The following is a 144,179-nucleotide window of genomic DNA, read 5'->3' on the forward strand; positions in this document are numbered from 1 at the left end:
AAGCCACAAAATGTCATTGCTAAAGAAGCTGGCTGTTCACCGAGTGCTGTATCCAAGCATATTAATGGAAAGTTGAGGGGAAAGAAAAAGTGTGGTAGAAAAAGGTGGACAAGCAACCGGGATAACCACAGCCTTGAAAGGATTAAGAAAAGGCCATTCAAAAATTTTGGGGAGACTCACAAGGAGTGGACTCCTGCTGGAGTCAACACACAGACGAATCCAGGACATGGGCTACAAGTGTCACATTCCTTGTGTCAAGCCACTCATGACCAATAGCCAATGCCAGAAGCATCTTGGGCTGCTTTCACATATCAGTTTTTTGCCATCAGTCACAATCCGTTGGCTCGATGGATCTGTCGCAGATTGTGAAAAACTGATGTGACGGATCCGTAAAAAAAAGGATCCGTCTAATCCGTTTTTTGACGGATCCGTTTTTAAAAAACGCTCACAGATAGATATGGGATAGATAGAATACATATATTTATAGATCCATCTTTGATATATCTATGGATAGACACATCTTTTGATTTATCTATGGATAGATATAGATAGATAAATAATAGCGAGGCCGTTGTTTATTAATAAACAATATTTTTTATTTTAAAAAAATGGCTTGGGCTCCCACACAATTTGGGCCAATATTTGTACAGGCTATGTATATCAGCCCGCAGCTGTCTGCATAGATGAGGGGGTCCCCTATATTTTATAGCCAGAAAGGCTACGCAGACAGCTGCGGGCTAAAATTCATAGCCTAGGAATACCAGATACCAGCCCGAAGCTGCCCCAGATGCACCAATTCTGGCGCTTAGCCCCTCTCTTCCCACTGCCGAGTAGCAGTGGCATATGGGGTAAAAAAGGGTTAATGTCACCTTGCTACGACGTAATCCCATTAATAACGATTGTCCCACGACGATCTCCCCTACGACGATGTGACCGATCTATACGTAACCCTCCAGCAGTGTGTCATCGGAGATAAGCCTCTCGCTTTACGGCACTACAGCATGAGAAAATTCTCACACTGTAGTGCCGCAAAGTGACAGGTGAACTCAGGTGACCTGTCGGTGGTGGAGTGATACAATGACGGAGATAATCCTCCGCATTGTATCACCGGAGCCCCTGGAGAGCGGTCACATCAGCTGATGTGACAGCTCTCCACGGGAGATTGTCGTGGGACAATCGTACTAATTGGATTACGTCGGACACAAGGAGTATTTTGTTTTTTTTGTTTTTTTTACAGGTGATCGATGGCCTTGGGGATTAGGTGTAGATGGTGAGTATGAACTTATATGTTTGTGGCTTCTCTTTTTTTTTTTTTTTTTTTTTTTTTTAACATTCAACACATTAGCCAGATGATGGGACTACTACTGTCTAGGGATGGGCGAATCCTGAAATACTCGGAATCGCTAGACTCTAACGAGTCCGACTCGGAAACTCGCTACTCGTTGCGAGTCCAATGTTAATGAATGGGGAAGCGAGTATTGCAGCGATTCCTGTGCTGCCATTTTTTTTTGTTCCGCTTACTTCCGGCATGTGGCTGTGCACACCATGCGGAAAGTAAGCAGAACAATTGCGGATGGTACCCACGGTCCGGAGGAGAGGAGACTGTCCTCCGGGCTTTGGGTACCATATCCCTGTAAAAAATAGAATTTAAAAATAAAAAATATTGTTATTCTCACCCTCCGACGTCCCGCGCAGCCTTCCCGCCTCTCCACGCATCCATTCCCAGTAGTCCTTTGCGAAAATGCCCGCGATGGCGTCCGTTCTCGCGGGATCGCGAAGTCTCGCGGTCATTCGCGGCGTCATCGCGAATTACCGCGAGACATCGCGATCCCGCGAGAACGGACGTCATCGCGGGCATTTTCGCAAAGGATTACTGGGAACGGATGCGTGGAGAGGCGGGAAGGCTGCGCGGGACGTCGGAGGGTAAGAATAACACCATTTTTTACATTTTATCTTTTACTACTGATGCCGCATAGGCGGCCTCAGTAGTAAAAAGTTGGTCACACTTGTCAAACACTGTTTGACGAGTGTGACCAACCTGTCAATCAGTTCTCCAAGCGATGCTACAGATCGCTTGGAAAACGCTAGCATTTTGCAAGATAAATACGCTTGCAAATCGCTAGTTTTCCGCGGGAAAATCGCGGGAATTTAAAATGCGATTTTCCCGCGGAATGGAATTCCGGAATTCTTGCGGTAATTTCTGCGAGGGTTCCGGTACGTGTGCACTTAGCCTTATTTGCATTGGACTCGTTACTGTGCGAGTAATCGCTTGGAAACTCGCAGAGTACCGACTCCTGCGAGTCCCCTACTACTCGCAGAGTAACGAGTCCTAACGAGTAGATTCGCCCATCCCTACGCACTGTCCGAACATTGGCTAATGTGTCAATCGCTGTCACTGTAGCAGGCATAGCCCGATGGGACTTGTAGTCTGCACACACAGCCTGCACACAGTGTTGACGCATACGCAGTTAAAAAACGGAATCCGGCAATAGATTCCATCATTTGTAGGACAGCGACGTATCCGGCGCCCATAGGCTTCCATTCTAGCAAACGACGGACAGCCCCGGATCCGTCGCTGTCCGACTTTTCGACGGAGACAAAAATACGTTCCTGTGTCCGTTGTCTCCAGCCAAGGGACAAAGAATTTCCGATGGATCTGGCGAACGAAGGATGAAACGTGCGGCCATCAGTCGGAATCCGTCGCTAATATAAGTCTATGAGAAAAAAACATCCGGCGGCAGTAGTCGCCTGATCTGTTTTTGTCAAGATTTCACGGATTGCGACTGATGGCAAAAAATGGGTACGTGAAAGGGGCCTTACCTGGGCCAAGGTGAAAAGAACTGGACAGTTTCTCAGTGGTCCCAGGTGGTGTTTTCAGATGAACTTAAATTTTGCATTTCATTTGGAAATCAAGGTCTCAGAGTCTGGAGGAAGAGTGGAGAGGTACACAATCCAGGCTGCTTGATGTCTAGTGTGAAGTTTCCACAATCAGTTTGGGGAGCCATGTCATCTGCTGGTGTAGGTCCACAGGGCTGCCACTAGGAATTTCGGGGCCCCATACTGGCAAAATTTTCAGGGCCCCTTTGAGACTCCGCCCAGGCTCCACCCCTTGAACTGTCCACAGCCCCGCCCTCCACCCCTTGAACTGTCCACAGCCCCGCCCTCCACCCCTTGAACTGTCCACAGCCCCGCCCTCCACCCCTTGAACTGTCCACAGCCCCGCCACTCTCTCTTGGAAAAACACCACTTCTCACCAATCACACATTAACAGTTCCCATCTCCAGATCACACACAGCCAGCAGCTATTGTTTTGGCCAAAAGATTTTTTAAATCTGTCACCACGACAAGGTAGACTCTTTTGGCTGGGCCCTACTCTAACCTATTAAACATTTGCTAAAATATCCAATACAATTTAGGTATATTTTTATTTATTTTTCAATTTTAAAAATAACCAATAATATCAGATCCAAAGGGACAAATACCACCGCACCATGTCCAGTCCACATATTACCACCACATAGTGACCTATAATACGTACAAGGAACAAATACAGCCACACCATGACCAGACCACATATTACCACCAGTGACAGAATAATAGCACATACAAGGGACAAATACCACCGCACCATGCCCAGACCACATATTACCAGCACATGGTGACTGGATACTACAATACTGATCATTAATAAAAAAAACAATACTATCACCATAAGTGCCATTATACACAGGAGATCTGTACTTAGTATGTAGTGTCTGTGTACAGGTAACACAGTGATCACCGGTGACATGCACAGGACCTCTGTATATAATGTCAGTGTACAGGTAATACAGTGATCACTGGTGATATTGTACAAAGGCACTCTGTGTATAGTGTCATTGTACAGGTAACACACTGACTCACTAGTGACATCTCTAGGTAAAGTCCTTCATTTTTGCTTTTCATCTTTCATCCAGCACAGACCACCATCACGTCTTCCAGCCAAGACTCGTCTGCAGGAAATAAGTTATCTAGAGCTCCACTTGCAGAACACATTACTTAATTTTTTCCCAACTTCTACACTACACCAGATGAAGAAAAAAAGGCGACATAGTATCCCTCTGCACAGTAAAAGAACCTCCCCCCATTTAACAGTATCCTCAAAAAATAAAATAAATACATCACTGCAGTAATAATATCCTTTAATTAGCCCCTATGGTAATAATATCCCTTATCCTGACCCATGTGTGTCTCTTTCCTGGCTCCAGCCATATTTTCTCTCATCCTGCCCTCATGCATATCCATTCTGCCCCCATATGATCTCCCGATCCTGCCCCATCTGTCTACATCGTATCCATCCTGCCCCATAATCCTGATCTATGTCTCCCTTCCTGCCTCCTGTGTCTGTCACATTCTGCCCCCTCCTGTGTCTCAGTCACATTTTGCCCCCTCCTGTGTCTCACTGTCACATTCAGCCCCCTCCTGTGAGTCACATTCTGCCCCGTGTCTTGCATTCTGCCCCCTCCTGTGTCTCACTGTCACATTCTGCCCCCTCCTGTATCTCACGGTCACATTCTGCCCCCTCCTGTGTCTCACGGTCACATTCTGCCCCCTCCTGTGTCTCACGGTCACATTCTGCCCCCTCCTGTGTCTCACGGTCACATTCTGCCCCCTCCTGTGTCTCACGGTCACATTCTGCCCCCATGTCTTGCATTCTGCCCCCTCCTGTGTCTTACTGTCACATTCTGCCCCCATGTCTCGCATTCTGCCCCCATATTTACATTCTGCCCGCATGTCTGCATTCTTCCCCCATGTCTCGCATTCTGCCTCCATGTCTCGCATTCTGCCCCCATATCTGCATTCTGCCCCATGTCTCGCATTCTGCCCCCATGTCTCGCATTCTGCCCCCATGTCTCGCATTCTGCCTCCATGTCTGCATTCTGCTCCCATATCTGCATTCTGCCCCCATGTCTTGTATTCTGCCCCCGTGTCTACATATTTGCCCCGTGTGTCTCCAATCCTGGCCCCAAGTCTCCATTCTGCCTCTGTGTCTCCATTCTGCCCCTTTCAATCATAAAATAAAAACTTTCTTCTTACCTGACCGCGCTCCTGCGATGAAGATAGAGCTGCTGCTGTGTGAGCTGAAAGGACCTGTGGTGACGTCATTGTCATGTGATCAGGGGGCAGAGCTGATCAATGTTGAAGGCTTGTGATAATGATGACGTCACCACAGGTCCTTCATCACTTCTGCAGCTTTCTGATGTCAAGCGCCACGGCTCTGCTGATGTGTGCGCTGCAGGCCCGGTCGCAGCGCACACTTGGGGCCCGCCCAGCGCCCGAAGACACACAACACTTGGGGCCCGATGACTGGAAGCACAGGAGCGGGGCCCCTGATCTGCGGGGCCCCCTTCTGTACTGCTGTTCACCGAGCCCTATACAGCAGTAAGGGCTGTCATGCCCTGATGGCGGCCCTGTAGGTCCAATGTGTTTTATTAAGACCAAAGTCAGCACAGCCATCTACCAGGACATTTTAGAGCACTTCATGCTTCCCTCTGCCGACAAGCATTTGGAGATGGAAATTTAATTCACCAGCAGGATTGGAGAACAACAATATCCCTGTGCTTGTTTGGCCAGCAAAGAGAATCTATGGGGTCTTGTCAAGAGGAAGATGAGACACCAGACCCAACAATGCAGATGAGCTGAAGGCTGCTATTAAAGCAACCTGGGCTTCCATAACACCTCAGCAGTGCCACAGGCTTATCTCGTCTATGCCAAGCCGAATTGATGCAGTAATTGATGCAAAAGGAACCCCAACCAAGTATTGAGTGGATTTACTGAACATACATTTCAGTAAGCTAACATTTTGGATTTTAAAATCATTTTTCAAGCTGATGTTATAAAGTATTCTAATTTACTGAGTTAATGACTTTTGGGTTTTCATTGACTTTAAGCCATAATCATCAACATTAACAGAAATAAACACTTGAAATAGATCACTCTGTTTGTAATGACTCCTATGAGTTTTACTTTATTTATTGAAGAACCTAAATTCTTTTTGATGATATTATAATTTTGCGAGACGTACGTGTGTGTGTGTATATATATGTATATTTGTCTGTATACACATATATATATATGTGTGTGTGTATGTGTGTATATATACAGTATGTGTATATACAGTGGGGAAAAAAAGTATTTAGTCAGTCAGCAATAGTGCAAGTTCCACCACTTAAAAAGATGAGAGGCATCTGTAATTTACATCATAGGTAGACCTCAACTATGGGAGATAAACTGAGAAAAAAAAATCCAGAAAATCACATTGTCTGTTTTTTTTTCATTTTATTTGCATATTATGGTGGAAAATAAGTATTTGGTCAGAAACAAAATTTAATCTCAATACTTTGTGATATATCCTTTGTTGGCAATGACAGAGGTCAAACGTTTTCTGTAAGTCTTCACAAGGTTGCCACACACTGTTGTTGGTATGTTGGCCCATTCCTCCATGCAGATCTCCTCTAGAGCAGTGATGTTTTTGGCTTTTCGCTTGGCAACACGGACTTTCAACTCCCTCCAAATGTTTTCTATAGGGTTGAGATCTGGAGACTGGCTAGGCCACTCCAGGACCTTGAAATGCTTCTTACGAAGCCACTCCTTCGTTGCCCTGGCGGTGTGCTTTGGATCATTGTCATGTTGAAAGACCCAGCCACGTTTCATCTTCAATGCACTTGCTGATGGAAGGAGGTTTGCACTCAAAATCTCACGATACATGGCCCCATTCATTCTTTCATGTACCCGGATCAGTCGTCCTGGCCCCTTTGCAGAGAAACAGCCCCAAAGCATGATGTTTCCACCACCATGCTTTACAATAGGTATGGTGTTTGATGGATGCAACTCAGTATTCTTTTTCCTCCAAACACGACAAGTTGTGTTTCTACCAAACAGTTCCAGTTTGGTTTCATCAGACCATAGGACATTCTCCCAAAACTCCTCTGGATCATCCAAATGCTCTCTAGCAAGCTTCAGACGGGCCCGGACATGTACAGGCTTAAGCAGTGGGACACGTCTGGCACTGCAGGATCTGAGTCCATGGTGGCGTAGTGTGTTACTTATGGTAGGCCTTGTTACATTGGTCCCAGCTCTCTGCAGTTCATTCACTAGGTCCCCCCGCGTGGTTCTGGGATTTTTGCTCACCGTTCTTGTGATCATTCTGACCCCACGGGGTGGGATTTTGCGTGGAGCACCAGATCGAGGAAGATTATCAGTGGTCTTGTATGTCTTCCATTTTCTAATTATTGCTCCCACAGTTGATTTCTTCACTCCAAGCTGGTTGGCTATTGCAGATTCAGTCTTCCCAGCCTGGTGCAGGGCTACAATTTTGTTTCTGGTGTCCTTTGACAGCTCTTTGGTCTTCACCATAGTGGAGTTTGGAGTCAGACTGTTTGAGGGTGTGCACAGGTGTCTTTTTATACTGATAACAAGTTTAAACAGGTGCCATTACTACAGGTAATGAGTGGAGGAAAGAGGAGACTCTTAAAGAAGAAGTTACAGGTCTGTGAGAGCCAGAAATCTTGATTGCTTGTTTCTGACCAAATACTTATTTTCCACCATAATATGCAAATAAAATGAAAAAAAAAACAGACAATGTGATTTTCTGGATTTTTTTTTCTCAGTTTGTCTCCCATAGTTGAGGTCTACCTATGATGTAAATTACAGACGCCTCTCATCTTTTTAAGTGGTGGAACTTGCACTATTGCTGACTGACTAAATACTTTTTTTCCCCACTGTATATACTGTATATATATTTTGTGTGTATATATATATCATATTATATGTGTGTGTGTATATGCACACTACCATTCAAAAGTGTAGGGTCACTTAAGGAAATTTCTATTTTTGAAACAAAAGCAGTTTTTTCCAATGGAGCTAACATTAAAGGGAATCTGTCACCCTTTTTTTCGACTATTCGCTGTCGGCACCGACATCAGGGGCTTATCTACAGCATTCCGTAATGCTGTAGATAAGCCCCCGATGTAACCTGAAAGATAAGATAAACATGTTGGATTATACTCACCCGGGGGGGGCGGTCCGGCGCCTCCCATCTTCATATGATGCCGTCCTTTTCTTTCCTTCCTGTCGTGGCTCCGGTGCAGATTCACTGCTCTGCCCTATTGAGGGCAGAGCAGAATACTGCAGTGCGCAGGCGCCGGACCTTTCTGACCTCGCCTGACGTCTGCGCACTGCAGGACTCTGCTCTGCCCTCAACAGGGCAGAGCAGTGCGCATGCGCAGGAGCCATGACAGGAAGAAAAGAAGTGGACGGCATCCTTTGAAGATGGGAGGCACCGGACCGCCCCATGGGTGAGTCAAGCATGGGGGAGGTAATGTGATGGTCTGGGGTTGCTTTGGTGCTGGTACAGTGGGAGATTTGTACAAGGTAAAAGGGATTTTGAATAAGGAAGGCTATCACTCCAATTTGCAACGCCATGCCATATCCTATGGACCGCACTTGATTGGAGCCAATTTCATCCTACAACAGGACAATGACCCAAAGCACACCTCCAAATTATGCAAGAGCTATTTAGGGAAGAAGCAGGCAGCTGGTATTCTATCTGTAATGGAGTGGCCAGCGCAGTGACCAGATCTCAACCCCATTGAGCTGTTATGGGAGGAGCTTGACCGTATGGTACGCAAAAAGTGCCCATCAAATCAATCCAACTTGTGGGAGGGGCTTCTGGAAGCATGGGGTGAAATTTCTCCAGATTACCTCAGCAAATTAACTGCTAGAATGCTAAAGGTCTGCAATGCTGTAATTGCTGCAAATGGAGCATTCTTTGACGAAAGCAAAGTTTGAAGTAGAAAATTGTTAGTTCAAATAAAAATCTTTTTTTTGGAACCTTGTCAATGTCGACTAGATTTTAAATTCATTTGTCAATGCATTTGATTAATAAAAGTATGAGTTTTCATGGAAAATACAAAATTGTCTGGGTGACCCCAAACTTTTGAATGGTAGTATATGTATATGATTAGGGTCATTGTCCAGCTAGAAGGTGAACCTATGCCCCAGTCTCTAGTCTTTTGCAGCATCTAACAGGTCTTCCTTCAGGATTGCCATGTATTTAGCTCCATCAACTCTGACCAGCTTCCCTTTCTCTGCTGAAGAAAAGCATCCCCACAGCATGGTGCTGCCACCATCTTTGACTGTGGAGATGGTGTGTTCAGCATTATGTGCAATGTTAGGCGAACATCTTCAGCATCCAACCGCAACTTCCAGATGTTACAGCATAGTGGATGGGATTTCAAGAATTCCAACCTCCACTATGCGTGCACCGGTACCCGCGGCTTCTATGCGGAGACTGATATGCGGCAAGTCTTTCCAGACCGCAGCATGTCTATTTATTTTGCTGAGATGCTCAGTCTCCGCAAAATAACTGTCACCCGTACAATGTATTAATGCTGTGATTCCGCACGGTTCAATGAACACATTCGGAATCACCGGCGTTCAAAAGCCAGCAGCGCTTTGGCCGCAGCGGACATGTTTTGCGTCCAAAGCGCTGCCTAATACTGAACATGCGCACATACCCTTAGTTTTCTGCCACACATTTTGAATTTGGCCCGAAAAGTTCTACTTTGGTCTTATCTGACCAGAGCACCTTGTTCAACGCGCTAGCTGTGTCCCCTACCTTCTTTTTTATAAACTGCAAACGGGGGACTTCTAATGGCTTACTTTAAAAAATGGTTTTCTTGCAACTCTTTCATAAAGGCTAGCCAGATTTGTCAAGTATGCAACTAATAGATGTCCTAGGACAGATTCTGCGGCTCCCCCGGAGTGACCATGGACCTTTTGGCTGCTTGACTATAATTACTGCTCTTCTTGCTTGGGATGACAGTCTAGGTGGACAGCAATGTCGTGGTAGGTGTTTTTTTTTTGTTTTTTTTAATAACCTAACATTGCTTTACTATTCTCTACAAGTTTATCCCTGACCTGTCTGGTGTGTTCCTTTGGTTTTCATGATGCTGTTCAATCCCCAATGTTCTCAAACAAACCTATGAGGTCTTCACAGAACAGCTGTAGTTATACTGAATATATTACACAAGTGGACTCTATTTACTAATTATGTGACTTCTGGAGACAATTGGTCACTCAGGATTTCATTTAGGGGTGTCAGACTATGGGGGAGGTGAATACAAGTGCACATCACATATTTTAAAATAATTAGTAAACCATATTTTACTTCCTTTTACACTTCACGAATACTTGCTACTTTGTGTTGGTATATCAAATAAAAATCCCATTATAATAAAGTTTGTGGGTGTAACATAGAAAAGTTCACGGTGTATGAATACTTTTTCAAAGCACTGTATACAGCTTCACATGTAAACTCACTGCCCACTAAATAATTTAGAAGTACACTACTTGCAAATCTCTCAGTAAGCAATTGTTTAATATATTTTATGATGGGATCCTTTAACTTGAAGTTACAAAGTCAAAACCTTAGGTTGTCCTACTAAGATATGATGATAACCTGTCTTCTCTCACGAGCACTGCTGTCATGAAGTCTGACACAAAATTCCTATATATATATCAAAAGCCACATCTAAACATATTTGCTAAAGTGACGCAAGTGTTTGGTGATTTAGGCTGCCTTCACATATAGCTGTTCGTATAAAGCCGCATCGGTTTCCCACTATTTTGCAGCAATGAGAAAACAGCCTTAAACACATTGTTGAAGGCGAAACTGCAACCGCTAGAGATTTAATTAGTAAAATAAAGTCTTGGTGGTGCAGATCTTGGGCCTGAAATTCTGTGATCTTACAGTAGAAGTATTTTAAAGGGCTACTACAATGATGATCAAGACCACATCCTGTGGCAGTGAGAGATGTGGCCCAGAAAGTAGGCATCTAGCGTTCTAAACAAGGCAGCAGTTGTGTTTCTTGTCATCACATTTAAACTTTTGACGTAAATAGTAGTGATGAGCGTACGTGCTATCCAAGTATCTTGGGCATGCGCAAACAATATGTTCAAGTACCTGCAGCTGCATATTTTGAGGCTGTTAGAGAGCCGCAACACATGCGGGGATTGCATAACGCAATCCTGGCATGAATTACGTCTGTCTTAACAGCCGCGAGTCATGCAGCCGCAGGATCTCTTAACATATTCAAGCATGCCCAAGATACTCATCACGCTCATCACTAAGTAGGTCTCCTTAAACATTTGAGACAAGACTGTTGTAACATACTGTATTCTTACCATCAAAGTCAACTCTTCCATCCCCATTCAAATCTACATCATGAATAATTTCTTGGACTTCACTTGGATTCAGCGGTTGTCCTAAGAAACTCTGCGCAGCATCTTGAAGCTCCAGACCACTGATATGGCCATCTCCATTCATATCAAACTGGCAGACAACAAAAAAAGAGGATAACGGTTCATCTGGTGGTGAATTAAATGGTGGATCTCCCCTTGAAGAAGTACTCCCTTGAAGATATTTTTTTTTTAATATAAACCTGTGTAAATGTGCATGTAATGTAGTATGTGTGTTAATGTACTCACCTACTTCCTCCTCTGGGATCCAGCACTGTTCCGTTCATCTTCTCTGAGACATTACCGCTCTTCAGACTCTGGATCAATCTATGCGTGAGCCAGAAATCGATTAGGCCACGTTCAGTATTTGGTCAGTATTTTACCTCTGTATTTGTAAGTCAAAACTAGGAGTGGGTGATGACGTGTTTCTATTATACTTTTCCTCTGGTTGTTCCACTCCTGGTTTTAGCTTACAAATACTGGAGGTAAAATACTGACCAAATGCTCAACGTGTGCACATGGCCCTACAATGTCAGCCTATTGAGCCTCAATCTGATGTTACATAGACTTACATTGTAAAAGCCACTTCCAGGATACGCAGAGCAGAAAAACGTGGCTTCTTCCAGAAACTGCCCACTCTTGTCTCTAAGCTGTATCTGGTATTTGAGACTAAGGCTATGTGCACACGATGCTTTTTTTATGTGTTTGCGCAGCGTTTTTCCAGAGCAGAAATGGTCCAAAAACGCAATGGCATCCTTATGCAAGGTAATTCATTGACAATCCTGAAGTCTTGTGCACATGATCAGTAAATTTCTGTCTGTATTTGCAGTGTGTTTTTTTTTTCTGCAACATGTCGATTATCTTTGCGTTTCTGCAGCAGTCCCCACACATTGACTTCAATTGAGTCAGTCAAATATGTTACAAAAATGCAGGTATAAAAATGTTTACGGATTTGCTGAGTTTTTGTTTTGCGTTTTACCGGCTTCCAATGCTGTTTCCCACTCTGTCATCTGTGTGACAGCGTGGGAAACACCGGCATGGTAGTTCTTATCGGCGGTAATGCTACCGCAGGTAAGACCGTCAGTCAGAGCGCCGCGGGGTCATGCTGTCAGATGTCAGCGTGACTCCAACTGCGGCGTGCAGGTGTGGGCTGATGAGACTACTGCTCCCATCGGGCTATGTCAGCTGTCACTGATAAGTTACAGCAGGTGCCGCTGATGGGAGACGTAGTCTCATCCGCCGATGTCTGTGCTCACAGTTTAAAAAAAAAAAAAAAGTTAAATTACATACATATTCACATAAAAATAAAAAATCCATTATCCTCCCCTAGCACCAAATCCCCGACGCCCTCATCTCCTAGAAATAATGTAAAATAATAAACCAACATAATCCCAAATGTCCCAGGGCGATCTCGTGTAGAACTGTCACATTGGGAAATGTGACTGCTCTACCCGGCTGCCGGCGATACACTGACAGGAGGTAATTGCTCCTGCAGTGTATCGCTGAGCTGCCAAGAGAGTTCACCGGAGTTCATCAGCTAATCAGCTCCGGTGCTCTCACGGCACCACTACGTGCAAACTTTCCCGCGCCGGTTGTCTTTGAGAGCAGTCACATCACTGATGTGACTGCTCTCAAAGTGATCAGGATCGTCATGGGACATTATGGATTATCTTCTCAGTGGACAGGTGAGCGATATTGTGATTTATTATTTTTATTGCAGGAGACGTTGGCTTTGGTGGATTAGGCGTTCGGTGAGTATGGTTTAATTAAGTTTATTAAAGCAGTCTGTCATGTCAAATAAAGGACTTTATTTTGGGTTTCTGTGTTTTTATACAATATGACTATAGGATTAGTAATGGATAGGTGTCTTATAGATGCCTCTCCATTGCTAACCTGTGTGCTTGATGTCACTTGACAATACAAAGGTGACATCAACCCCACAAATATGAACCCCACTTGCTACCGCTACAAGGCAAGTGGGAAGAGTGAGGCTAAGCACCAGATTTGGGGCATCTTATAGATGTGCCTTTTCTGGGGCAGCTGAGAGCTGATGTTTTTAGTCTGGGAGAGGGGCAATATCCATGTCTCCTTCCTAGGCTAATAATATCAGCCTGCAGCGGTCTGCCTAGCCTTTGCTGGTTAGAGTTTATAGGGGACCCTATGACAATTTTTTTCTGGGGTCCCCCTGTAAACTAGCCAGTAAAGTCTAAGCAAACTGCTGTGAGCTGATATTAACAGCCTGAGAACCTTTATGGCTATTGGCTCCTTCCCAGAGTATTAACAATAGCCCTCAGCCATCTTCTTTCCCTCTAATGATTATTAAAATTACGCAATTTTTTTTTCTTTAAATTAACAGTTGTCTTGTTACAGCATATGTACGTTCGTTCTGTTAAAGTTCCTCTCCCTTGAGTACCTGGCATCAGTGCGGCCTAACCATGGCGTTCGCCTTCCCACTCTCTTATCACGCAGGTTTGTTCCCCTGCCCGCCCTGAACACGCCCCTCTTCTGTCGCGCGGAAAGCTGCGCACCCTTTTCTCTCAGGTAACCTGTGTCTTCCTCCCCGCTATCACCATGTTCCAGCTCTGCCTCTCCAGCAAGCTATTCTGACCCCTCATCTCTGCAGAACCCTGGGGATCAGCTTGTGGAGCCTCAGCTTTCCTGTGGGGTAAGCTCTGCTTTGCAGACTGACACACTCTCCTCAACAGTCCTTGTTCTTCTGTCCCCTAACCTCTGGCATTTGTTATTGAGTCTGCCTCTCTTCTATCATGCCTAACCCAAAAGGAGAGCGTTTTCATCCTGCAGCCTCAACTACTCTTGTCAACACTTTGTTTTTCCTGTAAATTCAGACTTCCTTCTGGTCAGTCTTCTCCCCACTGTCAAGATTACAGCAATAGCAATTCCTCTGCCCAGGAGTCATCCACTGATCCCAAGGAGTGCCAGATTGGGTGTCTTCTCTTTCTCAATCTGTTTTAGATCTAACTAAGGTGTCCCAGACCCTTGTATCAGTACTTGACAGATTGACTAACCCTCCCTCTTCCCATGCCAGCGGATCCCATAACCCTTCTCAAGGATACCAGCAATGGCCAAAAGAGGGCTAGGCAGTAGAGTCGCTCCAGTTCCTCTTCTCGTTCCTCTTCCCCCCCAACCTGGTCTCTCTGGACCAGGTAGCTTCTTCCCAGTCATCGTATCCAGAGACACCAGTGGTCCCAGAATCAGACTCTGGTTCTGAAGCTGAGCTGGACTTGGATCCTGACCAAGGATGCCCCTTCAGAGCCCTCCAAACAGGAAGTGTCCATCAGAAGTTCTAGGTGAACTCCAAGAGATTTTGCCCCCCCATAAGGAATTTGAGGGGATCCTTTCAAGAGAAAGGGAAAATCCGACCAGACGCTTCCAGAGAGGGAAGTGACTCGGTATTTTGTATCGGTTTGCCTCAGAGCTTACGGAAAATCAGTTTGTCTCTCTGACAGTAGATTCCCCAGTCTCCAGACTGTCCACCAACACGGTCCTTCCCCTTACAGACAGGGCATCACTTAAGGACCCAAGTCAGCCTTTAAAGCTGCATGTTCTTCCTTATGCCCTGCATTTGCCACCACACGGGTATCAAAGTCTATTTCTGCATGGGCTAAGCAAATCTGTCAGGGCATCCTTGCAGGAGCCTCACCTGAAGAATTAGCCGACTTGGCAGACCAGATCTCACAAGAGGGAAAATATGCAGTGGCCGTCTCCCTGGACGCTGCCTCCTGTGCAGCTCAAGCGTCCAGTAACATAGTGGCCCTCCGCAGAACCATATGGCTAAAGGCATGGCAGGCGGACTTGTCCTCCTAGAAGTCCCTGACCAGTCTGCCCTTTCAGGGCTCACGACTGTTTGGATCCAAGCTGGACCAGATCATAAAGGAGGCCACCGGTGGAAAGAGTTCTCGTCTCCCTCAGGCTAAATCTCGACACCCTCCCCCCAAATGCACGAAGAATTCCTCTCTTCATGAGGGTGCAGGCATGGCAGGAAATGAAAAGGCCTTCCTTCAAGCCGACTCTCTTTCTTGCGCCTCCACAATGCACAAGGCAAATTCTCAAGGAGCAGACCTAGCAGATTCACCTCCACATGACGTTTTTCTTCTGCCCATGGAGTCTGTCTGGGTGGGTGGTCATCCCGTTTTTCAGGGATGCTTAACTCACTTCCGTCAAGGATGCTTGTGTCTAAGAGGTGGTTTCATCAGAATACAAGATAGAGTTCACTTCACAGCCCAGAGACCATTTTATTTAATCCTGACCCCCAAGGTACTCATCCCTGGTTCCAGGTTTCTTCGCAGCCATTTCCTCGCTCTTCTGATCAGGAGTCATCGTTCCTATACCACTTCAGGAACTTTTTGCAGGTTGCTATTCAAACCTCTTTGTAGTTCCAAAGAAGGACGGGACTGTTCCACCCATATTGGATCTCAAGTTCCTGAACAAAAGGGTTTGTCTTCGTTGTTTCAGAATTTAATTCCCTCGTTCAGTCATAGCCTCCATGGAATCTCAGGACTTCCTGTATTTAGTGGATCTGCAGACTGATTGGTTTTGACTGGACAACCCCTTTAAGGTAACATGGAATGGTTGGAATCTGAGTAGTTTGTTTTGTTTTTGCATTGTGGCACACTTAAATTTGGGGGTATTACAGTGGGACATTGATAATAATTGCATTCTACAAACCATTGGCACTATTGAAACCATTATAGGGGAGCACTTAATTCTTCCTCCAAGTCCTCCCATTTAATACTATTGATGGCACTTTGAATCATCAATTTTCAGGGCAGTCAGTGGACATTTTTTCACTGTTGGGGCTCTCTCACTCTAGCGTATACACCAGACAAGTGCTTTCAGATGTCATTCCGACCAATGTTATTTTATGGCCATGTTCAGAATTTGCTCAGCATTTTACATCATAGAATCATATAATGGTAGAGTTGGAAGGGACCTCCTGGGTCATCTGGTCCAACCACCTGCTCAAAGCAGGATTCACTAAATCATCCCAGTCAGATGTCTGTCCAGCCTCTGTTTGAAGACTTCCATTGTAGGAGAACTCACCACCTCTGGCAGCCTTTTCCACTCATTGATCAACCTCACTGTCAAAAAGTTTTATCTAATGTCTAATATGTGTCTCCTCCCATTCAGTTTCATCCCATTGCTTCTAGTCTTTCCTTGTGCAAATGAGAATAAAGATGATCCTACTACAATGGGACAGCCCTTGAGATATTTGTAGACAGTTATTAAGTCTCCTCTCAGTCTTCTCTTTTGCAAGCTAAATATTCCCAAATCCTTTTACCGTTCCTCATAGGACATGGTTTGCAGACCGGTCACCAAATCAGAATTTGTAAGCCAAAACCAGGAGTGAAACATTCAGAGGAAACGCATAAACACGTCACCACTTCTGCATTTATCACCCACTCCTGGTTTCGGCTTACACATACTGATGTAAAATACTGTTAAATACTGAACGTGTGAATGCGGCCTATGGGGCAGTGCAGATCAGCGCACCAAAAGCTCATCGGGGGAACGTAGCCTTACTGTGAGGGGTAGTATTTGCTGGACAAAATGATTTCTCAGGTTACTGAGTACTGTATGTGGGACTATCTACATAGCAGTAAACATGATAATGTCAGGACATCTGTGTGGGAATTTGTGTTAGGGTGCCTTCACATTGCATTCCAGCACCCCTCCCACCTCCCCGCAAAACGGAATTCGAACATATGCGCTGACAGGGCCATAGAATATAATGGTGCTGGCGGAGCGATCGTACACTCTGCTGGGCATCATTTTCGAGCGTGTACACCTACTGGATTTGGACACTCAGACACAGTCTACTACATCTGAGTGTCCACCTCCCAGTATGCGTACATGCTCAAAAATGATGCACGATACTGTAAAGCACACTTTCACCCTGCCGGCACAAATATAGTCTATGGCCCCGTGGGCGCCTACGTCCAAATCCTGTTTTCTTGGAGGTTCAGAAGTAAGCCCTGATAGGGCCACCGAACTGGTGTCAGAACACAATGTGAAAGCACTGTTTGTACAGTGAAGAGAAGTTAATTACCTACCCGCAAGATAGGTGAGAGCTTGTAGTAAGTGGTGGTCCGACTTTGTGGGTCCCGCACTGATTGTCAGAACTAGGCATTTTTATACCTGTTAAACCCATTTTGAATGGAGCGAGTTTGCACATGCCCGACAGCCGCTCTATTCATTTGCTGTGGGGCTACGTTTTTCAAGTAACCCCCATAGAGAATGTTGTGGCGGTCAGACATGCATACTGTTCCATTCACAATGGCGTTATCAGAGAACAAATTGTCCAATTCTGCAGATCCCAACACTGGTCCTCACCAATCTACAAGTTATCACCTATGTTGGGGATAGGTGATATCTTATCTGTAATGGATAACCCCTTTAAGAATTTGGGGAGAAAGAAGGAAAGGTGAGGAGCATAAAACGTCTGACCAACAAGCTACAGCAATGAGATATGACTGAAAGAAGCTTTCATAGGAGTCAGGGCTGAATGAAGAAGATGAGGACAGAAAATATCAACATTCAGATAAAACATCACGTACAAGTTACTTGATGCAATTATTGCGTTGCCTGGAAAAGCGTCTGATCAGTGGTGTTCTGTACTCATGAATGTTCTGTAAACCTGAAAATATCCATCCAGGGTCAGAGTACAGCTGAGCGACTGCCTCTGAAAGGCATGTCAAATGTGTCAACACAACGGTGTGAGAGGGTGAGATTCAATACATACAGTTGCATCTAAAAGTTTGGGCACCACTGGTCAAAAATTACTGTCATTGTAAACAGTTAAGCAAGTTGAAGATGAAATGATATCTAAAAAGGCTAAATAATCATTTTTTACATTTTAAAAATTGCAAAAAGGAATATGGGCCCATGCAAAAGTTTGGGCACCCTTGAAGATTTGTGTGCTCAGATAACGTTGACTAAGGTTTCAGACCTTAATTAGCCTATGAGGGTTATAGCTTGTTCTCAATCATTGTTAGAAAAGGCCAGGTGATCAAATTTTCCAGCTTTATAAAAACCCAGCCTTCTCTATCCTTGTGCCAAAAAAACAACAGCCATGAGCTCTTATAAGCAGCTACCTAGCACTCTGAAAATGGTGGAGGCCCACAAAGTAGAACAATATAAGAAGACGGCAAAGTGTTTTCAAGTTGCCCTTTCCTCAGTTCGAAAATGTAATTAAGAAATGGCCGTTATCAGGAACAGTGAAGGTCAAAATGAGGTATGGAAGTCCAGGCAAACTTTCTGTGAGAGCTGCTGGTAGGATTGCTAGAGAGGCAAAGCAGAACCTCCGCTTGATTGCAAAAGACCTTCAGAAAGATTTATCAGACTCTGTGTAACAGAAATGGTGGAACCACTGTGCTATGGACCGAGGAGAGCCTGGAGGGACGTGACTAGGCAAACACCTGACTTTTCGCTAGAGCCCCAGATGGTGGGGTTAGACTTGGTGCTGGACAGACACTGGGTGCTACTCCAGGACAGACCATGGACACACGGCAGCTGAACCCCAAAGGGGCAAGTAGTTGGAACGGACAAGAATGGGTAGACTTGACTGGTACAAAGAGGTACAGCTGGTATGCAGACTGGCACGGAAGGTGCAGGCAGGTACGGCTGGTGTACAGGCAGGCAGGCATGGCAAGTGCAGGCAGGTACGTCTGTTATACAGACTGGCACAGCAGGTGCAATCAGATATTACTGCTATACAGACTGTATGGCAGGTGCAGGCAGGTAGAGCTGGCATACAGGCAGGTACAGCAGATCCAGGCAGGTACGGAGGGTATACAGGCAGGAAAAGCTGGTATACAGGCAGGAACAGCTGGTGCAGGCATGGCAAATGCAAACAGGTGCTGGTGGACATGGCTGATATGCAGGTACTGACAGACACTCCTGAAATACAGGAACACACAGCAGGTATGGGAAGACAGGTACAGGCAGGGACTGGAAGGTACGGGGGACCTGAGAAGTATCAAGCGTACAAACAAGGCAGAGTGAACATATTGCTCAGGCACTTCCCATCAGGTGGAGGTGCTTAAATAAGTGTGTCTCAGCCATTCGCTGGGAACACTTTAGGACAACATGAGCTATCCCTTAAAGAAGGAGGAAGCGCGCGCACTAAGCACAGTGTCCGTGGATCTGCAAGCTGTGCGCAGAACCCGGGCAGCAGCAGGGGGAGGAGGAAGTGCGGGACGGGGCCGCTGTGGTGAGTAAGTCGACGTCCCTGTCGGGGGAGGACGGATGATTGCAGAGTCGTCGGCGCTACAGTACCCCCCCTTTACACCCTCTCTTCTTCAAGCCCTTAAGAAATTTTTCCAGGATAAGAGGGGCATGGATGTTCTCCCTGGGCTCTCACAACCTTTCCTCAGGACCAAACCCTTTCCAATACACAAAAAAAGGTTTTTCCTGTTACCCTTTTTGTGGCTAGAATATTCTCGACCTTGTAATCGTCCTCAGAGCTGACTGTAGCAGGAGTGATACCTGGGTCTTTGAAGAAGGGACTAAGAATGACAGGCTTGAGGAGAGATATATGAAAGAAATTGGAGATTTGTAAAGAGGCCAGAAGTACAAGCTTGTAAGCTACGGAATTAATCTATTTGAGAACCTCGACCGGACCGATGAAGTGAGGACCCAACTTATACAAGGGTAGCTTGAGATGGACATTCTTCGAAGAAAGCCAAACCTTATCCCCAGGAAAAAACAGAGGCGAGTCCAGATGTATCTTGTCCACGTGTCTCTATCTGTTCTGAAGATTTCTTTAATGTGGTCTTGGTGTCCTCCCAGATTTTAGTGAAGCCCCTGGCGAGACTTTTTAGCAGCATGAATGCCGGTGGAAGTGAATGGAATATTGGGATGTTGACGGTTCACCACAAAAAATAGAATTAGACTTACCTGTAATTCGGTTTCTAATAACCCACCACGAAAGCACACAGGAGGATGTCATCTCATCCTGATAGGGACAGGAAACACGAAAGAGGTCAAATAGCCCCTTCCACCTCTTTTCCCCAGTGTTAATATAAAGGACCACAATAGTATGAATGCTTTAACATATTTATTACTACTAGATCCAATAATTGAGTAAAAGGGGGGGAATTACCCGTGCTGTCATGGTGGGTTGTTAGAAACCGAATTACTGGTAAGTCTAATTCTATTTTCACTAATAACCCCCCCCCCACTACAGCACACAGGAGGAATACCAAAGACTAATGTCTAAGGAGGGACAACCACCTGGAGAATCTTTCTCCCAAATGATAAATCCTTAACGGACGTGATGTCAAGTCTGTAATGTTTGACAAAGGTGTGGAGAGATGACCAGGTAGCAGCTCTGCATATCTGTTCGATGGAGGCGTTGGCTTTTCCCGCCCATGAGACTGCTAGTGCTCTGGTGTAATGAGCCATGAACTTCTGTGGAGGTGTGAGAATCTGAATTTGGTAAGCTTCAATGATTGCCCTCTTTATCTAATTGGCCACCCTAGTTTTGGATGCTTTCTTTCCCTTATTCTGACCATAGGGTTGAACGAACAGGTTCTTATCTCTCCTCCACTCTTTGATTACATAGAGATAATGTAGTACCATTCTCCTTACATACAGAGTATGGAACTCTTCTTCTCTCCAGTTCTTTGGGCTTTAGCAGAAGGAAGGTAGTATTATGTCCTGGGTTTTATTAAAGTCTTAAACTACCTTTAGCAGAACTGAAGGATCAAGCCGGAACATCAGTCGGTCTTCTAATATCCGCAGGTAGGGCTTACTTATTGAAAGATGCTGTTACTCCCCCTCTCACCTTGCCATTGTGATTGCCACCAGGAACGTTATTTTCCAGGACAACTTGTCCAACATTATTGACGGTAGGAGCTCAAATGGTGGAAGCATTAATCCTTTAAGAATAATATTAAGGTCCTAGGCTGGGACCAGACTGATCAGGCTAGGACAAAGCTGGGTGGTTGCTGTCATGAACAGTCTCACCCAATGATGTTGAGCAAGGGCATGGTTGAAGTATGAGCTCAACACCGCCACCTGTGCTTTAAGAGTAGTAGGTCTGAGTCCTTTTTCCAAGCCTTCCTATAGAAAATCTAGGATCTGGGCGATATTGGCCTGTCGGGGATCTGGCAAGTTTGGTGCACAACATGGCACAAGCGTCTTCCAGGTTTTGTGGTATATGGTGTTTGTCACTGGCTTCCTTCTGTGTTGATGACTCTCTCAGAGAGACCCTTGGCCCTCAGAATCAAAAACTCAGAAGCCAGGCTGCTAGATGCAAGTTCTCTATGTCTGGATGATAGACTGGCCCTTGGTGCAGGAGATCTTTGACTGGTGGAAGGATTAGAGGACCGTCCGCACACAGTCTGGTTATGGTGCCGTACCAGTTTCTCTTTGGCCAGAGAGGTTCGACCAGAATGGTCCGCTCGAATCTTACTTTCTGTAGAGTTTTTGTTAAGACCAGATTGGAGGAAAGGTGTAAGCCAGATTGAACAGCCACTGGTGAGCAAAGGCGTCAATTCCTAGACACGTGTTGTCTGGTTTTAGTGAGAAATAGCGGGTCACCTTTGCATTCTGGCATTCCGAAAATAGATTGACTTCTGGACAACCCCATTTTCTGGTCAACATCTGCAATACCTCCGGATTCAGACTACAGTTTCCAGGGTTGATATCTCTTCTGCTTAGGAAGTCGGCTCACTTGTTGGCTGTTCCCTTTATATGAAGTGCTGACACGGAGAGAAGTTTCTTATTAGCCCAAGAAAATATTCTCGCTGAGATGCCTTTTAGGTCTTCGTACTTCGAACTTCCCTGGTGGTGGAGGTGTGCGACTGTGGTCACATTGTCCGAAAAGACCTTTATGTGGGTACCTCGGACCACTGACGTTGCTGCCTTGAGATCTCTTCCACTGCCTTCAATTCTCTGAAATTCGAGGACTGTCTGCTGACTTTGGCTGACCAGTGACCCTGGAAGGATGTCTGGTAAACTACGGTACCCCATCCTCTCTTGCTTGGCGTCCACTTTTATGGTGACCAGTGGGATCTGGATCCAAGGCACTCAAATGTTCAGTTTTCTTGGGTTGTGGGTTGTTCCACCAAGACAATGATGTCCTTATTTCGGCAGGTATCGACACCTTCTTGTCCAGCGATCTGGGGGATCCATCCCACTCTGCCAGCACACAAGTCTGAAGGTCCCTGGTGTGTGCTTGGGCCCAGGCTACTGACTGGATACAAGATGTCATAAAGCCGAGGACCTACATGGCGAATCTCATGGACACTGACCTTTTGCTTCGCAGGATGTTTATCTTTGCCATCAGTTGGATCTGTTTTTGTTAGGACAAAAAGGATGTTTGTTCCTGAGAATAGGGGAACTCCAAAGAAAGTCTTTTTTTGTAGAAGGGATCATATCCGACTTCTGTTGATTTATCAGCCACCCCAGTAACGTCAGAATCTGAGTTGTCTGTATGTGTTCTTGCAATGACAGTACTGTGCCACAAGCAGGAAGTCGTCGAGATATGGAACAATGCATATCTGTGATGTGATGTGAACCATGACCTCCGCCATAATTTTTTATTAATATTCGGGGTGCCGAAGATATTCCGAATGGGAGCACGTTGAACTGATAATGAGTTATCCCCTCCCCCTGGGCAACCGCGAATCTCAGGAATTTTCTGTGGTTGGGATGAATCGGGACATGATGATATGCGTCCTGCAGATCGATTGTTGCCATGGCAAAGTCTTTCCTTATCAAGGGAAATGCCGATTTGACGGACTCCATCTTGAACCTCCTGTAACTCATATATTGGTTCAGTTGCTTCAAATTTATTATGATCCTGTGGGATCCGTTTGGCTTTTTTATTAAGAACAGCCGGGAGTAGTGACCCCTGTTCTTCTCCATCTCCGGGACTAGTGAAATTGCACCTGAGGCCAATAAGTTTCTGAGACCTGACTTCAGGGTGTCTTGGAGCATCTGTGCAGAGAATTGTGTTATCCTTACTCTCTGTGAAGGGTAGGAGGTAAACTCTATCTTCACCCCTTCCTGGATGGATATTAGGACCCAAGGGTTGGTGCATATGTCTCGCCATTGTGGAAGGTAATGTGAAATGCGACCTCCTACTCTCCCTTGAGCGTCATGGTTCACTCTGATGCTGGCCCTGAAAGAGAAATTTCTGACCCGACCGCCTTTGGGGTGGCTCCACCTTCCTGTCTTCCCTGTACCCCTGTACTGGGAAGATTGCTCCTGAGGGCACCGAAAGGTCTTCTTCTTGTCACTTTTTGGTTCAGGAAGACACTTTATCTAGTCCAGAACCTTCTCCAACAAGTCATCCAGAGCTGGCCCAAACATATATTTCCCCTTAAAGGGAATGGAACATAGCTTGATCTTGGATGCTACGTCACCACTCCATGACCTCAGCCACAGAGCTCCTCTCACCGAGTTGGATAGGGGCAATGATCTCACCGATACTCTGAGGGATTTCGCCAAGGCCTCTGCCAAGAAGGCTGTAGCATTCTGGAGAAGGGGGAAGGGGTAGTGAGGCGAGGATCTCATCTCTAGGGGTCCCTGCCGCCAGGTGTTCTAGCTGACCCAACCAGTGAGACATTGACCTGGCTACAGATGTAAAGACCGCATTTGTGTTCTGTAATACCACTGATGTCTCCCAGGATTTCCTCAGGAGGCCCTCCATTTTGCGCTCTAGTGGATCCTTTAACTGAGAAGAGTCCTCAAAAGGCAAGGTAATTTTCTTGACCATCTCGGCCACTTGAACGTCTACTATGGGCACCTCGGACCAGCATTCCGCAGTCTCGTCATCTGCCAGGGATCTATCCTTCAACTCTGAGTGCTCAGCCTCTTTTCTGGAGCCTCCCATTCTTCCAGAACCAGCTATTTTTATGTATTGGGAATACCAGCTTCCTTTTTTGAATGGAGACCTCCGAACATTTTCTGCTGCACTGTTCGTTCTGGTCTTTCCTTTTCCACTTCCATGATATTTCTCACAGCTGTGAGTAGTTTCTCCATGTTTTCTGAGGAAAAGTTGTATTTCCTCTCATGTATGTCAGGGCCGGGACTCAGATCACCCTCCTCCAGGAACTCTTCCCGCATGGACTCCTGGGAATCTGAATCCTCTTCCTGATAAATTCTCCTCTTTTTGGCTTCTGGAGGGACGCTGGGAGCAGGTATTGCTTGGGAGAAGGACGCCAGTGAAGATGGTATCTCCTGGCGGACTATCCTTTTAAGTTCCTCTCTTACAGGGACCGGAACAGCGCTAGGCTCCACAGATGCAGAGAGGGCAGAACCAAACTCCATGGTACCCACAGTTTTGTCTACCTAACTTGACCTTCTGTCTGGGGCTATTTACCCCCTTCATGACCCAGCCTATTTTGACCTTAATGACCTGGCCATTTTTTGCAATTCTGACCAGTGTCCCTTTATGAGGTAATAACTCCGGAACGCTTCAACGGATCCTAGCGATTCTGAGAATGTTTTTTTGGGACATATTGGGCTTCATATTAGTGGTAAACTTAGGTCGATAATTTTTGCTTTTATTTGTGAAAAAATCGGAAATTTGGCAAAAAATTGTAAAATTTCCTCAAAAAATGATTTTTTAGCCCACAATTTTTTATTTTTACAAGGCTAACAGGAGAAATTGGACCCCAAAGGTTGATGTCCAGTTTGTCCTGAGTACGTTGATGCCCCATATGTGGGGGGAACCACTGTTTGGGAACACGTTGGGGGTCGGAAGAGAAGTAGTGATGTTTTGAAATGCAGACTTTGATGGAATGGTCTGCGGGCGTCATGTTACGTTTGCAGAGCCCCTAATGTACCCAAACAGTAGAAACTCCCCACAAGTGACCCCATTTTGGAAACTAGATCCCCAAGGAACTTATATAGATTTGTGGTGAGCACTTTGAACCCCCAAGTGCAGTTGTTGTGCAGTTTTTCCTGAGTATGCTGATGCCCCATATGTGGGGGGAACCACTGTTTGGGCACATGTCACAGCTCGGAAGGGAGGGATCACCGTTTGACATTTTGAACGCAAAATTGGCTGGAATCAATGGTGGCGCGTTTGGCGACCCCCTGATGTGCCTAAACAGTGGAAACCCCTCAATTCTAACTCCAACCCTAACCCTCAACACACCCCTAACCTTAACCCCAACCCTAATCCCAACCTTAACCATAACGCTAACCAAAAGCCTAACCCTAATCCCAACCCTAACCCCAACACACCCCTAACCCTAATCTTAACCCTAATCCCAACCCTAACCCTAATTCCAACCCCAACCCTAATTCCAACCTTAACCTTAATTCCAACGCTAACCCTAATTTCAACCCTAACGGAAAAATAAAAATAAATATATTTTCTTTATTTCATTATTTTCCCTACCTATGGGGGTGATAAAGGGGGAGTTTATTTACTATTTTTTTATTTTGATCACTGTGATAGACCCTATCACAGTTATCAAAATGAATGAATCTGCTGGGTGCTGGCCGGCAGATCTCTGCGGGCGCACTGCGCTTGCGCTCGCCATTTTAGAAGATGGCGGCGCCCATGGGAGAAGGCCCGTAGATGTAGGAACACTGGGACTCGGGAAGTACATGGGGTAGGGTGGAATCGCACGGCGGAGGGAGAAGAGGGGAGGGGAGCAAATACTGACAGCGGCGGCAGATTGCCGTCATCAGTCGGTGGCGGTGGCAGATCGCCTCGTCAGTCGTTAGCGGGGGCAGATCGCGGTCTCCAGCCATGGCCAATGATATTGAAGCATCGGTCATGGCTGGATTGTAATATTTCACCAAGTTTCATTGGTGAAATATTACAATTGCTCTGATTGGTTGTTGAAAGTGAAACAGCCAAACAGAGTGATCATAGCCATGGGGGGGCAAAGCCACCCCCCCAGGGTGAAGTACCAGTCCTCCTGTATCTGCGGGTCGGGTGACCTTTCAGTGACCCGGTCACCCGACCCACAGGAACGCGATTTGTGCCATGACACCTACGTAGGCATCATAGGTCGGAATGGCACAAATTTTCATGACGCCTACGTTGGGAAGGGGTTAAGAACTTAGTATCACCCAGTTGCAGTTTTGGTGCAGCTAACATTTTCATTACATTTTTGTAAGCAAATAACAGTTTTCTCACTTCTCTAAATGCAATCTTCAGCTCTCGTACTCCCACCATGTTTTCTGTTTCTGCCAGCATCTTTGGTCCAATCAATTCCACAAAATCTTCAAAGTCCACACGACCACCCACTATGAACAATCATGAAGAGCAATGAAAAATGATATAAAGTTAGTAGCCATCATGAAGGAAATGTGCTATATACAGTTATCGGTATATAGAGGCCGTGCACCTTTATTCTATATAGGTGATATGGAAAAAGATGAACATTAATATGTCATATATGTTTGGGTAGGGAAAATACAACAAATATAACTCCCAGGCATCAAACTGTGGTGTTAAATGTCTCGCTGAATATATGATTCCAGGAGAACTCTCAGCTAAAGCAAATCACTTAGAGAATATAATAATAAATATACAGTATTAAAGGCCCTTGAAAAAGTATTTAACTCTCTTAAAAGTCATCACATTTATCTAGATTACAAATGACACTATGGTGAGTGTCACACAGCCATGGAACGTGGGCTCATCCAGGTAATGGAAGCGTGCAGGAGCTATCTGTCTCATCCAAAATATGGACAAAACTAGTACACACTGCAGCATTCTACCAATGTACAATACACACAGTAAGCTGCCAATGAGTGGTGTGGGCGGCGTTATACAGGGCTCAGCATTCTGAGCAGTGCTAAATCTTCTGCAGAGAAAACAGTGATTCTATCAGTATGACAGCATTCATATCAGCAAGTGACACATTGCAGGGATCAAGGTCTCAGTCCCTACATAATGCTGCTCTCAGATTTCATAGAAAAACACTGATGTCAGATTCCCTTTAATACAGACCGCCATCCCTGAATGCAGACTCCTTGGCCTGGACTGCTTTATACACAGATCTCTTTCCAGACCAGTCTGCATCCTCCCCCTCCCGAATACAGACCACACCTACAGTGGGTACGTAAAATATTCAGACTCCTTTGGTAAATTCAAAAAAGTTAATTTTTTTCTCATTAATGTACACTCTGCAACTCATCTTGACTGAAAAATCTCAGAAATGTAGAAATTTTTGCAAATTTATTAAAAAAGAATAACTGAAATATCACATGGTCATAAGTCTTCAGACTCTTTGCTCAGTATTGAGTAGAAGCTCCCTTTTGAGCTTGTACAGCCATAAGTTGGGAAAGATGCAACAAGTTTTTCACACCTGGATTTGGGGATTCTCTGCCATTCTTCCTTGCAGATCCTCTCCAGTTCCGTCAGGTTGGATGGTGAACGTTGGTGTACGGCCATTTTCAGGTCTCTCCAGAGATGCTCAATTGGGTTTAGGTCAGGGCTCTGGCTGGGCCAGTCAAGAATGGTCACAGAGTTGTTCTGAAGCCACTCCTTTGTTATTTTAGCTGTGTGCTTAGGGTCATTGTCTTGTCGGAAGGTGAACCTTCGGCGAAGTCTGATCTCCAGAGCGCTCTGGAGGAGGTTTTCATCCAAGATATCTCTGTAGTTGGCGGCATTCATGTTTCCTTCAATTGCAACCAGTCGTCCTGTTCCTGCAGCTGAAAAACATCCACATAGCATGATGCTGCCACCACGTTTCACTGTTGGGATTGTATTGGGCAGGTGATGAGCAGTGCCTGGTTTTTTCCACACATACCGCTTAGAATTATCACCAAAAAGTTCTATCTTCGTCTCATCAGACCAGAGAATCTTATTTCCCATAGTCTGGGAGTCCTTCATGTGTTTTTCAGCAAGCTCTATGTGGGCTTTCATATGTTTTGCACTGAGGAGAGGCTTCCGTCTGGCCACTCTGCCATAAAGGGACCGTTAGGAGCAGGCCCAGGGGTTCGAGTACCACGGTAGCCGGTATCGAGAGGGACGGCTCACAGGAGACACGGGTGGGTATGACTGAGGGACGGTACTGGATACTAGGAACACCAGGTGTGTACACGGAAGTGCGCTAACTACAGGATAGTGCGAGACAGGTACACGTGAGCACGTATGGCATGTGGCGAGTAATACGTCCGGAGGTAAACCAAGCAAGATGCGTGCAAGGAGCACGACAGAGTACAGAATGGAGCAGCAGTCATGCCAGGAGGAGTATTAGAGTATAGGGACAGAGAGAGTGCCCGGAGGCACAGCGGAGCAAGAGATAGAGCACAAGATCCGAGTGGATGCCAGAGGGCACGACTGAGCAAAGACAGAGCGAATTGGAAGTTCAGAAAGGTTGCCCTGGAGCACCAAGAACACAAGGCGGAACAGAGGACCTGAGTACAGCGAACAGCCTGGCAGAGACACAGATGTCCCAGCCAGGAAGCACAACAATAATCAGGCACCTCCCATCGGGGGAGGTCGCCTGATATAGCACATGACTACTACATGTTCCGGGTCAGGTCCTCTAGCCAGAAGCACCTGACCACTTCAGCTTCCGGGTCAGGTCCTCCTTTACCATAGAGAGGACCGACCCGAGGCCTGGAGGACCGGAACGCGCCAGCGCGAGCGTGACATGGAGGAGGCGAAAACCCGAGAGTGCGGTGTGCGCGTGCGCACCCGACGAGGGACCCGGAGCGGGCGCGACACTGGAGAGAATGACGTCGGGACCGCAGTCCCGCCTCCTGGTGAGCGCGGCATGACAGTACCCCCTCCCTTACGCCCCCTCTTTCTAGGTCTGGAAAACCGCACCTTATCTTCAGGAGCGGGATCCAGGTACCTCCCATCTGCATGTGGTCCTATCAGATCCAAAGTCTCTCCAAGAGAAAATTTGGTCCTCTGCTGTACCCTGGAGAACTCCACGGACAGAGAGCCGGAGGCAGGTACGCCCAAGACAGGACGAACCGGCAGAGGCACACTGACATGCTTGGAGGCCGAAGCGGTGGTGCGGGCACTGAAAGTCAGCTCAGCCTCAAGAGGCGAGCTGTCGGAGGATGGTTGCTTGGGAACTTCCTTCTTGGCACAGGACGGACAAGCAGCCACAAAGTCTTTGACATCCTGAGCAATAGACGGCCACCAGTAGCAGTGTGATAAACAGGAGAGTGTCCTCTTGACACCAACATGGCCGGTAACCGGAGAAGAATGTCCCCAGGATAACACACCTTTACGGTTACCTTTAGACACAAAGGTCTCCCCCGGGCACTGGGATGTCAACTTGACGGAAGCCACGGTAATTACCTTGGACCGGTTACTTGACAGATGTGGAGACTGACTCTCAGCCCCCTTCTCGACAATGTCACAAGTCACCGGCCGATTGCTTAACAGATGTGGAGACTGACTCTCAGCCCCCTTCACGACACTGTCACACGTCACAGACCGGTTGCTTGACAGATGTGGAGACTGATTCTCAGCCCCCTTCTCGACAATGTCACAAGTCACAGGCCGGTTGCTTGACAGATGTGGAGACTGACTCTCAGCCCCTTCTCAACAATGTCACATGTCACAGACCGGTTGCTTGACAGATGTGGAGACTGACTCTCCGCCCCCTTCTCGACAATGTCACACATCACAGACTGGTTGCTTGACAGATGTGCAGACTGATTCTCAGCCCCATTCTCGACAATGTCACACGTCTCAGACCGGTTAGCGGACGGCGGACCTGTAACCGCCGAAGACGAGCAAGCAGGGTTCTTCGGATGAACGGACAGCAGGCAACTTTTTTGACAGGACGGTCCCCAACGGAGTATATCACCGGATTGCCAGTCCAGGGTCCGTGAGTTCGTAACCAAGGAAGACCAAGAAGAAGGGTATGAGCCGAAGTCAGCAATACGTTGAAGGAGATCTGCTCCCGATGACATGTGCCAATCTGCAACCCTACTTCCTCAGTGACCTGGTTAACGGTGTCCTGCAAGGGCTTACCGTCGACCGGAACTACCGACCTAGGAGTCTCTAGGGATCTGACAGGAATCCGAAACTTCTTAACTGCCTCGAGACTAATAAAGTTACCCACTGCACCAGAGTCCACAATAGCCTTCACAGTGCAACTCTCGGAACCAAAATTCAGGGACACAGGCACGGTCAGGGCTAAAGAGGAATCACATACACCAGTGGAGAGCTCACTTACCAGTCCCAGGCGGAGAAACTTCCCCGGTCTCTTGGGACATGAGCATAGGAAGTGGGAGGCATCCCCACAATAGAAACAGAGCCCTTGTGCCTGCCTCTTCACGCGACGCCGTTGAGCTATCTGGAGACGATCCACCTGCATAGGCTCAGGTACCAGATCTACTGCAGATAACTCGGGTAACGGATGGGAAGAACTGCGCCTGGAAGAGAAGAGACGGGAGGCCCCTCTCTCTCTAGCTGACTCGCGAGTGCTCTCCTGGTAGCGCAAATCAATGCGTGTCGCAAGAGAGATGAGGTCCTCTAAAATGGTAGGAGTATCTCGGCCCCCCAGTTCGTCTTTGATCCGGCTGGACAGACCACACCAAAAGGCCCCTACGAGGGCATCATTATTCCAACCAAGTTCGGAGGACAAGGTGCGAAAACATATCGCGTATTGTCCAACTGTTAGAGTACCTTTACGGAGATTAAAGAGTGACTCGGTGGTGGAAGTGAGGCGACCCGGCTCGTCGAACACCTTACGGAAGGTGTCCAAAAAGACGGAAAGCTGAGAGACAAGTGGGTCATCCCGCTCCCAAAGGGGATTAACCCATGCAAGGGCCTTCCCCTCTAAGTGAGAAACTACAACTATAAGTGCTATTTTAGCACGATCGGTGGGGTAATGCTGCAGCAAAAACTCAAAATGCAAACGACACTGATTCAAAAACCCGCGACACAACACAGGGTCACCACCATACCGAGGTGGCTTACATAAGCGCGGTAGCGAAAGAGGAACCATGGCCTGGGCAGAAACGGATTGTATAGACAGGAGCCGATTATCTAGCAATGACATATAGTTGAGGATCTGGGCCTGGGAGTCGCGTTGCTGCGCGAGTTCCAGCTGGAGACTGGCCAACTGGGCAGCATTCCCAGGCTCAGAGGACAGTAAGGCAGATAAACAGGACTCCATGGACTTGAGAAATAACATAATTCTAGTCTGGTTTTCCCGGAGGAACGCCAGCTCCTTTTGGACGGAAGCCGCGGTACCAGCGGGGTCCATGGCCTGATTATACTGTGAGAGTGGATGGTCTGGAGCCGGAAACTCCAGGAGTGGACCCTCTGGGCCATGGCGCCGAGGGGCTCCGGGCGAGCTGCCAGGTGGAACCGACCCCTATACAGTGACCGTTAGGAGCAGGCCCAGGGGTTCGAGTACCACGGTAGCCGGTACCAACTCCGGGCGAGCTGCCAGGTGGAACCGACCCCTATACAGGGACTGTTAGGAGCAGGCCCAGGGGTTCGAGTACCACGGTAGCCGGTACCAAGAGGGACGGCTCACAGGAGACACGGGTGGGTATGACTGAGGGACGGTACTGGATACTAGGAACACCAGGTGTGTACACGGAAGTGCGCTAACTACAGGATAGTGCGAGACAGGTACACGTGAGCACGTATGGCGTGTGGCGAGTAATAAGTCTGGAGGTAAACCAAGCAAGACGCGTGCAAGGAGCACGACAGAGTACAGAATGGAGCAGCAGTCGTGCCAGGAGGAGTATTAGAGTATAGGGACAGAGAGAGTGCCCGGAGGCACAGCGGAGCAAGAGATAGAGCACAAGATCCGAGTGGATGCCAGAGGGCACGACTGAGCAAAATGGAAGTTCAGAAAGGGTGCCCTGGAGCACCAAGAACACAAGGCGGAACAGAGGACCTGAGTACAGCGAACAGCCTGGCAGAGACACAGATGTCCCAGCCTGGAAGCACAACAATAATCAGGCACCTCCCATCGGGGGAGGTTGCCTGATATAGCACATGACTACTACAGGTTCCGGGTCAGGTCCTCTAGCCAGAAGCACCTTACCACTACAGCTTCCGGGTCAGTCCTCCTTTACTATAGAGAGGACCGACCCGAGGCCTGGAACGTGCCAGCGCGAGCGCGACATGGAGGAGGCGAAAACCCAAGAGTGCGGTGTGCGCACCCGACGAGGGACCCAGAGCGGGCACGACACTGGAGAGAATGACGTCGGGACAGCAGTCCCGCCTCCTGGTGAGCGCGGCATGACAGTGGAACTTTCTCCCATCTCCCTACTGCATCTGTGGAGCTCAGCCACAGCAATCTTGGGGTTCTTCTTGTTAGGCGTCGGATTCCTGGCACTGCACAGTGGGAATCCAGAGCCAGACATCCTGCGGTCTCCCATTCCTCTCCGACCGCTCGGACTCCTGCTCAGCAATTTCGGCTGGCCAGGCATCTCCCTCTGACTCGTTCTGTGAGCCTGGATGTTGCTGCCACCTCTGGTGCAGCAATGGTGACGCAACCTGCTTTGCAGGGAACTGCTCCCGAGGCTAAGTCCTCATGCCGTGCTACTAGGCATGCCCACAACTTGTCCTCTCAGTGGAGAGCAGGGGTCACATGTGCAGGTCCTATGTCAGATCTGATTTGTCCTTCCTATAGTACTGGAAGGTCCCGGAAGCGCATGGCTATAAAAAGCCCGCATGGCGGCTCGGCCATGCGCTAGTGTAGCATATTATGCTGTGTGTGTATATGGTGATGGATGCATGGACTGGTGACTGACTCATTTGAAACCCCTTCCCTCGGTTATTACGAATGGTGACAGATTGTTGGGTAGTCAGCTCCAGGTTGTGGCCAGCTACACGCCACTGTGCCTCCTGCACGACACACTAGCGTCCGACGGTGCTCGGTCGTTCCGACGCCGTCGCTCAGCAGCGATAGTTATTGCCGCGCTGCGGTTGCAGCGTTCTTAGCGTCTGCGGTTGCAGCGTCATTCGCTGGGTATCCTGTGAAGTAAACAGGGCCAGCGTCCTCATACAACTCTGTTGTTTTAGCGACTCTGTGTGTGAACAGAGCCGTACTTAGCGTTCGGGTGACGTTAACCCGAGCGCAGTACCTCACCTTTCGGTGCATCCGCCATTACTCAGCAGCGGTCTTGTCACCTACCGCACGGTGGACCCCGGGCGGCGAACGCACCTCCTATTATTTATATCTGGTGCGTTCCGCCAACCCTAACACTTCTTTACCTCTCTCACCAAGGCTCTTCTCCCATGATTGCTCAGTTTGGCTGGATGGCCTGGTCTAGGAAGACTTCTGGTGGTCCCAAACTTCTTCCATTTAAGGATTATGGAGGTCACTGTGCTCTTAGGTACCTTGAGTACTGCAGAAATTCTTTTGTAACCTTGGCCAGATGTATGCCTTGCCACAAGTCTGTCTCTGAGCTCCTTGGCCAGTTCCTTTGCCTTATGATTCTCATTTGGCCTGACATGCACTGTGAGCTGTGAGGTCTTATAGAGACAGGTGTGTGCCTTTACAAATCAAGTCCTATCAGTTTAATTAAACGCAGCTGGACTCCAATGAAAGAGTAGATCCATCTCAAGGAGGATCACAAGGAAACAGACAGCATGTGACTTAAATATGAGTGTCTGAGCAAAGGGTCTGAATACTTATGACCATGTGATATTTCAGTTTTTCTTTTTTAATAAATTTGCAAAATTTTCTACATTTCTGGGGGTTTTTTTCAGTCAAGTTGGGGTGTAGAGTGTACATTAATGAGAAAAAAATATGAACTTTTTTGAATTTACCAAATGGATGCAATGAGACAGAGTGAAAAATTTAAAGGAGTCTGAATACTTTCTGTACCCACTGTTGATATACTAATCCCAAACCCCATAACATTGTGTACAAAATCCACATTCTTGTGTATGATTATATCCATTCATTTCCTGCCTCCACTATGATAATGACATGCATGGCCCCTTCAGAATAATTATACCCCCCCCCCCCCCGAGTAGCCCCTGGAGTATGCGTACCACAGGTTGAGAAACTGAAATCTAGTGGGACTCTGTCACCCCTATGACTCCTAGCCTGACTCTTACTGCCTCTGGCTTCAGCTATTATCTTGCAAAATACAAATCACTCCTTTATATGTAGAGTAATCTTGTATAATGTGCAGTGACTTAACTCCTCCACAAAAAGAAGAAAAGCCTTTATTCATTACTCACACTATATTTACACTTTCTTAAGTCTTCGAATGACATATTTCACTTCCTCTTCACACCCCAAATACTGCTACCCTCAAAACAAAGGGCCTTACTGATGCATGAAAGATGTCTGTGAACTCTAGTTTATAAATGATAAATCATATATCCAACATACTGAACGTTACAAATTGTACAGGAGATCAAATATATACCACAGGAGGGAAACCTCAGACCCATTTACGGCTCACGATGACCTTTTCTCCGGCCCCTGGCAAAATTCTTAGGGACCGCAGTGCTCTGGCCACCAGCTGCGATTTGCCAGCAGTTTAATTTCTTCATATTCTGCAAGCATGTGCATGCAGTGTTCACTATTGAACAGCCGCAGCCCCAAGGTGTCTTCTGTGATGTCTATACCCCAGCCTCATAGTGTCTCCTGAGATGTCTGTACCACAGACCCATGTCTCCTTTGATGTCTATGTCACAATCCCAAAGTGTCTCTTGTAATGTCTATGCCACAGCCCCAAAGTTTCCCCTGGGATATGTGGGTCGCCCTCCCAGGGCTGTGGGGTACTCAGTACCGGGCCGGTGTCAGGGGGAATGTGCTGCGGTGGCGGTGACCCGGTCCGTGGCCCTGGGCGCCCAATAAAATGGTGGTTTAATGTAATGGTTTATATGGATAGTTCGTGATGCCACCCGTGGTGTTTGGCAAGTGTGATGTTAGGCCAACGCTGCATACAGATCCGCTGGGACTGATGGTGTGGTGCAGCAAAGATGGTGTAGCTCCCCACAGGTGGAGCTGTGTTCCCAGGGCAGTGTAGATGCGATGCTGGAGGAGAGGCGCAGTCAGTGTGGATGCTGATACCCAGATGTAGCTGTGCTGAAGATGTTGCGCACGAATGACTGGAGGACACCAGGCTTGCAGTTTCAAAGCTTTACTCACAGTTCTTGGTACACACTGGTGCCTGCCTCCGTGCCGTGTCCTCCGGGGCTGAGACTCAGCCAACCTCCAGGCAAGATAGGATTCTCCCAGCCAACACTCCGCCAACATGTGCCTTTCTGAACGTCTCCTCCAATGCGCCTTTTAGTGTGAAGCACTCCAGTACTTAGTTACCCTGGAATGCCTCCTGACAGATGTTCCTAGAACCTCACTTGTATGACAGACAGCTGTAGCCTGCTCGGGGACCTCCAGGATCCCGGCTCTCTATCCGTGTTGCTGTTGTGTCCCAAGTCTTAGATGGGAGTAGTGCATTTACAGCCAGCTACTCCACCGGTGTCTGCTGCAGAACCATAAGTGTCCATACAACCTCGGGGATCGGGCCCCGGCCTTGCGCTGAGAACCTATAGGCAGGGTTCCTCTCTCAACCCACGTCTCCTCTCTGTTCTCATCTCCTTCGTTCCGTACTTGTCTTTCTCTCTCTTATGGAAGTGCAGGTTACAGTTCTACGTCTCTCTCTTTCTCTCTCCTTTCCCGTGCCAGCTGGCTCAGATCACTGAGGCAGCTGCAGCACTCCTTCTTCCCAGACCAGTCCTCAGACTCTCCTGACTGACTGTCTTCCTCCTCTCTCACTCTCCTGTGAGACTGAGCCCTCAGGCTGAACTGAACTCCTGTCAGGCTGAGCCCTCAGGCTGAACTGAACTGTAATCCTACAATTTCCCCTTCTTTTATATCTAACTCCACCTAACTCCCAGCACATCTAGTGTTACGAAGCCAGGAACCACGAAAGGTGCTCTGCTACCCTCTGAGCTAAGAGCCGCAATGTGGCCCTGCTGAACTATCCTGTGTGTGGGATGCAGGTGTTGGAGTGTGGCAAGGAGTTCCCACCTTACCTGGATGGTGGGGCACTACACCTTAGGAGAAGGTGCAGTACCTCTGTGGTGACTGAGCCTCAGGGGCGCCACATATGTATACTGGAGCCCAAAATTTCTCCAAGGATGTCTATACCGCAGGCCCATGTCTCCTGTTATGTCTGTGCTGCAGCCCTAAAGTGTCTTCTGTGATATCTGTGCTGCAGCCCCAACGTGTCTCCTGTTATGTATATATTGCAACCCCATGTCTCCTATGATGTCTGTGCCGCTGCCTCATGTCTCCTGTTATGTCTGTATTGCAGCTCAAAAATGTCTCCTGTAATATCTATACCACAGCCCCATGTCTCCTGTGATGTCTATGCCCCAGCCCCATGTCTCTAGAGATGTCTTTGCCACAGCCCAATGTCTCCTGTGATGTCTACGCCCCAGCCCCAGTGTCTTCTGTGATGTCTATGCCCCAGCATCTCCAGTGATGTATATACATCAGTTTAGGTGTCTCCTATGTGATGTGTATCCGGCAGTCTCAGTGTTTCCTATGTGATGTGTGAAGAACTGGCCACAGACTTTTTCCAGTACTGAGCTCCAATATGTTGATCTAATTGTTGTGTTTATTAGAGATTTGCTTGCTCGTCAGGTTAATGTACTCAAATCTCTCCTGGAGAGTGTTCAGCCTCACAAATCAATGTTCCCATTTAGTGAGAGTAAGCAGAGGAAGATGTGCGGGCTGGATCTCATGTATACATAAAGCTTACATTACCATTTCTGTCCTGCATTTGATGGGGACATGTGGGCCTTTGTTCCTCTATGCAGGGGGCATCTCTAATAAACAACCCTGCAGACAGGCTGGAAACTGGGCTTCTGGAAAATTCTTCATGCTTTGAGCTAAAACCCAATGTTTAAGGGGAAGGGCGTGACCATGTCTGCCCATCCCAGGATAGGGAGAACAATAAGCCACATGTTTAGTGAGGCAGTTGGTGCAGTGACACCAAGGGGCGAGAATCTGTTGGTGAGGTCCTGGTGCTCCTGTATGGATGGCCTATGGCGATTGGAGATGGTTTGCTGGCTGAAACTTGATAACAAGGGCTATGATAATGAAATCTAGCGTCTGGATGTGAGGAATTATCTTAAGGACTGTTGTTGCCAGCTGGAGCAGGAGACATATGCTACGGTCTTTGCATGGAGCATGGACTGTTACTACAGACTATACTGGTGGGAGATACAAAAGCTGTGGGCCAACCAAAAGTTGGGAGACAGTGGGTATCACCTGGTATGGGGATAGTGGAACTATCGGCCCCAGGATGGGATCTTGTGGACTGGGGACATTGCATTTTGACCATCTACCTGGAATTGCTGTAAGACCATGGATGTAAGGGATAAAAATAGTTGCATTGTTAACCTGCCTAGGTGATTATTACAACCCAGAACCTCAGATCTTCACATGATGTATAGTGCAGATTTTTCACTGCTACAGTTCTATAAATATAATGTGAGCAGTATTGTATTTACCACTATAAGGAGACCTGCAGTGTAATATACATCTGTTGGAAAAGCAGTTACAAGAAGCATCATCAACAATACTGCCTAACATTACAGCCGCAACAAACAGAAGCAGTTTCATAGATCGATGGCTGTGTCTCAACTGACAGAAGAGCAGCTTCGTAAATACACTTCATTTTTAAACATGTTTGTGTTAACTTAGTGTAACAGTCATTACCTGTTAATCATTAAAAATGTAAGCTATAGCTGGGTTCACAATTTTGGGTCGATTCATCAAAGCTTCCATGCTAGAAAACGTGTATAAAATTCTTTGAAAAGTTGTAAAAGTTTTCACGTAAGGTTTAAACCAGCTTTGTCAAAAAGAGCAGATTTGCGGAGAGACGTAGCTACATCAGACCATAAATTCATTAAAGGTTTTGTCATTTCTTACCCCAGAAATACTACTCCAGTGTTTAACCAGGGTAGCACTCACTTTTGGCGAGTTGCACGGAGGTATGAAGGAGTACAATGCACTGAATTCATTAAGATGTGCACTCCACAATGAATTTGGCTCATGTTCTCAATGGCATGTGCCTCGCAATAAATTCAGCACATTGTACTCCTGCACAACATTTCTTAAGACTAGAGTTGAGCGACTTTTGGTTTTTTAGGGTCGCGTTTCGTTTCGTGAAACCCGACTTTTCCAAAAGTCGGGTCGAGCAAGATCGCCCGATTATAGGGAAAAGTCGGGGTCGTCCCGAAACACGAAACCCAATGTAAGTCAATGGGGAATAAAAGTCGGCAGTGAGAGGAGGACAGGAAACACACCTACAGTGCCCATTTGAATGCCAAAAGCATCAATTCTTCTTACTTAAGCTTGTCAACCTTAATTAACTTCATAATACAAGTTACGCACTGAAAAATGGGGGTTATTTGGCTAAAGTTGTGGGGGGGAGGGCTGGATGCAGGTTTTCATGTGCCCTGGGCGAAAGAGCGCCCCTTTAACACATACCACAACTCATCATGCTCCGATACGGCAGAGAAATAGCGGTATAGTACAATGAAAAATACCTCACTTTTTACATCTCATGACGAGGCCCATCTATTTCTCCATACAGAATCATTGGTCCCATATAATGTTTGAAACAGTATATGATGAGCTCCACATAATGCTACAGTATATGTTGGTCCCCATGGATGAAGCTCCACTGTCTTATGGGCCCAAATAATGCTCCAAACATAATGGGCCCTATTTCTAATGCTCTAGTGTATAATGGGCCCTGTAAGTGCTGCTCCAGTGTCTGATGTCCACCTTTGGAATGTTCCAGTGTATGGTGGGCCCCATCTATCATTCTCCAGAGTATAGTGCTCCCCAAAAATTGCTGTCCCAACATTGAAAACAATCAAATAAGTCTCCTCGCTAGGGAATCCCTGTACTTGTCTGGATTCCTCGTCGTCCCCATCTTCCATCTCACTGCACAGTATTTCAACTTTGCAAGTGCTGTGATCCTGAGCAAGCAGGGGGGGCCCACTCGTTGGCGACGGCACTGGCACAGGGCCCCTGATAGTACGGTGGAGTGTCTGATGGCGGGTGGGCCGAACCTGCACTTTCATCTGCAGCTTCCTCTTTGTCACCGTGTAAGATGGAACTGTATATGGGAAGGGTAACCTGAGTTTCATCAGGGTCAGATTCAGGTCGTGTAGCGTGCGAGGGGAATGTAGTGGTCTGGGTCAATGTACCAGCAGATTCATCGAGCAGTGGCTGGGCATCAGTGCACTTGTGTCGCCCCCAGGAGTACGGTCGCCACAGTGGCATTACCTTCTTCCTAGGGAGTGTGATGTCATGCTTGGGAGCAACGAAGGATCTCTCTAGCAGGTTAACTGATTGGGCGGCGTTATTCCCACGAGTCATGACCCTCCAAACAGCGTTCATGAAGGCAAAGTGTTTGTTTTACGTGGGCAGTATGGTTGCAAAGCTGAACCTTAAAGGAATGTCCAGAAGGGCACCACCAGGAGTGGAGCCTACGGTTAAATTCGACTCCACCTGGGAAACCTCAACCATGCCAGCTACAGAACAGATGCACACATTGCAAGCTTAATTCCGTTAACGAACGAGACTCCGTCATGCCCCGCGGTCCGAGTCCAGCTTACTAGAGGGACACGTGAGGCTCTGGCACATGAGATTGGCCAATAACTGGTGTGTCATGCCCTTACATGTCCGTGGCTGCATGTGCGCTACACTGAAAAGGCCAGCGTTTGTCGCTTACAGGTGCAGATAACCCGCTGAACAACGTTAGTGATGGGGATCACTGATTACAATTATTACCCGCGAACAATGATTTCCCAGTAAGTGCAGGTCAACCGCAGTTCCGGAATTAGGCCTAACCGTCATTCCTGAAAAAATGAAAAACTTACGTGTGCAAACCACAGGTGCTGTAGCTTGCTTAACAGCTCGCCAGCCGTTCCCACGCCCAGTATGGATTACACGTGATTGCACAAAGGTGAGAAAGGGTACCGTATCCCCAGATAACATGTATGGATAGCGTACACATTCAAAATATATGTCTATACATCAGGAGGCAGGCTCAGACGGTGTTAGGCCCAGTATGGATTGCACGTGATTGCACAAAGGTGAGAAAGGGTACCGTATCCCCAGATAACATGTATGGATAGCGTACACATTCAAAATATATGTCTCAGGAGGCAGGCTCAGACGGTGTTAGGCCCAGTATGGATTGCACGTGATTGCACAAAGGTTAGAAAGGGTACCGTATCCCCGAATAACATGTATGGATAGCGTACACATTCAAAATATATGTCTCAGGAGGCAGGCTCAGACGGTGTTAGGCCCAGTATGGATTGCACGTGATTGCACAAAGGTTAGAAAGGGTACCGTTTCCCCGGATAACATGTATGGATAGCGTACACATTCAAAATATATGTCTCAGGAGGCAGGCTCAGACGGTGTTAGGCCCAGTATGGATTGCACGTGATTGCACAAAGGTTAGAAAGGGTACCGTTTCCCGGATAACATGTATGGATAGCGTACACATTCAAAATATATGTCTCAGGAGGCAGGCTCAGACGGTGTTAGGCCCAGTATGGATTGCACGTGATTGCACAAAGGTTAGAAAGGGTACCGTATCCCCGGATAACATGTATGGATAGCGTACACATTCAAAATATATGTCTCAGGAGGCAGGCTCAGACGGTGTTAGGCCCAGTATGGATTGCACGTGATTGCACAAAGGTTAGAAAGGGTACCGTTTCCCCGGATAACATGTATGGATAGCGTACACATTCAAAATATATGTCTCAGGAGGCAGGCTCAGACGGTGTTAGGCCCAGTATGGATTGCACGTGATTGCACAAAGGTTAGAAAGGGTACCGTATCCCCAGATAACATGTATGGATAGCGTACACATTCAAAATATATGTCTATACATCAGGAGGCAGGCTCAGACGGTGTCAGGCACAGTATGGATTTGACGGCCCAGACTACACAGCGGAGGAGCAGGGAGAGGTAAAGATTGCAAATGCTGGGGCCCTGCCCAAGCGAGGGGGGCCCACTCGTGGGCGTCGGTACTGGCACTGGGCCCCTCATAGTACGGCGGTGTGTCTGACGGCGGGTGTGCACCACCACCATCAGAGACACTTGATTGCACTATGAAGGACCCTGTACCAGTGCCCGCGCCCAAGAGTCGGCCTACCCACCTGTCCAGGGCAACGGCACTCGCACGGTGTCGTGCGCTAGGTGGTGACCCCGGGCATGGAGGGGGAGGCAGCACAGTTAGGGAGTTTTAGAAAGTGGCATATGTTGATGTTGGACATTCAGCTGATGCAAAAGGTGAAATAGGTCAAGTCCCAGGAAGAGGTGGACCAAAGCAAGCCATTTTTCTGTCACCCTATGTGTCATCAGAGGAAGGTGGGACAAAATCCTTGGAAACCCATGCGTGGTTCATTTTAATGAAGGTTAGATCATCCACATTTTGGGTTGACAGACGGGTCCTTTTTTCTGTCAGGATTGATCCAGCTGCACTGAAGACTCTTTCCGATAGCACACTTGCAGCTGGGCAAGCGAGCTCCTGTAAGGCATATTGTGCCAATTCAGGCCAGGTGTCCAGTTTAGCGGCCCAATAGTCAAAGGGGAATGACCTGTGTGGGAGAACATCGATATGGGAGGAAAAGTAGTTTGTAACCATAGTTGACAACTGCTGTCTCCTGTCACTTTCCATCGATGCAGTATTACCAGTTGTGTGAGCGGTACTTGAAAAATCAGTCCACAACATTGTCATGAAACCCCTGTCTCCAACGCCACTTCTGCTGTGTGCACCACGAACACCTCTGCCAAGCTGCCCCCGGCCCGTACGGCTCGTGTGAGAACCATCACCGCTGCTGTGTGCTGGGAATGCCTCAAGCAACCGATTTACCAGAGTTGCTTGTTTATTAGCCAATATTAGGTCAAGGTTCTCCTGTGGCAAGATGTTTTGTAATTTGCTTTTATAGCGTGGATCCAGGATGCTGGCCAACCAGTAGTCGTCATCGTTCATCATTTTGGCAATGCGTGGGTCCCTTTTTAGGATCTGCAAGGCATAATCTGACATGTGGGCCAATGTTCCTGGTGTCAATGATGCACTGCGAGTGCTGGTTGGAGGAGCACTTTCTGGCAAATCCACATCCCTCCAGTCACGCACAAACCCTGTACCAGACCTTGCCACGCCAACATTTTCACTTGCCCCACGAGATGCATCCTCCTCCCCTAAGTAATCATCCCCATCATCCTCCTCCTCCTCCTCTTCTTCCTCCACCTCGTCCAGGAGAGGTCCCTGAGCAGACAATGGCTGAATGTCATCAAGGATTCCCTCCTCCTCTTCCTCCTCATCAACATTGGCTGCAGACGCCTGCTCCTTAAGGTGCGTCAAAGTTTGCATGAGCAGACGCATAAGTGGGATGCTCATGCTTAGGATGGCGTCGTCTGCGCTTACCAGCCATGTGCATTCCTCAAAACACTGAAGGACTTTACAGAGGTCTTTCAGCTTCGACCACTGCACACCTGTCAACTCCATGTCTGCTCTCAAAGTGCCTGGCCGTGTATCCTCCCACAAATGCATTATGGCCTGCCTCTGCTCGCACAGCCGCTCCACCATGTGCAGGGTGGAGTTCCACCTTGTTGCAATGTCGATAATGAGGCGGTGGTTGGGAAGGTGGAGCAATCGCTGCAGCTTCTGCATACGAACGGAGTGTACAGGCGACCGGCGGATGTGCGCGCACAGTCTTCGCACCTTCTGGAGCAGGGCTGTTAACTCTGGATAATTTTTGAGGAAGCACTGCACCACCAGGTTCAAGGTGTGAGCCAAGCAAGGTATATGGCTGAGTTTTGAAAGGGCTATGGCTGCCACAAAATTACGGCCGTTATCACTAACTACCTTGCCTGCCTCAAGATGTACACTGCCCAGCCATGACTCAGTTTGTCGCTTCAAGTACTCGGCCAGCACCTCGGCGGTGTGTCTGTTGCCCAAACACATCATCTGCAACACAGCCTGCTGACGCTTTCCACTAGCTGCTCGATAGGGGGACACATCGTGTGCAACAGTGGCAGCTGCAGATGGAGTGCTCGTACGACTGCGCTCTGTGGACGAGCTTTCGCTTCTGGAGGAGGAGGAGGAGGAGGGTCGAATGCCTACAGCCAACTGTTTCCTATACCGTGGGCTAGGCAGCACTGTACCACCACCGCTGTCCCCTGTGGACCCTGCATCCGCCACATTAACCCAGTGCGCAGTGATGGACACGTAACGGCCCTGGCCATGCCGACTGGACCATGCATCAGTTGTGAGGTGCACCTTTCCGCTCACTGACTGCTTGAGTGCATGGACAATGCGGTCTTTCACATGATGGTGGAGGGCTGGGATGGCTTTGCGAGAGAAGAAGTGGCGACTGGGTAGGTCATAGCGTGGTACTGCATAGGCCATGAGTTCGCGGAAAGCTGTGCTTTCCACCAACCGAAAGGGCATCATCTCAAACGAGATTAGTTTGGCAATGTGGGCTTTCAAACCCAGTGTACGCGGATGAGAGACTGAGTACTTTCTTGACCTACTCATAGTGTCTGGGAGGGTGAGCTGGACTTGAGAGCTGCATATGGTGGAAGTAGCGGTGGACAGGGCGGACTGAGAGAGGGTTGATGATGGTGATGGAGTTGGTGTTCTTTCTGATGGCCTAGAATCAGTCTTTCGTTGATATAACAGTGGGATTCCCTGACTGCTGTGGCCTTGCAACGACACCTCAACATTTGCTGCTGTGCTAACCGGTGGGCTTACAGTGGGGGAAACAATGTAGCGTTGCTGACTACCTTCGTTGTGATCAGTTGCACATGTGGCACTTGAGGTTTGGTGTTGTGTCCACGCTTGCAAGTGCATGCTGGTTAAATGTCTAAGCATGCAACTGGTATTCAAATTTTTCAGATTTTTCCCTCGGCTAAAGGTCTTTGCGCACTTCTTACAGATAACCTTGGCCTGATCATGAGGATTTTGTTCAAAAAAGTGCCACACTGCACTCTTCCTACTTTGGCAGACATTTTGCGGCCTAGCACGCTGTGATCTTTTGACCCTCTGGACAAGCTGTCCAGCAACTCTTTTGATGTTTGGAACCTGTCTTTGGAGTGCTCCGGGCCTGCCAGATAACAGCTGTTGCGATGTCGATGTCTGCTGTGGATGCTCCTCATCTGAGCTATTGGAAGCAGCACCCTCTTCCCCCAATGGATGCCAATCTGGGTCAACAACTGGGTCATCCATCACCTCCTCTTCTATGTCATGTGCACCTTCCTCTGTGTCACCGTGTATGGTGGTATAGTGTGCGGGAAGGGGCACCTGAGTCTCATTAGGGTCAGAATCTGGCTCTGTACACTGCGAGGACAATGTAGTGCTCTGAGTGAATGTACCAGCAGAATCATCCATCAGCGGCTGTGCATCAGTGCACTCCATGTCAGATTCATCTTGGCCTGGGTAATTCACCATTTCACTTGATAATCCAGGCATGGTATGTGAAAACAGCTCCATGGAGTAATCAGTAGTATGGCCTGCGTCATCCTTCAATCTTGGTTGGGGTGAAGGACACAAGGAAAGGTGTGGTTCATGAACATGAGCCTCCAATGACGACTCAGTGCTTTTACTTTTTACAACTGAAGAAGAGGAGGTGATAGAGCTGGAGGCTGAGTCAGCAATGTAAGACAAAACTTTTTCCTGATGCTCTGGCTTTAAAAGCGGTTTGCCAACTCCTAGAAAACTAAGCGTTCGAGGCCTTATGTAGCCAGACGATGACGCAGGCTCAGCACCTCCTGCATTCGGTCCTATTTTGCTCTTGCCGCTACCATCAGATCCACCACCAACACCATCATTACCAGCTGCCAACCCCCGCCCAATTCCACGGCCTCTTCCACCAGCCTTCCTCATTTTTGGTAGAAATGTAGACAAAATCCAACAAACTATATAGTAATGTAAAACAAGGTACAAGGTGTCTATAGGACAGGGGAGATTTTGAATTTCTGCAGACACTTGTGGACACTGGACACTTTTGGATTGTGTGAGGCCCACTGATATCTGAGCGCTATGTCACAGGCTCGATGGCACAGCTGTGACCAAAGTGACTAGAGGATAAGGGAGATTTTGAATCTCAGCACACACTTTTGGACACTGGACACTTTTGGATTGTGTGAGGCCCAATGAATATCTGAGCGCTATGTGACAGGCTCGATGGCACAGCTGTGACCAAAGTGACTAGAGGATAAGGGAGATTTTGAATCTCTGCACACACTTTTGGACACTAGACACTTTTGGATTGTGTGAGGCCCAATGAATATCTGAGCGCTATGTGACAGGCTCGATGGCACAGCTGTGACCAAAGTGACTAGAGGATAAGGGAGATTTTGAATCTCTGCACACACTTTTGGACACTGGACACTTTTGGATTGTGTGAGGCCCAATGAATATCTGAGCGCTATGTGACAGGCTCGATGGCACAGCTGTGACCAAAGTGACTAGAGGATAAGGGAGATTTTGAATCTCTGCACACACTTTTGGACACTGGACACTTTTGGATTGTGTGAGGCCCAATGAATATCTGAGCGCTATGTGACAGGCTCGATGGCACAGCTGTGACCAAAGTGACTAGAGGATAAGGGAGATTTTGAATCTCTGCACACACTTTTGGACACTGGACACTTTGGATTGTGTGAGGCCCAATGAATATCTGAGCGCTATGTGACAGGCTCGATGGCACAGCTGTGACCAAAGTGACTAGAGGATAAGGGAGATTTTGAATCTCTGCACACACTTTTGGACACTGGACACTTTTGGATTGTGTGAGGCCCAATGAATATCTGAGCGCTATGTGACAGGCTCGATGGCACAGCTGTGACCAAAGTGACTAGAGGATAAGGGAGATTTTGAATCTCTGCACACACTTTTGGACACTGGACACTTTTGGATTGTGTGAGGCCCAATGAATATCTGAGCGCTATGTGACAGGCTCGATGGCCCAGCTGTGACCAAAGTGACTAGAGGATAAGGGAGATTTTGAATCTCTGCACACACTTTTGGACACTGGACACTTTTGGATTGTGTGAGGCCCAATGAATATCTGAGCGCTATGTGACAGGCTCGATGGCACAGCTGTGACCAAAGTGACTAGAGGATAAGGGAGATTTTGAATCTCTGCACACACTTTTGGACACTGGACACTTTTGGATTGTGTGAGGCCCAATGAATATCTGAGCGCTATGTGACAGGCTCGATGGCACAGCTGTGACCAAAGTGACTAGAGGATAAGGGAGATTTTGAATCTCTGCACACACTTTTGGACACTGGACGCTTTTGGATTGTGTGAGGCCCAATGAATATCTGAGCGCTATGTGACAGGCTCGATGGCACAGCTGTGACCAAAGTGACTAGAGGATAAGGGAGATTTTGAATCTCTGCACACACTTTTGGACACTGGACACTTTTGGATTGTGTGAGGCCCAATGAATATCTGAGCGCTATGTGACAGGCTCGATGGCACAGCTGTGACCAAAGTGACTAGAGGATAAGGGAGATTTTGAATCTCTGCACACACTTTTGGACACTGGACACTTTTGGATTGTGTGAGGCCCAATGAATATCTGAGCGCTATGTGACAGGCTCGATGGCACAGCTGTGACCAAAGTGACTAAGGATAAGGGAGATTTTGAATCTCTGCACACACTTTTGGACACTGGACACTTTTGGATTGTGTGAGGCCCAATGAATATCTGAGCGCTATGTGACAGGCTCGATGGCACAGCTGTGACCAAAGTGACTAGAGGATAAGGGAGATTTTGAATCTCTGCACACACTTTTGGACACTGGACACTTTTGGATTGTGTGAGGCCCAATGACTATCTGAGCGCTATGTGACAGGCTCGATGGCACAGCTGTGACCAAAGTGACTAGAGGATAAGGGAGATTTTGAATCTCTGCACACACTTTTGGACACTGGACACTTTTGGATTGTGTGAGGCCCAATGAATATCTGAGCGCTATGTGACAGGCTCGATGGCACAGCTGTGACCAAAGTGACTAGAGGATAAGGGAGATTTTGAATCTCTGCACACACTTTTGGACACTGGACACTTTTGGATTGTGTGAGGCCCAATGAATATCTGAGCGCTATGTGACAGGCTCGATGGCACAGCTGTGACCAAAGTGACTAGAGGATAAGGGAGATTTTGAATTTCTGCTGACACTTGTGGACACTGGACACTTTTGGATTGTGTGAGGCCCACTGATATCTGAGCGCTATGTCACAGGCTCGATGGCACAGCTGTGACAAAAGTGACTAGAGGATAAGGGAGATTGGATTGCTTTTAAAAAAGCAGTTTGCAGAGCAGTGGGTAAACAGCAATGCCAGCCTGTCAGGAAGCTTTAAAAGGCAGCCCAACAACCAACACCACTGATACACCACAATATAGCCTCCCCTTGCACTGCACACACAGTGACTGGTGTGTTGTGCAGGCCAAATTGCTAGCAGCAGAAGCAGTTTTTTTTTCTTCTCAGCAGGACAAAAAAAAAAATTGGGATTGCTTTTAAAAAAGCAGTTTGCAGAGCAGTGGGTAAACAGCAATGCAGGAATGTCAGGAAGCCTTAGAAGGCAGCTCAACAACCAACACCACTGATACACCACTATATAGCCTCCCCTTGCACTGCACACACAGTGACTGGTGTGTTGTGCAGGCCAAATCGCTAGCAGCAGAAGCAGTTTTTTGTCTTCTTCCCTGCCTAACGCTCTCCCTACAGAATCAGCAGCAACCTCTCCCTATACTGAGATCGGCAGAAGTAAGATGGCGGTCGGCGTGCACGCCCTTTTATACCCCCTGTGACGCCCACCAAAGCAAGCCAATCACTTGCATGCCCTTCTGAAAGATGGTGGTGACCCCTGCCTATGTCATCACGTTGCCCACAGTGTCCGTGGATCCTGATTGGCTGAAAAAGAGCGCAAAACAAACTTTTGAAACGCGACTTTGGTGCGTAAGTCGCCGACCTCGTGGCCGACCTCATCCTAGGGTCGGGTTTCGTTTCATGAAACCCGACTTTGCCAAAAGTCGGCGACTTTTGAAATTTTTCGACCCGTTTCGCTCAACTCTACTTAAGACTAGTTTGTGCCACACCAGTTTCAATGAATCATCCCCTTTGTGTTTTCTGTCTTGGGTAACTGATTATTTGTGGTACTGGTACCCCTTAATTATGGAGCCTTAGGACTTGTGCAGATGACCGTATTTTTGGTCTGACTGCGATCCAACCAAACATCGGATTACACTTGGACCACTGTTATTCTATGGAGCCTGTGTAAGGAAAAAATCACAGCATGCACAAATTGCATTTGATATTGGGATCGCTCTCGGCCATGGAACTCAATGGGTCCTCGGAAACCATTGGACTGCACTCGGATGACATCGGTGGCTTCCCTATAAGTCAAGGCTTGTATGTCTTATTGTTGACAATTATTTTGATAAAAAATTCTAAGTTTATATGGGTTCTTAAAAATATACACATTTTTATATTCATGTTTTTTTTTAAAAAAACAAGTAGTGTGAACCCAGCCTGGAACATAATTTAGGTAGCTTTGGTCATACTATAATCTGAAAAAAATAAAAATAAAACTTGGCATACATTTTTAGCAGGACAATGATTCCAAGTACAAGGTCAAAGCAAAACAGGATGAGCCACAAAATGGGTATGAACAAGTCAAAGTCCAAATCTCAGTCCAAGCCTCATTCAAGGAAATTGAAAAACCTTGAGCAATTTTTCAAGGAAAAATTGGTGAAAATCACAGCCAAAAATTAGGGTCACATGACCGTTTTCTCCCTATCCAAGAAAAAGGGTCAGATTATTCTGATCAGAGTGTCATCGCTTTTTGTCAGACGTGGGGTGAAAAAAAAAAAGTTTCTCCAGTGTCTACATTTTATCAGTCTTTGAAACTCGGACTGCACTTGGATATCATCCGAGTGTGGTGTGATTTTTTTTTTTTAACGGACTGATAGACTTGCCTTGCCGATTTTGATGCAACCACTCAAATCAAAATGGGACAATAAATTTTTGCACTGGCGCACCTCATTAGAGGGAAGCTGAAGTCTCACAAGCCACAGGGCCCGCATTTCCCAGAGGTCAACCTCCGTAAATAATATAGACTTATTTGCTCTTGTCCCCAGTGAAAAGCTAAGTCTGATGATTTCAGTAAGCTTTCTGCTAAAGCTTTTAATCTACAGTAATTGCTAATTGATCTGGTATTTTATTCTTTCTCTTGCAGGTTGATGTACATGTGACTTGTCAAACATAATTAAAGCATTGTCCAGAAACAGAAAAATATATACTTTTCTTTGCAAAATTGGCGTCATCTTTGTTTATGGACTGTGTCTGCTCTGACAGCACAGCCCTATTCACGTTCATCTAGGTTCCACATAGTCAAATGGTTTGAAGTCCTTACTGCACTTGGTGGGAAAAAGGGTTGGAAGATATAGGGGGGAAAACACATTATGGGTATGAAGGGTAAACATGGAAAAAGAACTTTGTGACCGATTCATCAAAGCTTTTTACGCGAGTATTATGGCATAAAAACCTTTGCAAAGGTGCAAAATATTGGCCACCAGTGGTGGACTGTGTTGCTATGTTCCTACCCCTGAAGACACTATTCAGGTCAATAGTGTGTAATGTGAATAGTGTCATGCATTCCTGTGTATCTAGTGTGTAATGGGATAGGGGTAATATACAGTCATATGTAAAAGTTTGGGCACCCCTATTAATGTTAACCTTTTTTCTTTATAACAATTTTGGTTTTTGCAACAGCTATTTCAGTTTCATATATCTAATAACTGATGGACTCAGTTATATTTCTGGATTCAAATGAGGTTTATTGTACTAACAGAAAATGTGCAATCTGCATTTAAACAAAATTTGACCCGTGCAAAAGTATGGGCACCCTTATCATTTTCTTGATTTGAACACTCCTAACTACTTTTTACTGACTTCCTGAAGCACTAAATTGGTTTTGTAACCTCATTGAGCTTTGAACTTCATAACCAGGTGTATCAAATCATGAGAAAAGGTATTTAAGGTGGCCACTTGCAAGTAGTTCTCCTATTTGATTCTCCTATGAAGAGTGGCATCATGGGCTCCTCAAAACAACTCTCAAATGATCTGAAAACAAAGATTATTCAACATAGCTTTTCAGGGGAAGGATACAAAAAGTTGTCTCAGAGATTTAACCTGTCAGTTTCCACTGTGAGGAACATAGTAAGGAAATGGAAGAACACAGGTACAGTTCTTGTTAAGCTCAGAAGTGGCAGGCCAAGAAAAATATCAGAAAGGCAGAGAAGAGAATGGTGAGAACAGTCAAGGACAATCCACAGACCACCTCCAAAGACCGGCAGCATCATCTTGCTGCAGATGGTGTCACTGTGCATCGGTCAACAATACAGCGCATGCATAACGCCTTTTTGTATGACCAAACAACTCAATCTTTGTTTCATCAGTCCACAGGACCTTCTTCCAAAATGTAACTGGCTTGTCCAAATGTGCTTTTGCATACCTCAGGCGACTCTGCTTGTGGCGTGCTTGCAGAAACGGCTTCTTTCGCATCACTCTCCCATACAGCTTCTCCTTGTGCAATGTGAGCTGTATTGTTGACCGATGCACAGTGACACCATCTGCAGCAAGATGATGCTGCAGGTCTTTGGAGGTGGTCTGTGGATTGTCCTTGACTGTTCTCACCATTCTTCTTCTCTGCCTTTCTGATATTTTTCTTGGCCTGCCACTTCTGGGCTTAACAAGAACTGTACCTGTGTTCTTCCATTTCCTTACTATGTTCCTCACAGTGGAAACTGACAGGTTAAATCTCTGAGACAACTTTTTGTATCCTTCCCCTGAAAAGCTATGTTGAATAATCTTTGTTTTCAGATCATTTGAGAGTTGTTTTGAGGAGCCCATGATGCCACTCTTCATAGGAGAATCAAATAGGAGAACTACTTGCAAGTGGCCACCTTAAATACCTTTTCTCATGATTTGATACACCTGGCTATGAAGTTCAAAGCTCAATGAGGTTACAAAACCAATTTAGTGCTTCAGGAAGTCAGTAAAAAGTAGTTAGGAGTGTTCAAATCAAGAAAATGATAAGGGTGCCCATACTTTTGCACAGGTCAAATTTTGTTTAAATGCAGATTGCACATTTTCTGTTAGTACAATAAACCTCATTTGAATCCAGAAATATAACTGAGTCCATCAGTTATTAGATATATGAAACTGAAATACCTGTTGCAAAAACCAAAATTGTTATAAAGAAAAAAGGTTAACATTAATAGGGGTGCCCAAACTTTTACATATGACTGTAAGTACTGTCAATATAGCAATCTAAACTATAATATGCATAGTGTGTATATAGTTTAAGCATAAGGACAATAGACTTAGTATAGACTGTTTTAGGAAAATACTGTATTTTTTGGATTATACGACGCACTTTTTTCCCAAAAAAAGTTTGGGGAAAATCGGGGTGTGTCTTATAATGCGGATATACCTTACTGGCCGCAGGGGAGCAGGGACCCAGCGTCGCTGCTGGAGCAGGAAAGAGTGGAGCGCTGCTGCAGGCCACAGGCAGGGATGAGGGGGTAATCGGATGTGCGGCGTGCCGCTGTGGTTGTCTGGTGCTGCGGTGGCTCTGCCGACATTTTGTGAAAGGCCAGAGCCCCCGCAGTTCCATGGATTCCTATGCCGTGGACTCTGGGAAAATGGCTGCCTGGGGAGGCGCATGCGCAGATGGAGATATTGGCACCAAGATCTCGGAGTCCACCGCATTGGAAACCATGGAACTGCAGGGGTTCTTGCCTTTCACAAAATGTCGGTAGATCCCCTGCAGCATCAGACACCCGCAGCGGCAGACACCCGCAGCACCGGACACCCGTAGCGGCGCACCGCACATCCAAACACCCCCTCATCCTAGCCTGCGGCCTGCAGCAACGCTCCACCCTTGACTCTTCCAGCAGCAACCCTGGGACCCCGCTTCACCACAGCCACCACCCCCGGTAAGCAATAAGACGCATGGATTATAAGAAGCACCACCATTTAGCTAAAAAAAAAAAAATTTTCCTATTTTTCTCCTCAAAATTTGGGGTGCGTCTTATAATCTGGAGTATCTTATAATCCGCAAAATACGGTAACTCTAGTTAGCTGAAGGAACAAGATAAGGCACAGTTAATGTTTGGAGGCTAGCCCACAGTAGAAGGGGGCTAATGTTAGTGAAAAGCAGGCACTTTCTCTTAGTGAATCAGATAGGGAAGTACAGTAACCAGGTCAAGTTGAAGTGCAGTGGGCTGCTAGGGACAGCATGTACCTACCGTTCAAGGCAGTACGAGGAGGTGTACTAGAATCCCATACCGACATTCTGGCAAAGTCAGGAGCTCAAGGCCCTGTATAAGGGCTAAAGCATGCATCGTGTTCTCTGGTGCACAGGGGAAGATGGACTGTGAACTGTGTAAATGGAAGGCTGCAGGTCCTGGGTGCACTGCGAGACTGGACAGGAAATCCCTGGAGCTGAAGTGGTCAGTGGGCTTAGGGAAAGTCTAAGAGGAATGGATGGTTGGTATCAAGATGTGTTGTGTCCTATCCTACATGCTACACCCTGATTCACTTGAACTATCCAGTAAAATTCTGTTTCTTGAAATTAACTTGGTGTGCCCTGAGTTGTGTGTGTTGGCTCCTGAAGATAGAGGCCTGAAAACAGCGGAGACCTGTGGCCTACAAGTGAGTGTGGTGCACCGCACACTTAACAGCACACTGGGACTGGGACACAGTTTTCCTGTAAAGTGCCAGAGCGTAAAAGGACAGCAGCTCGGTCATGGGTACTGTCACTTTACATTTGGAATAGTACATAAATAATACTCTCTAAATAAACTCTCACGGTGCTAATGGGGATCTCTCCGAGGCAGTTCAACTCGGCAGGGAATGCAGCCTCAGTGACCGGCAGTAACCTCGATGAAGTCACTGCCGGTCACTGAGGCTGCGTTCGCACCAGTTCAGTCACCAGTGTTTTTCCCCCAGACATGGATTACGGCGTGGGACAGTACAACAGATAGGTGAGGAACATCGTTGTTTGTTTAGTTTTGGTTTATTACAGGGGAACGAGGGATTAGGTGGAATTAGGTGTTAGGTGAGTATAACTGTGTTTGTTATTTTTAAATAAAAAAGTAAAAGAGTGTTTTGTTTTATTTCTAATAAAGGACTTTATTCTGGCTGTGCCTTAATTTACCATATAACTATAGAATTAGTAATGGATAGATGTCTTAGGATAGGCTATGACACCTCTCCATTACTAAGCCGTGGGCTTGATGTCACCTGACAATACAAAAATGACATCAACCTCACAAATATGGGCGGCACGGTGGCTCAGTAATTGCAGCGCTGGGGTCCTCGGTTCAAATCCCACCAAGGACAACATCTGCAAGGAGTTTGTATGTTCTCCCCGTGTTTGCGTGGGTTTCCTCCGGGTACTCCGGTTTCCTCCCACATTCCAAAGACATACTGGAATTTAGATTGTGAGCCCCATCGGAGACAGTGCCAATAATGTCTGTAAAGGGCTGTGGAAATAATGGTGCTATATAAATGAGTAAATTAAACAAATATGAACCCCACTTGCCACTGCTATAGGGCAAATGGGAAGAGCTGGGCAAAGCGCCAGAATTGGCACATCTAATAGATGTGGCTTTTCTGGGCAGCTGTTGGCTGCTATTTTTAGGCTGGGGAACAATGTCCATGGCCCCTTACCAACCTGAGAATACCAGCAAGGCTGGTTGTCAAAAATGGGGGGGACCCCACGCTGTTTTTTAAAATTATTTAAAAAAAACAGCGTGGGGACCCCTCTATTCTTGATAACCAACCTTGCTGAAGCTGACAACTGAGGGTTGCCTGTCTGGTTATAGAAAATAGAGGGGGACCCATGCTGTTTTTTTTAAAATAAAATTATTTATTTACAGCGCAGGAGCGGCTAATGAATACACTAATCAGCCAATCCTGCACTCGTTATTAGCGGCAGAAGGTGTCGGATGATGGGAGCTGTAGTCCCATCAGCTGACACCAGTGACCAAAGGTAAACTTTCCACCTCCGATCACAGCTGAGCGCTCTCGCTGTCTTTTCACAGTGTGGGAACCGTGGCTCTCTGACCGGCGGAAATGATTTAACCGCTGATCAGAAGCAGTGTTTTGCCATGCTTTCATGCTCATGACAGCAAGACAAACACCAGATGTTCGGGCAGCCGAACCCGAACAGTAACATGGACTTCCTGATGACTTTGGTCTTGATAAAACACAGTGGACCGACACCAGCAGATAACATGGCTCCCCAAACCATCACTGATTATGGAAACTTCACACTAGACCTCAAGCAGCTTGGATTGTGGCCTATCCACTCTTCCTCCAGACTCTGGGACCTTGACCTCTAAGTGTGACGTTTCCACTATCAGTGATGGTTTGGGGGTTTATGGAGCCGTGTCATCTGCTGGTGTAGGTCTACTGTGTTTTATCAAGACCAAAGTCAGCGCAGCTGTCTACCAGGAAATTTTAGAGTACTTCATGCTTCCCTCTGCCGACAAGCTTTTTGGAGAAGGAAATTTCATTCTCCAGCAGGACTTGGTGTCATGATCCAGTGTGGGATCTGGCGGTATTAATTGCACTGGGTGAACTTTTTTTACTTTGGAAAGTTCCCAGGTGTCTTGACTGTCCCCGGTGGTGGTTAGCAGTATTGCACTTTAGGTTTTTGTGCACTTAATTAGGGATCAGGTGTGACACCCTATAAAGGTGTGCTAGGGGGTGCAATCGCTGCCTGTGATATTGTGAGATTGTTCACTTTGAGTGGGAGAGCCTGGATGAAGGATGGAGCTGGTGAGGAGTCCTGCGCAGCTTAGCCAGGGGGGATGTGTTTCAGCTATGGTGTCTGGACGAAGGGCTGGCATGGCGTGGTGGAGTCGCAGTGATGGTGTCAGCGGGAAGTGTCTGCATGGGCTGGTGGAGTGGCGACTATGGAGAGTGGCACTCACCATGTGGGACTTGGCCGCTGAGCTGGACTCAAGCATGCTCGACTTCGTGTCAGCAGCTGAACTCATCCTTGGGACTCTGGTTATAAGCAGCTGCAACTGGTGTTGGACTCTGCTCCAAGGTTGCACTAAGGTGAAGGATCCTGTTATGGTGATGGATCCGGGTGGAGGAGAAGATGCACTCAGGTGGAGGGCTCTGTTGCTAGGAGCGCACGCAACAGAGCAAAGCTAAGTGGTGTTTCCCCTGTATTGTCTCTTTCCTCATGTGTGTTATTAGTGCAGTGGTGGGATTAGTCTCCGCACCGACCCATTCCCTAGTGAGGGTTTAGGGTCAGGGTGAGCAAGGGCGTTAAGGTACGCGTGCGGCGCCCGGTGCGAAACCGGCATAGGGAACGTTAGGAGTGCAGGGACACTGGCTCAGGGGAGCTCAGGAGGTTTCCAATTCCCTTTTCCCTATTGCAGGGCCCACCATTGTTAAAGTTTCCCAGGTTCCCCCTTTATTATTTGATTATTGTATGTATAACGTGTAATACCTAAATTCACCAGGTGGAGGCGGCGTATCCACCTGCACGTTTTATTATTTAAATGCGCCCCACTGGAGGCGGTGTATCCAGGGTCACGTGTGTTATGGGTCCGCCTTGCGGAAACATCTGCGTCCTGACACACGTGATCATGATACTTGGCACCTGTCCACACTGCCAAAAGTACCTATACCTGGTTTAAAAACAACAGTATGACTGCTTGATTGGCCAGCAAACTCACCTGACCTTAACCCTATAGAGAATCTATGGGGTATTCTTGTGAAGAGGAAGATGAGAGACACCAGACCCAACAATGCAGACAAGCTGAATGCCGCTATCAAAGCAACCTGGGCTTCCATAACACCTCAGCAGTGCCACAGGCTGATCGCCTCATTGCCACGCCGCATTGATGCAGTAAGTGATGCCAAAGGAGCCCCGACCAAGTATTGAGTACATTTACTAAACATACATTTCAATAGGCCAACATTTCAGATTTTAAAATCTTTTTTTTCAAGCTGGTGTTATAAAGTATTCTAATTTACTGAGATAATGACAGAAATAAACATTTCAAATAGACTCTATATAATATTTGAGTTTCACTTTTTGCATTGAAGAACTGAAGTAAATTAACTTTTTGATGATACTCTAATTTTGTGAGATGCACCTGTATGTGTTTGTATATATGTGTGTGTGTGTGTGTGTGTGTGTGTGTGTATGCGTGCTCAAAAGTTTACATACCCCAGCAGATTTTTTGCTTTCTTGGCCTTTTTTCACAGAATATGAATGATAACACTAGACCTTTTTCTCCACTCATGGTTAGTGGTTGGGTGAGGCCATTTAATATCAAACTACTGTATTTTCTCTTTTTAAATGATAATGACAACCCAAAACATCCAAATGACCCTGATCAAAAGTTCACATACTCCATTTAGTAATACTGTGTATTGCCCCCTCTAACATCAATGACAGCTTGAAATCTTGTAGTAGTTGTGGATGAGGTTCTTTATTTTCTCAGATGGTAAAGCTGCCCACTCTTTTTGGCAAAAAGCCTCCAGTTCCTGTAAATTCCTGGGCTGTCTAGCATGAACTGTGCACTTGAGATCTCCCCAGAGTGGCTCAATAATATTGAGGTCAGGAGACTAAGATGGCCACTCTAGAACCTTCACTTTGTTCTGCTGCAGCCAATGACAGGTGACTTGGCCTTGTGTTTTGGATCGTTGTCATGTTGGAACGTCCAAGTATGTCCCATGTGCAGCTTCAGGGTTGATTGCAAATTTGTCTCCAGTATTTGCTGGTAACGTGCTGCATTCATCTTTTCTTCAGCTTTGACCAAGTTTCCTGTGCCTTCGTAGCTCACACATCCCCAAAACATCAGCAATCCACCTCCGTGCTTTACAGTAGAAATGGTGTTCCTTTCATCATAGGCCTTGTTGACAACTCCCGAAATGTAACTTTTATGGTTGTGGCCAAAAAGTTAAATCAATACAAATTATCTTGTACCAGAAGATTTTAGGCTTGTCTCTGTGCTGTTTTGCGTATTGTAGGCGAGATACTTTGTGGCATTTGCGCAGTAATGGCTTTCTTCTAGTGACTCGACCATGCAGCCCATTTTTTTCAAGTGCCTTTTAATTGTGCATCTTGAAACAGCCACACTGCTAGTTTTCAGAGAGTTTTTTTCAGCTGCTGGTATTTGTGGGGTTTTCTTTGCATCCTGAACAATTTTACTGGCAATTGTGGACAAAATTTTTGTTGGTCTAAATGACAGTGATTTTGTTTTTACAGAGCCCCTGATTTTCCATTTGTTAATCACAGTCTGAACGCTGCTTACTGGCATTATCAATTCCCTGGATATCTTTTTGTATCCCTTTCCTGTTTTATACAGTTCAACTACCTTTTCCCGTATATCCGTTGACAATTCTTTTGCTTTCCCAATGACTCAAAAACCAGAAATGTCAGTGGCTGGATGAAAGGTGCAAGAGTCCATCTGGATCCCAGAAACTCACTCAGCTTTTATGCACACACACTGATTACAAGCAAACAGGGTACTGGTGAGAATGTTACCTTTAGTAGCCATTCAAACCCATTTGTGTCAACTTCTGTGTATGTTATCAGGCCAAAATCACCAGGGTATGTGAACTTTTGATCAGGGTCATTTGGATGTTTTGGGTTGTTATTATGATTTAAAAAGAGAAAACGCAGTAGTTTGACAATAAATGGTTTCACCCAACCACTAACCATGAGTGGAGAAAAAGTTTTGGTGTTATCTTTCCTATTCTCTCAAAAAAGGCCAAAAAAGCAGTAATGTCTGCCGGGGTATGTAAACTTTTGACCACAACTGTATACACATTTCTAATCCAGTATTGGTCTGGTCTTTCTTATGGAGTATATTGGTGTATACGTATAATTTTCTAATCTGGTATTGATCTGGTTATATGGACATCTATTATCTTCTAATCCAGTACTGATCTGGCCCTGATTACCAATTTATCCATGTGTACACATATTACTGTAATCCAATATTGATCTGGGAATACAGACCTTCGCTAGTCTGATATAGACCTTCCTGTCTATAAGGCAGGCCACACTGTATATAGTATCTTTAACTCTTTATGATCTGCTTTTATCTATCAGATCTCATCAGTGGACTTATCCTCTATAGCATTGGTTATTTATATTTGGTATTTAGTTCTTTTTGCACTGTGGGAATATGGGTGCCTTTTTTTTTAATTTATCAATAAACATTAGCTTTTTAAGGATTTATGTACGCACTTATTGTTCCCTTTGTTCAAAATTAGTATATTTTAAATCCCTGTATGGAGTGGGCAGAGCTTCTGATTCAGTTCCATACACACACGGCATAGTGAAGCAAGAAACACGGTTTTCTATGTAATCTTTGAAATGATATGTTAAAAACAGATCTCATACAGTTGGTGTCTACATGGCATTCATTCTTATTACGCACCTATTGCGTTCTCATCCATATAATGGAATAGACTACAGCATTCAGCATTTTCTTTTCATATGGACCTCCGGTCTGGGTGGCAAAAACTCTCCGTTGCAGTAGTTCATTCAATGACACTGGTCCGTGTGTTGTTCCAATGCTACCCGTCTTGTACATGACAACAATCAGATGTAAAGTAGGCTCATCTGATCTAGCCCTAAGGAAAATCTGATTTTTTTTTTTTTTATTTTCAACGTAGGGATTTTGCTGCAGAAGAACATGGGATGAGGAGCAACATTTCCAACAAATCTTACAGATTTTGAGTTCATCATTGTACCTAAGAGAGACTGCAAAGTGTCTGCCGCGAATCAGTAAATGGAAATACTTCAATGATCAATTTTTGAGTTGAAAATTTTTCGGTGGGTAAAATTGGTCAGGTCTTATTCACTTTGCTGCTATGGAGTCCACTGACAGTATGGTGCTCTGGCCCAGAACATGGACACTAAGAAGGGGCATGTGACCAGACCAGTCCGTCAGTGGCCTCCATTGAATAACACTGGTTTCTAATGCTGTGTGCAAGGTTATTAATGGTGGCTGTGTATGGATGGGCCTGGTGGTCACATGCTGTTAAATCAGCGGCCATGTTCTTGACCGGATTCCCGTACTGTACTGATTGTACTCAAGATCTGCACTTTACAAATTAGCACACTAGTGCTGTTCTGGTAATAGCATTATGTGTGTTTTGTAGAATTGTAAAAGTAATTAAAAAATGTCCCTCAGTTTCAGTACTGGCCAAAACACAGCGTACCAATGTTACCCAGTGTGTCAGGAGAGGAAAAATTGAGGCTAACAGGTGAATATGGGCCCCTGACTACGCCAATGGCAGCCATAAATGTAGCAGAACTGCTCAATGGGCATGTAAGACCACTTACTCCTCATTTTTATATGCTGAGAGATCTCAATCAGTTCCATTTCAGTTGGCATGTATCCCATTGTCCTCATGCACTCGCCCAGTTCCTTGTAGCCAATGAATCCATCTTGATCAGCATCAAACTCCAAAAAGGCAGCATGTAATTCTGAAAAGAGACATTTAGTTATCAGATGATGTAACATTTATGAATGAAGTGCAAAAAATCCCATGAAGACAACCGTTTCTTTTAAGGGAATCTGTTAGCAGGTTTTTGTGATGGAATCTGATAGCAGCATAATGCAGAGACAGAGACCCTGATTCCAGGGATGTATCACTTACTGGGCTGCTTGGTGTAGTTTTGTCTGATGTAGCACACCCGTGACTGGCAGCTTCCTGTGAATTGTCAGCAAGCTGCTAATCAGTGGTGGGGGCGGGGTTATACAGATTAGCCTGACTGGTCTGCATGTGAGCCCTAGTCCTACAGTGATTAACTCCTGCTGATAAAATACAGATTCCATTGAGACTACAGCACACAGCCTAAAAAGTGACATATCACTGAAATCAGGTTCTTAGCTCCTACATTATGTTGCTTTCAGATTAAATAGCAAAGAATGTCAGTTTAAAGACAGTTAAATGTCCGGTCTGACTAATGGGACCACCAGTGTTTCTGGCAATGGTCCCACTGGCCACATGTTGAATTAACTCATCCTGTTTAGCGTCTCTCAACTCCACCTCTTAGCAGTAATCCCAAGCAGGCAACCCCCTCTTTTTGATGAAAGTGCACGATAGAAATCAAGTTCATACAGTGGGAAAAATAAGTACGGTATTTGAAACACTGCCTATTTTGCCAGTTTCCCTCCTACAAAGAATGGAGAGGTCTGTCTCTTTTATTGTAGGTGCACTTCAACTTTGAGATACAGAAACTAAAAGTAAAAAACAGAAAATCACATTGCATGATTTTTATATAATGAAATTGCATTTTATTGCATGAAATAAGTATTTGATCACCTACCAACCAGCAAGAATTCATTCTAGAATTCTGGCTCTCACAGGCCTGGTAGTTTTTCTTTAACCCCTTTACCCCCAAGGGTGGTTTGCATGTTAGTGACCGGGCCAATTTTTACAATTCTGACCACTGTCCCTTTACGAGGTAATAATTCTGGAACACGTCCATAGTTCTCGGTGATTCTGACACTGCTTTCTCATGACATATTGTACTTCATGATAGTAGTAACATTTCTTTGATATGACTTGCATTTATTTGTGAAAAAAAAAATGAAATTTGGGGAAAATTTTAAAAATTTTGCAATTTTCCAACTTTGAATTTTCATGCCCTTAAATCACAGAGATATGGCACACAAAATACTTAATAAGTAACATTTCCCACATGTTTACTTTACATCAACACAATTTTGTAACCAAAATTTTTTTTTTGTTAGGAAGTTATAAGGGTTAAAAGTAAAACAGTGATTTCTCATTTTTACAACACCATTTTTTATTTAAGGGACCACATCACTTTGAGGGGTGTATGTGATAGAAAGTCCCCAAAAGAGACACCATTCTAAAAACTGCACCCCTTAAGGTGCTCAAAACCACATTCAGGCTGTGTACCCTCGTTGCATTTTTTTAAGCATTTCCGCAGCGTTTGTGCCGGCTCAAACGCTGCAGAAATGCTTAAAAGAAGCTTCAAATTAATTTGCATGCGTTTTTGGCTTTTTGTGCCGCATACGTTTTTAAACGCTCAGGAATCGCTTAGCAGCTAAAAACGTAGCATGCCCATTAATTTCCGCATTGCTGAGCGTTTTTAGCCTTCCCCAATGTTCCCAGAAAACTCGCGTCGAAAAACGCATCAAAAACGCGCGTCTTTTTTGCAAAAAACGCACAAGAAACGCGCGGAACAGGAGAAATTTGACCCCCAATGTTGTTGTGCAATTTGTCCTGAGCATGCCAATACCCCATATGTGGGGGTAAACCACTGTTTGGGCGCATGGCAGAGCTCGGAAGTGAAGGAGCACCATTTGATTTTTTCAAGGCAGAATTGTCTGGAATTTAGATCAGAAACCATGTCATGTTTGGAGAGCACCTGATGTGCATAAACTGTGGAAATCCCCCAATTGTAACTCCAAACCTAACCCCAACACACCCCTAACCCTAATGCCAACCCTAACCCAAACTTTAGCCCCAAGCCTAACCCTAATGGGGAAATGGAAATAAATACTTTTTTATTTTATTATATAGGGACAGAACAGTGGCTCAGTGGATAGCACTGCAGCCTTGCAGTGCTGGAGTCCTGGGTTTGAATCCCACCAAGGACAACATCTGCAAGGAGTTTGCATGTTCTCCCCATGTTTGCGTGGGTTTCCTCTGAGTACTCCGGTTTCCTCCCACATTCCAAACACATACTGATACGGAATCTAGATTGTGAGCCCCATCGGGGACAGTGATGATAATGTGTGCAAAATGTAATGCGCTGCGGAATATGTTAGTGTGGTGCCCCCAGGAGTGTGGTCGCCACAATGGCATTGCCTTCCTCCTAGGGAGTGTGATGTCATGCTTGGAAGCAATAAAGGATCTCTCTGGCAGTTAACCACAACACAGCTCCCACTCCAGGCCAGCAGAGGGTGCTCTGAACCCAAAAACTGGGGGGAAGAGCTGATCTCTGGGGGCCAGGAAGGGAGATTGAGGAGTTCGTGTGAGGAGGGCAACGTGTCTGGACGTGGAGGAGAAGAGCTGGGAGATTGAGCAGAGAGTTCAGGCTCATTCCCAGCTATAGCGCATGATCTGGAGCTCGGTCTCCAAGGCTGTATGGACACTGAAACCGGAGGAATAGGAAGCTGTAAATGCTCTGTTCCCACATAAGACTCGGAGGCACAACAGCAATGGGTGAGCCAGAAGAAGAAGGCAACAGCAGTCTGCCATATGAGGGAGTTCTAAAGAGAACAAGTACTTGCAGTGTAACACAGTACTGCAAGTACCTAAAATAAGCGCTAGAAAGGAGACTACACAACCCATCTGATAGAGAAATTCCTAGGTTGCTTGCCGGCCAGCCTCTGTTCCATCTGTATTCTAGAATTCTGGACTGCATTTACCAAGCAAAGTAAAGGTAAAAGAAACTGCACCCTATTGTGTCCTTGCTGCAAACTCTCCAGCACTGCTACATCTCTGTGCCAAACACTACACCCTCTTCCTCAACACCTATCCTCTTCAACTACTCTGCCCTGGGACTGCAGCCCTGCCTGTGGAGGGTTACAACATCATTGCTGCACCACACCATCTGTCCCAGAGGATCTGTTTGCAGCGTCGGCTTAACATCTTCATTGCCGAGCACCACAGGTGGCGTCACGTATCATCCACTCATAAACTTTAATCATTAGCCACACTATTCTTTTACATGGACGCCCAGGGCTACGGACCGGGTCACCGCTACTGTGACACTTCCCTCTCAGATACCGGCCCGGTACCGAGTACCCCACTGCCCTGGCGGGCGATCCATTTTGGCGTCACAAACAGGATTTACGGAGCCCGATGTCCCCGGGTCCTGTGTGCTAGAGACTGTGTTTTGTGCCATAGACTATTTGTGCAATTGCCGCCATTACTCAGCTGCTTGGCGCGCGCGGGAAGCAACAGGGGCGGGCTGTCGTGGGCGGAGCCTGCCGAAAAGCACGAAAAAGTGAAGTGCTGCGCGGGAAGAGGCCAGCGCGCGGGAAGTGAGAAGCGGAGGCCTGAAGTCCTGGCGTCCCCCGATCATCGAGCCTGCAGAGCAGCAGCCGGTAAGCCAGCACAACCCAGGGCCTGGCCAAACGTTAACTAGGGGGGGAAGAGAATGTCTGAAGCAAGAGCAGACGCAGCGGCGGACGCCACTGCAAACCCCACAGTGCCACAAGCTACTGGGCCCAGCGCAGCTGCCGCTCCCATAGCGCCGTTGCATCCAGCAACCAGCGCTGCCTCCAGAGCGCCGCAAGAATCAGCGCCAACCGCAGCAGTCCCCTTAATGCCGCTGTCCATGCCCTATATACCGGGAGCGGCCTTGCTACCGCAGTACTCAGGGGAGTCACATACCCTGAGTGAATTCAAAGAGAGACTGTGCTGTTTGTTTGAGGTGTATCCTCTGTCCGAAATCCAGAAAGTGAACATCCTTAATGGGCAACTAACTGGTGCAGCGCAAAGGGAAGTAAAAGCCTGGCAGGACACTGATAAAAAGACTGTTAAAAAGATCCTGGCTAAGCTAAGAAGCACCTTTGACACCCGTACTGCAGCTGAAATAAAAATGAGATTCTTTGGGTGTAAGCAAAGAGTGCAGGACAGTATACGGGACTATGCTCTTAACTTGCAGGAGGCGCTGCGAGCCATCAAGTAGATTGATCCAGACAGTGTGAAAGATGGAGACGACTGTTAAAGGAGCAATTTATTGAGGGCCTCTCATCCAGTACCCACAGAGCACAGCTGCGCATCATAACCCTACAGAACCCTGACCTAGACTTTGCAGACTTCAAAGACAGGGCTATCCGGGTGCTGCATGACCTAAATGTCAGCCGTCCAGCGCCCCCTAGGCGCCCAGCGATCACATACCATCAAGAAGCAGCATCTTTCCCACTCAGCCCCGTGGAGGCTGATGCACAGACTCTGGACAAAGACCCTTCTGCCGAACTGCGTCTTCAGGTCCAGGAGCTGACCAAAAATATGGCTGCACTTGCCAAAACTTTGCAGTCCCTGCAGGTGTCATCCAAGGAGAAGATCCAGCTGGCCTCCAGGCCAGAGGATGTCCCATGGCTACGGAAGAAGAGGATCCCGCCACGCCTAGGGAGAGACAACGATCGCTATGACCCATCTGTCGTCACTGCCACAAGGCAGGCCACATTGCAAGGTTCTGTTATTTAAATGAACAACCCCTGGGGCAGAGGGCCAACCACCAGGAGTAGGGCCACAAGGCCCAAAGAACTGGCGAGCCAAGTATGTTGGAGGACGACCGGTCCTCACAGTGGTGATTGATGGCATCCCCATGAACGTTTTGCTGGACACTGGCTCTCAGATGACAACTATGCCATATATCCTTTACAAGCGGTATTGGGCTGACTCTGAACTTACGCGCGGCCCAAGTGATGAACTCACAGTATTTGCCAGCAATGGTCAGTCTTTGTCGCAAGTAGGATGTAAAGAGATTACCATTAAAGTGGGGTGAATAGAGTTAAAATCTCAAGGTCTGATAGTTGTAGACATTGATCGACGAGAATGTAATCCAATGATGACCTTAGATACTAATGTGATTGAAAATTGTCTTGCCGAGGTTATTGTTTTGTTGCAACAGGTGGCTGAGACTGCTGGTTCCAGTGAACAACGAGTCCTGCAGAAGGAAATCAAGGCCCTGATGCAAAGACAGCAGGTAGAACTGTCTGGCGGAGAAATTGGCAGCGTCAGAGTGAGTGATCCTTTCCCCATTGCGATACCCCCCAGATGTGAAATGTTAATTTGGTGTCGGGCAGCCATAGGCCTCAGAGGAAAAGATTACCAAGCATTGGTAGAGCCAGTGTACTTTGATAGCCGGCCCACTGTCCTGACAGCCAGAGGGGTAGTTGATGTTCGCAAAGGGAGAGTACCTGTACGCCTCTTGAATTGTGGGGAGGAAGAGGCCACAATACCTCGGTATGCCACAGTTGCTAAGCTGCTTACTGTCAGTAACAATGCAATACGGGCAGCAGAGCCCTTGGTCTCATCCGACCAGGTGGAGGACAATGGCTCTGTAAAGCAGCTGGAGGGTGGTGTCAGCAGCTGCAGGTGGGAACTGACTCCACCCCTTCATACCAAAAGAGTGGGGTTTAGCGAGTGACTCAGGAATATGAGCGGGTAGTCAGTAAACACCCCCTAGACTTTGGGAAGGCAAAAGGGGTTCAACACCATATCCCCACTCGAGATCATCCACCCATTAAAGAAAGGTACCGACCTATACACCCAACACAATACCAATGTGCCAAAAGTATGTTGCGGGAAATGAAGGAAGCTTGGGTGATCAGAGACAGTTGTAGCCCCTGGGCAGCCCCAATAGTCTTTGTGAAAAAGAAAGATGGTACCATGAGAATGTGTGTTGATTACAGAAAAATTAACAGCATTACACATAAGGATGCCTACCCATTACCCAGAATTGAAGAGTCATTAGCTGCACTCAAAACTGCTAACTATTTTTCCACCTTAGATCTCACTAGTGGATATTGGCAGGTTCCTGTGGCAGAGGCAGACAAGGTGAAAACAGCGTTTACCACCCCAATGGGTCTCTGTGAGTTCAACTACATGCCGTTCGGGCTCTGCACTGCCCCTGGGACATTTCAACGGCTAATGGAGGGCTGTCGTGGACACAAGAACTTCGAGACAGTTCTGTTATATCTTGAAGATGTCATTGTTTTCTCCAAGACTTATGAAGACCATCTGAAGCACCTGGCTGAGGTGTTTGAAGCCTTGTCCAACTTTGGCCAGAAAGTGAAGCCTTCCAAATGCCACCTCCTGAAGCCCAAGGTACATTACCTCGGTCATGTAGTGAGTGCAGAATGTGTGGCACCGGATCCTGACAAAGTCACTGTTATCCGGGACTGGCAGAAGCCCAGCAACCTCCATGAAGTACGTCAATTCCTCGGGTTGGTAGGCTACTACTGAAGGTTCATCAAAGGCTTCACTGAAATAGCCACGCCTATGCAAAATCTTCTGGTGGGCCAGCCAAAGAAAGCCAGAAAAAGAGTCCTACATTTGAATAGAATGAGGAACTGGAGAGGTCCTTCACTCGACTGAAGATGGCTTTCACAGGAGATGAAGTTCTGGCCTACCCAGATTGTGACCAATAATTTGTTCTGTATACTGATGCCAGCAACGTGGGACTGGACAAGTACAGAATGGCAAAGAAAGAATGATCTCCTACGCCAGCAGGAAGCTTCGCCCCACTGAAAGGAACCCTGACAACTACAGTTCCTTCAAGCTGGAGTTCCTCGCCATAGTCTGGGCTGTGACTGAACGATTCAAGCATTACCTAGCTTTAGCCAAGTTTACCATCTTCACGGACAACAACCCGTTGACTCACTTGGAAACTGCAAAACTAGGTGCACTGGAGCAGCGATGGATGGCCCGGCTGTCTAACTATGAATTTACCATCAAGTACCGAGCGGGGCACAAGAATGCCAATGCTGATGCGCTGTCCAGAATGCCCAATCTGCCAGATGCAGGAGAAGACCCTGAGGCACTCGAAGAAATAGAGTTACCTGCCTTCCAACGGCCAATTGCAGCCCAACGTGCCCAAGGAGTGAGAAACAGACGGTCTATCGTGAAAGAGGCCACCCTAAATCCATTGCCTCATCATGACTGGGCAGAAACCCAGGATAGCGATCCCGCAGTCCGCCTGGTAAAGGAGCTACTGTCACAAGCTGACTCACGCCCAGCTCCAGATGCTCCTGAAGAAACCCAGCAGTTGTGGAAGGAAAGAGGCAGGCTGTTCATCTATGAGGGAAAGCTGTGCCGGAGGAGTATCAATGCCCGCACTCATGAGTTGGTCTGGCAAGTGGTAGCCCCAAAGAGGGAGGCGTCAATGGTCTTGGAAGCATACTACAATGGAGCTGGACACTTCGGATGGAAGAAGTTGGAGGCCTTGCTCCGGGAGAGATTCTACTGGGCTGGTATGAGTAAGGCCATTGAAAATTGGAGTCAGGAGTGTAGACAATGCAACCTGCGCAGAAAGAACCATAGCAGCCAGCGAGCTCCTTTGCAGCCAATAATAACCAAACAACCACTCAAGTTAGTAGCTCTGGACCATGTGAAGCTGGTTCCAAGCCGTTCAGGCTACGTTTATGCTCTTACCATCGTTGACCACTACGCGAGGTTCCTGGTAGTCGTGCCTATCAAGGATCAAACAGCCAGGACAGCAGCCAGAGCATTCCAACAGCACTTTTGTCGACCACACGGATATCCCGAGTGAGTGCTTACAGATCAAGGTCCAGCTTTTGAGGCAGAAGTGTTTCAGGAATTCTGTAACTTGTACGGTTGCAAGAAGATCAGGACAACACCGTACCATCCACAGACCAATAGCATGTGTGAAAAGATGAATCAGGTGGTGATCGACCTACTGAAGACCTTGCCTTTGGAAGAGAGGAATCTGTGGCCAGAGAAGTTGCCAGATCTGGTAGACCTCTACAATCACATTCCTGTGAATTCCACCAACTGCACTCCAGCCTACCTAAAGAGAGCGAGGCCTGGCAAGCTGCCTATTGATTTGGATATGGGAGTCCTGACACCTGAAGTGACATCACCAGATGCTGACTGGGATACAGAGCAGCAGCAACAGTACCAAAGAGTACAAGAGTGTGTAGAAAAGAGTCTAGCTCAGGCGAGACAAAAACAAGAAAAGAACTACAATCAACATGCACCTGCAGTTCCCTTGTCACCAGGAGAGCAAGTCCTAAAGAGGAAAAGGAGGATGCATAAATTGGATGACCAATGGGAAGCTGAACCCTACACCATCTTACCATCAAACTTCGACAACACCAAAGTGTGCCTTATCAGTAAGGATGGAGGAGAAACATCATCAGCAGTGTCGAGAGATCATCTGAAACTGTGCCCTGACCAACTAAAGGAAAGGATGGGAGGACAAATCAGCCTTCAACCCCTAGAAGAGGAAGAAAAGGTCATCACTGTACTCGGAGAATTTCCTGCCAATTGGACAAGAATGGACCAAGCCATCGTTGCCCCTGTCCTAATCTTTCCCCAGCCTACTGCAACTGAAGTAGCAGAGACTCAAGAGAACTATGAGAATCAGGAAGTTCAGGCAGCAGATGTTAGACCAGCAGTGGAGCCAGAGAACCTTTGCCCTGCCAGTGGTGAATCTGTCATGCCCATGGCGAGTCTAAGAGTTCACAGACGGTTACTACCAAGTTTACCCACACCAGTGCTACGTAGGTCTGTCCGTAGTACCCAAGGTATTCCACCCCTAAGGTTCCGTATATAGATAAGTTTTGTAAATGTTAATCTGTAAATATGCAACGTTTCAAGTTTTGTGCCTACAGAGACTCTGTAAGACTTTTTGGATATTTTCTTTTGTTTCAATGGACAATTGGACCACAGGACTATGTGTGGTCAAAATTCTACTTGTAAATAGTTTGCCAACTTGCTCAGGAATTGGACCATGGACATTGACGCATGGACTAATCGTCATCAGGACTATTTTTGAGCTTTGTTTTTTGTATTTTTCATTTTTTTTTAAATCTTGTTATATTTATAATTGCTTATATGTTTACATGTTTTCTCTTCAGTCCGGGAGTACTGAATTGCACTAGGGGGTAATGTGGCGCCCCCAGGAGTATGGTCGCCACAATAGCATTGCCTTCCTCCTAAGGAGTGTTATTGGAAGCAATAAAGGATCTCTCTGGCAGTTAACCACAACACACAACACAGCTCCCACTCCAGGCCAGCAGAGGGAGCTCTGAACCCAAAAACTGGGGGAAGAGCTGATCTCTGGGGGCCAGGAAGGGAGATTGAGGAGTTCGTGTGAGGAGGGCAACGCGTGTGGACGTGGAGGAGAAGAGCTGGGAGATTGAGCAGAGAGTTCAGGCTCATTTCCAGCTATAGCGCATGATCTGGAGTCCGGTCTCCAAGGCTGTATGGACACTGATGGTTCTGCAACAGAAACCGGAGGAATAGGAAGCTGTAAATGCTCTGTTCCCACATAAGGCTCGGAGGCACAACAGCAACGGGTGAGCCAGAAGAAGAAGGCTACAGCTGTCTGCCATACGAGGGAGTTCTAAAGAGAACAAGTAAGTGGAACTTCAGTGTAACACAGGCAAGTACCTAAAATAAGCGCTAGAAAGGAGACTACACAACCCATCTGATAGAGATTCCTGAGTTGCTTCCAGGCCGGCCAGCCTCTGTTCCATCTGTGATCTGGAATTCTGGACTGCATTTACCATGCAAAGTAAAGGTAAAAGAAACTGCACCCTATTGTGTCCTTGCCTTCTTCCTGCAAACTATCCAGCACTGCTATATCTCTGTGCCAAACACTACACCCTCTTCCTCAACACCTATCCTCTTCATCTACTCTGCCCTGGGACTGCAGTCCTGCCTGTGGAGGGTTGCAACATCATTGATGCAGCACACCATCTGTCCCAGAGGATCTGTTTGCAGCGTCGGCTTAACATCTTCATTGCCGAGCACCACAGGTGGCATCACGTATCATCCACTCATAAACTTTAATAATCAGCCACACTATTCTTTTACATGGATGCCCAGGGCCACGGACCGGGTCACCGCTACTGTGACACTTCCCTCTGAGATACCGGCCCGGTACCGAGTACCCCACTGCCCTGGCGGGCGATCCATTAGCGCTATATAAACATTATTATTATTATTATTTTCCTATCTAATGGGGTGATAAAGGGAGGTTTGATTTACTATTTATGGCGGGTTTTTATGTTTGGCAGCTGTCACACACTAAAAGATGCTTTTAATTGCAAAAAATAGTTTTTGCATCACCATATTTTGAGAAAGATAATTTTTCCATATTTTGGCCCACAGAGTCATGTGATGTCTTATTTTTTGCGGGACGAGTTGAAGTTTTTATTGGTACCATTTTCGCTTTTTATTCCGATATTTGTGGGAGACAGAATGAGCAAAAACCAGCAATTCATGAATTTCTTTTGGGTGGCGGCTGTTTACACCGTTCCGCGTATGGTAAAATTGATAAAGCAGTTTTATTCTTCAGATCATTACAATTACAACGATACCTCATTTATATCATTTGCATGCCATTTAAGCTGTCAGCGCTGCATTCTGTGCACACTGACATTGAGAGACTTCCTGACATGCACTGCGCATGACAGGAAGTTTCTCAGCTCTGGAGACCCGGATGTCCTCATGATGACATCGGGTCTCCATGGCAGCAATCTAAAGGCAGAGGGATTGTCAACCCCTCTGTTACTTCCAGAACGCAGCGATCTTGTTTGATCGCAGTGTTCTGGGGGTTAAAGTGCCGGGTGTCAGCTATGAGAATCAGCTGACACCCGGCTGCAATCGACCGCGCTCCCCCCGTGAACGCGCTCGATCGGCTATGACGTACTATCCCGTCCATGGGAAATAAAGCCCTGGTCACATGGACGGGATAGTATGTCCAATGGCAGAAAGGGGTTAAGAAGCCCTCCTACTCTGCACTCATTACCTGTATTAATTGCACTTGTTTAAACTTGTTACCTGTAAAAGAGGCCTGACCATGCACTCAATCAATCACACTCCCTCAACCGGTCCACCTGCTTACTCCAGCACATGTCCAGGCCTTTTGAAGTTTGCCAATGATCATCTGGATGATCCAGAGGAGGAATGGGAGAAGGTCATGTGGTCAGATGAGACCAAAATAGAACTTTTGGTATCTACTCCACTCGCCGTGCTTGGAGGAAGAATAAGGATTAGTACAACACCAAAAACACTGTCCCAACCATGAAGCATGGTGGGGGAAACCCTATACTTTGGGGGTGCTTTTCTGCAAAGGGGACAGGACAATTGTCTTCTCAGACTTCAAGGTTAGGTTTCAGAAAGGCAGATTTTAAGGGACTCAGAAAGAGAATCGGAGGGATCCAATGGCTGGATATCCTTAAGGACAAAAATGTCCAGGAAGGATGGGAAATCTTGAAAAATTAGATTCACAAGCCACAATCATTAACAATTCCAAAAAAAGGAAAGAATACGAAGCATTTAAGGAAACCAGGATGGATGAACATAGAACTTAAACACATGCTTAAAAGGAAGAAAGAAATGTTTATCAAATGGAAAGAGGGAGGCATATCTAAAGAAGAATATAATGCTGTCTGCTGAACCTGCAGGTCTCGAATCAGATTATCTAAAGCTGACAATGAATTAAGGCTTGCAAGAGACGTCAAAAGCCATAAAAAAGGATTTTGGGGATATGTCAAAAGTAAAAGAAAAGTCAAAGATGCTACAGGATTTTTACAAGATGAAAATGATGAAATGGTAAGACAGGATGTTGAGAAGGCTGAACTTTTAAATTCCTATTTTGCATCTGTTTTCTCTCAGAAAGGAAATGTAACATCAACTGATCTTCACTGTCCTATTAAGGGAATAGAAGAATCCAGGATATCTATAGACACAAAGATAGTGAGGATTCACTTAGCTAACATAAATTAAATCAACTCTCCAGGTCCAGATGAATTAAACCCCAGAGTACTGAAGGAGATAGCAGAAGAAATTTTTGAACCACTCTCCATAATCATTGAAAATTCTTGGAGAACAGGAGAAGTCCCAGAAAACTAGAGAAGAGCAAATGTTGTTTATATCTTCAAAAAGGGGAAGAAGGTGGACCCAGGTAACAATAGGCCGGTGAGTCTGACCTCTATACCAGGAAAGATCTTTGAACAAATTATTAAACAACATGTATGTAAGTACCTGGATAAGAATGAAGTGATTAACCAGAGTCAGCATGCATTTGTAACTAACTAGTCATGTCAGACTAACTTAATTTCCTTCTATGACAGCATCACTGACTGGGTGGGTCAGAGAAATGCTGTAGATATAGTATATCTTGACTTCATCAAAGCATTTGACAAAATATCTCACACAATCCTTATTGAAAAAATGACTAAGTATGGAATCGACAACTGTTAGGTGGATTCATAACTGGCTTAATGATTGGACCCAAAGAGTGGTCTTAAATGACTGCACATCCAGTTGGAAGAATGTCTCAAGCGGGGAACCACAGGGTTCTGTCCTGGGCCCTGTATTGTTTAACATCTTTATCAGTGATTTAGATGAAGGAATTGAGGGTACACTGATTAAATTTGCTGTTGACACAAAGCTAGAAGGGATAGCTAATACTAGAGAAGAGAGAGAAAGGATTCAAAAAGAAATAAATTGGAGCAGTGGGAAGCAACTAACAGAATGGTTTTTAACAGGGAAAAATGCAAAGTACTACATCTGGGCAATAAAAATGAAAAAAGCATATACAGAATGGGAGGAATAGGGCTAAGCAACAGCACATGTGAAAAGACTTGGGTATACTAATAGATCACAGACTGAATATGAGTCAACAGTGTGATGCAGCAGCAAAAAAGGCAAATGCAATTCTAGGATGTATTAACAGAAGCATACAGTCTAGATCACGTGAAGTCATTATTTCCCTCTACTCCTCTTTGGTCAGACCTCATCTGGAATATTGTGTCCAGTTTTGGGCACCACATTTTAAAAAAGGCATCAACAAACTGGAGCAAGTTCAGAAAAGAGTGACCAGAATGGTGACCGGTCTGCAAACCCTGTCTTATGAGGAAAGGTTGCATGATTTGGGAATGTTTAGCTTGCAAAAGAGAAGACTGAGAGGAGACTTAATAGCTGTCTACAAATATATCAAGGGCAGTCACATTGTAGAAGGATCATCTTTATTCTCATTTGCACAAGGAAAGACTAGAAGCAATGGGATGAAACTGAATGGTAGGAGACACAGATTAGATATTTGAAAAAACTTTTTGACAGTTAGGGTGATCAATGAGTGGAACAGGCTGCCACAAGAGGTGGTGAGTTCTCCTTCAATGGAAATCTTCAAACAGAGGCTGGACAAACATATGTCTGGGATGATTTAGTCAATCCTGCTTTGAGCAGGGGGTTGGACCAGATGACCCAGGAGGTCCCTTCCAACTCTACCATTCTATGATTCTATCATTCTAACTGCATTGTATTGAAGGGAGAATGGATGGGGTCAGGTATTATGAAATTTTGGCCAACATCCTCTTTCCCTTAGTAAGAGCATTGAAGATCTGTCGTGGCTGGATCTTTCAGCATGACAATGACCCAAAGCACACAGCCAGGGCAACTAAGGAGTGGCTGCGTAAGAAGAATTTCAAGGTCCTGGAGTGGCCTAGCCAGTTTCCACACCTGAACCCAATGGAAAATGTTTGGAGGGAGCTGAAACTCAATTTTGCCCAGTGACAGCACCGAAACCTGAAAGATCTGGAGCAGATCTGTATGGAAGAGTGGGCCAAAATCCCTGCTGCAGTGTGTGCAAACTTGGTCAAGAACTACATGAAATATCTGTCCTCTGTAATTGCAAACAAAGGTTTTTGTACCAAATATTAAGTTTTGTTTTTCTATTGTATCAAATACTTATTTCATGCAATAAAATGCAAATTAATTACGTAAAAATCAGAACCATCAGAGCTCAAACTCTGTAACCCTCGATCAGAACATCGCGGTGAATGGGACATTGTGGATGAGCGTCTCTATTTATGTAAAGAATTAACAAATTCCTTCTATTATGCTCATTGTTGAAATTTCCTGAGGTCAGACCACCACTCATCTCACATCAAACCTAAAGGCAAGCTTTCAGTTCCGAAGACTTTTTTTAGATGTGTTTGTCCTAACCTATTATAAGATACCATGGTGCATACCAGCCTCACTGATACATTTCCTGCTCATTCCATTCCTGCTCTTTCCCTTTTATTACTCTTTATCTCTGTAATCTCCATATACTGTACAGTATATCTGTGTATAATATACTGACAGCAGAGAATGATTACAGCATGCACACTTCTTCTGCCAATGTACAGTATAGTCAGTTGTATAAGGTGGAGTACATTATCGAGCTGAACACATCCAAGAACTATATGAAAATGAGCTGCAAGATCAGACCCAACCTATGACAAAGAGTCTATTTTTTTCTCTTCTGGAAAGATAAAAACGCAGACCATTTAGATTAGCGATATGCCAAACGCGCGTTGGGGTACTGGGCAGTGTGGTTCCAAACATCATGGCACATGGTCTGTATTAGCAATGATCTTGGTAAATGCACATTGAAATTAATAGGCGTTTTAAGTGTATAGGGGGACTATGCCTGAGGATAGCTAATGGATACTCTTGTATTTAACATCATTCTGATCTATCTCTAGCTATATGCCTATGTCTTACTGACAATATTGTGATTATAAATTCTACGTGTATGTGTATACCTTACAATTGTGCAATCAGATCTGTTAACATATAATGCATAATGTGCTATGCTTACTGATAATTCCATCATGAACCACACTGCCCTAAATATTTTTTAAGGGTTTTTAGGAGTTTGATTTTGTATCTAGTCTCATGTCTGTGTGATGTTTAATAAAATCATTGTTGTAAATTAAAATACCATATACCGTGAAGGAAATAATGATTTGATCCCTTGCTGATTTTATAAGTTTGCCCACTGACAAAGACATGAACAGTCTATAATTTTAAGGGTAGGTTAATTTTAACATTGAGAAATAGAATAGCAAAAATAAAATCCAGAAAATCACATTGTATAAATTATATCAATTTATTTGCATTTTGCAGTGAGAAATAAGTATTTGATCCCCTACCAACCATTAAGAGTTCTGGCTCCTACAGACCAGTTAGATGCTCCTAATCAACTCGTTACCTGCATTAAAGGCAGATGTCTTACATAGTCAGCTTTATAATAGACTCCTGTCCACAGACTCAATTAATCAGTCAGACTCTATCCTCTACAATATGGGCAAGACCAAAGAGCTTTATAAGGATGTCAGGGACAAGATCATAGGCCTGCACAAAGTTGGAATTGGCTACAAAACCATAAGTAAGATACTTGGCGAGAAGGAGACAACTGTTGGTGCAATAGTAAGAAAATGGAAGAAATACAAAATGACTATCAATCGACATCGATCTGGGGCACCATGCAAAATCTCAACTTGTGGGGTATCCTTGATTATGAGAAAGGTGAGAGAACAGTCGAAAAACTACAAGGGAGGAACTTGTTAATGATCTCAAGGCAAATGGGACCACAGTCACCAAGAAAACCATTGATAACACATTACGCCATAATGGCTTAAAATCCTGCAGTGCCCGCAAGGTCCCCAGGCTCAAGAAGGCACATGTGAAGGCCCGTCTGAAGTTTCCAATGAACACCTGGATGATTCTGTGAGTGATTAGGAGAAGGAGCTGTGGTCAGATGAGAAAAAAAATGAGGTCTTTGGCACTAACTCACCGTGTTTGGATGAAGAGAAATGCTGCCTATGACCCAAAGAACACTGTCCCCACTGTCAAGCATGGAGGTGGAAACATTATATTTTAAGGGTGCTTCCCTGTTATCCCTGTTTAGGGCACAGGACTACTTCACCATATCACTGGGAGAATGGATGGAGCCATGTACCGTAAAATCCTGAGTGACGCCCTCCTTCCCTCCACAAGGACATTAAAAATGGGTCGTGACTGGGTCTTCCAGCAAGACAATGACCCAAAACATAAAGCCAAGGCAACAAAAGAGAGGCTCAAAAAGAAGCACATTAAGGTCATGGAGTGGCCTAACCAGTCTCTAGACCTTAATCCCATAGAAAACTTATGGAGGGAGTTGAAGCTCCGAGTTGCTAAGCGACAGCCTCAAAATCTTAATTGTTTAGAGATGATCCCTTTCCTGTTTTATACAGTTCAACTACCTTTTCCCCGTATATCCGTTGACAATTCTTTTGCTTTCCCCATGACTCACAATCCAGAAAAGTCAGTGGCTGGATGAAAGATGCAAGAGTCTGTCTGAATCCCAGAAGCTCACTCAGCTTTTATGCACACACACTGATTACAAGCAAACAGGTCACAGGTGAGGATGTTACCTTTAGTAGCAATTCAAACCCATTTGTGTCAACTTCTGTGCTTGTTCTCAGGCCCAAATCACCAGGGTATGTGAACTTTTGATCCAGGTCACTTGGATGTTTTATGATTTAAAAAGAGAAAATACAGTAGTTTGACAATAAATGGCTTCACCCAAGCACTAGCCATGAGTGGAGAAAAAGTTTTGGTGTTATCATTCATATTCTCTGAAAAAAGGCCAAGAAAGCAAAAATTCTGCCGGGGTATGTAAACTTTTGACAACTGTATAGACTGTTCATATCTTTGTCAGTGGGCAAACTTACAAAATCAGCAAGGGATCAAATAATTATTTCCTTCACTGTATTTATGATTATTATTTTAATTACTCCTAAGTGGTGGTAATAGTTTGAAATGATCGTATAACTGGTACCCCTTTATACAGTATACTCAAAAAATGTTTTTCTTTTTGAAGAAAGGGTCTATGTATCCTTTCTTTCGTATAAACATTTAGATTACTGAACCTGCATGGCCTTATTTAATCTCTTGCATAAACCATGCTGTTGGTGTTTCTTTTTTTCGGGTGAAAACAAAAAAGATTACAATAATAAAAAATTGTAATTTAAAAGTAAAACGCACTGACTTCGGACTGATCTGCTTATCAAGGATCACAGTATTAAGCAAATACAAAGCATCACCACAGAGGCCCTGGGGTTACATAACAAGTTAATCATAAGCTTCTCATCCTGAGACTCACCGTCCATTTCTTCCGGGGCCAAATCCCTCTCCTGCATTGCAAAAAAAGAGGAGACCATTAGGGACTGCTAGCTTCAGTGTAGGATACTGTACATGTGAGCATTATGTATCTTACAGCTCTTTACTAGATAACATGCTCATGACCACACATTATAGGATCTTCAAAGCAAATCACAGTCGAAATACCAGACAGAGTCATGGACAAAAGTGCTGCTGTTCTGTAACAAAAATCTCTTTTAAGGCTCATTGCTAAGTTAAAGAGTACCTGTCAAATCCTCAAATACATGCGTTATATACCTTGTAAAACATCCTGAGCTCTCCCGATTATGCCCCTCTTTTCCATTTTGCTCTGCGTCACTCTATTGCAGAGATATTCACAACTGTCACTTTTTATTTAATGAGAAATTTCTTCTTTGAAGCCAACTGGGTGTTTCTTCAGAGTTCACTTTGAGATCTTGCACTTTCACCACTCACTCCTAGATGCTGTCAATCACAGCTCAGCACTGTCTGAGATTGATAGATGGCTAGATCAGCTGCTAAGCTTTGGCAGCATCTGGGAGAGAGGGGAGAACGCACATGCAGAAGAAACACCAAGTTGGTCTGCAAGAAGAAATTTCACATAGTGCACTCCAAAACAAACAAATATTAATATTCATGCCTTGGAGTGACAAATAGTAAGATGGAACAACAGGAAGAATAAGGGGAGCTCAGAGATTTTTTTTACAAGTTATTTAACACAATTATAGTGATCACTATAGATCACCGTTGAGCCCAATGATCACCTGCAGGGGTCACATGTAGTGTAGTCTTAACATCACCACTGTAGCCTATCAGCAAAAACTCGGAGTAGCAGAACAAAGGTATCACTGGATATATGGTGGGTGAGTAAGCCTTATTTTGTTATTTTTATAATGGACAAACCAGAGAAATAGAAAAATTGAATCTTGGAAAAACATTTTAAGGTGAATGGTCAGAAACCACTTCTATAGAGCATTATGCTAGTGAAGTTTTTAGGCGATGTTCACGTTGGCATCGGGACATGGCTTTTATTACTGTAGCCATGACATTTATGATAGCTGCCATTGCCTTATCATGGGTATATCAAATCTTCTTTTATAGGTCATCCATAATAAGTGCAGCATGGGGGGGCCATAATAAATGTGAGGATACATTCTTTATATTAGAAATGTAATGTCACCTTTAAGTAAACCCTCCAATTATTTTTTTTTTAACTAAATGTGTGTATATATGTGTAGGAGGAAGGGTGTTGTGAATTCCCTGGCTCAGACTTCTGAGCCGAAGCTCCCCCTGCTCCCTCCGGTGGTTACTGGAGGTAGTGGAGCTGGCCAGATTGACAGAGGTCTGCCACATGATGATGATGATGACGATTGGAGATCTGGGGTTACTGATTGGAGTATTTAAGTCTGCAGACTCCCTGCAATCCCTGCTGGTGATTGCTTTCCTGTGCATTCTGAGGTCTGATGTCTCCTGCCCTGATCCTGCATTGTTCAACTAAGTGGTTCATTTGCTAATCCTTTGCATCTGATTTGGTTTTGTCTCTCTCTGCTTGTTATGCGGGTTCAGCTTGCTCCTCTGGGGGCTGCACTGGACCACCGCTCCATATGTTACAGCCTGTGTCAGTTTGTTCAGTCCCCTGTTATATTGGTCTCTTTTGCTTTGCTTCCAGTTCATACCGTAGTGCTGATATAGTGGGGGCGAAGTCGTGTGAGTTCAGTGTTTTTTTTGTACATCAGACGTGTTGGATTTTTCAGGGTTTTTGCGTGATAAATTGGAGTGCCCAGTGTCAGGCAGCTGCCACCAAAGCAAATAGGGTCATGGGATGCATTAGAAGTGGTCTGGGGACACGAGATGAAAACATAATTCTCCCTCTGTACAAATCACTCGTCAGTAGAGTTGAGCGACTTTTGGTTTTTTAGGGTCGAGTTTCGTTTCGTGAAACCCGACTTTTCCAAAAGTCAGGTCGAGCAAGATCGTCCGATTATAGGGAAAAGTCGGGGTCGTCCCGAAACACGAAACCCAATGTAAGTCAATGGGGAATAAAAGTCGGCAGTGAGAGGAGGACAGGAAACACACCTACAGTGCCCATTTGAATGCCAAAAGCATCAATTCTTCTTACTTAAGCTTGTCAACCTTAATTAACTTCATAATACAAGTTACGCACTGAAAAATGGGGGTTATTTGGCTAAAGTTGTGGGGGGGAGGGCTGGCTGCAGGTTTTCATGTGCCCTGGATGGCGTCGTCTGCACTTACCAGCCGTGTGCATTCCTCAAAACACTGAAGGACTTTACAGAGGTCTTTCAGCTTCGACCACTGCACACCGGTCAACTCCATGTCTGCTCTCAAAGTGCCTGGCCGTGTATCCTACCACAAATGCATTATGGCCTGCCTCTGCTCGCACAGCCGCTCCACCATGTGCAGGGTGGAGTTCCACCTTGTTGCAATGTCGATAATGAGGCGGTGGTTGGGAAGGTGGAGCAATCGCTGCAGCTTCTGCATACGAACAAAGTGTACAGGCGACCGGCGGATGTGCCCGCACAGTCTTCGCACCTTCTGGAGCAGGGCTGTTAACTCCGGATAATTTTTGAGGAAGCACTGCACCACCAGGTTCAAGGTGTGAGCCAAGCAAGGTATGTGGCTGAGTTTTGAAAGGGCTATGGCTGCCACAAAATTACGCCCGTTATCACTAACTACCTTGCCTGCCTCAAGATGTACACTGCCCAGCCATGACTCAGTTTGTCGCTGAAAGTACTCGGCCAGCACCTCGGCGGTGTGTCTGTCGCCCAAACACATCATCTGCAACACTGCCTGCTGACGCTTTCCACTAGCTGCTCGATAGGGGGACACCTCGTGTGCAACAGTGGCAGCTGCAGATGGAGTGCTCGTACGACTGCGCTCTGTGGACGAGCTTTTGCTTCTGGAGGAGGAGGAGGGTCGAACGCCTACAGCCAACTGTTTCCTATACCGTGGGCTAGGCAGCACTGTCCCACCACCGCTGTCCCCTGTGGACCCTGCATCCACCACATTAACCCAGTGCGCAGTGATGGACATGTAACGGCCCTGGCCATGCCGACTGGACCATGCATCAGTTGTGAGGTGCACCTTTCCGCTCACTGACTGCTTGAGTGCATGGACAATGCGGTCTTTCACATGATGGTGGAGGGCTGGGATGGCTTTGCGAGAGAAGAAGTGGCGACTGGGTAGGTCATAGCGTGGTACTGCATAGGCCATGAGTTCGCGGAAAGCTGCGCTTTCCACCAACCGAAAGGGCATCATCTCAAACGAGATTAGTTTGGCAATGTGGGCGTTCAAACCCAGTGTACGCGGATGAGAGACTGAGTACTTTCTTGACCTACTCATAGTGTCTGGGAGGGTGAGCTGGACTTGAGAGCTGCATATGGTGGAAGTAGCGGTGGACAGGGCGGACTGAGAGAGGGTTGATGATGGTGATGGAGTTGGTGTTCTTTCTGATGGCCTAGAATCAGTCTTTCGTTGATATAACAGTGGGATTCCCTGACTGCTGTGGCCTTGCAACGACACCTCAACATTTGCTGCTGTGCTAACCGGTGGGCTTACAGTGGGGGAAACAATGTAGCGTTGCTGACTACCTTCGTTGTGATCAGTTGCACATGTGGCACTTGAGGTTTGGTGTTGTGTCCACGCTTGCAAGTGCATGCTGGTTAAATGTCTAAGCATGCAACTGGTATTCAAATTTTTCAGATTTTTCCCTCGGCTAAAGGTCTTTGCGCACTTCTTACAGATAACCTTGGCCTGATCATGAGGATTTTGTTCAAAAAAGTGCCACACTGCACTCTTCCTACTTTGGCAGACATTTTGCGGCCTAGCACACTGTGATCTTTTGACCCTCTGGACAAGCTGTCCAGCAACTCTTTTGATGTTTGGAACCTGTCTTTGGAGTGCTCCGGGCCTGCCAGATAACAGCTGTTGCGATGTCGATGTCTGCTGTGGATGCTCCTCATCTTAGCTATTGGAAGCAGCACCCTCTTCCCCCAATGGATGCCAATCTGGGTCAACAACTGGGTCATCCATCACCTCCTCTTCTATGTCATGTGCACCTTCCTCTGTGTCACCGTGTATGGTGGTATAGTGTGCGGGAAGGGGCACCTGAGTCTCATCAGGGTCAGAATCTGGCTCTGTACACTGCGAGGACAATGTAGTGCTCTGAGTGAATGTACCAGCAGAATCATCCATCAGCGGCTGTGCATCAGTGCACTCCATGTCAGATTCATCTTGGCCTGGGTAATTCACCATTTCACTTGATAATCCAGGCATGGTATGTGAAAACAGCTCCATGGAGTAATCAGTAGTATGGCCTGCATCATCCTTCAATCTTGGTTGGGGTGAAGGACACAAGGAAAGGTGTGGTTCATGAACATGAGCCTCCAATGACGACTCAGTGCTTTTACTTTTTACAACTGAAGAAGAGGAGGCGATAGAGCTGGAGGCTGAGTCAGCAATGTAAGACAAAACTTTTTCCTGATGCTCTGGCTTTAAAAGCGGTTTGCCAACTCCTAGAAAACTAAGCGTTCGAGGCCTTATGTAGCCAGACGATGACGCAGGCTCAACACCTCCTGCATTCGGTCCTATTTTGCTCTTGCCACTACCATCAGATCCACCACCAACACCATCATTACCAGCTGCCAACCCCCGCCCAATTCCACGGCCTCTTCCACCAGCCTTCCTCATTTTTGGTAGAAATGTAGACAAAATCCAACAAACTATATAGTAATGTAAAACAAGGTACAAGGTGTCTATAGGACAGGGGAGATTTTGAATTTCTGCAGACACTTGTGGACACTGGACACTTTTGGATTGTGTGAGGCCCACTGAATATCTGAGCGCTCTGTCACAGGCTCGATGGCACAGCTGTGACCAAAGTGACTAGAGGATAAGGGAGATTTTGAATTTCTGCACACACTTGTGGACACTGGACACTTTTGGATTGTGTGAGGCCCACTGAATATCTGAGCGCTCTGTCACAGGCTCGATGGCACAGCTGTGACCAAAGTGACTAGAGGATAAGGGAGATTTTGAATTTCTGCACACACTTGTGGACACTGGACACTTTTGGATTGTGTGAGGCCCACTGAATATCTGAGCGCTCTGTCACAGGCTCGATGGCAAAGCTGTGACCAAAGTGACTAGAGGATAAGGGAGATTTTGAATTTCAGCAGACACTTGTGGACACTGGACACTTTTGGATTGTGTGAGGCCCAATGAATATCTGAGCGCTATGTGACAGGCTCGATGGCACAGCTGTGACAAAAGTGACGAAAGGATAAGGGAGATTTTGAATTTCTGCAGACACTTGTGGACACTGGACACTTTTGGATTGTGTGAGGCCCACTGATATCTGAGCGCTATGTCACAGGCTCGATGGCACAGCTGTGACAAAAGTGACTAGAGGATAAGTGAGATTTTGAATTTCAGCAGACACTTGTGGACACTGGACACTTTTGGATTGTGTGAGGCCCACTGATATCTGAGCGCTATGTGACAGGCTCGATGGCACAGCTGTGACCAAAGTGACTAGAGGATAAGGGAGATTTTGAATTTCAGCAGACACTTGTGGACACTGGACACTTTTGAATTGTGTGAGGCCCACTGATATCTGAGCGCTATGTCACAGGCTCGATGACACAGCTGTGACAAATGTGACTAGAGGATAAGGGAGATTTTGAATTTCAGCAGACACTTGTGGACACTGGACACTTTTGGATTGTGTGAGGCCCACTGAATATCTGAGCGCTATGTCACAGGCTCGATGGCACAGCTGTGACAAAAGTGACTAGAGGATAAGTGAGATTTTGAATTTCAGCAGACACTTGTGGACACTGGACACTTTTGGATTGTGTGAGGCCCAATGAATATCTGAGCGCTATGTGACAGGCTCGATGGCACAGCTGTGACAAAAGTGACGAGAGGATAAGGGAGATTTTGAATTTCTGCAGACACTTGTGGACACTGGACACTTTTGGATTGTGTGAGGCCCACTGATATCTGAGCGCTATGTCACAGGCTCGATGGCACAGCTGTGACAAAAGTGACTAGAGGATAAGGGAGATTTTGAATTTCAGCAGACACTTGTGGACACTGGACACTTTTGGATTGTGTGAGGCCCAATGAATATCTGAGCGCTATGTGACAGGCTCGATGGCACAGCTGTGACAAAAGTGACAAGAGGATAAGGGAGATTTTGAATTTCTGCAGACACTTGTGGACACTGGACACTTTTGGATTGTGTGAGGCCCACTGATATCTGAGCGCTATGTCACAGGCTCGATGGCACAGCTGTGACAAAAGTGACTAGAGGATAAGGGAGATTTTGAATTTCAGCAGACACTTGTGGACACTGGACACTTTTGGATTGTGTGAGGCCCAATGAATATCTGAGCGCTATGTGACAGGCTCGATGGCACAGCTGTGACAAAAGTGACTAGAGGATAAGGGAGATTTTGAATTTCTGCAGACACTTGTGGACACTGGACACTTTTGGATTGTGTGAGGCCCACTGATATCTGAGCGCTATGTCACAGGCTCGATGGCACAGCTGTGACAAAAGTGACTAGAGGATAAGGGAGATTTTGAATTTCAGCAGACACTTGTGGACACTGGACACTTTTGGATTGTGTGAGGCCCAATGAATATCTGAGCGCTATGTGACAGGCTCGATGGCACAGCTGTGACCAAAGTGACGAGAGGATAAGGGAGATTTTGAATTTCTGCAGACACTTGTGGACACTGGACACTTTTGGATTGTGTGAGGCCCACTGATATCTGAGCGCTATGTCACAGGCTCGATGGCACAGCTGTGACAAAAGTGACTAGAGGATAAGGGAGATTTTGAATTCCAGCAGACACTTGTGGACACTGGACACTTTTGGATTGTGTGAGGCCCAATGAATATCTGAGCGCTATGTGACAGGCTCGATGGCACAGCTGTGACAAAAGTGATGAGAGGATAAGGGAGATTTTGAATTTCTGCAGACACTTGTGGACACTGGACACTTTTGGATTGTGTGAGGCCCACTGATATCTGAGCGCTATGTCACAGGCTCGATGGCACAGCTGTGACAAAAGTGACTAGAGGATAAGGGAGATTTTGAATTTCAGCAGACACTTGTGGACACTGGACACTTTTGGATTGTGTGAGGCCCACTGATATCTGAGCGCTATGTCACAGGCTCGATGGCACAGCTGTGACAAAAGTGACTAGAGGATAAGGGAGATTTTGAATTTCAGCAGACACTTGTGGACACTGGACACTTTTGGATTGTGTGAGGCCCACTGAATATCTGAGCGCTCTGTCACAGGCTCGATAGCACAGCTGTGACCAAAGTGACTAGAGGATAAGGGAGATTTTGAATTTCTGCACACACTTGTGGACACTGGACACTTATGGATTGTGTGAGGCCCACTGAATATCACAGCGCTATGTCACAGGCAGAAATTGGCTAGTGTATCACAAACTACAAGGTGTATGTAGAATTGGGCAGAATAGGAATCTCCCTAGAGTGCAGGTCTGTAAGAACGGAACATGTCCTCGTTTTATTCTCACAGAGTGACACACTGATAGCTTCACTGTGGCTGTGATAACAGCCGTTACACGGTACTGTGTGAGGAGCGTACACCGCTGTATGGTGTGAAAAAATGCACGCTCAGTACCTCAGCAGGACAAAAAAAAAAATTGGGATTGCTTTTAAAAAAGCAGTTTGCGGAGCAGTGGGTAAACAGCAATGCAGGAATGTCAGGAAGCCTTAGAAGGCAGCCCAACAACCAACACCACTGATACACCACTATATAGCCTCCCCTTGCACTGCACACACAGTGACTGATGTGATGTACAGGCAAAATCGCTAGCAGCAGAAGCAGTTTTTTTTTCTTCTCAGCAGGACAAAAAAAAAAATTGGGATTGCTTTTAAAAAAGCAGTTTGCGGAGCAGTGGGTAAACAGCAATGCAGGAATGTCAGGAAGCCTTAGAAGGCAGCCCAACAACCAACACCACTGATACACCACTATATAGCCTCCCCTTGCACTGCACACACAGTGACTGATGTGTTGTACAGTCAAAATCGCTAGCAGCAGAAGCAGTTTTTTTTTCTTCTCAGCAGGACAAAAAAAAAATTGGGATTGCTTTTAAAAAAGCAGTTTGCGGAGCAGTGGGTAAACAGCAATGCAGGAATGTCAGGAAGCCTTAGAAGGCAGCCCAACAACCAACACCACTGATACACCACTATATAGCCTCCCCTTGCACTGCACACACAGTGACTGGTGTGTTGTACAGGCAAAATCGCTAGCAGCAGAAGCAGTTTTTGGTGTCTTCTTCCCTGCCTAACGCTCTCCCTACAAAATCAGCAGCAGCAGCAGCTCTCCCTATTCTGAGATCAGCATGAGTAACATGGCGGTCGGCGTGCACGCCCTTTTATACCCCCTGTGACGCCCCCAAAGCAAGCCAATCACTTGCATGCCCTTCTGAAAGATGGTGGTGACCCGTGCCTATGTCATCACGTTGCCCACAGTGTCCGTGGATCCTGATTGGCTGAAAAAGAGCGCAAAACAAACTTTTGAAACGCGACTTTGGTGCGTAAGTCGCCGACCTCATGGCCGACCTCATCCTAGGGTCAGGTTTCGTTTCATGAAACCCGACTTTGCTAAAAGTTGGCGACTTTTGAAATTTTTCGACCCGTTTCGCTCAACTCTACTCGTCAGACCACACTTGGAGTATTGTGTGCAATTTTGGACGCCGGTGCTCAAGAAAGACATTACTGAACTTGAAAGGGTTCAAAGGCGGGCTACTAAAATGATAAATGGAGTTGGCTCACTACAATACCCAGAAAGGTTATCAAAATTAGGTCTATTTACTCTAGAAAAGAGAAGACTTAGGGGAGACTTAATATATATGTACAAGTATATCAGAGGGCAATACAGAGATCTCTCCAATTAACTGTTTGTACCAGGGACTGTGACAAGAACAAGGGGGCAGTCTCTTCGTTTGGAGGAAAGACAATTTCTGCACCAGCATAGAAGAGGGTTCTTCACGGTAAGAGCAGTGAGGCTCTGGAATTCTCTTCCTGAGGAAGTGGTGATGGCCAACTCACTGAATGAATTTAAGAAAGGAATGGCATTAGGTTACAACCCATATGACCGACATGATAACCAGTAGAGCCATGTAAGTATGGTAGAATGAACACTACTCCTAAAGTGATGTCAAGAATATTCAGTAAAGAAGAAAGATGCAATGCACATGTACAGACAGTATATAATGTAGAATCAAAAGTATACATACTGTAAAAGAAAATACGCAATAACTAAGTGCTATAAAGTGCCATGTGCAGAGTCACCAGGTAACTTGGCACATAGAAAAAGCATCATATGAGAAAGTGGACCCCCTGGGACCCTACCGCATAACCTACTATCTGTACATGTCCATTGCACCTTTCTTCTTTACTCAATATTACTTGACATCACTTTAGGGGTATTATCTATACATACACCTATCTCAGATATTCAGTTCTTTTACATGGGTCTATTGGTTATCACGCCGTTCTTAAGGGTTGGTTCCCAATGCCAATTTTTGGCCTAGGACACAGGTTCTTGCGCAAAATGCGCTATTTTAAATGTTTTAATTTGTCGAGTTTTTGTGTTTGCTGCATAATGAATATTTGTTCATATTTAGGAAGCGCTACCAATCTTTTGCTCATGTCTTTCCTAATTTTTGAACTGTATTTGTCTTACACGTACTTCCATCAATATATTGGTGGTGCCCGTACCATTGCTACTACTTTATATCTATATACATTACATTACATTACATACACATATAGACAGATTTTGTGAGAAAAAAATCAAGTTCATGAGAGTGCTTCTTTAATATGGGGAACTTTATCAAATCCCATATATGATGATAATTGCTAAAGGTATGTAAGGAAAATATAACTCTGTCATAGTCACATACACATGATACATTTACATACAAGACACTTAGTGTATACATTGATATCAGAAAATGTGGAGGAAAAAAATAAATAGAAGCCATTGAAAGCTGTTGTACCATCAGGCCACCCCTCTGTCTATACACTATACCTTAACAGAAACACATTATAGAGGGGAATCTCTACAGCTAGAGTGACATGGCAAGAAACTAACAGCAGCTGCTCTCACTCTTGGGAACTAAAGCCTCTCTGCTAGATTTTCATGACAAAATTTGCTTGTTTTCCTAGGGGTCTCATAGTAAAGATCTGGTTTTCATTTATATAACTTTCTGAAAGACACCCAGTTTACCTACCTTGCTGAAAAGTGCATTTAAGAATGGAGAATATGTTGTGGTTGTGAGGCTTTGGGCGTCGCTCACCCTCTTGCCTTTGGGTTGACCTTTACTATCGTGGCCATGGTGAGGGCTCTTTTTCTCATGACCTCCTCCTGTTAGAGCCTTCTGGTCTCCTTCATGACCACCTGTTGCTTCCTTCTTGCTGCTAACATCTCCTTCACCTTTGTTTTTTGCCCCAGTGTGGCTTTTTGCCACGTCTTTTTCCTGGGTGCTAGATGTCTTGGCTCCGGTGCTGTGAGACATAAGATGGTTTCAGATGGACAGTTGGTAGCTTCCTGTGAGAGGGTTGTTCAGGCCAGTAGAGCACACAAAGGATTACCAGTAATCTAATAACATCAACTTGTTCTGAGCCGTGTTAAAGAGTTTAAAGAGATTAGGGATTGGACATGTGACCAGCACCTTGCTCTTCTTATTTATAACATACAGAACATATTCATAGCCAGTCCACATTAATAGATTACCCATTTGTACGACAGGTCATCATAAATCTTCATTATATGGCTATAGGTATTAGGACACGTAACCATACCACTCTAAAACCACAAACATTATTCTAAATATTGACCACCTTTTGTGGCTTTAAGAGCCTCCACTATTCCGAGGCACAGAATTTTGTATCTGTGGTAATTTTTGCCCAATTGGCCTTTGTGAGGTCAGGCACTGATGTTAGAAGAGAAGGCCTGGCCTACAATTTGGACTACTAAACATCCTAAAAGTGTTTTATGGGTTTGAGGTGAAAAAGGTCATTGCTCCCTGCTGATTCTTCTGGATCTCTCTGCCGCATTTGACACTGTGGATCACCAGCTCCTCCTCACTATGCTCCGCTCTATAGGCCTCAAGGACACAGCCCTCTCCTGGTTCTCCTCCTACCTCTCTGACCGCTCCTTCACTGTATCTTTTTCCGGCTCCTCTTCCTCTCCTCGTCCCCTTACTATCGGGGTCCCGCAGGGCTCAGTCCTAGGCCCCCTCCTCTTCTCTTTATACACTGCCCCTATTGGACAATCAGCAGATTTGTGTTCCAGTATCATCTCTATGCTGATGACACCCAATTATACACTTCTTCCCCTGACATCACCCCTACCCTAATTCAAAATACCAAGGATTGTCTGTCTGCTGTCTCTACCATCATGTCCTCCCTCTATCTGAAACTAAATCTCTCCAAAACTGAACTTTTTGTGTTTCTCCCCTCTACTAACCTCACTCTACCTAACATCGAAATAACCCTGGAGGGTTCAACCATAACTCCCAAGCAGCATGCCCGCTGTCTTGGGGTCATATTCGACACTGAACTTTCCTTTACTCCCTACATCCGATCACTCAGTCGCTCTTGTCACCTGCATCTTAAAAACATCTCCAGAATCTGACCTTTTCTCACCTTTGAAACTGCTAAGACTCTTACTGTCGCTCTTATTCATTCTCGTCTGGACCACTGCAACTCTCTTCTGATCGGTCTCCCTCTTACCAAACTTTCTCCTCTCCAATCCATCTTGAACGCGGCAGCCAGGGTCATATTTCTGTCTAGCCGCTTCACCGATGCCTCCATCTTGTGCCAGTCATTACACTGGCTACCTATTCGCTACAGGGTCCAGTATAAACTCATCTCTCTCACCCACAAAGCTCTCCACTGTTCTGCACCGCCTTATATCTCCTCTCTCATCTCTGTCTATCGCCCTACACGTGCCCTCCGTTCTACAAATGACCTAAGACTAACATCCCCAGTAATCCGAACCTCGCACCTCCGTCTCCAAGACTTCTCTCGTGCTGCTCCAGCTCTCTGGAATGCACTTCCCCAGACGATCAGACTGATACCTAGCCCCGACCTATTCAGGTGCGCTTTGAAAATCCATCTCTTCAAACAAGCCTACCACATCAACTACTCAGCAAACTAACTTTGCCCTGTTCCCTCCTTTCAAATATTATTCTGAATCTGCACCCTACTATTCATCTGTCTCCACACCCTCCATGCACACGATAACTGCACTTGATACTTGTCTATTGCACTTAAACACACGGGCTGATGACCGGATCATGCAGCTTTATATGAAAATCCTTATTTATTATAATTGCCAGACCTGAATTAACAAGCACTTCTCACCTACTGTGTCCCCCCATTTCCCTGTAGATTGTAAGCTTGCGAGCAGGGACCTCACTCCTAATGTCACTGTTTGAATTGTCTTAACTTGTATTGAATTTATTGTTTGTACATGTCCCCGCTTAATTGTAAAGTGCTGCGGAATATGTTGGCGCTATATAAATAAAAATTATTATTATTATTATTATTAAGAAGACCTTAACAACCAGGGGGTATACAGTACGATGTCAGACCAAAGACCAATTAAGTTTACCAGAAAGAATCCCAGCCCCCAAAAGGGGAAGAGCTATTAAAGACATAAAAAGAGTGCTACTCACTGCTCCATGTTTCAGCCCGGTTCCATATCTTCTTGGTAGTTGGCATTGTTAGACAACAAGCAGTGTCAGATTATTTCTGTCTATTGCATACCCACAACTAGCTACTGCAGCAAAGCCATGATAAAAGTGTTATTCCCAGAATCATAAGTAAACCCCTGTCAATAGAATAGTGGATAACTTATTGATAGCTGGGGGTTCCCATCATTGAGACCCCAAGACCAGGGCTCTCAATCCCAGGAACCCAGCTCTGCAGAGCCCAATCTTGAATGAAGCAAAGGTGCGCATGCTCTACCTCCATTCCATTCATTGTCTATGGGAACGTAGTAAGGCCCAGATTGAGGGGTGGTCCACTGCTTACCGCGCACAGCCGACACAGAGACAAGACGGAGGCAGATTTCAGTTGCAACAGGTCCGGGTTTTATTGGCCGTCCTCCTGATGACCATAGCCATACACCGGAGTTCCTTTACAGCTCTCCGTACTCAGGCCCGGGTACCTTCACCTTTCCTTCAGTCGTAGTGACGTTCCTCGCGGATCTTTCGCTGGGGCTGTCCTAGACCTATCTACCGCCAGCGCTTCACCTGCCCGAGATCGTCGTCCAATCGGTACCCCCGGGGCCTCGTCTGTCATGCGGTTCTTGATGTCAGGGCCACCCCCCTGACTGTCTCTCCTTGTCAGTCCCCTGGTCGAACTTTCCACCGTTGTCAGTCTTCTGCTCCAGAGCTCCTCCCGGGACTAGACTCTCCTGGAACCTCGTCTTGTCCTATTTATCCCCTCCCTCGGGGATTTCCCTCCTGGGTTCCTATCTCCCCGCCCCCCATGACTAAGCGGTTTCTATAGCCGTAAGCTGCTGTCAAGTCCTACACTACACTCCCCCCTGCCATCTTGTGATCAAATCTAGGTATTGCACTCCCTTTTCTATCTTCCCCAGCTGTTACCCTTCTGTCAATGCCAATATCCGTCTATAGTGCACAAACCATCCCTTCTTCCTCCAGTCAAGTCTGCCGTCAAGTCACCTTCCCCACAGGAATGTATAGCTCTCAGCAATTTCCAACATTCCCATAGACAATAAATCAAGGTGAGGTCGATTATGCTCATCTACTCCATTCAAAATGGGGGTACAGAGCCAGGATCCAGAGCCCTGTTCTCAGGATCACTGAGGGTCTGATTGATGAGACTGAATACAGTGAGTTATTTCTTGAATGGAAATAGAATAACCTTTGATTCTAGGAATGACCTTTAACTCTTCCTGGATCTGAGCTCTATTGACAAACAGCGCATCTGATAAGCCAGGCCACCTATTAAAACCCAGTTCGGTCTCTCATTCAAGGCTTAAGGGTACCGTTACACTTAGCGATGCACCAGCGATCCCGACCACGATATGACCCGGTCAGGATCGCTGGTGCATCGCTAAGTGGTCGCTAGTGAGCTGCCAAACAAGCAGATCTCACTAGCGACATAGCAGAGGTCGGGGGTCGCTACTTACCTGTCAGACGAGGCGATCCTGATGTCCTCCCGCCCGCATCCACGCATCGCTCGTCGTCACAGCAGGAAGCCCAGCAGGAAGTGGCCGACGAGAAACGGCCCAGGACGTTCTTGCGCGATCAGCGATAATCAGCGGGGGAGCCGATCGGAGGTAAGTATCACACATAGTGATATCGCTAGCAATATTGCTGCTGCATCGCAAAACCAGTGACGTTATAGCGATATCGCTTAGTGTAACGGGCCCTTAAGTGTCAGTGTATTGTAAAACTAGTTCCCGATATTGTTCTTTCTAACTTCTGTTCTTGTGGACCCCGGCTCATGCTGCTCTGTTTTATTGGCCTGTTTCATAGTCTCTGTGTCCTTGGTTACAATAGCAGGCAGGAATACACCTCTGTTATAAAGATGGGTCTAGAGAAGGTCCATCCCTCTGTCGTTGGTTTGCATAATTGCAATAAAATACGGGCCTCAATTTATCAAAGTGTTTTTTCCAGAAATCTGGCGTAAACACTTTGATTTGTCACAAAATTTTTGAGCAAGTCAAGCTTGCACAAAGATTTTGCAACTTTTAGTGTTTTCATGCCAGTTTCACTGAACTCCACCAAAAAGAGCGAAGATGGGCAGAATGGGGGTGTGATGCCACAGATTAAGGTACGAGAAAAATCATAGACGTCTGAATGAGGCCTTAGGGTGTGTGCACACGTTGCGGATTCTACTGCGGATCCACTGTGGATTTGCGGGTCCGCAGCAGATTCTCCTGCGGTGTTCAGTACTGTTAAAGTCAATCTAAAATCAAAAACGCTGTGCACATGCTGCGGAAAAATCCGCAGCATAAACGCTGCCCGTTCATTTCCACAGCATGTCAATTTTTTGTGCAGATCCGCTGCGTTTTGACACATGCTCCATTATAGGAATCCGCACAAAATCTACACTATGGCTTGTTTCACATTAGCGTTTTTTAGCGCAGCGCTTCGAGCGCAATAAAAACGCATGCAAAAAACACATCGCGCGTTTTGCATGCGTTTGCTTTTTTAGGCGCATGCGTTTTAACCAGTTTCTAGCCATGTTAACTCTTAAAATTCATGCGATTGTAAACATAGGGGAGCATGGCGCATGCGCATGGACGCGCACGATGCGCTGCGCTAAAAAACGCTAGTGTGATACCAGCCTTAATCCGCAGGTAAAACGAAGGTCATTTTACCTGCGGATTTAGCCAAATCCGCGTGGAAAAATCCGCAGGGTAATCTGCAACGTGTGCACATACTCTTAGGCCTTGAAAATTACAAATGTAATTTTTTCATTTATAATGATTTAGGTTCAAACTTTTCATTTTCAAAAGGCATAGCAGGAGAAAATTTGAATCCACATTTTGAGGTGCAGTTTCTACCAAGTGCGACAATATCTCATATAAGGTCATACACTACTATTTGGACAAATTGCAGAGCTTGAAAGAGAACAAGTGCCATTTGGCTTTTGAAGGGCAGTTTATGATGGAATAACTGATGGAAGCAAATTGCAGAACGCCCAACAAGCCAGAACAGGAGAAAAAAAGCAGAACTGATGCCATTTTGGAATTGTAGAATGTAATAATGTAGAATGTAAGCCCACAAGGGCAGGGTCCTCTCCCCTCTGCATCAGTCTGTCATTGTTAGTTTGTTTACTGTAAGTGATACCTGTAATTTGTATGTTACCCCTTCTCATGTACAGCACCATGGAATCAATGATGCTATATAAATAATAATAATAATTTACACCTCTCAGGGAATTCATCTACATGTGTAGCATGCAGTTGATGTTACAGACATAATATTGCAAATATGCTGTGATAAAACACTCTGGGATCGCCTTTGCTGGGGTCAAAGGTCACATGCGTTCAGCATGAAACTCAGGCGCACAGCCGGGGTCCGGGTATAACTGACACTGGGTCAGGTTTATTAAAGGTGAAAGCAATGCATAAAGGAAAAAAAACATAAAACAAATCCTTGCCTGTCCGGCACTAACTAAACAAGGTACAACCTAACTACCAACTGGCGGGCTTCTCCCGTCCAGCCAAACCACAGTTACAGTGGGCACTGCTTTCATTCACGTGTGTCTCTCACACAGACAGGCTCTCTGTGTCCCCAGGCTGAGACACTCACACAACCACCTGGCATCCTTTTATATCTGCCTCCCATTATTTATTAGTAACCAGGTGACATACTGACCAGACTAGGCCACATAGGAAAGGTATCTGGGCGAGATATACCTGCCCTCATCCACTATTCCCTCATGATTCTCACATATCCCCCCCTCTGCTCAGACCACTCCGGTCGAGCAATGAACCCGCCAAACAGTGCACTCGGGACAGGGCATCTGCATTCCCCATCTGTACCCCTGGGCGATGCTCCACCGTAAAAGTGTAGGCCTGCAGGGCAAGGAACCACAGGGTCACCCGGCTATTCTGTTCCTTGTGCAAGTGCATCCACTTGAGAGGGGCATGGTCAGTGATCAGCCTGAACTTTTGGCCCACCAGGTAATATTTGAGGGCCTCTAGAGCCCACTTAATGGCTAGGCACTCTTTTTCTACGACTGCATACTTTTGCTCATGTTTATTCACCTTCCTGCTGAGATAGAGGACTGGGTGTTCCACTCTGTCCCTCACTTGTGACAGTACAGCCCCGATACCGGTATCCAAGGCATTCGTTTGTACCACAAACTCGCTGCAGAAGTCCGGAGTCACCAGTGCGGGTTGAGAGCAAAGTGCCCGTTTTAGGCTATGGAAGGCTTCTTCAGTGGCTACATTCCATTTAATCATGACGGAGTCTTTCCATTTGGTAAGATCCGTCAGGGGGGTAGCGATGGCTACAAAATTGGATATGAACCGGCTATAATAGCCGGCGATCCCCAGAAAGGCTTGCACTTGCTTCTTGTTGACAGGTTGCGGCCAGTCCTGAACCTCTTGAATCTTATCGACCTGGGGTTTAACAACACCCCTCCCAATTACATACCCCAAATACCGGGCTTCTTCTAGCCCGATGTGACATTTCTTGGGGTTCGCGGTTAGACCTGCCTCCCACAGGTCGTCAATCACAGCTTGTACTTTCTGGAGATGAGTCTCCCGGTCCAAGCTGTAAATGACAATGTCATCCAAATAGGCTGAAGCGTATTGCCTATGTGGCCTCAGGACGCGATCCATCAGTCTCTAGAAGGTCGCCGGTGCTCCGTGCAGTCCAAATGGCATATACACATACTGAAATAAACCTTCCGACGTAGCAAATGCCGTCTTTTCTCTGGCAGCCTCCGCCAAAGGGATCTGTCAATAACCCTTTGTTAGGTCTAGGGTCGTAATATACCTGGCTTTTGCTAACCGATCTATTAACTCGTCGACCTGGGGCATAGGGTAGGCATCAAATTTTGAGACCGCATTCAGTTTCCTGAAGTCATTGCAGAACCGGATGGTGCCGTCCGGTTTAGGAATTAACACAATCGGGCTGGACCAAGCACTGTGCGATTCCTCAATGACACCTAACTCTAACATTGCCTTCACTTCTCGGGAAACGGCTTCACGGCGCGCTTCCGGAATTCTGTAGGGTTTCACGTAAACTGTGACACCAGGTTCCGTTACGATGTCATGTTTCATTAGCGTAGTCTGCCCGGGTTTTTCTGAGAAAAACTTTTGGTTGTGAAGTAGAAACTGCCTGACCTCAGTCTTTTGCCGCTTCGAGAGAGTCTCTGCAACCCGTACCTCCGGTACGGTATGCGAGCAGACGGGACGGGCCAGCTCCGCTGACAAGGCAGACCGATCTTTCCAGGGTTTTATCAGATTTACATGATAAACCTGTTCAGGTTTCCGTTTACCTGCCTGGTATACTTTGTAGTTTACTTCACCAACTCTTTCCTTAATCTCAAAGTGGCCCTGCCTCTTTGCTAGGAACTTACTGTCCACCGTGGGGACCAGGATCAACACCCTATCTCCGGGTGCAAACGTACGGATCTTGGCGCCCCTATCATATATTCTTTTTTGGACTCCTTGAGCCTGCATCATGTGTTCTTTGACGATAGGCATAACAGCCGCAATAGGGTCCTGCATTTGGGATATGTGATCTATCACCATTTTAAACGGAGTGACCTGACCCTCCCAGAATTCTTTGGCGACGTCTAACAGTCCGCGAGGACGTCGGGCGTACAATAACTCGAAAGGCAAGAACCCCGTGGAAGACTGGGGCACTTCCCTGATGGCAAAAAGCAAATACGGAAGTGAATAGTCCCAGTTCTTCCCATCCTTGTCTATCGCCTTTCTCAGCATCTGCTTCAGAGTTTTATTGAACCGTTCAACAACCCGTCTGTTTGAGGGTGATACACGGATGTGTGTAACGGTTCGATTTGTAACAACCGGCAGAGCTCCTTCACTACCCTGGACATAAAGGGAGTCCCCTGGTCGGTGAGTATCTGTTTTGGTATACCGACCCGACTAAACACATGCACCAGTTCCTTGGCAATCGTCTTGGTGGCCGTGTTACACAAAGGGATGGCCTCCGGGTAACGAGTGGCATAATCCAAGAGGACCAGGATATGTTGGTGTCCACGTGCAGACCGTGGAAGGGGCCCAACTAAATCCATCCCAATCCTCTCAAACGGGACCTCAATAATAGGTAGGCGTACCAAAGGGCTACAGAATCGGGGCTTAGCTGCAGAGGCTTGGCAGTCAGGGCAAGACTCACAATATACACGAATATCGTGATGCATGCCTGGCCAAACAAAACAGTGTAATATCCTTTCGGTGGTTTTCTGGACTCCCAGGTGACCTCCCATCACATGTCCGTGGGCCAGGTCCAGCACCTGCCGCCGGTAGGGTTTTGGCACGACTAATAGTTGCACCGTGTCTTCCTCCTTTTTCTCTATCTGATAAAGTAAATCATTCTCCAGGACCATGTAAGGATATGCCAGCCTAGAGCCAGGTTCTACGGGTACCCCATTTATCACTTTTACATTTGTCCTAGCCTGAGAAAGGGTAGGATCCTTTATTTGCTCGCTTTGGAAGTCATCTTCCTGAACTTCCAAATCTGGCAAACGGGGAGGTGGACGGCTGTCGGCCTCCTCCTCTTACCTGGTCTCCTCTGTATCACCTGCCATGACTGAAAACGGGAACTGCAGGTCATTTCCAGCAGACTCTTCCCCCGAGTCTTCCGGGGGGACCTCTTCCAGGGGTTCGGGACCCTCACGTGCCCTGGGAGAAGAATCATGTACACTATTACCCGGGGGCATCAACTGATTCTCCCACAATTGCCAGAAGTGGGGAAAATCCCGGTCCAAGATAACATCATGCAATAACGCAGGGACGAGTCCCACTTTATGTTGCACAGACCCATAGGAAGTAGTAATGCATATGACCGTGGTGAGGTACGAACAGGTGTCTCCATGCACACACGTTACAGAAAATTTGTCTGATGGACCAGTCGGGGCTGACACCAGAGTGGCCTTCACCAGAGTCACCACACTTCCCGAGTCTAATAATGCCACCACATTTTTGCCATCAACATCCTTTTGACCGGCATTCACACTCACTACCCGTGCAACCATAGACATGCGGTTTTTAGAGTCTGTGACGTCGCACTGTATGGGTTCAGTAGTGACCGGACAGTTCGCAGCAATGTGGCCCATCTCTTGGCAGCGGAAACACCTAACGGGCCCCTTACTTAGACCATAGTTCGTTACTCTCGGCCTCCCCCACTGTCTTAGGGATTTTTCCTTCTCCCCTACTCCCTGGAACAGTCTTACCGGTTCCACGTGGAGATGATGAAGAACGAGGAGGGGTAGCGTCGTCTCGGAGTCCTTCCGCCACGGAGTAACGTTCAACCAGATCCACCAGCTGATCTGCCATCGTAGGATTTCCATGGCTTACCCACTCCCTCAGGGCTGGCGGTAGAGCTCTCAGGTACTTGTCCATGACGACTCTCTGGATTATCTCTGGCGCTTTCAGAACCTCGGGTTGTAGCCACTTCTTCGTAACGTGGATCAGGTCGAACATCTGTGACCGCGGTGGTTTATCCGGCTGATAAGTCCATTGATGCACTCTCTGTGCACGGACAGCGGTCGTCACTCCCAGCCGGGCCAAGATCTCGGCTTTCAGTTTGTCAAAGTCCTGCGCAGCTTCATGTTCTAAGTCATAATAAGCCTTTTGGGCCTCACCAGAAAGAAACAAGGCAATCAGGCCGGCCCATCGTGCCTTCGGCCATTTTTCTCTCACCGCCGTCCGTTCAAACGTGGTCAGGTATGCCTCGACGTCATCTTCGGTCGTCATCTTCTGCCAGTACCGACTCACGTGAATCACTCTCGACTCGGCTTCCAGGTTAACCTCAGGTAAGCTTGCCAGGTGCTGCGCCACCTGCTGGAGAAGCGAACGATCGATAGCTGTCATGTCCACCAACTTCTTCAGCTGGGCCATGATCACCCGATTAGTTTCTTGCTGGACGGCGGTGGACTGTACCAGCGCTTTCACCACGTCCTCCATGTTCATGCTTCCAACGTGATGCCCGCGTTCTCCACCACAATGTGATAAAACACTCCGGGATCACCTTTGCTGCGGTCAAAGGTCACGTGCGTTCAGCATGAAACTCAGGCGCACAGCCGGGGTCCGGGTATAACTGACACTGGGTCAGGTTTATTAAAGGTGAAAGCAATGCATAAAGGAAAAAAAACATAAAACAAATCCTTGCCTGTCCGGCACTAACTAAACAAGGTACAACCTAACTACCAACTGGCGGGCTTCTCCCGTCCAGCCAAACCACAGTTACAGTGAGCACTGCTTTCATTCACGTGTGTCTCTCACACAGACAGGCTCTCTGTGTCCCCAGGCTGAGACACTCACACAACCACCTGGCATCCTTTTATATCCACCTCCCATTATTCATTAGTAACCAGGTGACATACTGACCAGACTAGGCCACATAGGAAAGGTATCTGGGCGAGATATACCTGCCCTCATCCACTATTCCCACATGTTTCTCACAATGCCATTAAAGTGCATAATTCACAGTGTCCAATACATGATGCCCATCTTATGTTTCTGGAGACATGCACCCCGTAAATTGTTAGGCTGTGTGCCCACGATGCGATTTTTAAGCTTTTTTGCCGCGATTTTCGGCGCGAAAATGCTGCGAAAACGTTTAATAATCTTGTACAGAATGTACCCCATGCATTCCTATGGCATTCCGCACATGCTGTGCTGATACTGCGCTTTTTTCCATGGCGGAATCGCATCACGGAAAAAAATCGCAGCATGCTCATTCTTTTGAGCGGAATCGCAAAGAATTGCTGCGATTCCGCACCCATAGGAATGCATGAGAATAGCTTACTTCCCGCATGTGGCTATGCCCACCATGCGCGAAGTTAAGCGTCTCATGTGCGGTTGGTACCCACGGTGTGGAGGAGAGGAGACTGTCCTCCAGGCCCTGGGTACCATACCAGTGTAAAAAAAAGAATAAAAAATAAAAAAATCGGGGTATATTTACCTTCCGGCGTCCCGCGCTGCATACCCGGGTCTCAGCGTTCCCAGTAATGCCTTGCGACAAGGTCCTGTGATGTCGTAGTCTCGCGTGATTCTAGCGGTCTCGTGAGATCGCTATAGCATGCGAGACCATGCTTCAAATCGCTTGGAAAGTGCTTGAATATCGCACGCGAAAATCGTGGTGAAATCGCGCGGAAAAAAACACGCGATTTCTGGGAAGGAGTCCAGTTTTCAGTGTCCGGATTTAAACGTAACGTGGGCACATAGCCTTAAAGGGAACCTGAGAGCTGATACATGCTGGCTGATCCATGGGCAGCATATATCAGGCCGTGGCCGTGCAATCTCAGCCAAGTATGCTTGACGCTGAAATGCTGTTTCGTTTCACCCTGCCCGCTGCCAGTGACTGATAGGTCTCTCCCTAAAGCCACATGGAGGGAGAGACCTGCCAATCGAGGTTTTGGGTGGGGAAAGCCGCCGGGTACCTACCAGTCTGACTAGTCTCTCATATGGCTTGGTCTTGATGAACCATAATCACATCATCCACATATAAGAGAATATACATCCATTTCCATCTGTACATTTTGTGTATAAACACAAATCTGCTTGACCTATTTTAAATCCTTCTAATAAGACTTTGTTCATTTTGGTGTTCCATGTTCTTGCTGATTGCTTAAGACCATACAGAGAATTTTGTTGTCTGCAAATGACATTCTCTTCACCCTCTTTGATATAACCCGCAGGTTGAGTCATGTACAAGTCCTCTTCAATGTCACCATTTAAACAGGCAGTTTTGATGTCAAAATTCCAGACAAGCATCTTTTGTACAGTAGCTATAGCCATGAAAGTCCTGAATGTGGTCTGCTTAGCAACGGTAGAAAATGATATGATTATTCTGAGAATATCCTTTTGTGATTAATCTTGCTTTAAATCTGTGAACCTTGCCTTCAGATTCATACTTGGTCTTAAAACCCTTTTACATTTGATTGCCTTCTTAGTGAGTTTCCAAGTTTGAAGTTGATGATGTAATGGTTACGTGTGACTGGACACACCGCCTCCAGCAGGGCGAATTTATAGGACACACGCGACCCTGGATACACCGCCTCCAGTAAGGCGAATTTAAATAATAAGATGTGCAGACGGATACACCGCCTCCAGCAGGCGAATTTCGGAAATACACGTAAAACCGGATACACCGCCTCCAGCAGGGTGAATTTAAATAATAAAGGGAAACACCAGGGAAACAATTACAATGGTGGGCCCTTCGCTAGGGAACGGGGACGTGGAGACCTCCTGCACTCCCCTGAGTCAGTGTCACTACACTCCTACCAATCCCTAGGCCGGTTCTGCCCCGGGCGCCGCTCAGGATACCTTTAAACCCTAGCTCGCCCTGCACCTACCCCTTTCTAACCCCTTTCTAGTGAAATGGCCAGTGCAGAGACTAATCCCACCACTGCACTGAAACACACATAAAGGAAAGGCACACACAGGGAAACACCACTTAGCTTTACTCTGTTGCCCTTGCTCCTGGCAACAGAGTCCACCACCAGAATGCAGCTCTCCTCCTGAAACGCTGCCATCAAGCTCTGTCAGAACTGCAAGGAAATCCCCTCTGACTCCTTCCATACCAGGGCTCTGACCGTGCTGCAAGGAGCTCTCTCCAGCTCCTTCCTCCACCAGGGATGGTTAGAAATGAATACTATCACCAACACTGATTGCAACACCTGTGACTCTTTTATAGCAGAGCCAGCAATCACACCTGCATCCATCATGTGCACTTAACTAAAGAAACAGAGTGCAATGACGCTCACCACCACCGGGGGCAAACTTAGAACAAACGACACCACAGTGCAATAATCCTAATGGCCACCGGGGGCAAAAACCACACCTAAGCACACAGCTTAAAGAAAAAAAAGGTTACATGTGCTTTTAACTGTCATCATCCAACCTGGATCATGACAGATGAACTTACTTCATTTCCTCATTAGCAGCATTAATCGACCAAAGTTTTTCATAGACAGGTAGTTGTTGCATCTCATCCAATGACTGCAACTCTGTCTCAGGTAGTGTTTTGACAAAGTAAGATAGATGCTTAGCTGTTATGCGCTTGTTTGATCTTGACGATCTCATGACTTCAGGTTTACCTGATTTTTCTGTTGTATGTCACTGGTTAAAGAACCTAACCTACATCCTTTTTCTTTTTACTTTGAAATTGTGACAGGTTGTTGTTGCTTCAGTTATCATCAATCATTTCATCTCTGCTTATTGTGAATTTGTTAGTTTTTGGGTGCAGGATTCCATATCCTTTCTGGGTTTCTCTGTAGCCCACCAGGATACTTTCTTTTGCATGAGATTCCCACTAGGTACATTTTTCTTTGGGAATATGTACAAATACTTTACTTCCAAATTTTCTTATATGTTGTAGTTCAGAATTCTTGCTGTTCCATTGCTCAAATGGAGTTCACTCAGTAGCTTACCATTTTGTTCAGAGATGTATGGTACAGTGGTCTGAAACACAATTCCATTTTTCCTTAATATGTTTTGTGTTTCATTATTTCTATATCCAGTTCCATTATGTGCACGCAAAAATGTGTCATTTTCCCAAATATGTTATATACATCAGTGAGATATACATTATTTCAAGCTTCTCTGGAACCTCATCTTTGCTGTGAAGCAGATAAACAAATGTATATCTTGCATCATCATCGATACCCACATGGTCAAAATTGTTGGTACCCCTCGTTTAATGACAGAAAAACCCACAATGGTGACAGAAATAACATGAATCTGTGAAAAATAATAATAAATGTTAAAAATTCTATGAAAATGAACAAATGAAAGTCAGACATTGCTTTTCAACCATGCTTCCACAGAATTTAAAAAAAATGAAACTCATGAAATAGGCCTGGACAGAAATAATGGTACCCTTAACTTAATATTTTGGTGCACAACCTTTTGAGGCAATCACTGCAGTCAAACAATTCCTGAAACTATCAATAAGACTTCTACACCTTATGACAGGTATTTTGGCCCACTCCTCAAGAGCAAATTGCTCCAGTTGTCTGATGGTTGCCTTTTCCAGATGGCATGTTTCAGCTCAATAGAATTTAGGTCAGGGCTCATAGACGGCCACTTCAGAATAGTCCAATGTTTTCCTCTTAGCCATTCTTGGGTGTTTTTAGCTGTGTGTTTTGGGTCATTATCCTGTTGCAGGACCCATGACCTGCGACTGAGACAAAACTTTCTGACATTGGGCAGCACATTTCTCTCTAGAATCCCTTGATAGTCTTGAGATTTAATTGTACCCTGCACAGATTCTAGACACCCTGTGCCAGATGCAGTAAAGCAGCCCCAGAACATAACAGAGCTTCCTCCATGTTTCAAAGTAGGGACAGTGTTCTTTTCTTAATATGCTTCATTTTTCCATCTGTGAACATAGAGCTAATGTACCTTGCCAAAAAGTTCAATTTTTGTCTCATCTGTCCATTGGACATTCTCCCAGAAGCTTTTGTGGCTTGTCAACATGTAGTTTGGCAAATTCCAATCTGGCTTTTTTATGATTTTTTTTCAACAATGGTGTCCTTCTTGGTCGTCTCCCATGAAGTCCACTTTGGCTCATACAATGGCGGATGGTGCGATCTGACACTGATGTTCCTTGAGCTTGAAAATCACCTTTAATTTGTTTTAGAAACTTTTCTGGGCTCTTTTGTTACCATTCGTATTATCCATCTCTTTGATTTGTCATCAATTTTCCTCCTGCGGCCACGTCCAGGGAGTTTGGTTACAGTCCCATGGAGCTTAAATTTCTGAATAATATGTGCAACTGTAGTTACCTCGAACATCAAGCTGCTTGGAGGTGGTCTTATAACTTTTACCTTTAACATGTTTTCTGCAATTTTCTTTCTAATCTCCTCAGACAACTATTTCCTTTGCTTCCTCTGGTCCATATTGAGTGTGATACACACCATGTCACCAAACAGCACAGTGAGTATCTGTAGCCCTCTATATAGGCCCACTCACTGATTCCAAGATTGTAAACACCTGTGATGCTACTTAGTTGACACACCTTGATTTAACATGTCCCTTTTGTGACATTATTTTCAAGGGTACCATCATTTCTGTTCAGGCCTATTTCATGAGTTGTTTTTTTTTTAAATTCTGTGGAAGCATGGTTGAAAAGCAATGTCTGACTTTCATTTGTTCATTTTCATAGATTTTTGATTTACTATTACTTTTGTCATATTCAAGTTATTTCTGTGACCATTGTGGGTTTTTCTGTCCTTAAACGAGGGGTACCTACAATTTTGACCATGTGTGTAAATGTGTGAAAATATCTCTTCTTACCAGGAATTTGAGTACTCATTGGACCACAAAAGTCTGTGTGTATTAAGTCCAGAAGCTGTTCTAATTTTGTAGTACTATTGTTAGGAAAGGATTTTCTTATCATTTTCCCTTTACGACAGCTAGTACATTTCATTGCCTGATTACACAGATCGACTGTAATACCATCAGCAAGATGTTTTTGATGGGTCTTATGTGCAAGACACCTGTGCCATACATGGATACAATTCTGGTGCTGTTCATGTTTAGCAATGTATGCACTTTCCTTGCATTTTAGCTGGTATTACTCATCTTTGACATCTTTGACATCTTTGATTTTCCTTTTGCTAGTGTGTGAAATTCTTTTGATATGATACAGCTGTCATCTTGAAATGTAACTTAATTTCCTTGTCTTGTGAGTTTCTTCACAAACAACAGATTGCTTTTAAGACTGGGGACACAGAACACATGCTTTACTGGGAACTTTCTGCTTTGTGTTGGGGAGACTTGACAATAAATGTAACCAACTCCTACTCCCTCTGAATTTATAGACTGACCCTTAGCAAGATCACTTTCTCTGACTTACTTTGGTGAAGGTTAGATAAGAAACTTCTGTCATTAGTCATATGACTAGTTACTCTAGTTACTATACCCCATGCATGCTTTGATGTACTTGCATTAACAGTAAATGCAGCTTCAATACTTGAAGTGTCATATTCGTCAATAATTGCACTTTTAACCCTTTGAGGATTATTTTGCTTTTTAAGCTGATTCATTCTAGCTTTCCATACTCTGCAGTCAACATTTAGGCTGACCTGATTTCTTGCAGACAAAACACTCACGCTTTTTCTTCAAATTACTTTTATTTTTGGGTTGATTTTGGAGTTTTAAAGCAGATTCTGCTTTGGATACCCCACTGCTGCTTATGTAAGGAGGGAGACCGGACCGCGGGTACCTGTGACAATCCGGGTCCAGAACTGTTGAGGCTGCGGCCCGGACAGATCTACTGACCCGGAAGCTGGGGGTGCGGTTAAAAGTAAAAGCTCGCGCAGCATTGGGCAGTTTACCGTCGGTGGTGACAGAGGAGAGGTGTGTGTGCAGCGTGCTCCATGGGGTGCGCAGCTAGCCACAACGAAACACGGTCGACTCGACGCGAGGACACCACCGGGGCCAGCAGCAGTGGCCACAGAGAGGGATGGCTGCTCTATCTAGCTCAGCGCCACACTTAAACATAAGAGCCAGGGCAGGGTACAGGACTGTGCGCTGCAACCCTCTGTGAAGGACAGTGTAATGCTGCTCTTCCTGGATCAAGGATCGCCTGCAGCTTCACTGACTATACCTGCATCAGCTTATGGACTAGGGGCTCAGCGGGTAAAACCGGAGACCGCCCGCTACCGCCAGAAGATGGACCGTTGTGTGCAGGACCTCCTTGGGAGAACACCGCGCCAGCTGTTGTCGGTGCTACAGCCTTCAAAGCATCATCCACAGCCTGGGGAGTCTCTGACACTATAAGTTGCTGAAAGAACTGCTGTTATCTTTTCATTGTTCACTTCCTTTATTTTTTTTTACAAATTAACTGTTTATCTCCCTGCATGGAGTATTTCACTGTTAAATTAATTTGTTAACCCTTGTTTTGCCTCTCTTGTGTTACTGCATCCTGCAACCTGCTTACACTTAGTGTAGTCGGCAGGATGTTGTCTACAAACGCAGAGACAGCAGACCAAGCGGCCATGGGTGCCCAAAAGGGCCAGTTTACCATTGGGGGCCATGCTCAGCAATCTCCCAAAGTTCACAGGGAGCAATTCACTGCTGTGGGACTGGACCAAGCAAGTTAAGGGAATGTTGTGATTGCACCTGATGATACGCGCTATGCAGGCAGAGATTGCCGTGATGGCCCTGGATGGGGAAGCCAAGTGTTCTGTGATGTTTTGGAACCCAAGCGGAACACTTTTACCAAGGTGTTTCAAATCTTGGAGGAGATGCATGGGGACTCCACGGATATTGGGGAATTGTGCATGTGCTTGTTCAGCCATGTACAAAGGAGGGGAAGTCCGTGACCCAATATATGAACGCCTTGCAAGAGATTCACGTGGCAATCACCAAACAGGATGATGTAGGTGTGGGTCCCCTTGACGTGGTCTTAAGAGACCAACTGATAGCCGGTCTTAGAAGCCTGTTGCTTAAGCAGGCCCCACATGTCCTTCCTAGAAATTGGGGTGGAAGTGCGCACACGAACAAGAGCAGGGGACGGCAGCCTCGGCATGGAAGATCCGGAGCGAGGAGGTACTCGCTTCCCCCGAAGCTGAGCCACGATAGGTCAGAGAGATCTGGAAGCAAATACAGGGAATATTGGAAGAGTGGTCTGACTTCAGAAAAACCCCTCCTGTGGCTCCGGATCCATCCAGAGACAGGACCAGTTCTGAGTCCTGCTTGCCTTCTGCAGCTCACCAGGAAACGAGACAACCCAAGAGAGAGACAGGCGATTTGTTTCATGTGTGGAGACATTGGACATTATTCCCGAGGGTGTGCGAAGTGTGGAAGGCTGCTTACCCGGCAGCCGTTAAACGAGTGGGCTCCGTGGCCGGGGGGGCGACACCCTGAGCCTGAATGGTCAAGAAGTTTCCCTGAGTACCTTCCTATGGGCCAAAATGGACGGCCGAGCCATTCACTGCTTGGTTGACACGAGTTCCCAGGTTATGACCATGCCCGAAGCATACTTCAAACGTCATTTTTCTGGGGCCACACAGTCCAATTGGGGCCCAATCATTAAGCTAAAGTTGGCCAACCAATTGCCCATCCTGGTCGCAGGGGTGGTCTGGATGCAAGTTACCATATGTGGCAAAGATGTGGGCCGAAAAGGAATAGTATTGATCGCCGATGACCCTGGATATGGCCCTCCAGTGACCCTGGGGTTTGGACGTGCTGAAAGAACTCAGCACTCTTCTGATCAGTGAGCCACCAGATGCCTTTCTGGACCGGTGGAGCCCCCGAACCCCCCAAAGGAAGGTGTTCCAGAAGCTGATTCGAGTTGCCCAGGTGCAAGAAATGTCAAGTAAGGGGAAGATCCTAGGAAAAGTGGTAGCCCCCTCTGCTGCTAATCTCGTTCTACTGCCTGGCCAGACAGTACTCATGTTACCCATACGAGCCTGTACGCAGCTTGAAGGGGTGGAAGTCCAGATTGAGCCAACCTTAGTGGACCAGATCCGTCCGGGACTCCTCATTGCTTGGACATTGGCCACCATTCGCAAAGGTAACATAGTGGTGCAGTGTGTCAAACTGGGAGAAGACAATTTGACCCTCTCGTAAAAGAGCAAAGTAGCACAGGTGCTGGGTATGCCGGAGGAACTGATGCCGCCAGAGACTGTCCAGTTAGCAGTGAAACAAGGAGATCCATGGATTGTAGCCATTACCATGGCCCCAGAGCACTCACCTGGAAGTACAAGAGAAGGGTGCCAGATCTTGGCACAGATGCAGGCCAAACTGTCGGAACTCTCCCCACAACAGGTGCAACAGGTGGAAGCCGTGCTTGAGCGCTACCAGGATGTCTTCACTCATCATGAAGATGTCTTCGGGTGCACTACTGCCATAACCCACGAAATATCCACAGGAAGTGCCACCCCTAACCGAGAGAGATACTGCCCCAGATGTACCAAGAGGTGAAGGAAATGTTGGCGCACATGCTGCAGAGTGGAATCATTTGGGAGAGCCAGAGTCTGTGGGCGGCCTCCATCATGTTAGTTCAGAAGAAGGATGGGACCCTGCGTTTTTGTGTTGACTACAGGCGACTGAATGTCTACATGGTGCGAGATTCATACCCTCTACCCAGAATTGAAGAGTCACTATCTGCCTTGGGGAAGGCAAAGAATTTCTCATCTCTAGATCTGGCCAGTGGATATTGGCAGGTGCCCATGGCTGAACATGATAGGCCGAAGACAGCGTCCATTCTGCCTATGGGACTATTTGAATTTAATTGGATGCCCTTCGGCCTGACCAACACTCCTGGGACATTTCAGCACTTGGACAGGTGCTTGGGGTATCTGAACTTCCAAGCAACCCTTATTACCTGGATGATATCATCGTCTACGCCGCCACCTTTGAAGAACACGTCCGGCGGTTCGAGCAAGTGTTGAGTCAGCTGCAGAAACACAGCCTGAAAGTGAAGTCCCAAAAGTGTCACTTTTTCCACAAACAAATCGATTATCTAGGACACATCGTATCCGCTGATGGAGTGAGGCCTGCTCATGAGACGATAGCAGCAGTACACGACTGGCCTATCCCGAAGATGGTGAAGGATGTTCGGGCTTACTGGATACTACCGAAGGTTCGTTAAGAATTTCACACGTATCACCAATCCGTTGTTAGTTACTCAAAGGAGTACCATCTAGGGCAAAGAATCAGACCATCCAGTGGGGAAGCAGCCAGGAGAAAGCCTTCCAGGCCTTGAAAATGGCTCTGACAGAAGCTCCAATACTGGCCTACGCCGACTTCTCGCAACCTTTCATTCTACATACCGATAGAAGTCTCCATGGTCTGGGGGCCTTGCTTTCTCAAATGCAAGAGGGAAAAGAATGAGTGATTGCCTACATGAGCCAATCTCTCCACGACTCAGAACGAAACCCTGACAACTACAGTTTCTTCAAACTGGAGCTACTGGCGCCAGCATGGGCAATGACCAAAAAGTTTGATGAGTACCTGTTGGTGTCCGAAGTCTTAGTGCAAACCGATAACAACCCCTTGGTCCAATTGCCAAACTGGGAGCCCTGGAATAGAGATGGGTGGCCTGCATGGCGAAATACCGGTACAAGATTGCGTACGGAAAGGAGCTGAAAACATGCACGCTGATGCCCAGTCCCGAGTGACTCATGAGCGCCCGGGCCGCGATCGGGACGAAGAGTTGGAGGCAGAAGAGATTCCTGGCTTCCGGGACCTCGCCAGGTCATTGGTGGCAACGCAGGTACAGATTGGCGAGAAGTCTGGGGAACAGGTGCTGGGACGACCTCGAGATGACTGGGTGCAGCTGCAGCAGGAAGATAAGGAACTCGCTCAACTGAGACAGTGGGTAGCTTAGAAGCGACTTCCCAGCCAGAACGAAAGAGATGCTTGGTCCCCAGGGGCTCTGCAGATTCTCAGACAATGGAAAAGGCTCCAATTGAAATATGGCTTGCTTTATCGGTAAGTGCTGTTGGTGCGTGAGTTGGGGACTACCTGGAAGGGTTAATCCCCAATAAGCTGATTGGTGTGGTGGCTACAGAGGCCCATGAGAGGGGGGCTCATTTTGGTCCTGAAAAGACGTTCCAGTGGCTACAGAAGCTGGTCTATCACCCCCGCTTGAAGACTGCAGTAGAGGAGGACTGCCAGTGATGCCGGAGCTGTGAACTGGCTAAACCCCGGAGCAAAGAGCTACCAATCAGACCATCGTGACGTCTGCCCCCTTAGAATTGTTGATGATCGACTATTTGACTGTGGGTCCCGCTCATCTTGGCTATGAGCATTGTCTAGTGATGACCGACCACTTTACCAAGTTTGTGTCATGATCCATGCTGGATCATGACAGATAAAATGCACTAGTAACCTTTTTTTTTCCTTAAGCTGTGGTTTCAGTTCTACTTTTGCCCCCGGTGGCCGTTAGGGTCATTGCACTCTGGTTTCTTTAGTTTAGTGCATGTGATTATAAAGCAGGTGTGATTACTCTGGCTCTGCTATAAAAGAGTGTCAGGTGTTGCAATCACTGTTGGTGATAGTGGTCATTTCCAACCATCCTTGGTGGAGGAAGGAGCTAGAGAGAGTTCCTTGCAGCACAGTCAGAGTCCTGGTGTGGAAGGAGTCACTGAGGGGATTTCCTTGCAGCTCTGACAGAGCTTGGTAGCAGCTATTCAGGAGGAAAGCTGCATTCTGGTGGTAGACTCTGTTGCTGGGAGCAAGAGCAACAGAGCAAAGCTAAGTGGTGTTTCCCTGTTTGTATTTTTCCTTGGTGTGAATTAGTACAGCGGTGGGGCCAGTGCATGCACCACCCAGCTCCCTAGCAAGGGATAGGTGTAGGGTGTGCTAGGGTGACAGGTTCCGGCTCGGCGACAGGTGAGGAGCCTGTATAAGGAACGTTAGGAGTGTGAGGGACACTAACTCAGGGGAGTGCAGGAGGTCTCCACATCCCCGTTCCCTATTGCAGGGCCCACCGTTGTAACTGTTTCCCCTTCCCCCATGTCTTGTTGTTTTAGTACCGGCCTGCGGGTCGTGTCACACAGGACAGTTACACGTGCCGTGTCTTGTTTCAGTTACCAGCCTGCGGGTCGTGTCACACAGGACGGATCCACGTGACAGTTTGCAGTGGTTACTCTGACTTGAGATCAGACTGCCGAGTCAGCTGCGCAGGTTATCTGTTGAGACTTCATCCGGGTATATGGCTGCCCGAAACTAATTCATTTTGACCAAGGCGCTTGTTTCCAAGGCCGAGGGATGGAAGAGTTACATCGTTTTTACTAAAATGAGGCCGGTTTCACATTAGCGCTTTTTCAGCGCACGCACGGCCGGGGTAGCTCCGCCCCGAGCCGGCTCTCTGCCCGGCGTGCCCGCCCCTTGCTTGTAGCGCCGCCTACTAGCGGACAGCGGCGCCTGCGATCGGCGCACCCTATCTTTAGCATAGGGTGCGCAGATCGTGCGCAGGCCGTGCGCTAGTTGCGCTTTGACCTGCGCTGCGCACTTTTGACGGTGCGCCGTGCGCGCCAAAATCCGAAAAGTTTGATTTTGGCGCGCACGGCGCACCGTCAAAAGTGCGCAGCGCAGGTCAAAGCGCAACTAGCGCACGGCCTGCGCACGATCTGCACACCCTATGCTAAAGATAGGGTGCGCTGATCGCAGGCGCCGCTGTCCGCTAGTAGGCGGCGCTACAAGCAAGGGGCGGGCACGCCGGGCAGAGAGCCAGCTCGGGGGCGGAGCTACCCCCGGCCGTGCGTGCGCTGAAAAAGCGCTAATGTGAAACCGGCCTGAGAAGTCAAGAATGATGCCCTATCATCCCCAAGGGAATGAAGCCTGTGATCACTTTAACTGGACGCTGATCCAGATGCTGACAACATTGGAGGAGGTTCGGAAAGTCCATAAGCCTGAGTATGTTGCTGAATTGGTCTGGGTATACAACAACCGGGTACACTGCACAACAGGATACACCCCGTATACCCTGCTATTTGTGCAGAAAGTACAAGAAATCACACAGCTAGATCCAGAAGAAGACTACCCACGGATGGGGGTGTCTTCCTGGGTCCGAGAACATAGACATCGGTTGCAGGCTCTTCACTGGTTGGTGCAGACTAGGTTCTGGGAACTCAAGCACCATAAAGCATTGCCACTCCGAGGGACAGTTCTTAAAGTAGGAGATCGAGTGCTGGTCTGGGACAAGACACCACGGGGCAAACTAGAATACCGATGGTAGAAGACTCCATATCGGGGAAACGCCGAGTTGACAATGCTGACCCGGTGTATGAGGTCCAAACTGAAGGAGAAGGGGAGCCTGCCCGAATAGTCCACCGCAAAATGTTGTGTCCCTGCATGTCGGGGGACCTGGAAGAGGAGGAGAGAGTCTGATCCCACCGAAGTGCCTAGACCTCCAGCTCCTGACTACCATGAGGAAGAACCATTTGCATCCTACTCAGATTTGGAAAGCTCATTGGCTACCAGTCCAAGGGAAATATGTCAACCAGAAACTCCAGAAATAGCTGCTCTATTGGAACCAGTTGCACCCCCACCTTCCACTATCCAACCCGACTCCACCACTCAACCTGACCTACACTGCACTGAACGGACGACCGCTGGAATATCCCCTACTCGTTATGAACAGGTTTAGTTTATTTGGCAGTGGATTGTTGAAGAAATGGAAGAGTGCCAACGTCTACTGCAAGAACTCTCACCCGTGGAATTGCGAGCTTAAGGAGAGGAAGAGTTTAAGGAGGGAGACTGAAACGCGGGTACCTGTTCCAATCCGGGTCCGGAACTGTCCAGGCTGCGTACCATTTTGTCCGGGGGAAGGTATAAGTGTCCGGACACCCCGGAAGCTGGTGACACGGTTAAATGTAAAAGCATGCACAGCATTAGGCAGTTTCCCGCCGGCGGTGACAGAGGAGAGGTGTGTACTGTTAAATTAAATTGTTAACCCTTGCTCTGCCTTCTTGCGTCACTCCATCCCGCAACCTGCTTACACTTACACTTTCTGTTTTTTTGCTTATACTCATCTACAAGCTTTCCTTTAACATACTAATAATCTGGGCATGCATCAAGTCTGTCATTGTCGTGACTGTGGCTGCTGCCGCTTCTGTCATGACTACACTCGCAGCCACGCCTCCTAATACTTACCGTGCTGTTCTGGCGGCATGGCGTCCAGCTTGCCCGCTGCACTAATTAACCCTTTATTTTGCTATTTGTCCCCAGCTCCCCTATGACACTGCCTGTGGTTCCCAGTCCTCTGCTGTCCTGGTGCTCCTTCATCTCCTGGACCTGTCCAGCGGTCCCCGTCCCTCTCTGTCCTGTTCCCTTTCCTATTGCCTCTGGTCCCATTCTCCAGTAACCTGAACCTGTTAGGCCTTCCAGGCCCTTACTCTTCTGCCTTTCCTATTTACAGTACCTTCGTCTCTCAGCTTCACTACGAGCCGTCCCTCTTGGTACCCGCTGTCGCGGTGCCGGACTCCACCGGGCCTGCCCCTAACGGTTTCTGTATAGGGGTCGGCGCCACCTGGTACGCTCACCCGGGAGAGGTTCGGTGCCGTGACCCAGAGGGTCCACTCCTGGAAGTTAGCTCCTACTAGGTGTCACAGTCATAGCTTTCTGGTAGACCACTTAGTAGCAGTGCAGCAACATGGAAATCCTTTAGATCTTTCTTAATGCCTCTCAGGTGCTCCACATGCACCACAATTTCTAGAGTATTTCTCATGTAATCCTGCATTGGTTCTTATTTAGCTTAGACTGATATAGCTTTCTTATTAAATAGAGCTTATTGCTGATATTTATCCCTTCATGCATTTTCTGCAACTGTTCCCATATTTCTTTTGCAGTTTATTATTATTTATTTCTAAAGTACCATTGATTCCATGGTGCTGTACATGAGAAAGGGGTAACATACAAGGTACAGATATCACTTACAGTAAACAAACTAACAATCACAGACTGATATAGAGGGGAGAGAGGACCCTGCCCTTTCGAGCTTACATGCTACAGGATGGTGGGGAAGGAGACAGTAGGTTGGGGGGTTGCAGCAGTTCCAGTGATGGTGAGGAGGCAGCGGGGATCATTGCAGGCTGTAAGCTTTCCTGAAGAGATGGATTTTCAGGTTCCGTCTGAAGGATCCGATTGTGGTTGATAGTTGGACGTGTTGAGGCAAAGAATTCCAGAGGATGGGGGCTATTCTGGAGAAGTCTTGGAGGCGGTTGGGTGAGGAGCGAATAAGTGTGGAGGAGAGAAGGAGGTCTTGAGAGAACCGGAGGTTACGTGAGGGAAGGTATCGGGAGATTAGTTCAGAGACATATGGGGGAGACAGGTTATAGATGGCCTTGTAGGTCAGCATTAGTAATTTGAATTGGATACGCTGAGGGAATGGGAGCCAGTGAAGAGATTTGCAGAGGGGAGAAGCGGAGGAGTAGCGACGAGAAAGATGAATTAGTCAGGCGGCAGAGTTAAGGATGGACTGGAGAGGTGCGAGGGTGTTAGCAGGGAGGCCACAGAAAAGGATGTTGCAATAGTCGAGGCGGGAGATGTTGAGGGCATGTACAAGCATTTTAGTAGAATGAGGGTTGAGGAAGGGACGGATTCTGGGAAGATTTTTGAGCTGGGGGCGACAGGAGATGGAGAGTGCTTGGATGTGCGGTTTGAAGGACAGGGCAGAGTCAAGGGTTACTCCGAGGCAGCGGACCTCTGGTAAGGGGGAAAGTGTGATGTCGTCAATTGTTATAGATAAGTCGGGTAAGGAAGATCTATGAGATGGGGAAAGATGATCAGTTCAGATTTATCTACATTCAGTTTGAGGAAGCGAGAGAAGGAGGATATGGCTGATAGACACTCCAGGATTCTGGACAGCAGAGAGGTGAAGTCTGGGCTAGAGAGGTACATCTGAGTATCATCGGCATAAAGGTGGTACTGGAATCCATGGGACTTTATGAGCTGCCCCAGGCCAAGTGTATAGATTGAGAAGTGTAGGGGTCCTAGAACAGAGCCTTGGGGGACTCCAACAGAGAGAGGGTGGGATGAGGATGTAGTGTGGGAGTGGGAGACGCTGAATGTGCGGTTGGAAAGGTATGAGGAGATCCAGGATAGGGCGAGGGCTTTGATGCCAGAGCAAGAGAGGATCTGTAGTAGGAGGCAGTGGTCAACTGTGTAGAAAGCAGAGGACAGGTCTAGAAGGAGGAGTATAGAGTGTTGTCCGTTAGCTTTGGCTGTAAGTAGGTCATTGGTAATTTTGGTCAGGGCTGTCTAAGTGGAATGATGGGGACGGAAACCAGATTGTAGATTGTCAAAGAACAAGCTAGATGAGAGGTGGGAGGAAAGGTCAGTGTGGACATGCTGTTCCAGGAGTTTAGAATCGAATGGGAGTAGCGATATTGGGCGATAGCTGGACATGGCTGTTGGGTTGAGAGTTGGCTTTTTAAGGATAGGCGTGATTGTGGCATGTTTGAAAGCAGAAGGGAAGGTACCGGAAGTAAGTGATAGGTTGAAGAGGTGGGTTAGGGATGGGATAATAGTGGTGGCGAGGTTGGGGAGGAGGTGGGATGGAATGGAGTCGAGTGCACAAGTGGTGAGGTGTGATTTGGAGAGCAAGCTCCCCTTCAGTGATGTTGGAAAAGGAGGTTATGGGGTTTGGGCATTGGTCTGGTATACAAAGGGGTTGTGGTGTTTGAATAATAATAAGTTTCACATTTACATGCATGCACAATCTGATCATCAACCATATTGAGGGAGATAGTGCTTTGTGGTTTTTGATCCTTCACTACCCAGTCTTCTGGTAGTGGGTCAGGCCTGTACTTCAGTGTCTATTTCCATGTACCTTCTCTTATCAGCACCATCTTTACCTTGAATTTCCAGTATGGTAGTTCTGGATAGCAGGTTTGGCACTGTGAACTTCACAGAGTTGCTGATGGTGGACATCTTTGCTTCTTCTTTTAAGTACACTGTTGTTCTCTCTCCTGTGGGCTATTCTCTGGGTCTTTGGATTTCTGGGCCCCTGGGTCATTGAGCCCATAACCTGTTGTCAGCAGATTAGTCTCTGTTTTGTCCAGTGAATATATATTTATTCAGGAACAAGGATAACACTGCTTACAACTGGTATTTCTTATAGCTTAGGATCTTGTCTGTCAGCGTGCAAAGTGAAAGTAAAACTGTGCTTCAGCTACCCACACAGCGAGCAAGAACTTCCTGGTGTTTTTTTTTTAATCAGCTCTTTACTGGCAATATAACACTATAGAGACAGAGACTCATGTAATATAAAACAGTAGTATGGATGCTAATGACGCGCCCGAGGGGCCGTGGGATACTCGGTACTGGGCCAGTTAACTTCAATGGGAAATGTCACAGTGTCAGTGACCCGGTCCGTGGCCCCAGGCAGTCATGTAAAAGGGGTAGAATTGGATAGGAATAAAGTTTATGTAGTGATTTGTGACGCCAGTTGGAGTGTTCGACTGTAGTATAGCCGGCACTGCAGATGATCCCTGGGGGAGTAGATGGTGATGGCAGTGCAGATGTTAAAGTCCTCTCCAACCAGGGCAGGACCCCCAGAGATTGTGATGCAAGTAGAAGGCACGAAGTAATAAGGCAGGAAACAAGGAAAGTCACTTTAGTATTTACTGTAGTTCAGGTGCAGTTCAGAGGAGATATTACAACTCTCACCAGGTTACAGTCTGCTCTGAAGAATTGGAGTTATCTTTCCATGCTGTAACTCAGTGTAACCTCCTGCTATTCTAATCCCTTCTGGGACCAAGGCTTTCTGGAGTTTAGAACTTCCCAGTAGTGCCTCTACTCACTGTGTATTTTGACTTCAGCAACTTGCAGTTTGAATCCTTTGTGACCCAGCTCAAGTTCCCACTTGCACTGTCTTTCACTGATTCCAGGGTATTGCAGTATTTCTGAGGGAAAACACTTTTCTGCTGGTTGTGTAATCCCATGCAGTCTCTCAGCTTACCACCCAGCTCTGAAAGCATGGATGGTCTAGGGGCTGGTTCCCTGCTTTTTAGCTCTCACTCCTGGATCAGCCACATGTCATCATGGCATCCAGGCGTACTTCCTCCTTCTTCACACCGAGAACAACAGCTCGACCCCTCCCCCTCCCAGTTAGGGTATGTCTGCAAAAGCTCTCAGCTTCAGACAAATGAGGGAATGATGCAAATTGTGTGTGAGAAAGCATAACTCCCATTGCTCACAAAACAAATACAGAACAGTACATATTTAACCCTTTTGTGGCGATAAAGATGCAGGGCGCCACATTCCCCCCTAGTTAAAGGTAGGACGTCCTCGGGCTACACAAGGAACATAAGCATATAACAAATGACACATTCAACTTGAGTATGGGGGAATAGTCCCAGTAACTGAGTTGAAGTCGTGGATTACAGCCCAAAACCACTTCTGATTGTTTGGATCGTCCCTGAGTGCAGCTGCAGGGCACACAGACCATAATAGAACATTCACTGCACTGGCTGTTTTAGATGGCTTCATGCCAAGGCACGATGAACAGTTTCTTCTTCTTGAGTTTAAGAGTCTTTACAAGAATTCTTGTAGTAGAAAAAGGCATAAAAACTATTAAAATCTCACATTAGTCCATGTGGGCACAATTTCTTTAAAATTTTCAATAACGTTACCTAAAGCAAAGTTCAATGTTAGTACAACTCAAAAACAAATTATTGATCTTAGAATATTTAACAAATCATTTCTATAGCGAGAAGGGGTTTGGCCCTGTGTGCTACTCTGTGATCTGCACAAGATAGGAATACTAGACAACTTTCTACGAATCTTTGAACCTACCATGGGTACAACAGGTTCGCTGCTGACTGTAGGCAGGTTTTCTGATTCTTCCTCATGCACAGCATTAGTGGTTGGCATTAGCGATTCATTGCTTCCAGAACAATTTGGTGTCTCTGGTAAAGACCTTTGTGGGAACACCATTACTGGAACTACCACGGCGTTGTTAACTTGGAGCTAAGAACTAGGGAATTCACCTAGAACAGTGCGTATCTTTGTATTAGTCTTTTCCTTTAACTGAGAGTCATCCTTATTCTCAACTCTTTCACTCATTGTGCTGGACATACTTTAAGATTGTCTCTGGATACGGTAGTACACGTTTTTCCGCCGTCTTTGGAGATGGTACACACTTTGCTGTTGTCAGAGCTAGATGGTTGAATAGTGTAAGGCTGAGCCTCCCATTGGTCATCTAACTTGTGGTTTCTTCTTTTTTTCTTCAGCACCTGTTCACCTGCTGGTAAGGGAGTTGCTACAGCATGTCTATTAAAGTTACTTTCCTGTTTTTGCCTCGCTTGAGCAAGACTTTCCTCTACACAATGTTGAACTTTCTGATACTGCAGTTGTCTTTCCATATTCCAATCAGTGTCCGATTGGCTGGATATGGTTTCAGGAGTTAGGACTCCCATTTCCAGGTCGATGGGGAGTTTATCTGGCCGTGCACACATCAAGTACGCTGGGGCATAGCCTGTTGCACTGGTTGGGATATGGGTGTAAATTTCAATCAAATCAGGCAATTTCTCAGGCCACTGGTTCCTTTCTTCAAGTGGTAGGATCTGCAATAAATTGATCACCAGATGATTTAGTTTTTCGCAAAGACTATTGCCTTGTGGGTGGTATGGTGTAGTTCTGATCTTCTTACATCCATAGAGGGAGCAAAATTCTTGGAAGACTTCTGCTTCGAAGGCTGGACCTCTGTCTGTCAGCACTTGTCTTTGCAGCTGTTCTTGCTGTTTGGTCTTTCACTGGAACGACCACTAGGAAACGGGAATAGTGATCCACTATTGCTAAGGCATAGGTACACCCTGATCGGCTTGGGGTTAGTTGCACGTGGTCTAAGGCCACCAGTTCCAAGGGTTGTTTACTGATGATGGGCTTCAAGGGGGCCCTTTGATTGGCAGAATTATTTCTTCAGAGATTACATGGGCCGCATTCCCTACACCACTGTTCAATAGATCGTCTCATACCTGTCCAGAAGAAGCGGTCGCGGATGACTACTTCCAGCTTTTTCCAACCAAAGTGTCCCGCTTGATTGTGGTAAGCTTCCAAGACCATGGGCATGTCCTTTCTGGGGACCACGATCTGCCATACTAGTTCATGTGTACGTGGGTTAATAGCTCTTCGGATCAACTTGCCTTCATATAGGAACAGCTTCTTTATCTCTTTCCACAACTGTTGGACCTCTGCAGGCGCAACAGGAGCTGGAGATGAATCTGCTTCTCCAAGGAGTTCTTTGACCATACATATAGCCGGGTCACTGCTCTTCGTCTCTGCACAACCATGGTGAGGTAGTGGATTAAGGGAAACTTCATGAACGGCAAGACTTCTCCCTGTCACATGGTTAGAGTCTTGGGAGACACCGTGGCGGTGGAATGCTGGCATCTCTATTTCTTCCAGGTCTTCTAGATCTTCCGCTGGATCAGGAGCATTTGGCATACGGGACAAAGCATCAGCATTGGCGTTTTTAGTGCCAGCTCGGTATTTAATGACGAACTCATAATTGGACAACCGAGCCATCCATCTTTGTTCCAAGGCGCCGAGCCTGGCGGTCTCCAGATAGGTTAACGGATTGTTGTCCGTGTAGATGGTAAGTTTGGATGAGGCCAGATAGTGCTTGAACCTCTCAGTCACTGCCCAAACGATAGCCAAGAATTCTAGCTTGAAGGAGCTATAGTTGGTTGGGTTCCTCTCAGTAGGACGAAGCTTCCGACTGGCATAAGCAATGACTTTATCCTTACCCTGCTGCACTTGAGATAGGACATCTCCTAACCCAACATTGCTGGCATCGGTGTGCAGGATAAATGGCTGATCATAGTTGGGATACGCTAAGATCTCTTCTCCAGTAAGTGCTTGCTTAAGGCTGTTGAATGACTCCTCCAACCTAGTATTCCACTCAATCAGGGGACTTTTGCCTCTGGCCTTTTTGGATTGGCCAACTAGGAAAACTTGAAGAGGAGCTGCCAATTTAGTAAAGTCTTTGATAAAGCGTCTGTAGTACCCCACTTGGCCTAGGAATTGTCTGACCTCTTGGATGTTGGTGGGTACCTGCCAGTCTCTGATGACAGTCACTTTGTCTGGGTCGGGTGCTACTCCTTCTGAACTCACGACATGGCCTAAATGCTGCACTTTGGGCTTTAGGAGATGACATTTTGATGATTTTTACCTTCAAGCCGAAGTTGGACAACACCTCCAAGACCTCTGCCAGGTGTTGCAGATGTTCCTCATAGGTCCTGGAATATACAATCACATCATCCAAGTACAGTAGCACAGTCTCAAAGTTCATGTGGCCCAGGCAACATTCCATGATTCTCTGAAAGGTTCCAGGAGCACTGCTCAATCCGAATGGCATGTAGTTAAATTCACATAGCCCCATTGGGGTAGTGAATGCAGGTTTTTCTTTGTCTGCCTCAGCAACAGGAACCTGCCATTACTCACTGGTTAAGTCCAAAGTGGAGAAGTAGCTAGCTGTTTTTAATGCTGCTAGAGACTCCTCTACATGCGGCAAGTGGTATGCATCTTTGTGAGTAATTTTGTTAAGCTGTCTGTAATCTACACACATGCACATTGTACCATCTTTCTTTTTGACTAACACCAGGGGAGCTGCCCAAGGACTGTAGCTATCTCTGATTACCCCTGCTTGTTTCATTTCTTTTAGCATACCTTTTGCATACTGATTATGAGCTGGAGGTACAGGACGAAACCTTTCTTTGAGAGGATGCTTACTGAAAACCCTCTCGTATTCTTGCACCACCCGCTGCACTCCCTTTTTCTGATGTACAGGAGTGGAGTCGGTGCCAACATGTATCTTTTGGAACCATTCCTCCATCTGAACAGAAGAACCATTGCCATCCATCGCTTCTGATGGAGTCAAGGGTCCTACAGCCTGAATATCGTTGTTGCTGACTCTGAACAGTTTGTCTACGGTGGCATAACGGGGCAAGCAAGCTTTCTCCTCTCCACAGTTCAGAACACGTACCGGAACCCTGCCCCTTTTAACATCAACAATTCCCCTGGCCGTCAGCACAGTAGGTCTGCTATCTGAATAGACTGGTTCAAGGAGAGCTTGGTAGTCCCGTCCTCTGATGCCTATGGTTGCTCTGCACCAGATGAGGGTCTCACTCCTAGGGGGGAGCATAATGGAGTAGGGATCACTCTCCCTTAAGGCCCCTTTAGATTTAGCGATGCACCAGCGATCCGACCACGATACGACCCAGTCAGGATCGCTGGTGCATCGCTAAATGGTCGTTAGTGAGCTGCCAAACAGGCAGATCTCACTAATGATGTAGCGACGCAGCAGCGGTCATTACTTAGGCCGGTTTCACATTTGCGCTTTATGTCGCTGCGACGGCCTGCGCACGGCCGCCGCTAAGCCCCGCCCCCTGCCGGATCCCTGCCCACCCCATCCGGTCATTGCCTCCTACTAGAGCACATGGACGCTTGCGAACTGCGCACCCTATCTTTAGCATAGGGTGCGCAGATCGTGCGCTGGCCGTGCGCTAGCAGGATTTTGCCGTGCGCTGCGCACTTTTGAAGATGCGCCGTGCACGCCGAAATGCAACATGCTGCGTTCGACGCACACAGGCGCACCTTCAAAAGTGTGCAGCACACAGCAAAATCCTGCTAGCGCACGGCCAGCGCACGATCTGCGCACCCTATGCTAAAGATAGGGTGCGCAGATCGCAAGCATGTGCGCTAGTAGGCGGCGATGACCGGATGAGGCGGGCAGGGAGCCGGCAGGGGGCGGGGCTTAGCGGCGGCCGTGCGCAGGCCGTCGCAGCGCCATAAAGCGCAAATGTGAAACCGGCCTTACCTTTCACATGCAGCGATGCTGACGTCCTCCCGCCCGCGTCCACATGTCGCTCGTTGGTGCCAGCAGAAAGCCAAGCAGGAAGTGCCCAACGAGAAATGGACCCGGCCGATCTCGTGCGATCAGCGACAGACAGCGGGGGAGCCGGTCAGAGGTAAGTATCACACATAGCGATATCGCTAGCAATATCGCTGCTGCATCACAAAATCGGTGATGCTTTAGCGATATTGCTAGCGATATCGCTATGTGTAAAACCCCTTAACACTACCAATCTCTCCACCATTTAACAACACCTGCTGTTGCTGCACAAGGGCCTTGATATCTTTATTGAGGGCATGCTGTTCTTTGTACGGGGCCGACTCGGCTATGTCTTTCAAAATGGTGATGACCTCACTTAAACAATTTTCAATCACATTTGTGCCCAATGTTATGATAGGTGGACACTCTCCTCTTTCCACCTCTACCATCACAAGACCTTGAGCTTTGAGCTCCATCTTCCCCACTTTAATGACAACCTCTTTGTACCCCACCTGTGTCAAAGGTTGACCATTACTTGCTATTAAAGACAAGTTAGGCCTCTTTCACACATCAGGTTTTCGCCGTCAGGCGCGATCCAGCACTTTTGACAAAAACTGGATCCGGCGAAATGCAATGCCGGATCCGGTTTCCCCCCATTGACTTGCATTAGCGCTGGATCGTGCCGGATGGCCATGCGTTTCATCCGGTTTTCGCCGGATCCGGCAATGTGTCGCAATCCGGCGTCTGGAAAAAACGGCTACTGTAACGTTTTTTGTCTCCAGCGAAAAAGCCGGACACGCCGGATCCGGCGTGTCCGGCTTTTTCACACACTGAAAGTCTATGAGCGCCGCAATGCGCCGGATCCGTTTTTTTCGTTTGAGCATGCTCAGTAGCTCTGCCCACAAGACACATATATAAAAGCATGACAGTGGGACCCTCAGCCACACCCAACATGCCACCCAAGACAGCAACCAGGCGCAGGAAAAGGCAGGAGACCACTGCAGCAGCACCATCAGCACCACCACCACCCCAAATGGAGCAGCATGCTGAACAACGGGAGGGGAGTCCAGCAGCAGATGAGAGACAGTAATTATCAAATCCCCCATTCCTCCAAACTAGGGCCATGGAATATCAAGATATTCATTAGCCCTTTGTTTCTCTTTATTCAACAGCCGCCCAAGAGATGCAGCAGCAGCAACAGTGGCAGCACTGGCAGCAGCAGTAACACCACCCACAGGCATGGAGTCTGGCCAGCAGGAAGACAGCACATCTTCTTCTGGGAGCCCTCCCTCGCAACGTCAGCGTTTGACGGTAAGTTTTTATTTCCAAAAGCCATCATCTCTGTAATATATGTCTATTCATTGCCTTTTATTTCAAAACAGGAATCACAAGATGAAGAGGAGCTCCCAGAAGAAGAAGGAAGGGGTGGACAGACACCTGGAGTGGGCTCACAATTGGTAAGTTTTTTGCATCAAACGCAGAAACACAACATCACACTACACACAACACATAGAAAACAATGTTCTGCAGACCACACACAGCAAACAAATGCCTACATCCAAACACATAAATTTTTTTCTTTTCTTCTCTAGTCTTCCCAATCTGGTGCTCGGCCAAGAGGTCCTCGCAGTGCCTCCCAGGGTCGTCGGCGACAGCAATGCGGCGGTCACCAGCGTGTAAGTATAATATTTAAGTGAAATTTTGGTACACTTTTTATTTCATGTCTTAAGTGTGGTGACTAATTTTGCTATTTTTCTCTTTTACTTTAACAGCCATCACAGCGTGCTCCCGACTCAGACGGTGAGGATGGAGGAATTGATGTGGACCACCTCATCGATCTCGTCAGAGAAAGGGAGCCGCTATGGAATATGGCTGACTGCCGCCATGCTGACCTGATCGTTACCCGACGACTCTGGGAGGAAATCTGTTCGCTCCTTGTGGACCGCTGGGAGGACCTCGATGCTCGGGCCCAGATTAAAGAGCGTAAGTATATACAGTACCGGTTGCTTGATGTAAACCAGTGTTTCCCGAGCTACAGTCCTCGTGGTCCCCACGGATCATGTGTTCAGGATTTCTATTTACTATGGAAATCCTGAAAACATGACCCCTGGGGACCATGAGGACTGGAGTTTGGGAAACACTGATGTTGTATACTAACCACTTTGTCCTTTCTCGTTTCAGGGGACAGAATTGTGAAGCAGTGGCGGTCTGTGAGGGATTGTTTCAAGAAGGAGTTCAATAAAGAGATGCGGGCCCCGAGTGGATCTGGAGGACGCAGGAGCAAGTACAAGTACGCACGAGCCCTGTCGTTCCTCCGGGATACAATGGTCACCAGAAGGTAAATATTACACACCACATGTGAAAAAAAAATGTTTAGATGTAACAATTTTTTTTCAGCCAGGGCCATGCCATGTCACTATTTTAATTGTTTTTTTTTCTCTTTATTCTTTATTCTCTTTGAGCAGCACTCGGGAGCCTGCGCGATTGGACCCTTCTGAGGCGATCCCTGAGGAGACCGGCACCGAGGGACACTTCGACCGCCCCGGTACATCTGCACCTTCCCAGCCTTCCCACACATTCGACCCATCTGTCCCATCCACCAGCACAGGAGCATCGTGGCTGCCTACATTACATGAAGCTGCTGGTGAGGAGATCGCTTTCCCTTTACCCCACCCTTCTGCCCCTGCCACCTCTAGTACACCTGCGGGTACTGGGCGGCAGCGGCAGAGGGGTCAGGAAAAGACTTATGCGCCAGAGTTCTTGCATCTGAATGCAATTTTCCAGAACTGTCTAAAAGTCTTGTCAGAGCAACTCTCCGCAGGCTTTCAGCAGATCAACTCCAGCATTCTGGAGGTGAAGACACTTCTGCAAACCATGCATTCAGAAGCAAGATCTTCGCCAAACCACACCTTTTTCAGGTCTGTTGTGGAGCGCATGGAAACGCTCTCTCCTACCCAGCAGATGCATGTAATGCATTCATGCCACGGTGCTCTCCAGCACGTTACCTCCCAACCTCCTCCTCCCACCCCAGTAGTTCCTCCACCTGCACCCCCTCCAGCCACTTTCCATCCTCCCCCTCCTATTACATACCAGCCACCTCCCCAGCACCAGCCACCTCCCCAGTACCAGCAACCTCCCCAGTACCAGCAACCTCCCCAGTACCAGACATCTCCCCACTTCCAGCAACCTGCCCCGTACCAAACTCCTTCCACGTACCAAACTCCTTCCCCATACAACTTGCCATCAACATCATCTGCTCCTACAGTCCCTGCCCAACCCTCCACTCCACCGCCCACCACCTCTTCTGCCTCCCACATGTCCACCCATTCTGTAGCTTTTTCCACACCTTCACCTCTAACTGTTCCTTCCCCACCACGATCCCAGTCCTCTCTCCACACTCCCAGTGTCGAAGTGTCCCGCAGCCCCTCCAGCAGTATTTCCACCCCACACTACACAGATTTATAATGTGTTTTTTTAATAAAAATGCCCATTGGGTTTAAAACCTTTATTAAAAAAGTTTTTTGCACATTAAAAACATTTTACAAAAAAAAAAAATATTTTAAATAAAAGTTAAATTATCGTTTCACAATGGTTGTCTGTCATTTCTTTCTGCGGCGAACTATGTTTAAAAAAAGGTTAAATACAGGGTATTTCAAAGGTAAAAAGGTATTCAAAACCAGGTATATAACTGTGGGTAAATTTTAGCTTTTTGCCACAGTTGTGTTCCTGGTTGTGTTTGAAGCAAAGTATTTCACCTAAAAAGTTGTGTTTATTGTTGGTGATTTCCTAACAATGTACACAACTTTTGTTAAAAGGTGAAATACTTTGCATAAAACACAACCAGGTACACACCTGTGGCCTAAAGGTAAAAATAGTAAGACCATGACAAGATAGCCAACTTTGGTTGGCAAAGGTATATACTGTTGGTACAGAAGGTACACAAGTTTGGTTAAGGGCACAAATCTTTCACACTCTGTCATCCTGCCAGTGTACTCTGCCTTGAGGTGACAAAGTATCGTGCAAAATTGTCCCTCATTACTGCAACCGTCACAGAACTTCTAGTGGTAATGTCATGGTAATCTTGCAAGGTGGTTTCTTCAGAGTTGTCCTCAATGGAAATGGGTTCCTTGCAGATAACAAAATTGTGGAGTACCACGCAAGCTTTGATCACCTCGTCCACAGTTTCTGTCTTGAGGTTGATCGCAGTCAATAGGACCCGCCATTTGGCTGTCAGAATACCAAAGGTACATTCAACCATTCTTCTTGCTCTTGTGAGGCGGTAATTAAAAATGCGTTTTGTTCTTGACAATCCTCTGCTACCGTACGGTTTCAAAAGGTGTTCTGACAGCTGGAAGGCTTCATCCCCTACACAGACAAATGGCATAGGTGGACCAGATGTTTGCGGCAGCGGTCTAGGGGGTGGGAACTGGAAGGTGTTTCCATACAGTTTACGCCCCATGGCAGACAGTGTGAAAACTTGAGAGTCATTGGAGCGGCCATAGGCCCCAATATCAACAGCAATAAATTTGTATTCCGCGTCAGCGATGGCCATGAGGACAATTGAAAAATATTTCTTGTAATTGAAATATTCCGATCCCGATCCGGCTGGCTTTACAATGCGGATATGTTTCCCGTCCACAGCGCCCAAGCAGTTCGGAAACTGACATATCTGTTGAAACTTTTCTGAAATTTCAATCCACCTCTCTGTTGTGGGCTCTGGTAAAAACTCTTCAGCTAAGGAGTCCCACAGTGCACGGCATGTGTACTTCACTATTCCAGATATGGTGGAAATCCCGAGTCTGTACTGGAAATGCAGTGACGAAAGGGATTCTCCAGTTGCAAGAAATCTGTGGGGAATTAAAAAATAATCAATTAGTTTAAAATCACAGCATTACATACCAAAACTCAGCTATAACACTTGGAGATACAAACTACCACCAACAAGATTGCAGTGAAAGTGTGCTCTGATGCGAGCATATCCAATAAATGTGGCTTACCTTAAAGTCACCATCAGACGCTCTGCGGGTGAAACAGAGAAGCGGCAATAGGTGTCCGCTTTTCTTATGAGGTGTGCAATGCGCTCCACCAAGTAATCAAAATTCTCCATTTTCATCCGAACATATCCAAAAAATGTATCCGGGTTTCGTCTAAGGTCCATGCAGCGTGTAGAATAGACCCCACGCGTCATTCTCTTGGCTGTGATGGGGTGGATCCACAAACGTCGTCTACGATGCCTGATGCGCTGCTGTCTCGCTCTCTCCTTCTCCAGAACAATCACCCTCAAACGATTCGCCTCCGCTGTAAAATCCGCCAAATTCTTCAAAATATTTCCAATCACAACATCCATCTTCGCCAGTAACTTGCTCTTCTCTCCAACCTGCACTTTCTCCTCTACAACCTGTCAAAGAAAGGCTGTAGGAACACGCTATATATAGTTTTTCAGTAGCCAATCCCGTTCGGAAGGCCACAAGGGGCGATTTTAAAAACCGGATCCGGCGTAATCCGTCGAAAAACGGAACAAAAACCGGATGAACCGGATGAGACGGATCCGGTTTTGTCTGTCAAGAACAAGACGGATCCGTCAGAAAAACGGATCCGTCACATCCGGTTTTACAAAATATTTGCCGGATCCGGCGCTCCGGCACGACGCCGGATCGCGCCTGACGCCGAAAACCTGATGTGTGAAAGTAGCCTTACCGTCAGGAAGTTGGGTGAAATCAGTCTCAGTCCAATATCTTTGGTACAGTGTGTGAGGCATTGTGGTTATCCAGTGTCCACGAGGGCGGTGAAGGGGATGCCATCCACTACCACTGGTATAAGTGAACGTCCTCCAACATACCTGTTTCCCCAGTTCGTTGGACCAGATTGTTTTACTCCAGGGGGGTGGTCCTCGCCCCCAGGGGTCGCCCATTTAAAGGACATTCTCTTTCGATGTGGTCCACTTTATTGCACCGTCTGCAGATGGGTCTCCCAGAAGAGTCAAATCGATCCGTTGTTCTCCTGCCGGTGTGAGTCTGTTGTCGCTGATGTTGTGGCATCTTCTTTGGCTGTCGCCATGGGAGATCATCCGGGCTTGATGCTAGTTGGATCCTCTCCGTGGGTGAAAAAGTCTGGAGAGTCTGAACAGTTTTACTTAGACCAGCCATATTTTTAGTCAGTTCCTGTACATGCAGCCGTAAATCTGCAATAGAATCATCAGCTGGAGTCTGCATGTGCTGTACTGCAGGCACCTGGGGTGAGGATACTGCCCCCTGGTGGTACGCAACTGCTGGATGTTTAACTGGCTCGGTGCAGACATAGGTAGATTCTCTTAAGATACGGATGGATCTGTCCTTCAACTGAACAAAGTCCATGTCAGGGTTCGGCAATGACATCATGCGAAGTTGTGCCCTACTGGAGTCAGACATAAGACCTTCAATGAACTGCTCTTTCAGCATTTTCCTCTCATCTCTTAGGCTGGTTTCACACTAGCATTCAATCGCGCAGCGCATAGTGCGCTATCGGGCGCACGTGCAATGTTCCCCTATCTTTAACATGGTGATCGCAGGGTCTTGCGAAAGTACGCGCTCTTCAGCGTTTAGCGTGCGCTGCGCATTTTACAGGTGTGCGCCCAGACGCGCCGTACGCTACATGTTGCATTTTTTTCCGGTGACATCGTTAAAAAAATCGCACGCGCACGTGTGCGCACAAAGATAGCATTACAGTCTATGTGGTTGCTGACAAGCGCTTGGCACCGCGCACGTCAGCGCCTTGTGCGCGCACGCGATTTGAGTAAACAATGTCTAGACACTTGTCTAGAACTCCCCCTAAACAAGCAACATTGTTTTGGAGGAGTGTAGATAAAAGAAGGTGTCTTCAGGGTCAAACAGTTACTCTACATACAACCTTGCAGAGACCAGACAAGAGCTTACAAGTGTGGATTCAAGCTTCAGGAGCCAAAATGTGAGTATTCTTCAACATAATGTCTGTGTGTCCTGTACAATTTTATAATGTACTAATGTTTTTTTTTTTTTTTTTTCAGCATGTCTTCTTCTGGCTCAATGTATTCGCCAACACGGCAAGAACTGGCCCAAGCTGATCGTGAGGTGAGAATCTTGCTGCCTTTTGGTAAGTATAGCTGCCTCTAGAAATGTGTTTTAATTTTTTTCTTTCTTTACAGACATCGGACACGGGCAATGAAGATGGAGTGCAGGAGCGGTCTGAGCGGGAGCGGTCTGAGCTGTAGCCATCTGAGCGGGAGCCGTCTGAGGATTCTGAGCGGGAGCAGCGTAGTCAAGTCGTGGCGAGGAGATACAATGTGAGTATATACATATATTTTTTTTTTCTGTCTTTATTTATCTTGCTTATTTTCTGTTTCTTTTTGTATCTTTTCCAAAATTCTAAACATTCTATATTTTTTTTTCTAGGTTCCACAACGGGATGACGAAGTCTACATCGACAACGAGCACCTTATCCGCCTTGTTGAGGAGCGTGTTCCATTGTGGGACAACCGTGACTAGCAGTACAAAGACACAGTGGTGACCCGGCAGCTCTGGAATGAGGTGGCCGCAGCGATGATGGATGGCTGAGACAGCGCCTCTGCAGCTTTAAAAAGGGCGTTCAGTAAGTATAGAGATGCTCTGTGATACTGCATTGATTTTTGGACCTGATGGTGCTGATGTGTTTTTTGCAAGATATATTCTTGCATTAAACACACCAATGCCTTGTGGAAAACTGTGCTTGATTTGTGTCTTCAACTTCTGCATTGATTTTTGGACCTGATGGTGCTGGTGTTTTTTGGGCAAGATATATTCTTGCATTAAAAGCACCAATGCCTTGTGGAAAACTGTGATTGATTTGTGTCTTCATCTGCTGCATTGATTTTGGGACCTGATGGTGCTGGTGTTTTTTGGGCAAGATATATTCTTGCATTAAAAGCACCAATGCCTTGTGGAAAACTGTGATTAATTTGTGTCTTCATCTGCTGCATTGATTTTTGGACCTGATGGTGCTGGTGTTTTTTGGGCAAGATATATTCTTGCATTAAAAGCACCAATGCCTTGTGGAAAACGGTGATTGATTTGTGTCTTCAACTGCTGCATTGATTTTTGGACCTGATGGTGCTGATGTGTTTTTTTGGGCAAGATATATTCTTGCGTTAAAAGCACCAATGCCTTGTGGAAAACTGTGATTGCTTTTTCAACTGCTGTCTTGATCCTGTTTTCACTCTTGCTCCTGATGATACTGTTATTTTCGCTGATACATATATTCTAGCAGGAAACATAACAGTGTCCTCCGTCTCAACAGTGACTGCATTCTGTCTAGAATTGTATTGGTGCTGCAGCATTGACTGTTTTCAAAGTTCAATCTGTTGGGTATGTGCTGATAATTAAGTTGCCTTTTAGTGCATTTTTTAATTTTTTTTTTCCGCAACAGTGAACAAAATCCGCACACGTTGGCAATCGATGAAGGACCGCTTAAACACTGATGTTTGTGCTGAGGGACAGGTTCGGAGTGGTTCTGCGGCAAGGCGCAGAAGAAAGTACTGCTATCATCGCAAGTTGGCTTTTCTTAGACTGGTCCTTGCCAGCAGAGCGTAAGTGTTTTTTATTTTGATTTGTTATTACTATGTGCTTTTCTATTCCACAGGTGATGCTTCTTGTAAATGCATGATACTAATGTTTTCCCTTTCTTTCCACAGCACTTGGAGCAGCACCCTGCAACCTGTCCCGGGAACGGTTCTTCATCGATCGACCTCGGACCCGTCCCAGCCATCCGACAGCCAGGAAGCATCTTGCAGGTCAGCAACACAGACAGCTGGTGACTAGGAAGCTGGTCCATCAGGTGTTCCCCTGTCCCAGGTCTCTATCACTGGTTATGCGGGCACTACCAGCCAGCAGCAGAGGGCCTTGGACAGTAATGTCATGCCCGAGTTCATGCACTTGAGCGAGGCCTTTAAGGCCAGCCTCAAGGCGCTGGCCTCCAGAACGGAAAGCGGTTTTTCCCTGATGGAACGTGGTTTTAACCACATGGAACACCGCTTCCACTCTGTTGACCAGCGCCTTGACCGTCTGGAGGCCGACCTCAACAGACCAGCGCACCATTTTTTCAGTAAAATTGAACAGGGCATGACAGTGCAAGAAAGTGAAAGAACTGGGAGCGCAGGTGGTCTTCTCTTCCATCCTCCCAGTGGATGGCCATGGAACAAGGAGGTGGAATAAGATTCTGCAGGTCAGGGCCGGACTGGGACTAAAATTCAGCCCTGGCATTTGAAGTTACACAGGCCCACTAGTCACATGGTGACTATATAATATCTTTGCACACTTGTAGTTTACAAGAAGTGAGAGGAGATTAACACGACTATATAACATGTAGTCAGAGCTGTGTCCAGTATTTCAGCTCAGTCCTATTTATTGCTTTTAGGTACAGTACTCCTCCCAAAGCTCTGTCCCCTTTTGTATGCATGATTACAGAATTCCTGGCAGAACTGCTCTCTATTGGGCAACCAGACCCCCTGGTCATAGCCGCCCCTATCATACCTCCCAACTTTTGAAGAAGGGAAAGATGGACAAAGACTGCGGCCACGCCCAGCCACACCCATTTCACAACTAGTCACACCCATGTCCACACCTAATCGCACCCATTTAGCACTGCTGATCACACTGACTGGTACTGAGGGCACAGTGGCTGGCATTATGGGCACACTGGCACTAAGGAAGAGAGAAAACAGAGAGAGAGAAAAAAGAAAACAGAGAGAGCGAGAAAGAAAGGGGAAAGAAAGAACAGTGAGAGACAAAGAAAGAACAGTGAGAGACAGAGAAAGAACAGAGAGAGAAAGAAAGAGGGGAAAGAAAGAACAGAGAGAAAGAAAGACGTAAAGAAAAGAAAGAAAGAACAGAGAGAAAGAGAGGAAAGAAAAAGAAAGAAAGAGGGGAAGAAAGAACAGAGAGAGAAAGAAAGAACAGAGAGAGAAAGAAAATGAGGGAAAGACAGAACAGAGAATGAAAGAACAGAGAAAGAAAGAAAAAGAGAGAAAGAAATAAAGAAAGATTCTACAAAGACACTATAGCAGCCCGGCTCCCATTGTAGTGCCCACCTGAGCCTCCCGGTGCAGGACCTATCATGATCCACTCACATGGCTGGCATCCCCGATTCCAAGGCGATCCTGCTGTCTGCGCTGTCGGAGGAGGACATGGTGATGGATCTGAAGCATTCCTGGTTCCGTCACAATCTCCTCAAGAAATTATCTCATTTCCGGTCAGCTTCCAGCACATCACTTCAGGTGGAACGTCATGTGTGTGTTTTAAAATGCTCCTCGGGGCTCCGCCGTGTGCTCCTGTGTCTGTGGGAAAAGCCCGCTTTGTATGCTTTGTACACACTTGGCTCTGCTCCGTACATCCCGTACACATATGACTCCACTCCGTACACACGCGGCTCCGCTCCATATACTCCATACACACGCGGCTCCGCTCCGTACACCTCGTACACACACGGCTCCGCTCCGTACACCTCGTACACACACGGCTCCTCTCGGTACACCTCGTACACACACGGCTCCTCTCGGTACACCTCGTACACACACGGCTCCGCTCCGTACACCTCGTACACACACGGCTCCGCTCCGTACACCTCGTACACACACGGCTCCGCTCCGTACACCTCGTACACACACGGCTCCTCTCCGTACACCTCGTACACACACGGCTCGGCTCCGTACACCTCGTACACACACGGCTCGGCTCCGTACACCTCGTACACACACGGCTCCTCTCGGTACACCTCGTACACACACGGCTCCTCTCGGTACACCTCGTACACACACGGCTCCTCTCCGTACACCTCGTACACACACGGCTCCTCTCCGTACACCTCGTACACACACGGCTCCTCTCCGTACACCTCGTACACACACGGCTCCTCTCCGTACACCTCGTACACACACGGCTCCTCTCCGTACACCTCGTACACACACGGCTCCTCTCCGTACACCTCGTACACACACGGCTCCTCTCCGTACACCTCGTACACACACGGCTCCTCTCCGTACACCTCGTACACACACGGCTCCTCTCCGTACACCTCGTACACACACGGCTCCTCTCCGTACACCTCGTACACACACGGCTCCTCTCCGTACACCTCGTACACACACCGCTCCTCTCCGTACACCTCGTACACACACCGCTCCTCTCCGTACACCTCGTACACACACCGCTCCTCTCCGTACACCTCGTACACACACCGCTCCTCTCCGTACACCTCGTACACACACCGCTCCTCTCCGTACACCTCGTACACACACCGCTCCTCTCCGTACACCTCGTACACACACGGCTCCTCTCCGTACACCTCGTACACACACGGCTCCTCTCGGTACACCTCGTACACACACGGCTCCTCTCGGTACACCTCGTACACACACGGCTCCTCTCGGTACACCTCGTACACACACGGCTCGGCTCCGCTCCGTACACCTCGTACACACACGGCTCGGCTCCGCTCCGTACACCTCGTACACACACGGCTCCTCTCGGTACACCTCGTACACACACGGCTCCGCTCCGTACACCTCGTACACACACGGCTCCGCTCCGTACACCTCGTACACACACGGCTCCACTCCGTACACCTCGTACACACACGGCTCCGCTTCGTACACACACGGCTCCGCTCCGTACACTTCGTACACACACGGCTCCGCTCCGTACACCTCGTACACACACGGCTCCGCTCCGTACACCTTGTACACACACGGCTCCGCTCCGTACACCTCGTACACACACGGCTCCGCTCCGTACACCTCGTACACACACGGCTCCGCTCCGTACACCTCATACACACACAGCTCTGCTACATCCACACTGTAAATCCTGACCCCACACATACTTACCTCAACCAGCACCATGACAACAGCAAAGCAGAGTCTTGCAGACAGTAGAGGCAAGGCTGAGCGCACAGGACCTGTGATGAGGTCACAGGAGGGGCGGAGTCAGGGGTGACATGTCGGGGGTATGGACAAAGGCTCCTGATCATGTGATCCCCTGACTCCTCCCCTCCTGTGACCTCATCACAGGTCCTGCGAACAGAGCGAGCAGGCAAGCGAGTGCGATGCTGTGAGTGGCTGCGGGGGGGAGGGGGTCTCATCTCATGCTGAGGAGGGAGGGGGGGCTTATCTCCCTGCAGTGCGGGAGGAACTTGAAACTATCACCGCCGTGCCCACAGAGGGCCGGCGGCAGGAGCAACAGTGGCCGCAGCAGCTGGCAAGCGGCCAGATGATCGGGCGCTGCCGCCCGCGGCCCACGTGACAGCGGCCCAGCGGGAAAATGCCCGGTTGGTTATATTGCCAATCCGGGCCTGCTGCAGGTGAACAACTGGCTACGTCGATGGTGCCGTCAGCAACGATTTGGATTTCTGGATCACGGAGTGAACTACTTATACAATGGACTACTTGCTAGAGATGGGGTGCACCTTACGAAGACTGGAAAGCATGTATTTGGAAGTCGCCTTGCTACACTTGTAAGGAGAGCTTTAAACTAGAACAACATGGGAAGGGAAGCAAAAGACCAGAAAAAGCCATACACCTGACAAATGCTATTGAGAACTCTGCTATTAGAAGTGGAAAGGAAGAACAAAGACGAAAGAATCTAATTAATAAAAATATTGGAGAAAGAGAAACCAATCACAAACTAAAGTGTTTCTATACTAATGCACAAAGCATGGGCAACAAACAAGGAGAATTGGAACTACTAACACAGGAAAAGAAATATGATGTCATTGGAATCACTGAAACTTGGTGGGACGATACACATGATTGGAATACAAGACTAGAAGGATACAACTTATTTGCAAGAAACAGACTTGATAAACGAGGAGGGGGTGTCGCATTGTATGTTAGAAACGCGTATATCTGCACAGAGATTGAAGCTTCAGAGACTGGGAGTTCTGTGGAAACTGTTTGGGTAAGAATACAAGGACAGAACAATGGAAAGGACACCATTGTAGGCATTTACTACAGGCCGCCTGTGCAAGCTGAAGATATGGATGAACTCTTTATGCATCAAATGGCCAAGTTCTCCAAAAAATATGACATAGTTGTCATGGGAGATTTCAACTATCCAGACATTTGTTGGGAATCTCTCTCAGGCAAAACTAACAGGTCAAGGAAATTCTTATCCTCTCTTGCTGACAACTTTATCTTCCAAAAGGTAAGGGAGAAAACAAGGGGAACTGCTACCTTGGATCTAATCCTTATAAACAGGGAGGAAATGGTTGAGGAGGTAAAAGTGGCTGGGACCCTAGGAGGTAGCGACCATGCTATTTTAGAATTTTGGATAACTAGAGGCGGAAGACCTGTGAAGACTCAGACGTCAAGGTTAGATTTCAGAAAGGCAGATTTTAAGGGATTCAGAAAGAGAATTGGAGGGATCCAATGGCTGGATATCCTTAAAGACAAAAATGTCCAGGAAGGATGGGAAATCTTGAAAAATGAAATTCTCAAAGCACAGTTGTTAACAATTCCGAAAAGAGGGAAGAATAGGAAGCATTTAAGGAAACCAGGATGGATGAACACAGAACTTAAGCACATGCTAAAAAGGAAGAAAAAAATGTTTATAAAATGGAAAGAGGGAGGCATATCTAAAGACGAATATAATGCTGTCTGCAGAACCTGCAGGGCACAAATCAGATTATCTAAAGCTGAAAATGAATTGAGGCTTGCAAGAGATATCAAAAGCAATAATAAAGGATTTTGGGGATATGTCAAAAGTAAAAGAAAAGTCAAAGATGCTATAGGATTTTTACAGGATGAAAATGATGAAATGGTAAGACAGGATGTTGAGAAGGCTGAACTTTTAAATTCCTATTTTGCATCTGTTTTCTCTCAGAAAGGAAATGTAACATCAACTGTTCTTCACTGTCCTATTAAGGGAATAGAAGAATCCAGGATATCTATAAACAGAAAGATAGTGAGGAAACACTTAGCTAACCTAAATGAATTCAAGTCTCCAGGTCCAGATGAATTACACCCCAGAGTACTGAAGGAGATAGCAGAAGAAATTTTTGAACCCCTCTCCATAATCTTTGAAAATTCTTGGAGAGCAGGAGAAGTCCCAGAAGACTGGAGAAGAGCAAATGTTGTTCCTATCTTCAAAAAGGGGAAGAAGGTGGACCCAGGCAACTATAGGCCGGTGAGTCTGACTTCTATACCAGGAAAGATCTTTGAACAAATTATTAAACAACATGTATGTCAATACCTGGATAAGAATGAAGTGATTAAACAGAGTCAGCATGGGTTTGTAACTAATAAGTCATGTCAGACTAACTTAATTTCCTTCTATGATGGTATCACTGATTGGGTGGATCAAGGAAATGCTGTAGATATAGTATATCTTGACTTCAGCAAAGCATTTGACAAAGTCTCTCATACAAATCTTATTGAAAAAATGACTAAGTATGGAATGGACAAGGCAACTGTTAGGTAGATTCATAACTGGCTTAGTGATCGGACCCAAAGAGTGGTCGTAAATGGCTGCACATCCAGTTGGAAGAATGTCTCAAGTGGGGTACCACAGGGCTCTGTCCTGGGCCCTGTATTGTTCAACATCTTTATCAACGATTTAGATGAAGGAATTGAGGGTAAACTGATTAAATTTGCTGATGACACAAAGCTAGAAGGGATAGCTAATACTAGAGAAGAGAGAGAGAGGATTCAAAAAGATTTAAATAAACTGGAGAAGTGGGCAGCAACTAACAGGGAGAAATGCAAAGTACTACATCTGGGCAATAAAAATGAAAAAACCATATATAGAATGGGAGGAATAGGGCTAAGTGACAGCACATGTGAAAAAGACTTGGGTATACTAATAGATCACAGACTGAATATGAGTCAACAGTGTGATGCAGCAGCAAAAAAGGCAAATGCAATTCTAGGATGTATTAACAGAAGCATACAGTCTAGATCACGTGAAGTCATTATTTCCCTCTACTCCTCTTTGGACAGACCTCATCTGGAATATTGTGTCCAGTTTTGGGCACCACATTTTAAAAAAGACATCAACAAACTGGAGCAAGTTCAGAAAAGAGCGACCAGAATGGTGACCGGTCTGCAAACCCTGTCTTATGAGGAAAGGTTGCAGGATTTGGGAATGTTTAGTTTGCAAAAGAGAAGACTGAGAGGAGACTTAATAGCTGTCTACAAATATCTAAAGGGCGGTCACATTGTAGAAGGATCAACTTTATTCTCATTTGCACAAGGAAAGACTAGAAGCAATGGGATGAAACTGAATGGGAGGAGACACAGATTAGATATTAGAAAAAACTTTTTGACAGTTAGAGTGATCAATGAGTGGAACAGGCTGCCACGAGAAGTGGTGAGTTCTCCTTCAATGGAAGTCTTCAAACAGAGGCTGGACAGACATCTGACTGGGATGATTTAGCGAATCCTGCTTTGAGCAGGGGGTTGGACCAGATGGCCCAGGAGGTCCCTTCCAACTCTACGATTCTATGATTCTATGACAGAACACCTTAGTCCTGAGCAACAGCTGAGTGTGTTACAGGCCTGCAACACTGCTTACTTGCAGGCTATGCAGCAGAATCGGTATGTTCAGCAGTCAGTGGTGTCATTTCCAACAGTTCCACCGCTGACTCGCTTTACCACACTACCGACTTCTGCTGCTGCATACCACTGCACGGCCACCTGCATTCCCAGTGAAGCCGGATACCACTACACCACCCCAAGTCTGAGTGCTGCTGGACACTCTTCCGCCACCACCACTATGGCAAGCGCTGCTCCTGTATGGAGCACCATCACCGCCACAGCACCACCAGCTTGGAGCCAAACCACCACAGAACCTGCTTGGTCCACCGACACCACCAGTCAACACCAAAGGAGCACCGCCAGCACTCCGCAGCAACAGAGCACCGCCAGCACTCCTCAGCAACAGAGCACCGCCAGCACTCCTCAGCAACAGAGCACCGCCAGCACTCCTCAGCAAAGGAGCACCGCCAGCACTATGCAGCAACAGAGCACCGCCAGCACTCCTCAACAAAGGAGCACTGCCAGCACTCCGCAGCAAAGGAGCACCACCAGCACTCCTCAACAAAGGAGCACCACCACCACTCCACATGTCAACATAACCGACGCCAATTCTCCTCCTCTGAGTCCCCCAAGAACTTTGGATGAGATCCCAGACAGGCAGCCTCCTGCTCAGAGAACCGACCCAAATTTCTCTCCTTCTAGGAGCACCGCCACTTCTAGCAGCACCGCCACCACCACCACAGAGCAGCAAAGGGATGATCCACATTCCCTATTTTACAGGGCAACGCCACAGTCCACCGTCACCAGGCGGTCAACAAAAGTAAGGTGGTCACAGGCTGCAAGTCGGTCCGGGCAGGATATTCCGGCGGCAAAGAAGAAGAAAAAAAAAACTTTGTCCATCCACCGTCTCCTCCTAATGTGTCTCAAGCTGGCTCAATGTCCACTCCAGAGCTCCCTTCCCCCAGTACTTTTGTCACACCTTCTCCTAGAACCCCTTCCTCTACCTCCAGTCGTTCCTAGTCTCTCCACACACTCAAAGTCTCCCAATCTTCCCCCAAACGTCATTCCCAATAAAATCTTTTTTGGTTATTTTTTGTTACAAAATAAATGTGCACTTGTGCTTTCAAAAAAATTGGAATGGTTACTGTGTCTATTGCTGACTACACACACTGCGCCGCACACACACTGCGCCGTACACTTGCAACAACATATATCTCCATTACTGTTTCTTGTGTGAGACATGTTTCTTGTGTCAGTCTTGGAGATATGTGTGATGTCAACAAACCAAATCTACATGACTTGCCTTTTCAACAACAGTCTCTACATTCTAGTAATATTGCACCTACTCGATCCAGCAGGGTTCCCCAACTCCAGTCCTCAAGGTCCACCAAAAGATCATGTTGTATGGAATCCTCTTTTTTTTGGGCTCTTGTGAAACAGATATCAACGGAGCTATGGATTTCATTACAACATGATCTGGTGGTGGACCTTGTGGAGTGGAGTTGGGGAACCCTGCTGGATCCAGTCTGTCTGTGCAATATTACTAGAATGTCGACACTGCTGTGAAAAAGACAAGTCATGTAGATTGGTTTCGCTGACAAAACATATCTCCAAGACTGGCACAAGAAACGTCAGTAATCGAGATATCTGGTGTATTGCACACACTGAATTGAGCAGGGTTTCCCAACTCCAGTATTGAAAGCAAACCAACATAGCATGTTTTTAGTAATTAAATTTGAGTTAAAAACAATAAAAAACAAAGTAAACATGATATGTTGGTTGACATTTAGGATTAAATTTTGAAAACCATGGCTATAGAGGATGGTGTTGAGTGCAAGGCATATCTATTGTTCTCTAACTATTAGACAAAAAGGCAAGGAACTATAGATATACCTTGTAAATAACCACATAATCTATATAGTCACCTACTCTGGAGTATTAGTGAAATCATGATGCACAAAACACAGTATCATAAATTCACTGATACATCTGGCTACTTGCTAATGGTATTGGGAGTGTAAAAACAGAGAATGCACTCAGTACAGGTATCAAAAGTTTTTTTTATTAACATACAAAAAACATGCAATAACATTTTTTTAAACCATTTGCTCTTGCCATTCCACCCGTCCTACATCTGAGTTGAAGTATGCCGCAAATTGGTCCCTCATTTGGCCAACTTCAATGGATGACCTGAGAGGGTGCTGTGTAAATTCCGGCAATGGATTAGGATCAACTTCATCAAGATCAAAGTTCGGGTGCTCTCGAGAAAGTACAAAGTTATGTAGAACAACACAGGCCTTGACCACCTCATCCACGGTTTCCAGTTTCAGATTAATAGCTGTGCCAAGAATGCGCCATCTAGATGCAAGGATACCAAATGCACACTCTACTGTTCTCCTGGACCTGGTGAGCCTGTAATTGAAAATTCTTTTGTTGTGGTCCAAGTCCCGGCTGGAGTAGGGTTTCAGCAGGTTTTGGCACATCTGGAACGCTTCATCACCAGCCATTACAAATGGCTGTGGCGGACCTTCGGTGTTGGGAAGAGGACGTGGCATGGGGAAATTGAAGTTGTTGCCATACAACCTCCTGCCCATGTCCGAAGTCTTAAAAGCCTGGGAGTCATCCCCACGGCCAAACGCCCCAATGTCCACTGCAATAAACATACAGTCTGCATACACAATGGCCATCAGTACAGTAGAAAAGTACTTTTTATAGTTAAAGAACTCAGAGCCTGTTCTTTTGGGCTTGATAATCCGGATGTGTTTCCCATCCACTGCTCCCAAAGAGTTAGGGAAATTGCATACAGTCCAGAATCTTTCGGCGATTTCCAACCACTTTTCTGCGGTTGGCATGGGCATGAATTCAGGACAAAGAACGTTCCAGATAGCCCGGCAGGTGTCCGCTACAATTCCAGACAACGTGGAGATTCCAATCCGGTATTGGAAGTGCAGTGACGAGAGGGTCTCTCCAGTAGCCATGAATCTGTGACACAAAGAAAACAATAATTAATATTTGTGTATACATAATTTTCTTAACACGTTAAATTAAAAAAATTAAAAAAAATTCTGCAGCCTTTGTTTCAATACATGCCATCCAAACATTAATGCAGCTTGTAGTTACCGACATGGCAGAACTGTAATTCTGCCAGAACTGGAAGAGTACATGTCACAAGCAAGAAAAATCAACAGGCATTGCTTTTGCAAAACTACCTACTTTAATGTGACCAGGAGCCGTTCCTCAGGAGTAATCGCACGCCGGAGCTGCGTGTCCTGTCTCCGGATGACTTCTTTGACCCGTCCAAGCAAATAGTTAAAGGTTTCTTCAGTCATCTGGGTATAATCCGAAATTTTCTCCGGGTTTGCCTGGAGCTCGCTGTAGAGGGTGTGGTACACTCCATGGCTCTCCAGTAGTTCAATAATGGGATGTATCCACATACGCCGCTGCTGCCGTCTTCGCTGCCTCTCTCTCTCCCTCTGTTCATGGAAAGCAACGGCATAAGCATGAGCCGTCCTCATGTCCAGATCCAAGTCAAAGTAAAAGCTCTTCCAGCGCAGATCCATGTTTCTCAAGACAAATGCAAGCAAATGTGAAGAATTCAGGTGTAAACAGGGTCTATATAAAGAAATTCCATAGACACGCCCACTGGTGTCCCATTGGTGGAGTGTGTTACAAGAATTTTTCAAGGATTTTTTCTGCAGTTTATTGCGCATAAAAAAAGCAAACGCATGAAAAATGCTGCGATTGTTTGTTGTTATGCGCACAATAATGCTACAAAATAACGCAGCGTTTACCAGCGTTTGCATGCACTTTTGACGTGTTTCATGTGCGCTCTAAACGTAGCGCAAAAAAACGCTAGTGTGAAAGTAGCTTTACACTGTCTGGATCAATTTGTTTAATGGCCTGCAGCGCCTCCTGCAGGTTTAAGGCATAGTCTCTAACAGTGTCCTGTGGCTTCTGTCTGCAGCTGAAAAATCGCATCTTTATTTCTGAAGCAGTACGGGTGTCAAAAGTTCCCTTTAATTTAGCAAAAATGTCTTTTACAGTCTTTTTATCAGTCGCTGGCCAAGATTTAACTTCTCTCTGGGCAGCGCCACTGAGCTGACTTGTAAGTGTACTGACTTTCTGCTCCTCTGACATAGGGTAAATATCAAACATGCTTTGCTTTAAAGTCACTTAAGGTGTGCGATTCACCATTGTACTGTGGCAGCCATGTTGCACCAGGTATATAAGGCATGGTGAGAGGCGATATGGGAGCTGCAGCTGCTGCACCCTGAGTGTCGCCGGGATTAGACATCTTCCCCCCCAGTTAACCTTTGCAGGGGTGCGACTCACCGGTTCAATTGCTGCAGGTCATTGCTCCTGAAAGACTTTTGGCATGCACAGATATGCTGTCCGAATCCTGTTCGTAGACGCCAAAAATGACGCGCCCGAGGGGCCGTGGGATACTCGGTACCGGGCCGGTTAACTTCAATGGGAAATGTCAAGCATCAGTGACCCGGTCCGTGGCCCCAGGCGGTCATGTAAAAGGGGTAGAATTGGATGGGGATAAAGTTTATATAGTGATTCGTGACGCCAGTTGGAGTGTTCAACTGTAGTATAGCCGGCACTGCAGATGATCCCTGGGGGAGTAGATGGTGATGGCAGTGCACCTGTTAAAACTCTCTCCAACCAGGGCAGGACCCCCAGAGATGGTGATGCAAGTAGAAGGCATAGAGTAATAAGGCAGGAGACACGAAAAGTCACTTTATCATTTACTGTAGTTCAGGTGCAGTTCAGAGGAGATATTACAACTCTCACCAGGTTACAGTCTGCTCTGGAGAATGGAAGTTATCTTTCTCTTTGCTGTAACTCAGTGCAACCTCCTGCTATTCTAATCCCTTCTGGGACCAAGGCGTTTCCGGAGTTTATAACTTCCCAGTATTGCCTCTACTCACTGTGTATTTCGCCTTCAGCAACTTGCAGTTTGAATTCTTTGTGACGCAGCTCAAGTTCCCACTTGCACTGTCCTTCACTGATTCCTGGTTATTGCAGTATTTCTGAGGGAAAACACTTTTCTGCTGGTTGTATAATCCCACACATTCTCTCAGCTTACCACCCTGCTCTGAAAGCATGGATGGTCTAGGGGCTGGTTCCCTGCTTCTTAGCTCTCACTCCTGGATCAGCCACATGTCATCATGGCATCCAGGCATACTTCCTCCTTCTTCACACTGAGAACAGCTCGGCCCCTCCCCCTCCCAGTTAGGGTATGTCTGCAAAACTCTCAGCTTCAGACAATTGAGGGAATGAGGAAAATTGTGTGTGTGTCTAGCAGAGAAAGCATAACTCCCATTGCTCACAAAACACATACAGAACAGTACATATTTAACCCTTTTGTGGCGATAAAGACGCAGGGCGCCACACTAACTTCAGCTTGGGCACGCTGTGGGGCTCAGAAAAAAGGGTGGAAAGAGGAATTTGACATTGGGAGTGTAGAGTTTGCTGGATTGCTTTTTTGGGAGCCATTTTGTTTTTAAAATACCTTTGAGCAACCAGTGGAGCGGAGCTTGTTTTTTTTTTTTTTACCGAATGAGCTCACATTTTCATTGGTACTAGTTTAATGTACAGTATATAACGTTTGATCACTTATTCTTATTTTTAAAAAGACAAATAAACCGCAAATCAGGAATTTATTCTATATTTACATTTTCACCCCATCCACCGTGCAGTATAAGTGATAAGATGGTTTAATTCTTCATATCATTTTGATTGCAGTGATACCACATTTATGTTGTTATGGCTTATCCTATACCAATTATGTGCATGTTTTTGTTTATTTTTATATATAACCTGCATTTTTAATGCCAAAACTTTTTACCATTATTTTTTCATTCCTTATATTGCTAGTCTTTTGTTTAACATTTTTATCTTTTTTTTTATTTTTTCAGTCTTGCTTAGCCACTCTATGGAAGAATAATATTTTACATTTTGATCACTGGTTTAATACTCAAGTATTGCAGTGCATTAGACCTGTGAGACCCTGCTTATGGCTGGCAGACCCCAATGCCTCGAGTTGCCATGACAACCAATGACACTCAATGAGCGCATTGCAAGGGTGCCAATAGTGTAAAAGACTGAGCTAAATCTTTAACCATCTAGATGCCACTGTCACTATTGCTAGCGGCATCTAAGGGGTTCAATAGCTATGATTGGTGTTAGCACAAGATCAGGGCAATTGCAGCAGGGTGTTGGATTTAGTCTATAGCTGATACCCAATCATCTGCTACCCATGGGGGAGAGCTGTATACACGTTCCTATAAAGGTGAAGCTGAAAAATAAGGCCCATTAGTGTTTGCCATACAAAGCACATGTTTACAGGCATTAAGTCGTTAATTAAAAAGTGCAGCCACAGATTGGTGACAGGTTCTGTTTAAGCGGGCTAACCGGGAATAGGATAGAAGTGTGACTGGGGTTGTAGACAAGATCAAGTATGTCATAGTGGCCATAAGCAGAGAGTGGATTACATAGCAGCGAGTGTAAACCCCCTGTTTTTGCCCATAATTATAGGCTTTAACCCCTCCTTGCACCGTGCATGCACAGTTACAGTACATACATGTATAGTGGAGCTATGCCAGACATAACTGTGACCACAGATGGTTAACCCTTTGGGAGGGATTGTGTTCTAATGACAACCCCCCAGGACTGCTACCTTCAAGTACAGGGCATAGATATTTTTATTATTCTTGCCTGTCTATGTCAGGCCATAATATACTGTAGATTAGGCATCTTCGTGCATTATTTCATATTACATAATCAATACTATTAATTTTGAGCTCAATCATATTGCACATTGTGAATTTTGGAGGTGGCGTAGAAATTGTAGGTTTGTCTAATATTTCTTCCAAGATGCCTATCATTCAACTGCTTGCGTCTTGTGTCACTCGGGTGTGGTATCAAGTAAGAACACACAGGAAGTATATGCGCTAAAGCGAGAAAAGAAAAACCTCATTTGCAGTGCAGACAGAGGCACAAGCAAGAGGAAACCCACGGTCCACATTAACCAGTAAGTGACTTCCAACATCTACTATGCCTGCTCTGATCTCTCATACGACCTCCATATTTCATCTATTTTTTTGTTCAGTCCTCGGCCAGCTTCATAATTCTCCGTTTGATGCTGACTAATAGATCTTTAAGTCTGAAGATGCTGATATTGCACTTTACCGAAGTGGCCAATGAGGTTACATAACACGTGCTCAGCTTTCACCAATTGGTGCACTGAGTATCTTCATAGCATTGTAGTGACCATAGAGTCCATATGACATCAAATTTTTGTTTCTTCTAGTAGATCTGCAGATTGCAATATTTTTGGGACCATCAACGGGCTATAGTGCTCACTCCAGAGTTTGATCATTACTGGATTGTGAGGTTCTTCAAACCTTTTTGGTTTGACCATCATATGTACTGCCATCAGTTCATGTAACGTTTGATATATATTTGCTGTACTGATTTATCAGTTAGTCAACATCTAGTAACGTTGATAATTGTTGCTTATTTGTATGTCATTAAAATTGTTTCATTTCACATTCAGAAAAGGAGTTTTCAGAAAGTTATGGAAGGGTGCAGTCTTTTAGCTTTTTTTTTGTACAGCACCATTTCTAACCTGGCAAGAAAAAAATCAAAAGTGTCTGCTTTGCTTCGCCAGCAGTGTGGCCTGTGGTACTTAGAGGATTACTGGAGTCCTAAATGTCAGACCCCCCCAATCATCTAGACATGGCAAATTCCTGGTAATTCTGCACACATGCTCGATTAGTGAGTCGTTATCTGTACAGGTTGCCAGGCTGGTCATGATATCCACTGCCCAGGACCATGAGGGCACAGAAAGGAGCACCAAGCCAAAAGATGCTTGTACATCCCCCAAATGGCAGCAAGCATTGAGTCGTGACTTTGGGGCTAGGATGAGCACCAGTACTCCAAGAGCTGTATTTTCTATTACCTTATGAAATGGAATATAATTATAGGAACTGGATCACTTTACAGAAAATGCTAGTACAGAATGTCCATAAGTCCGCACAATATATGAAATCATAAAAATATGTAGCCTATGTCCCCAAATCATCATTGCTGTTTCTCCAGTTTTCTGGACGCAATTGTTCTTTTTTAGTGGCTTTAGTATTGCACCTTATTCTCTCTATATTTTTCACAACTTTTCAAGTTGTCTTTCCTTTTCATGTGCTTTCTTTTAATATTTTTCTTTGACAACCTTGCTTATTTAAATGTTTTAGATAGATTCACGAAATGCCACTTTTAGCAAATGTCACTTTTTTTGCCACATCTCTCTTCAGTTCTTGCCTGGAAAAAGGTTTCTGGAGGCGTTTTCATTTTTGTGCATTTTTGCAACTTTGCAATGGATTTTAGTGCTGAAAAGTAACAAAAACTGGCTAAATACAAAAATAAAGAGCAGTTTTTATTTTGCGTAAAATTCATTAACTATTTGAAACATGTTGAAGAGTTTGGCACAAAAAAGTCAACGAATACAAAAAAAATAAAATAATCAGTGAATACCACAAGACAAAAAAAGAGAAGTGAATTCAATAAACAGCAAATAATGAATCTGACCCTATTGTATATACAGCTCTAGCA

General features: G+C 46.5%; 1 protein-coding gene and 1 long non-coding RNA gene across 2 annotated transcripts in view; one reads left to right on the forward strand and one right to left on the reverse strand.

The window, feature by feature from the left end:
- Window positions 1–11,134: 11,134 nt before the first annotated feature.
- LOC141100163 (calcium-binding protein 5-like) lies at window positions 11,135–87,577 on the reverse strand. The gene is made up of 6 exons (XM_073588439.1): window positions 87,293–87,577; window positions 76,970–77,000; window positions 59,645–59,788; window positions 26,408–26,517; window positions 11,227–11,374; window positions 11,135–11,181 (listed from the first exon to the last, which is right to left on the reverse strand). The coding sequence occupies exons 1-6, from the start codon at window positions 87,575–87,577 to the stop codon at window positions 11,135–11,137; spliced, it is 765 nt and encodes a 254-aa protein (XP_073444540.1).
- A 54,900-nt stretch (window positions 87,578–142,477) lies between these two features.
- Window positions 142,478–144,179, forward strand: part of LOC141100056 (uncharacterized) — a 22,551-nt gene continuing 20,849 nt past the window's right edge. Inside the window, exon 1 of the long non-coding RNA XR_012234584.1 lies at window positions 142,478–142,602. This is a non-coding gene — a long non-coding RNA (uncharacterized lncRNA). The remainder of the gene's footprint in view (window positions 142,603–144,179) is intronic.

The sequence above is a fragment of the Dendrobates tinctorius genome, unplaced genomic scaffold (genome assembly GCF_039654945.1).
Source record: "Dendrobates tinctorius isolate UK_male_01 unplaced genomic scaffold, ASM3965494v1 ptg000103l, whole genome shotgun sequence".
Taxonomy (NCBI): Eukaryota; Metazoa; Chordata; class Amphibia; order Anura; family Dendrobatidae; genus Dendrobates; species Dendrobates tinctorius.

What these genes read in the sequence shown, in the direction of transcription:
- LOC141100163 (XM_073588439.1), bottom strand. Translation starts at nt 87,577, where the DNA reads ATGTCTCACAGCACCGGAGCCAAGACATCTAGCACCCAGGAAAAAGAC. An exon ending in GGCCCCGGAAGAAATGGACG is followed by an intron (nt 59,789 to 76,969) that starts GTGAGTCTCAGG and finishes GTCTCTTTTCAG; the next exon opens with AATTACATGCTGCCTTTTTG. An exon ending in TCAGCATATAAAAATGAGGA is followed by an intron (nt 26,518 to 59,644) that starts GTAAGTGGTCTT and finishes GATTGTTCATAG; the next exon opens with TGGGTGGTCGTGTGGACTTT.